Source organism: Archocentrus centrarchus, chromosome 13 (assembly GCF_007364275.1).
Source record: "Archocentrus centrarchus isolate MPI-CPG fArcCen1 chromosome 13, fArcCen1, whole genome shotgun sequence".
Classification (NCBI taxonomy): Eukaryota; Metazoa; Chordata; class Actinopteri; order Cichliformes; family Cichlidae; genus Archocentrus; species Archocentrus centrarchus.
This window is the reverse complement of record NC_044358.1, coordinates 21,634,520-21,749,038: the sequence shown is the minus strand read 5'-3', so window position 1 is coordinate 21,749,038 and position 114,519 is coordinate 21,634,520. Positions and strand designations below refer to the sequence as shown.

Here is a 114,519-nt window from a genome sequence, read left to right as displayed (position 1 = left end):
ACACACGCACGCACATTCGCATGCACCAGTCACACACTCATGCATACGCACATGTAACATACATGGACACCTAATGTGGGAGAGCGGGTACCAGCACCAAGCCAGCGGCAACCCAGGGAAGCAGCCAACCCAGCCCCGAACAATGAGCCAGTCCCCATCCCAGGCGGGGTGCATGGAACTGGGGTGTAAGAAGGCCCGCCCGCCCCCTCCTCCCACTCAGCGTGTTGGGGGGGTGATGTGAGTGTATGTACTGAGAAGAATGTGTATGGCTGTGTGAAAACTACAGTGCTTTTAAAATTGGAGGGACAGATGTAATATGAGCACTGAATAACAGCGCCCATCCACACCGTCCCCCCAAGGCCCTCAATGTCTAAAATGTAAATAAAATTGAGGTGCAGGCAGCAGTGAACAGACAAGTGGGGCCACCTCAGCAGTGCCACCCACTAACCACTGTGTGACACACCTGCCCCCCAAGGCCCTATATGTACTATGATGTGTTGTGAGCTGTATAATGCAATTAAAAAAAGGAGGAGTGGGACATCACGCAGCACAGCGAGCAGAGCCGAGGTGATGGCCCTACTCACTGCAGCACGAGCCCCCCTCCCCCGAGAACCTATGTGTGCATAATGTGATGTTAAACTGAGTGGGAGGAGGGGAGGGGCCCGGATAAATATGACCGGGAGGCAGAGGACTACCCCCCGGAGGAAGAGAGCCAGCTAGCTACTGGCTCACTAGGCACCCCAGTTCCCTACACCCCCCCGCAGCCCAGGGAAGGCAGGTCCAGGGCCTGAAGTGACCGCACCCCCAGGACGCCACCGTACTCCAGGCCGGCACCCACTGCCCCCACTGCGAACAGGACACAACACACACCCCACATGCATACAAAGGACAACAAATATCGCACACACACACACACACGCACGTACGCACACATACACACGCACGCACACACACGCACACACACACAGACACACACCCCCACATACATACTCACACATACACACACACGCACACAGTGGTCCTGAGTCAGAACCAACCGGCCCCGTGTGGGGCAACTGCTGCTCCCTCACCTGAGCGCCCCACCACCCCATGGGGGAGGGCACCCAGAATCCCGGAATGCCAGCCAGACACCCCGACACAGCCAACCCATCCCACACGGCGGCGCGCCCAAGGGGGCACAGACCCCTCCAGCGCAGGGAGGGGCCCAGCCAGGAAACGGGCAACACCGGGCACCAGGGCCCCGACCCCCGCACCCTGTCCCCCACAGAGGAAGCCGGCCACCCGGACGGGGCCAGCACCACCACCACGGGACCCTGAGCCCCACACCCCACGACCATAAGAGCACCATCCAAGTCCCCACCACCAACAACCAGGGCCCGGACACAGAAACCACAAAACGGTAGCCACCGCCTCCAGGCCAGAGCCATCAGACACCCAGGCCCCCCCGGCCCACCCCCAGCCACCTACCGGGTGCGCCGTGAAACCAGACCACAGCTCGTCACCCCCATCATGCGATGGAGCTGATCAGTGGGGACCAGAGAGATTCAAATTTTGCCAGTTGATTTTTAGAGGTGGCAGACATTCTTTCCAAACTAATGTGGTCTAAAAGTAGATTCTTATAGTGAGTAATGCATAAATCATTTTTTGATTTCCAATTCATGAGGATAGTTTTCTTAGCGATGCATAAGGTAGTAAGAACTATGTGTGATATATTTGTTTCCATGTTTAATTCACTTAAATCACCTAGAATGCACAGTTTTGGTGATGTTGGAATATCGCAATTAAAACATGTGGATAATTCCTCACATATCCTCTGCCAGAACCTCTGAACAGGTGTACAAGACCAAACTGCATGCATATAGTTTTCAGTATGGTTGCCTGAACAGTGGGTGCATATATTTGTGTCTCTGAGGCCCATTTGGAACATCCTGTGTCCTGTATAATGTATTCTATCGAGAGTTTTATATTGTATAAGTTGTAAATTCGGACTTTTAGTCATTTTGAAAGTGTTTAAACATATCTGTGTCCAGAAGTTTTCCTCTGGGTTAATGGAAAGATCTCGCTCCCATTTTGTAGTTGGGAGGGATATTGAATCATTAATTTTTAATAATAACTTATATATTTTTGATAATAATTTAGGGGTATAAAGATTTAGAAATTCTGTTACCAGTACAGGGGTTTCTAATTTTAAATTATTTAAATTAAACCTTGCCTGTATGATAGACCTCAACTGCTGGTATTCGAGAAATTTGCTATTGCTAATTTCATATTTGGAAATAAGTTCTTCAAATGAAATAAAGGTCCCATCGTGAATAACATGTTCTAAATTCTTTATTCCTTTCTCTTGCCATGTTGAGAAGTTCAGTACTGTCTTTTTCTGACATATATCTGGATTGTTCCAAATGGGTGTCAGTTCACATGGGATAAGTGAAGACTTTGTTATCTTTAAGAATTCCCACCAGGCTGTCAGAGAGGTATTTATGTTAAGACTTTTAAAACTGCTATGATGTTTAATACTGACACTAATGAAAGGTAAGTCAGAGATTTTCACTTTTCCACAGAGTGTTTGTTCTAAATCAAGCCATGGGCTGTCTAAAGGCCTTGATTTGATCCATCTTGAAATATACTGTAATCTATTGGCTAAGAAATAGTGATAAAAGTTTGGGAGTTCTAGACCACCACTGCATTTTAGCTTTTGTAAAGTTTTTAAACTTATTCTTGAGGTTTTATTTTTCCACAAATATTTTGAAATGTTTGAGTCCAGAGATTTAAACCAGGCAACAGAAGGTTTATTAGGGATCAGTGAAAACAAATAATTGATTTTAGGCAAAATTATCATTTTTACTGTGGCAACTCTCCCCATGATAGATATAGGTAGAGAGTTCCAACGTGTGAGATCATCCTCTACTGTTTTTAATAGACGAATATGATTCAACCGTACCAGGTCTGACAGCCTGGGGGAAAAATTAACACCTAAATATTTAATATTGCCAGATTGTAGTGAGGTGGTCGTGGTGTTCTGAAAATTACAATTTAGAGGTAAAACGTTTGATTTACTCCAATTGATGGAGTAGTCTGATATAGATGAGAACTTATCTATAAGTGTGATTGTTTTTAGAAGAGAGGTTTGTGAGTTCTCAAGGAAAAGTAATACATCATCAGCATAAAGGCTTATCTTATGGTCTGTGTTTTCTGTTTGAATTCCTTTAATATCTACATTTTGTCGGATTGTTGCTGCTAGTGGTTCAATGAAAATGACAAAGAGTGAAGGAGAAAGTGGGCAGCCCTGTCTGGTACCTCTCTGCAGACTGAAGCTTTGGGAAATAAGATCATTTGTTCTAACACGTGCATTTGGAGAGCTGTATAATGTTCTGATCCAGTTTTTGAAGGATGAGCCAAATCCAAATTTGTGTAGAACTGCTAACAGAAATTTCCAATTTACCCTATCAAATGCCTTCTCTGCATCTAAAGAGACAACTGTGGTTTCTAATTTATTAATAGAACAGTAATCTATTATATTTATCAGTCTGCGTGTATTATTGGCAGAGTGCCGACCCTTGATAAAACCTGTTTGGTCTGGATGTATAATAGATGGAGTGATTTTTTCTAACCTTCTGGCAAGGACTTTGCAAATTATTTTAAGGTCTACATTAATCAGAGAGATTGGCCTGTAGCTGGATGGGAGTGTGGGGTCTTTGCCTGGTTTAAGAAGTAGACTAATGTTAGCAGAGTTCATGTTTGGAGAGACCGCATGATTGCTTTGAATCTGAGCCACCATTCTGAGAAAAGAGGGTCTTAGCACAGACCAAAATTCTTTATAAAACTCTGCTGGAAAACCATCTGGGCCTGGGGCTTTATTATTTGGGAGATGCTGTATTGCTTCGTAAAATTCAGATGATGAAAGAGGCGAATCAAGAGTCGCGGCCTGTTCATCATTTAGTTTAGGTAGATTAATGTTATTAAGATATTCTTCAATTTCAGCATCAGATGGATTAATCTGCGATGAGTATAAGGCTTCATAGAAGTCTCTAAAAGAGTTATTTATTTGTTGTGGGTCGTGGGTATTATTACCAGTTGAGTCTTTAATAGAATAAATGGCTGTTTTTTCTTTATTTAGTTTTAACTGGTTAGCCAAAAATTTTCCAGATTTATTTCCATGTTCGAAGTTTTCTAAACGCAACCTCTGCAACATGAATTGTGTCCTTTTATCAATTATTTCATTTAACTCCAGTTTTAGTTTCCTCATGTTGTTAATTATATGTTCTTGTGGTGAAGCAGCATAGGCAGTTTCTAAAGATTTAATTTTCTGTTCTAATTCTAACACAAGTGTTTTTTCTTTATTTTTCTTATGCGAGCAGTAAGATATTATTTTGCCCCTCATTACTGCTTTTCCTGCTTCCCAAAGAACACATGGTGATATTCCAGGAAGATCATTATTTTCTAAATATGCTGACCACTCCTTTTTGAAATAATTAATGAAATCTTGTTCTTTAAGTAATGATGTATTAAATCTCCAGTTCCTGATTGGTGGTGTGACTCTTTTCTGTGTCAGAGACATAGACACCGGTGCATGGTCACTGATAGTGATAGGGTGAATCTGGGTGTCTGTGATATCTATCATCATGGAGCTGCTAACTAAAAAGTAATCTAAGCGGGAGTGAGACTTGTGTACTGGTGAGAAAAAACTATAATCTTTCAGAGTGGGGTGATGTGAACGCCAAGCATCACAAAGACCAAAATCCTTCATGTACTGTTTAAGAATGTCTGCAGACTGCCAGTTCCTTTGACTCACTGCTGTACTGAGCCTGTCAATATCTGCATTAAGTACCAGGTTGAAGTCTCCTCCTATTATAAGTGTGGTGTCAGAGTGATCGGACAGTAAAGTGAAGAAGGTATGACATATATATGGGCCAATCAACATTTGGCCCATATATACTAGCAATGCATAAATCTATATTTTGAATAGTTAAATTAAGTATTATAAATCTACCTTCTGGGTCTGATGTAGTATTTCTAATGATGTCTGTGTAGATTCTCAGTTATCCAGGTCATAGTAGTCTCTGGAGCTTGAAAAAGGCGACTGGACTTCTTTTTGTTTCTTGAAGACGTTTCACCTCTCATCCGAAAGGCTTCTTCAGTTCTCAACCAAAAGGTGGAGAGACCCAGGTATTTAAACCCCTGTGGGCGTAGTCCCCTGGAGGTGGTTATGACCCTCTATTGATCATGTGCTTGAACACATGTGCCCAGGTGTGAAGGGGGCGTGGGTCATATTTAATCAGTGGTTTCAGTTGAAACCAACTTAGGACTCCGCTCCATTGTTTCCTGTGGCCTATTGAGGTCACTGGAACAAAGGTGTGAATGGGGGTTGAGACGTCTGGGAAGGGAGCTCAGGACAGCACTGTAAGCGGGGGAAAGTTGGTGACGTAATCCACCTCCTCTGTTCAATGATGGTTGTTCACAGTGGACATAGATGGCTTCTTTCACTCCTCTTTCAAACCATCTGTTTTCCCTGTCCAAAATGTGGACATTGGCATCCTCAAAAGAGTGCCCTTTTTCCTTCAGATGCAGATGTACTGCTGAATCTTGTCCTGTCGAAGTGGCTCTTCAATGTTGTGCCATTCGTTTGTGAAGAGGCTGTTTGGTTTCACCAATGTAGAGGTCCGAGCACTCTTCACTGCACTGAACAGCATACACTACATCGCTGATCTTGTGTTTGGCGGGTTTGTCCTTGGGATGAACCAGTTTTTGTCTTAGGGTGTGACTTGGTTTGAAGTATATTGAGATGTCATGCTTGGAGAAAATTCTTCTGAGTTTCTCTGACAAGCCTGACACATATGGGATGACAATGTTGTTCCTCTTGTCCTTCCCATTCTCTGTAGTTTGTGTTTGGCCTTCAAAGAGTGGAGAAGCCACTCCATGCATTTATGGACTCCCAAAGATCCACAAAGAAGGAGTCCCACTTCGACCCATTATCAGCAGTATAAACTCGGTCACCTACAACATTTCCAAACACCTCGCCACCATCTTATCACCGCTTGTTGGCATCACACCCCACCACATTGAAAACTCTACAGATTTTACTAACAAGGTCCAGAATCTTGTACTGGATCCAGATGAAACCATGGTGTCCTTTGATGTGGTTTCACTTTTCACTTGCATACCTACAACTGAGGCAGTGGAGACCGTCAGAAGACGACTACAGGAAGACGATTCCTTACTGAACAGAACCAGCTTCACCCCAGATCAGATTTGTGCACTTTTAGATCTCTGCCTTACCACAACATATTTTAAATACAATGATGGATTCTACAGACAGAAGCATGGATGTGCCATGGGCTCCCCAGTGTCTCCCATTGTAGCCAACCTTTACATGGAGGAAGTGGAAAGTAAAGCTCTTGGTTCTTTCAAAGGGATGGCACCTAGCCACTGGTACAGATATGTAGATGACACCTGGGTCAAAATCAAAACCCAAGAAGTAGAAGCCTTCACTCGTCACATTAACTCAGTGGATAAATACATACGTTTTACCAGGGAGGACACCAGAGATAACAAGTTACCATTCCTGGACTGTGCGGTGCTTATCGAGGAAGATGGAAGCCTCAACATTGAAGTTTACCGGAAGCCCACACACACAGACCAGTATCTCCTCTTTGACTCCCACCACCCTCTGGAACACAAACTTGGGGTGATCAGGACCCTACAACACCGTGCGGAAAGTGTTCCCTCTAAGGCAGAAGGGAAGCATAAGGAACACACACACATTAAGAAAGCCCTCAAAACATGCGGTTACCCCAACTGGGCCTTCATCAAATCAGCTAAGATGCACAGGAATGAAGGCCAAACACAAACTACAGAGAATGGGAAGGACAAGAGGAACAACATTGTCATCCCATATGTGTCAGGCTTGTCAGAGAAACTCAGAAGAATTTTCTCCAAGCATGACATCTCAGTATACTTCAAACCAAGTCACACCCTAAGACAAAAACTGGTTCATCCCAAGGACAAACCCGCCAAACACAAGATCAGCGATGTAGTGTATGCTGTTCAGTGCAGTGAAGAGTGCTCGGACCTCTACATTGGTGAAACCAAACAGCCTCTTCACAAACGAATGGCACAACATAGAAGAGCCACTTCGACAGGACAAGATTCAGCAGTACATCTGCATCTGAAGGAAAAAGGGCACTCTTTTGAGGATGCCAATGTCCACATTTTGGACAGGGAAAACAGATGGTTTGAAAGAGGAGTGAAAGAAGCCATCTATGTCCACTGTGAACAACCATCATTGAACAGAGGAGGTGGATTACGTCACCAACTTTCCCCCGCTTACAGTGCTGTCCTGAGCTCCCTTCCCAGACGTCTCAACCCCCATTCACACCTTTGTTCCAGTGACCTCAATAGGCCACAGGAAACAATGGAGCGGAGTCCTAAGTTGGTTTCAACTGAAACCACTGATTAAATATGACCCACGCCCCCTTCACACCTGGGCACATGTGTTCAAGCACATGATCAATAGAGGGTCATAACCACCTCCAGGGGACTACGCCCACAGGGGTTTAAATACCTGGGTCTCTCCACCTTTTGGTTGAGAACTGAAGAAGCCTTTCGGATGAGAGGTGAAACGTCTTCAAGAAACAAAAAGAAGTCCAGTCGCCTTTTTCAAGCTCCAGAGACTATTTCTAATGATGCAGTTTATCTTTTTGTTAATCAATATGGCTACACCTCTTTGTTTGGAGTTGTAGCAGGCTGAGTACATGTGAGGGAACTGTGGAGAGGAGAGTGTGTGCGCAGATGTTCTGGACACATGTGTCTCCTGTAGAAACACAACGTCAGCCTGTAAATCATTTAACCGATTAATAATTTTCACTCTCTTTTCCCTTGAACCAACTCCGCGTACATTCCATGAGACAAACTTGAGTGTGCTCATGTTTAGATTAACCGGTGAAGTGTTGTGTGTTTACTAAAGATGTGTGCGCGCGTCCTCACATGTGTCCTCCATGACCTTGTGTGCGCATGTGTACATGTCCTGCATGACTGTGTATCCTGTATGGCAGTGTGTGTGCTGTATGTCCATGTGGCAAACATGTTGGGTGCAAAAAAAGAAGAAGAAAAAGGAGTGTAAAGTGAGAGAGAAATGAAACAGTGCAAACACCAAAGAGCCAAGCATAAAAAAAGAAAAAAAAACAACATGATAACAAAACAAAGAGCTGTGCATTAATTGTTATATAGAGACCTGTAGACCGGCCGCGGTTTAAGTTTATCTCTTATCTAATCAATTACATGCTTTAAATTAACATGAAGTTGCTCCTAATAAAGCCATGGGGTAACCTCCCGGTCCCTGTACAGCTGACTGTTAACATAAAGCTTATCTACAGCTACCGTAGCTCTGACGCCCTCAGTGATGTATTTCTTCCTTATTGGAAATAATACTCGCCTCCGATCGAGAATCTCTTTTGGAAATTGTTCATTAACACTGTAGTGTGTTCCACGCAGCTCTCTGCCCCGACTCCTGACCTGCTCTTTTTGCTTGTAATGTTCAAATTTAGCTACAATTGGCCGAGGCCGTTTGTTATCGGGCTTCTTACCTCTGAGCCGGTGAACACGATGGAAAGTTATATTTTTTACCGCTTCACTCGGGAGTTTCAGCTGATGCTGGAGGAATTCGCGAACCGAGGCTTCGGCATCCTCCTCTGCTTGCTCTGGGATCCCGGAGAAGACGAGGTTGTCCCGCATGCTCCGAGCCTGGATGTCCAGAATGGTCTCCCTCATTTTCTTGTTTTCCCCGGTCAGCTGTGTCATCCCATCGGTGAGTTGTTTCACGGTATCCCTCAGCGTTTGGTTCTCGACAGCAAGCGACGCCACCTGCTCTTGGCTAAACTCCAACGACACCCTCAGTTGTTGGAATTCCTTGTGTAGAACCTCCACCAAGGCAAGTCGGGCATCTAGGCTAGTTAGCTTCTTGTCGATGGAGTCCAGGACATCAGTGAAGTTTTCTCTGGGGATAATGTGGATGTGCTTGTTGAGCACTCGGAACGAGTGCGTTTAGAAGTTGGTGTGGCCGTAGTAGCAGGATTTTTTTGTGGTTTGCCCATCACGAAGTTGACAAAGCACTCGTCGACGTAGCTCTCCAGGCTGTACAATGTTTCCTCGTCCAGTTTGTTATATTGAAAGAATTAATAGGCAGAGGTTAGTATTAGGAATAATTCTATTTTGGTATAAATATATTGGTTTGATTTACCTGAGTTGCACCGGTTTGTTTACTATACCGCCATATTACTTACGCACAGCTCTCGCGTGATCTCAGCAGTGACGCATCTCACACTCAATTATTGCCATTTTTAAGTGTTAACAGCTACCCCAGACATTAAAATTAACAGGAGGGTAGAGGGAGGCTACGCTGTAGTGAGCGATATTTTGATTTCGGGAATCTCTGCAGTATTGAACATAGCGGCACATCATTGATTACAAACATTTAATTCACTGTTTTTTCACCAATTCGTTAAACAAAAAAACTTAAAAGCAATAAAATATTTCTAGCTAGATTTCCAATACTTTCAACACTATGGAGCACGGTGAAAATCTGGACAGTTTACAGCTCTATATTGATGAGCGAGTTGTCATGGGACAACCAGACAAAACACCAACTCCCTCCAGCAAAGGGGCTCCGTCCACCCAAGAGAAGCTGGACTGAAGACTCCCCGGATGCAGCCTCTCCACGTACCAGCAATATGGTGGAAATTTTGGAGTCTATGAATAAAAAAACTGTCCAGCTTTGAATAATGCCTGGCCCTCGTGGAAATCCTCCACAAAGAGTTTCAGGCTCTGCAGGAGTCAGTGGAGTTCAGCCAACAGTAGGTGACGCCACTACGGAACACTACAGAAACGCCAAATTCAGGGAGTCAGTGAAATCCCTCACTGAAGGAATGACCCGGCTCTCAGAAGAAAATAAAAAATTTTAAAAAATCAAATAAACTGTTATTAAGCATTAGGCCTGCAGCATGAGGGAGCACCTTGTGTTTTCAGGAGTACTGGAGAAAACAGATGAAGACCCGAAAACAACGGTGAAAGAGTTTTTATACAAACTCACCTGATGCTCCCAGAGGACACAGTACAAAGCAACATCTTCCATCGTGTTTACCGCCTGGGATGGAAGTGACCCAATGGACGCAGATGCAGACCCAGACCCAGACCGATTGTGGTTAAAAAATTTAAGCAAAATAGCTGGCAAAGAGCCACGGCTAGGAGCTGAGAGGGATGGACTTCAGCGTAAATGACCAGTTTCCAAAGGAGATCCTGGAGCGACGCAAGGTTAAGGGATGTTCCTGGCCGACTAAACAAGGGAAGAAAAAATAGACTAATCAACTAGTCTAAAAGTAAGAAACATTCATGTCAAGTTACATTACAGGACTGCTTAGTGGACAATGTCAAAAACTGTCTAAACAAAGGCATCTGAAACCATTAATGCGTTCTTCAATAATGAATCACACTTCAAAATCACACTTGTGCGGCACCGTGCATTATGAACACTTTACGTTGTACTCCAAATAATGAAGAAAAACATTTAAATAAACTGATGATAAATATATGAAAACACAATACTGCAAACGATTTTTATGCAGTTTGAAGTTATGAAGTTTGATTTTTACGCAGCGTAAATGACCAGTTACCACATGAGTGTGTGGATCCATCACCACCATTTACATATTGTGGTATGGACTGTTTTGGACCATTTTTCACAAAGGAAGGGCGTAAGGTGAACAAACATTACAGTCTGCTTTTTACATACCTTTGTTGTAGAGCGATTCACATTGAGATGTTGAATGACATGTCAGCAGATGCATTTATTAATGGCCTGCGTTGATTTGTTGCCATAAGAGGAACAGTACGGCAGATAAAAAGTGATCAATGAAGTAACTTTGTTGGAGCCACGAATTAACTGTATAATGCACTGAAACAAATGGATGTTAATTGGCTGACTACATTCCTGGCTAAAAAACAGTGCGACTTTATTATGAATGCTCCTCATTCAAGCCATGTAGGAGGTGCATGGGAGAGACAGATCAGATCAGTAAGGAATGTACTTCGGTCCACTCTATCACTCTCACCTGGAAGGTTGGATGATGCTTCCTTACGGACATTTCTTTATGAGGCACAGGCTATAGTGAACAGTCGCCCACTCAGTGTGGATAATCTTAATGATCCAGATGGTTCTTAACCATTGACTCCCAATCACCTACTCACCATGAAATCTATTGGAGCCTTACCACCTCTTGGGAGGTTCATCAAGGAGGACATGTCTGCTCGTAAGAGGTGGCGTCACATTCAGTATTTAGCAGAGCAATTCTGGAGCCATTGGAGGTGAGAGTATCTCTCTAATATTGCCACCAGACAATGTTGGCATGCTCCTCAAAGGAATCTGAAATTTGGTGAAAGTCATTGAAAGAGCGGATGATGTGTCACGGAATGAGACGAGATTAGCCAAAGTTCTAGAGACAGTGACTGAAAAAGATGGACTTGTGAGAAAAGTTAAGATTAAGAAAATGGGTAAAGAGGGACAGCGTTCTGGCAAGCTGTCTATTCAGAAACTGATCTTGCTCCTAGAGGCGACTATATATCCTTTACTGTATGAAGACCTCTACAAGTCTTCAATAAAGTTTCTGTGAACCATCAGTATGAGAGACCATCATTCAGTCGGGGATGCTAGAACTAGTGGCGCAATTGTGGGATTTGGGTGGGGGGTCATAGGTGACACAGAGGGCTCTGCTGGTGTAGGTTGCTGATTCCACATTTAACTGGCCAACTATCATGGCTACAGCAAGTAAAAAAAGGAAAGTTGATATCTGCCTGATTTGCCATTGGACTGCTGCCTTGTTTGAGGAACATAATATGAAGAGACACTACGTGACAAACCATGCTAATACATATGACAAGCTATCAAACAGTGACCGTGCTGAAAAGCGAAGCAACTCCAGGACTGCTGAGCCGAAACGGTATGCAGTGGTCATTGTATCCCTTGCTGGTGAGTTCAACAACCACTTTCAGAATTTTGCCACTATATTTTAATGTCTGCAGGTTGCTCAGAGGTTCTAACTAAGACTTCCATTTATATGTCACAACCTTTCTGACACAGCTACACAGGCTTTGTTTAGATTCAGAGTCCAATTTAAGATTATGGTTTTGGCTTTTAGAGATATGCATGGACAAGCACCAGTTTACATCTGTGAACTTTTACATTTTACATCCATATGTCCTCAGCAGGTCCCTGAGGTCATGTGATCAGGACCTGCTGCTTGTGCTTCATATGAGGCTGCTGGGGTTTATTTTTACCCAATGAATAAAATGACAAATGTTTAAAAGTAAACTCCAGGAGAGTAATTAATAAGTACCGTATTTTTCGGACCATAAGGCACACTATCAATGAACGGGTCTATTTTCACACATAAGGCCCACCGGGTTATAAGCCGCATGATAAAACATATGTACAGTGAAGCAAAAGCGTCAGGTAAGTCGAACTTTATTCAACTCATTCACAATAACTCAGAATATTGTTCAGTTGTAACAAATACAGAGAAATACACTCACATTTTAAATCAGAGGCCGTTCTGGCTAGATTTACGCCCTGGGCAAACCACCCCTTGGAAATTCTTCAGATCCTGCACAAGCTCTCCATGTCTGAGTGTCCCTTAAAGTGCAGTGTAGTTTGCAGGGTCTCACATTCTTTTTGCAGCTCGTTGTCGGGGAGGTTTCTGAAGTTAGATAGCACTCCAAACTTTTCTCTCACATTCTGCAGTGTGGAAAATCTTTCCTGAACAGCTGAAGCTGCAGCATCAACAACAACATTGAAAAATGTGACCTCCAGCTTCTTCAGAGCATCACTTAAAGGCTCATCAAATGCCTCATAGGAGAAGTGATGCTTTGTGGACCTCAGTCTCTTCTGTTTCAGAACAGCCTCAACATTCATTTCTTCACAGATGTCCTTGGCTGACATCTGTGCTTTCACAAAGCCTGTTGCCCTGTAGCTTTGAAGATCTTTCTCAATCCTATTGAGAAGACTGATGGCAACATCAACTTGCATGCTGGGAGACTGCATCAGCTTGCTCACATGGTGTGTCTGGCCCAAGATGTCGTACCACACCACTGTACAGATGCTGAAGCGGTAGGATCCCACCTCCTCTGACAGGGATTGGGCCTCAACCTTAATGGTGGGGTCTTTAGTGTGATCTCTCACCTCAATCAGTGCTTCTCTCACAGCAGCTGCCTGATATCTCAGGGGCTCAACACTCTTCACTTTACTTTCCCACCTTCTGTCAGTCCACATCTTCAAAGTGATGCCCACATGTTTTTTCAGTATGGCCCATCTCTGAGTGGAGGCTGAAAACAAGGTGAAAAGTTTGTGTAAGATGCCAAAATAATTCATGACATCAGTGGAAGCCTTAGAAGCATTGGCCACAAACAAATTGAGGGTATGAGCTCCACAAGGCACAAAAAGAGCTCTTGGGTTACTTTGTTGAAGCCTGGCTTGAACACCCTTGTTTTTCCCCTTCATGTTTGCTCCGTTGTCGTAAGCCTGTCCTCTGCAGTCCTCAAAAGGAACTTTGAGCTCCTTTAGTCGCTTGAGAATCAGAGATGCCAAATGCAGACCTGTGGATTCTTCTGCCTCCAAAAACCCCATGAAATGCTCCTTTATGCAGGGCTTCTCCTCTGTCAGTGACACCACACGGATTACAACTGACAGTTGTTTGGTGTGGCTGATGTCTGGTGTGCAATCAAGAATTATTGAGAAATATTTTGCCCTCTTGATGTCTCTCACCATTTCAAAAATGATCTTGCTGCTCATCAAATTACCCAGTTCATTCCACTGTGACTGAGGTAGGTGGTGTGACCAGAGATACTTTTTTGGACCCGGTTAAGGTGCTCTTTCATCACTGGGTCAAACTGTGCCATCAGTTCAACCTCTTTGAGGAAATTGCCATTAGATGGCATGTACAATGTTTCTGTACTCCCCCTCAGTGCCAGATTTCTCACCGCCAGAGACTGCACAATTGCAATCAAACGGGTCAATACTGCTCTCCATCTCATCTTCTCAGCCTCTAGAAGTGCCATCTCCTGGTTGTCAATTGTTTCCCCCTTTTTAATCGTGACTGCCAGTTCTTTCCATATTTTCATGGAGTTGAGGTGTTCTGGACTGTTGTCGTGAGAGGTGAGCAAAGAACTTTCCTATCTGTCAGGCCTGAGCTTGTTAAGTTAATTGTCCTCTTAGAAAAGACTTTGCAGCAGAAGCAGAAAAGGCTGTTGTTTTTCTCTGAATAGACTAACCAGCTTCTGGGAATCTTTTCATCATTAACCAATGTCTTCTTGATATACTGGTGATGGCAACTTCTTCCATTCAACTCATTCCTGGGGAAAACAAAGTCAACAGGTACCTCACTTGGTCACTTGGCAAACCAGCTGTGTCCAAATTCTGTCAGAACTGAAGGCCAATTAGCAGGGTCAGTAGACAGAAGCTCATCCTCAGGGACAGGATTTGGTGGGATTTCAGGTTGAGGCATTTCTAATAAAGAGAAAATGGTATTGTCATTAGTATATGTTATTTACAGCATTTATAGTATTTACAAAAGTAAAAATTTATGCAAAAATACACACACACACACACCTGAGGAGTCCTGCAAGGAACATGAGGCTGAGATGGTAGATGGCTCCAGGACCATCCCTGAAGAGGCCTGTGTGGCTGCAGGGGTAGATGGCCCTTCATCAAACTCCAGGACCATGTCTGTGGCTGCTGTGGAAGTATCTGACTCCTCATTTTGGACAGTGGGTGCTCCAGCTCCAAAATATTTCAGAAGTACCCCTGAATTTACAATTAACATAATATTATATGTTAGATGACACTTACAACACACATGCACCCTATTAAAATGACCATGATGCACTTTATTAACATTTGTTAACATCCTATTAACTAAGCACAACACACAACAATTTATTTTAAAAGATATATGACATGTAGCTTACAAAATGCTATGTCAATGTATATTATATGTTATTCAATTTAGCATAGCCTATAGCAATAAAAACAAATCCTCAGTCAGGACATATGTGTGAATTTGCACTTGTGTTGCAAACACAAACCAGACTAAGTTGTCTGGGTGAAATTAGTTGCATGACATGATGCCTCAATTCTAATTCTAATTCAGCAAAACTAAAAACCAAATACAGTCGCCCTCTGTGACTAATTAGCAACATATTAGGAAGAGGCTAATAAATAGCCTATAGCCTAATGTCAATCACGTCACTCACAGAAATCTGCATACCTTTATGCTTTGCCCGTTTCTCCTCTTCTTCTTTTCTTCTTTTTCTAAACTGTGCACCTGATGGCTTCTTTGGTCTTTTACGTTGATCCATATTACCTTTTCGACAACAGTCCCTTCACCCGTCAATCAACCAGAGTCACGTGACGTAAACAAAATCACGTAGCCAATTTTTTTTTTTTTTTACATTTTTCACATAGCTAACCCAATTAATTATGAAGGTATGTGGGTCTATGTTAATTTTAGGAATGAAATACAATTTATTTTAAAGCAGTTTTTGTTGTGTGGCCTGGGATCAGTCTCTACCTAACCCCCAAAACTGGCGAGTTTTGTTTTGAGTTTTTTTTTTTTTTGACGGCACTCTTGCGCCCTCAAATAGATTGCGCCCTGGGCAGTCGCCCACATTGCCCATAGCAAAAACCGGCCCTGTTTTAAATCATTCATCTTCCACAAATCCATCAAATTCTTCATCTTCAGTGTCTGAGTTGAACAGTTGGGCAATTTCAGCGTCAAGCATGTCGGGTTCCCTCTTGTCATTATCCGAGTCAGTCTTGTTGTTACTGTTTTGTTTTGGTTGCGGCACACAGCAACCATTTAATTGTTAATAAAAGGGCAACTTTTGCTGGCAAGCTCTCGCCATCTTCTTCAACATCTTAACAGACGCTGCAATATATTCTTTATTAATGAGGTAAGAACAAGTCATTTTATATATAAGCCCTTCATAAATCCTGTGCACCAGTGTATTTACAGATATAAGCAAAGAAAAATATTAAAAAAAAAAAAAAGGAAATCCCTTTTTGACTCAACACCGGAAACCTGAAAACTCCGCTGTCACCATGTTTTGGGTACATACAGCGCTCGTACTGTGTCCGGTCATACGCTCTGGTATCGCCCGGACCTCTCTTTGGCACTGAGGAGAACAGCACACACACACCCGGGCCTCGATTCGTCCTTTAGCAACTTTTGAGACAGTCGACAGCGAGTTTTGTTACACAAAAGTTGGCAACAGCGCCGGCCGCTGATCACCAGATTGCGCACAAATATACTGGCCAGCATAGATGGAAATAGGCCGGAACATGTAGAATAAAATCCATCATAGTTTTCTGCAGTTTACTGCATACGGTTTCTATTTTTGAAACAATGCTTCCACTTCTTGTTGAATTATCTCTGGCGGCTTTGGCTGGTTCTACACCTGCTGCGCCGTACTCGCAGCTTGTTCCTGTCTAATATCGTCAGTAGAGTCATTTTGTGAATCTATGAATCTCTATTTTAGAGAATTCAATGAGGCCTTTGAACTGATCTGCCAGACTGGAGGAAATATCGCTACAGACCACGTAATGGTGCAATGGTGTGGATTCTTCGGCCATCGGCGGTCAGACGGCAGCGCTCAACTATTTGAAAACCTGTTGTACGCTTACGCTCTGGAAAATGTCGATATTTGTTAACCGTCCCTTACCAAAGTCACACTAAAACATTTCGACAGATTTTTGAGCGCAGTGTACCACATAAAATTGTTTCAAGGTCAGTAAGCACAACAAGAATTCATACATAAGGTGCACCGGATTATAAGGCGCACTGCCGATTTTTGAGGAAATTTAAGGATTTTAAGTGCGCCTTATAGCCCGAAAAATACGGTAGCGGCTGAATAAAATAATAGACAATTAAATAAATACATTAGACATTAGACAGATAGAAAGTGTCAGACTAACTACCCACTCTCAATTTATCTTATGGAACTCGCTCCCATTGAAAATTAGACAGGCCTCTTCACTGACAACTTTTAAAACCTCTCTTAAGACCCACTTATTTCACCTGGCTTTTGACCAGGTTTGAGATGCTGATTTTAGTTGTTGTGTATTTATTTTGTATTTTAGTTCACCTAGTTATTTTATACTGTTTTATTATTTGATTCTTGATAAACTATGTATGTTATTGTTGCTTTTATCCTATGTTATTTTTATTTATTTATTTATTTTTATCTGCACTTCCCTTGTGTATTGTTGTCTTGTTTTCCTTTTTCAGCACTTTGGTCAGTGCTTGCTGTTTTTAAAGTGCTTTATAAATAAAATTGGCTTGGCTTGGCTGGCTTATCCTTGAAGGTTCGGCCACAGTATGTACAATTAAATGACACCACGTCCTGTTACTAATCTGGATAAAACTGCCTTGTAATGATTAGGGAAACATCAGGGGAGAAGGTGTGCTTCTTGTACAGGGCTTCTATCGCTGATGAGAGAAATCTGAGTCATGAGAACCAGACACTGGACGAGCCAATGACGAAGGCCAAACCACAGCACAGAATATCTGTTTGGCTTGTAGATAGTGGCTGTATAAAAATGTTATGGTTAGCTAGAGATTTTGCTCTGTGGGGAGCAGGGTTATAATAGTTTTGGATTTTACATTATAGTTTAGTTTTAGTTAGTTTTTACTTTTTTTCTCTAATTCAGTTAGTTTTAATTAGTTTTCAGAGTGGTTTTGCTCGTTTTTATTAGTTTTTATTTTTGGTTTTATGCTTAGTTTTAGTTAGTTTCAGTATTAGTTTTAGTATTTTCATACTTAATCAGGTACGCTTTAAAGATACCCTTTAAAGAAATAAATTCAGCAACCAACTGTTCACAGACAGCAGAACTACATGCTAAATGTGTGTAATATTAAGGACACACATAAACATCAACAGGGAGAAACTGCTAACAATATGAACTCCAAAACTCGATAAATTCTACAATAAACTCCCAATAAAGTTCAGCCTCAGTGCAGCAGATTAACAACAGCTACATGTGGTGTTTGACAAAAACAAACTCCTTGAAAGAGTCAAAGCTCAAATCCAGCTGCATCCTGATGTTCTCTCCACCTGATGCTGCTTCTTTTTTGGAGCTAGCTTGGTTAGATGCTCGCTGATTAGACTTGCAGGGTCTTTGCAGCCTCTGTAGCCTACGGAAGTGTCCGACCTCATGTCCGCATTTATGCATGTATAGCTGGATTGCGTGTGTTAATTACCTTGTGGTTGTGTGCTGGGGGTTTTTTGGTCCTCGCTTTTTGTGCTCAGTTTTTAGGGTGCAAACATATTTGTCCCTGTTTTTTCACTTTCTTCATTCCTTCACGTCCATTCCCATAGTTTCAGCAGCTCCCTCCAGGAATTTGCTGACATTTGTGAGTCCTTATATTGATGCTTTGATTATTAGTCCTGATTGTTATTATCTGACTGATAAAGTAGCCGGAAACGCACAAGGACTAAACACAACGTTGTGGGCTGCGTTGACCCGACGAGTAGTCACGTTTCTCTGGAGGTGCAGGCCGGGTTGCCTTGTAGGATGAGAGCGGTTTCCGTAGCTGCCTTGTGTGCGCTTCTCAGGTCTACTTTGATGTTGGTGTTTTTTTTCCTGACTAAGAAGTGTTCCGTACATCATCCACAACATCATCCACAACAAGACACTCGCTGCTATCCACCACATGGGACTCTGAGGAGCAGCGCGGTGTGCGCACGCACGCACATGCGCACCCATTTGCCCGACGGCGTTCCGAGCTTAAACTCGGAGAGAGGAAAAAAATGATTTCCTATCAATCCACAAGACTTTTGAAAAAATAACAATATCTATAATTTCAGTTAGTTTTAGTTAGTTTTGTAAACTCACAATTCAGTTTTAGTTAGTTGTCGTTTCTTCCTTTTAATTTTAGTTTTTATTTATTTCAGTTAACGACAATGTTTTTTCAATTTCAGTTTTCGTTATTTCGTTCGTTTTCGTTAACTATAATAACCCTGGTGGGGAGGGGAGCAACAGCCAGCTGCAGAGAAGGCCTGTGTCTCCCTGAACCAAGAGCCCACGTGTACATGACTGATATCTTCTGATTCTTTAATATATTAAATGTCTTAATTTTTTTAATTAAAGTGTTTCAGGTGTATTCCTTCACAAATAAAAAACACAGGTAACAAGGCTGAAAGCTAAATTAAACAGAGCTGTTGCAATAGTCCCCCCCCCCCCCCCCCCCCCCCCCTCTCTCTCTGAGCTTGAAATCTGTGGACTCAGTGGTCTCTTCCATAAACAGCTAAAGATGTCATCGTTTTAGACTTCTGTTTGGCTAACTTTTGCTTTTATGTTCTGGCATTTTGTTGTGAAGCACTTTGTGATGTTTACCTTGAAAGGTGATATACAAATAAAATTTAATTGACTTACTTACTTAGTTACCCTGTACGTTGGTTGAACAACAATATTCATTCTTTCTTTATATTGACTGAAAAGTATAAAATATGAAATTAACAAAACACAAAATGTGGGTTCTTGTTGACAACTTATTCACTGGCAGTGTTACTCAAGTAAAACATATTTTCCTGTTGGCCACTCGTTCACTCGCAGTATTACATAAATCTTTCCTGGATACAATAGCAGTCTCACATGAAATGAATTTTAGGCCCTGCCCCTGCTCCTTCTTTTTCCCAATGGGTGGTGTGTAAGTTTAATCAACACAGTTAAATAAAAGATGGCAGAGTCATAAAACCAAATGACTGTGCTCAGAAAATCAGAACGCCGTCATGTGGTTATTGTTACAAACCAGTTTCCTCTTTTTGTTTTTGTTGTATTCCTACTTTTCTTCTAATGTCTCCTCTTCTCTGTTTCCCTCCGCTTGTCAGTTACAGGGACAATTTCATCTTAATGGGATGCACAAGAGTGGAGATGTCATTCTGGGTGGACTGTTTCAAGTTCACTTTTTTTCAAGTGTTCCTGACCTGTCTTTTACCTCACAACCACACCAGCCTACGTGCCACAGGTAAGTATGTCGGGAATAAAAAGAAGAAAAAAAAGGAAACAGGCGGTCAACGCCAATATGAATATGTTTTTTTTTTTTTTAAGTAATTGCACTTTCTGCATTAATATAATTCAAAAATAAATGCATTATCTTGAATGAAGCATCTTTGAAAATTTCTCTTGCATTGTTGTTGGTAATATTAGTAGTTTTGCAACATGTTATTCTGTTGTATCTTTCAATAATATTTTTTTTTTGCTAGTTTTTATGACCTAGGATTTAGGCTCGCACAAACCATGGTCTTTGCTATTGATGAGATCAACAGAAACTCCAACCTACTACCTAATGTGACACTGGGATATACTCTGTATGATAACTGCATCAAACTTGGAATTGGTTTCCGTGCAGCATTGTCATTAGCCACTGGTCAAGAGGAGCAAATTATATTAGATGATACATGTGTTGGAAATCCTCCAGTCCTGGGGATTGTGGGTGATCCTTCCTCTACACATTCTATTGCTATCTCCACCATTTTAGGTTTGTACAGAGTACCCATGGTAAGTTTGAAGCCACTTTTAAAAAAACAAACAAACAAACAAACAAAATAAAATCACTTAACATGAAAAAGTTAATATAAGACTTTGGATACTTGTCAAATAAACAGTCTGTTTGTTTGTGTTATTTTTTTCACAGGTGAGTTATTTTGCCACATGTTCCTGCCTGAGTGACCGTCAAAAGTATCCATCCTTCTTTAGGACGATTCCAAGTGATGCTTTCCAGGTGAAAATCACAAAAATTTAAAAAGAATAATGAAGGTTTTGCAACAGAACTCACACAAACACACACACACACACCCCCACACACACATACACACACACACACATACACACATAGTTTGACACTATTTTCTTTATGGTCTCAAAGAAAAAGGCTAAAGTGCAATGATTCTGACGTGGTGTGCTGTGGAAGATAATTATCAGATATTCCAGTGAAAGATTTTGAGTCTATGCACTTACCCTTCAAACTGTGTTCACTTAGGTACGTGCTATGGTTCAGATTCTAAAACATTTCGGCTGGACTTGGGTAGGTCTGCTCGTCAGTGATGATGATTATGGACTTCATGCAGCCAGATCATTACAATCTGAGCTCAGTCTGTCGGGTGAAGGTTGCCTGGCTTACGTCGAGGTTTTGCCCTGGGATAAAGACACAAATGAAATCAGGAGGATTGTGAACGTAATGAAAAAATCCACAGCTCGAGTTGTCATTGTCTTTGCACATCATAGTCGCATACTAATCCTTATGGAAGAGGTTTGGGTTTTAAACAATTTGATTATTACTAATTCTCAATCAGTCTACTGTGTTAAATATGTTTCATGTCTTTGTTTGAATGAGTGCAGAAAACTAATCATGTAGAATTAATTTGTAGGATGAGCATGTACTTTAATGGTATTATAATGTAACAAAACTAGTTGCTAGCTACAATATCACTTGGCATAATACAATGTGCAGGTACTGAAGCAAAATGTAACAGGTCTGCAGTGGATTGCCAGTGAAGCCTGGACAGTAGGTGCTGATGTGCTCCAGACACCTCAGCTTATGACATACCTGGGTGGTACACTGGGCATTGCCATCCGTCGAGGAGAAATACCAGGGCTCGGGGAATTCCTGTTACAAATACGTCCTGACCTGTATCACAACAGTAACTATGGGAATAGCATGGTGAGAGTTTAACCTTTTATTATGGTAGCTGCAAGAATATATTCTTGTTTTCGTATAAAAACATGAAAAACATTTTCAATATATTTCAGGTGAATCAGTTTTGGGAATTCACATTTCAGTGCAGATTTGCACCAGCTCCATCAGGCTGGGTGGAAGGTGGAGGTGCACTATGCACTGGACAGGAAGATCTAGAAAATGTGAACAGTGAGTTCTTGGACATTTCCGATCTTCGGGATGAGTACAATGTGTACAAAGCTGTGTATGCTCTGGCATATTCCCTTGATGACATGCTGCGGTGCAAGCCAGGAAGAGGGCCTTTCAGTGAGAACAGCTGTGCCACTTTGCAAACACTGGAACCCTGGCAGGTGTGATATCAGTTTACACTCCACCTATGACTACATTGTTTGCTATGCTATTGCACTCAGAAAAGAATTTAGGCTCTAGGATTCACTACAATACCAAGACATTAACTGTGAAAAAGCTAAATGTATTTTCTGTACTCCTTAGATCCAATTACATCGATCCCAGTGGTTAATGTAATTAGATCAGGAAGATCATAACCTATGTATGTATTAGGGATGCGCCGATCCAATATTCAGTATCGGTCCAATCCTGACCTAAATTATTGGATCGGATATCGGAAAGGAATAAAAAATGCAATCCGATCCAATCCGACCCACATTAACTGCATTACAGTTCTCCGTCATCATCTTCTTCTTGTGGGTTTGCGGTTGACCAAACCAACTTACAGCTGCATTACAGCCACCTACTGGAATGGAGTGGGTCAGGAGTTAAACCTCCCCCCTCAGATTCTAAAAATTTCTCTGTCGCTGCGACAGATTCCCTTTGACACTGAGTGGATCATTGCTGACATGTTTTTCCATGGCTCCACCGCTCCCTACCGTGTTTGTGTGTTGTTGTCACGGGGTTCTTTCCGGAAAAAAACTCCTCACAATCTTTTAGGCGTATGACGTGTTCAACGAGGGTGGTTCGGCCAGGGTTGGCAGAGAACAATGAGGGAACCTCCTGGAACACCCGGAATAGCTGGGCCGCCCGTTGTGGTGCCAGATGTGCCAGCACAGGGAGTAGCTGGGGTGTTTCCCTCCCTGGCTCCACTTCGGGCTTGAGGGTCACCTCCTTTACTAGTAAAGCTTTCCCTACAGTCGGGCTTGGACTCTCCTTCCACTCTCTAAGCAGGTTCACGTGATAGGTCTGCTTCGGCTTCTTTTTTCCGGGGTGATGGATCTCGTAGGTCACTGGCCCCATCCTGCAGATAACTGTGTATGGCCCTTGCCATTTCGCCAGCAGTTTGTTGTTTGCCGAAGGGAGTAGCAACAGGACCTTTTGGCCTGGTTGCAACTCACGATGTCGAGCCTGCTGGTCATACCAGGTCTTCTGGTTTTTCTGAGCTTCACGCAGGTTAACCTCAGCCTCCCCAAGGTATTTCGCCAGTCGATCCCTCATCTCAAGAACAAACTGCACAACTCCTTGACTGGCGGGGGAGGGGGACGGAGTCTCCCAGCGTCTCCGGAGTAGATCCAAAGGACCCTGTACATCCCAGCCATAGAGTAACTCAAAAGGAGAGAAGCCAGTGGAGGCTTGAGGAACTTCTCTATAGGCAAACAGCAGAAAGGGCAGCCACCGATCCCAGTCTTTCCCTGTGTCTGCTACAAATTTCTGCAACATCCTCTTCAGAGTCTGGTTGAACCTTTCCACCAAGCCATTTGTCTGGGGGTGGTAAGGTGTCGTCTTGATTGCCGAGATACCTAGTTGGTTATGGAAGAGCTGCATCAACTTGGAGGTAAATTTGTTCCTTGGTCTGTGAGAATGTCATCCGGTATTCCCACCCTGGAGAACAACTGTATCAGCGCACGCAGAACATTAGGTGCAGTGATGGTCCGCAGTGGGAAAGCTTCGGTGAAGCGCGTTGCATAGTCACACACCACCAAGATGTACTGATGACCCCTGCTGCTCTTCACCAGAGGTCCCACAATGTCCATAGCTATCCGACGGAATGGAGTGGAGATGACGGGGAGTGGTTGCAGAAGGCCACGGTCTGACTTACGGGCAGGGCATGTTTTCTGACATGTTGGACAGGTACTACAATATTTCTGTACGTCTGTGTACATAGATGGCCAAAAAAAACGTGAACTAACCTGCATGTAGGTTTTTTGCCGTCCGAGGTGCCCGGCCCAGGGGAGTGTGTGAGCTACGTGCATGATGAGGTTTCTACAGCTAGTTGGGATCACGAGGCGTTGGTGGTCACCGTCAACTGCATACAACACATCTTTATCAACAATGAACCTTTCATTTCCCAGGACACCTCCCACTCCCCATCATTAACCTTAGCAAACAGGTTTTTCAACGTATGATCCTCCCTTTGTAACACTGCAATATTATTAGGTACCTCCCACATGGAACTTGTCCTGTCTGGTCCCGTCATCCATAGCTGCTTTTCAAAGCGGCGTTGGCGACGGGACTTTCTTGGCCACTTGGTGCCACCCTCACACAGACTACTGTCAAGATCTGGAAGGGGCTGACCACAGGCTTTTGTCTGGGCTCGAGTCATCACTGGACCAGAGACAGTCACTCCATCATTCTCCCCTTTCCCCAAATCAGTTTCTTTTTGCCGTTCCTGTTCTCGCAGCAAGTCTGGGAGTACAGGCCAGTCCATTCCCAGGATGACATCTACTGGCAAGTTCTGAACTACGCCAACTGAGAAAATGTAGGGTTGTTCATCAATAGTCACTGTTAACTCAGCTTTGGGGTACACATGCTTATCACCATGAACACACAAGATGTCCTCCGGTCTACCATAGTCCACACTGCTCACTGGTACCAGACTTTGCTTGACTAAGGACATAAAGCTACCATAGTCCAACAAAACAGCTACTTGCTGACCATTGACAGTTACAGTTTTATAGCGCTGCCGTCCCAATCTCTGTTCCCCGGTGGGCTCCATCTCTAGTCGAGGTGCATAGCAAGCCCCGGTGACTTTAGCTTTGCGTATGGGGCACACAGAAGCTTTATGGCCTGTCTGCTGGCAGTAATAACAAACAATATCCTTACCAGAAGCTCGCAGGTTTGGGGCTGGTCTGGTGTTTTCGGACGAGTTCGGATTACTTTCTCTCCTGGTTGGGCCTGGCTGAGCCATCTGGTGCAATGCTCGAGGTGCTGCCCCCATGGAACATGCCGCTGGAACTCCTCTATGCGCGTTGAGGTACTGCAGTGCAACTTAGCAGCCGTTAGTCCATCCGCTGGCTCATGCTCCTTCACCCAGGTCCTCAACTCTCCTGGAAGCACTCGAAGTAGCTGCTCCAAGATGATCGCCTCTCCAATCTCCTCCTTGGTGTGCTGCTCCGGCCGCATCCAGCACCTGTAGAGTCCCTTAAGGCGGTAGTACGTCTCCGTGGGGTTCTCACCAGGTGGGATCTGGTGGGCCCGGAATCTCTGTCGGTAGGTCTCAGGTGAAATGTCAAACTTTGTTAGCAGTGCCCCTTTTAAGTCATTATAGCAATTAGCTCTTTCTTCATCCATGGCAGTGTAGGCCTCCAGCGCCTTCCCAGAAAGCAATGGAACCAGTCGACAAGCCCACTCACTCTCTGGCCATCTCCAGGTTTTGGCCATACGTTCAAAACGTAGCAAATAGTTCTCAATGTCCTCCCCTGTCTGGTAGGGGGGAATCTTTGGACCTGCATAGTGCCTACCCTCTGATACTGGTTGGTCCAGTTGGTTGCTTAGTTCTTGGGATTGATGAGAGGGGGCCTCCTCTGCAGGATCTCGGGGTGGCCACTGGCGTGCAGGTGTAGGCCGGACCAGTCAGGGACTGCTTGCCGTCACTGTAGTCGGGGTTGCCATTTCAGCGGCCCGGTCCTCCCCGGGTTGTGGGTGAGCAGGACTTCCTTGCCCCTGCCCAGTTGGTCGGACAGAGGTTCTCAGTCCTCGGAGTTCAGCCAAAAGAACCTCCTCCCTCCTCTGCTGACCTGCCAGGAAATCCCTCATCATGGCCAGCAGTTCTCCATCAGTTTCACCTGGCATGGACGACGGCCTAGGTGCTGCCAGCCCTGACACGCCTGGTTCTACGTCATTATCCTCTGCTGATGAAGCCGATGTGGGGGCTGACTCCCACGCTGACTCGTCCTTCACGGAGCGCTTCTCCTCATGGAGTCCTCCCCGCTGAGAGCGCAGTCCTGTGCGCTTCACTGGACGGCGGGTTTTTGTTTTCCGACTAGCCGTCCCACTTCTGACACCATCTGTCACGGGGTTCTTTCCAGAAAAAAACTCCTCACAAAAAATTGATGGCGTAGTCGGAAAGTTCTGACTGGAATTTTATTCAGCCGGCCTCCCAAAGTGCACAAAACTATTTACAGTGATGCCAAGGCAGGAAAAATACAAAGAAAACAATAGAAAAAATAAATAAAGTATTTTACAAGCTACTGGGAACTCAACTTTTCCCCAACTCTATGGTGCTACAATCAACAGGCTACCTTCACTGCAACCATCAGCAGACTGACTCTTTGCATTACTGAGCCCGCTTTTAAACCTGTTGCCCCTCTCACTAGGCATTAATTCGGATATTTTTCCCCTCTAGACCGTATGTCTTCACATTTATGCTGTAAAATAATTAAACAAGGGAAACACATTGACATAACTATTTACTGGTAACTAAAACAGGTAGGTTCATTGGGAAAAAAAGGAAAAATAACCAAAAAAACAAAATAATGCAGTTCACGTGACCCCAAATGTGCGCACAAACCTCCCATTTAACCACCGGAAGCGCTGAGCCTCGTCTTGCGCTTCCGACTTCCCTAACAGCGGGCACCCGGCAGACTACGCACCCCATCCTGAGGACCCGTAAGTAAACAAAACCAAAAAACTACTCACTGTCGGCTTTCGGCAGCGCTGTGATGTGTTTGCGGTTTTACCTGTCTACCATGAAGATAACGCTGTCTCCCACTGCCGATGTAAATAACCCCTGAAATGTGTGCATGCCGGTGGAGACGCTTTCATGTCCGCTGCCCGTAATCAGTGACCACGGTGGCGCTCCGTCACAGTTGTGCTCGCTGTGCTGAAAATTTCAGCTGTTATTATTTTTCTCTACTTCAGCTCCCAGTTTGCGAGCGCCGCCATTAGCACTAGCGATCATTCGGCACCGTAAGGACCCCTTCCCAGTCAAAATATTTTTTATACTTTAATCCCTGATTAGTGACTAAATCTTGACATGCAGTAGAAACGTACTTAGGAGAATGCTTGTGAATACAAAGCATTACAACATTACGCTCACACAGCCTTGAGTTTTTCAACATAAACACTGATAACACAACAAGAGCAATCAGCTGTTTTACGTGCAGTCTGTCTGCACAAGCGCAAAGAGCTGGAGCCGGTGAGCTCAGATGGAGCGAAAGGAAATTTTTTTCTAGTGTCTGAAAGAAGCTTTTTTTCCCCTGTAACCACCATTAAACCTTTACTGGGAAACACCTGGTGGGCCTTCATCAACCACCTGATCAGTAAGTGAAGAAAAGAGAACTTTGTAGCTGCTCCATCCACCCTGTTTGTTTCACACAGGGAAAAACTGCAGTACAGAAGTTAAAATATGCAGATGAACTGTTAATACGAAAAAAGTATTTCTTATCAGTTACTTGGGTAATCGATGGAATAATCGATAGAATACTCGATTACTAAAATAATCGATAGTTGCAGCCCTAATGAAATTTGCAACATGCCATAAGCCAATGCATCACCTTCTCACATAGGAGCAACAGGATTCAGGTGATAGAGCTATTGTTGTAAGTAAAGTTTATTTATATAGCGCTTTACACAGACAAGTCATAAAGCGCTGTACAATAATTAAAACACAATATCAAAAAAACAAAACAAAACATATAAAACACCATGTTAAAAACATATTAACATTACCATATTTAAAGAATGTGGCTCCTCTACAACGAAAGGAGCCAGTTGAGGTGGGTCGGGCATCTGATTAGGATGCCTCCTGGCCGCCTCTTGGGTGAGGTGTTCCGGGCATGTCCCACCGGGAGGAGGCCCCGTGGAAGACCCAGGACATGCTGGAGAGATTATATCTCTCGGCTGGCCTGGGAACTCCTTGGGGTCCCTCCGGATGAGCTGGAGGAGAGGGAAGCCTGGGCTTCTCTGCTTAGGCTCCTGCCCCCGCAACCCGGCCCCGGATAAGCAGAAGAGAATGGATGGATGGATGGATGGAAAATAAAGTCAACAGAAAGCCTGGTTAAACAGAAAAGTTTTCAAACTGTTTTTTAAAAGACCCCTCAGAGCTAAACGGAGCTGTAGTGGTAAACAGTTCCAGAGCTTTGGCACCACTGCATGAAAAGCTCTGTCCCCCCTAGTCCTTAGTCTTGTACGTGGGACAGCTAAAAGATTTTTATTTTGTTGTGTGAGAGACTTTTGACTTGCATCCAGGCATTTAAAAACAATTGGGTTTTTTTGTTTGTTTGTTTGTCTTTTTAAAAAGATCGGATTTGTATCGGTATCGGCAGATATGTAGATGTAAAATATTGGTATCGGTATCAGACATAAAAAAGTGGTATCGTGCCATCCCTAGTATCTATACAGCATCATTAATGAAGTGACTTTAATTTTTAGTTAAAATCTAGTGAATTTATGAATATAGGTAGGTATAATATTTTATATTAGATTATAGAATATGGAGTGTCACTGTTTATGCTGTGAAAATTAATTTATTTCTCATACATCCCTTTTTAACAGCTTGTTTATTACTTGGAAAGGGTGAACTTCACCACTCCATTCGGCGATCAAGTGTCATTTGATGAGAATGGTGATGTGGTATCAATTTACGATGTGATGAACTGGTTGTGGCTCCCTGATGGAAGCACTAAAGTTCAGAATGTGGGTGAGGTTAAGAGGTCAGCTTTCAAAGGTGAAGAACTCATACTTGATGAAGACAAAATCTTTTGGAACTTTGAATCCAAAAAGGTTATATATGGTTTTACAGACCTTTAGTTTTTTTGGTCACATGTACAGTACATGTCATTCTAGCAGGTAATATTTAATTTCATCCTATAGCCGCCTCAATCAGTATGCAGTGAGAGCTGTCCTCCTGGTACCCACATGGTGAGAAAGAAGGGGGAACCTGAATGCTGTTTTGATTGCATTCTTTGTTCTGAGGGAAAAGTCACTAATAGGAGCAGTAGGTGTTTCAGCATGGTATATTTCATTTCATATATATTAAATATAGTATGGATTTCATCATCTTCCCCTTTCTGTCAGACTCCTTGCAGTGCACCAGTTGTCCAGAGGATTTTTGGTCAAACCCCCAGCGTGACCACTGTGTACCTAAGAAGACAGAGTTCCTCTCCTACAATGAGCCTCTGGGTATTTGTTTGACAGCAACCTCATTGCTGGGCACATTTATATGTGCTGTTGTTCTTGGGATTTTTATCTACCATCGCAGAACACCTATAATACGTGCCAACAATTCCGAACTTAGTTTCCAGCTATTGCTCTCACTTAAGTTGTGTTTCCTGTGTTCACTGCTGTTCATCGGACGACCCAGGCTGTGGACATGCCAACTCAGGCATGCAGCATTTGGGATCAGCTTTGTGCTTTGTGTCTCATGCATCCTGGTAAAAACCATGGTTGTTCTGGCTGTGTTCAAAGCCTCCAAGCCAGGAGGGGGAGCCAGTCTGAAGTGGTTTGGTGCTATGCAGCAGAGAGGAACAGTTCTGGTTCTTACATCTGTTCAGGCAGCCATCTGCACTACCTGGCTTGTCTCATCCTCTCCAGCTCCACATAAAAACACCCAATATCACAATGATAAGATAGTTTATGAGTGTGCAGTTGGGTCCACTGTTGGTTTTGCAGTTTTATTGGGTTATATTGGTTTGCTGGCTTTCCTCAGTTTTCTAATTGCATTCCTGTAAAGGAATCTTCCTGACAGTTTTAATGAGGCCAAGCTCATCACATTCAGCATGCTGATCTTCTGTGCTGTGTGGGTGGCCTTTGTCCCTGCTTATATCAGCTCACCAGGAAATCTTGCAGATGCAGTGGAGGTATTTGCCATCTTGGCCTCAAGTTTTGGACTCTTGATCACACTGTTTGGACCCAAATGCTACATAATCCTGCTGAGACCAGAGATGAACACAAAGAAAGCTATAATGGGTCGTGGCATTGAGTCATAAACAATTCATAAAATTTCAAAAAAACAGGCAAAATATACAGTACAGGCAGAAAAAAATATATACATTTGAATTAATCAAATATTAATTTTAAATTGAATTAAATCATAAAGTTTTCCGTATAGAGTAGAAAACTACACAGTAAATAAATGAATAATACATTTAAACAACTGCATTGGGAAAAAACAGTCTTTCTGAAAGCACCATGAGAGTGAGAACATATGGTAGCTATTCTGCTTTCATATGTACGCTTCATTTTGTTAATCAAAATGCCACTAAAGTTTAAATCAGTTTTTAAATGCTAGTATTGACTCTGGGACACTTCATGGTGAAATTTAACCTTATGCATAATAGAACTGTAAAAGACATTGTCTGGTTCCTCAACATGACTGCACACCAGTGCACAAAGCAGGTCCATGAAAACATGGATGAGCAAGTTTGGTGTGGACCTGCACAGAGTCCTGACCTCAACCTGATAAAACACCTTTGTGAGTGGAGACTATGAGTCAAGCCTTCTCGTCCAACATTAATATCTGACCTCACAAATGTGCTTCTGGAAGAATGGTCAAAAATTGCAGTAAACCTTTGGGAAAGCCTTCCCAGATGAGTTGAATCTGTTATAGCTGCAAAGGGAATGGGAATGTTACTGAAGTTAATGTGTGGGAAGGCAGATGAGTGAATACTTGTGGCAATATAGTGTATCACAGCAACCATTTTTCTTTTCATCTTTCTTTCATTCTTTGAATAGTGGTGGAAAACAAGCACCACATTCATGCTAAGATGATGAAAGCATATTTCAAAATGAAACACTGAACAAACTGATCAACAATAACCACATAAACCACAGTGGTGCATACAATATAAAATTAATATACACAATGTATCAAAAATAATAAAATGAAGAAATAACTTTGAAAAGAGTGTACAGTTGTGTCAACAATGTTGAAGTAAAAAGTAGTGCATGATGTCAAACAACATTATGATAACAGTCTGAACAAACTGATTTAATGGTACTTGACCAGTTTGAGTGGCAGCTTAAAACATCCACTCACCTCTGGATATGTCACATGCATATCATTCTCACCTTTTGAATGATAATTCAAACCTCATACTGTATTCAAATACAGTATGGCTCAAGAGCTCAGCAATCATGAATTATTAAGAAAATTAAAAATAATTAGGAAAAAATAAGACGCGGTTTCACCATAAACCTGGTGTGGATTTCTGCTGTTTTCCACATCCTGAAACAGATTATAAGACCAGCAAAACACTTAGAACCAGACCCCAAAGCCCAGGACCACCTGAACTCTCAACCTGCTGTGACATCAGCCATTAGCCAGAGTGCCTGCTGACCTGTTTAACCACTGTCTGTTATCACAGTTCACCAGAGATATTCTCTGTGCAATGTGGAGTGTTCCTCTGTATGTTTAGCTGTAGTGAACATCCTCCAAGACAGAATTATTCCATCTAAGCTAGCTCAGTTGCTCATCACATATTTTGCTCATTTATAGTTATCACTAATAATGTGATATGCTGATTACCGCCATATGTTGTTATTGTTATTGAATTGTTATATGCTGTAGTAAAACTAAGTCAGTTAAACAAATCGTTGATATAATAATTTTATTTAGATCATGTGCATGCCCTGAATATATAATTTATAGATGTTTGTCCTTGTGTTAAGTTTTTTTAATGCAAATCTCACTGAAGGCCTCCTAGAAAATGTGGTCATTGTCTGTGTTAATATTAATTTCCAAAGCTACGACCAGTAAAACTGCAAGAAACAATACTGAAAACTTTAGGAATGTGGACATGTGATACCAATCAGAAAGAACACAAACTGTTTGGGGCGGTTTTGATGTTCCTACAATAATGACTAACCTCATAAGTAAACAAGTCAATGACAATCATTAATTTTCTCTGAGTTATAATGGACATTTGAGGCATCCAATTCGGCCAACAGTAGGTGACGCCACTACGGAACACTACAGAAACGCCAAATTCAGGGAGTCAGTGAAGTCCCTCACTGAAGGAATGACCCAGCTCTCAGAAGAAAATAAAAAATTTAAAAAAATCAAAGAAACTGTTATTAAGCTTTAGGCCTGCAGCATGAGGGAGCACCTTGTGTTTTCAGGAGTACTGGAGAAAACAGATGAAGACCCGGAAACAACGGTGAAAGAGTTTTTATACAAACTCACCTGATGCTCCCAGAGGACACAGTACAAAGCAACATCTTCCATCGTGTTTACCGCCTGGGATGGAAGTGACCAAACGGACGTGGATGCAGACCCAGACCCAGACCGATTGTGGTTAAAAAATTTAAGCAAAAAGAGCTGGCGAAGAGCCACGGCTAGGAGCTGAGAGGGATGGACTTCAGCGTAAATGACCAGTTTCCAAAGGAGATCCTGGAGCGACGCAAGGTTAAGGGATGTTCCTGGCCGACTAAACAAGGGAAGAAAAAATAGACTAATCAACTAGTCTAAAAGTAAGAAACATTCATATCAAGTTACATTACAGGACTGCTTAGTGGACAATGTCAAAAACTGTCTAAACAAAGGCATCTGAAACCATTAATGCGTTCTTCAATAATGAATCACACTTCAAAATCACACTTGTGTTGCACCGTGCAGCACCGTGCATTATGAACACTTTATGTTATACTCCAAATAATGAAGAAAAAAATTAAAATAAACTGATGATAAATATATGAAAACGCGATACTGCAAACGATTTTTATGCATCACTGAAATATGAGAAATGAATGTCCGAAAAACTAAGAAATTGCAACTTATAAGTGTGGCCCATTGTGCCACACATTATGAACGATGCTCATTGTTCTACAATTCATGACATACATCTCAATAAATGTTAAAAATCTAAAATGATAATACAATACAAACATCCTGCCATCTATCCATTTTCTTCTGCTAATCTGAGGCCGGATTGTGAGGCCGCAGCCTGAGCAGTGGAGGGCAGACCTCCTTCTCCCCCAGCCTCCTCTTCCAGCTTACACGTGATTCAGACTTCAGCGCTGGGTCTTTGTAGAGCTACGACATAACCCATGTAAGTGACTGATGTTGTTGATGGCGTCTATGCTTGTGCAACTGCATGTTAATTACCGTGTCCCTGTGTTTTACATGCAGTGCCGACCAACAGAAACATAAAATGTTGGGACTTTTTTCCCTCCTGGGTCCTACTCTTTGCTGTGGTCAGCTTTTTAAAGTGCAAACACATTTGTCCCTCTAGTTTTTTTGCATCTTTGTACAAACTTGGGGGAAGTAGACGGAAATGCACGGAAGGCAATGACGGAGTCTCTCTGGAGGTGTGCTTCAGGTTACATAATAAAACTTCAAACAACTAAGAATATTGGACCTAATAAAAATATCAGGCCAAGATTAACAGGGTTATGACATTTTTCTATAACAATGTCAGGGCTGCAGCTCCATCTGGTGGCAGATAGCTGCACATCAATTAAACATAGAATACAATGCCTTTATTGTCATTATACAGGATGTACAATGAGATTTGAGGGCCACTCCTGTTCAGTGCCATGCAATAGAAAGTCAAACTCTCTAAAATAAAAATATAATGATCTAATATAATCTAAAAATATAAAATAAAACACAATGTATAAAATATACAGAGAATAAAATGTATAAAAATATATACAGAAAATAAAATGTATTAAAAACACAGAAAATGTATAAAAATATATACGTTGTAAAAAAAAAATAAATAAAATAAGTGTATACATATAATAATGAAGATAGTGAATTTGCACTAGTGAATGAATATTGGATATTACACAGTATAAGTGTGATAGTTATTGTTCAGTATGAATAATATAATATTGCACAGAGATGTGGGTGTTGCACAGTTAGAATGGGTGAGTGTGTGAGTTCAGGGTGGTGATTGCTTTGGTGAAGAAATTGTTCTTAAGTCTGTTTGTTCTGGCTTTGATGCTCCTGTAGCTCTTGCCAGAGGGCAGCAGGTCAAACAGGTCAAAGCCAGGGTGTGAGCTGTCCTTGATGATGTTCCTGGCACTGCTGATGCAGCGGGAGGTGTAGATGTCCATCAGGGAGGGGAGAGGGCAGCCAACGATTCTTTGTGCTGTCTTGACTACCCTCTGAAGCCTCACCCTGTCTGCCTCAGTGCAGCTGGTGTACCATACTGTGATACAGTACGTCAGCAGGCTCTGACGTATGTGGATATGTGGAACGTGGATATTACAATAATTTCATTCGCACTGTTGCAGGAAGTCTGTGAAACACATTGTGTCAGTGACAATATGGTCAGTGTTAATCTAATAAAGTAATTTTGAGGTTAATTTCGGTTCCTCCACTGTCATAAAACAAAATGCAAACACTGAGACCTGAGTTTGTCACTAGCAGAGGAACTTAACTGTTTCTTTGCTTGCTTTGACACACCTTCATATATGTATACACTTATTTTATTTTTTTTACGACATATATATTTTTATACATTCTCTTATTTTCTGTATTCTTAATACATTATATTTTATACATTGTGTTTTATTTTCTGTATATTTTTAGATTATATTAGATTATTTTATTTTTATTTTAGAGTTTGACTTTCTACTGCATGGCACTGAACAGGAGTGGCCCTCCAACCTCATTCTATTCTATTCTCGTTCTATTCTATTCTATTCTATAAAAGATAGATCCATTTCCCTAAAAAATAGGAAAAAAATACAGTACAGTTTTTATGCTCTATTCAAAGCAAAGAAGAACCAGCTACTTTCAGCTGCTCCCTTGCCACACAGTGTCGTCACAGTGGCTAGCAAATGTATGTTTGATTTGGCAGAATTTTTACAGCAGATGCCCTACCTGACACAACCCCAAAGGGGATTTGTGTCTGACTGGAATCTAACCAGTGACCTCTCACTTGCCAAGTGAATGTGTTAACCACTGCACCACACGATGCACTTATGCTGTATTCAAAACAAACATCTTAGCCTTTTGGAGAAGATCTGGCTAGTTATGGAAGAAGGATCAGCAAAAATCAAGGGAACAAGCCAATCCACCTGATAAAAACAGTTGGGGATTGAGGGGAAAGAGATGAGAAAAAAAGCACGTAAGGATGAAAAGAGAGCATAAAGAGACAAGGGCAAGAAGAAAATTATTATTATTTTGTTATGTTCCCTTTTCCAGTTTCATGTGTACATAGTCCAGTACTTCCCTTTAGTCTTTGTCACAATGTCTGTTCTACTTTGTGTTTCCCTCATGTTCTCCTGCAGATTACAACTTTGGACTTTATTTGGAACTTTGCTATTTTGGACTTAGTATGAGCAATTTAAAAAAACAACTCACATTTTGTTTAATGAGGCTTCCTCCCACATTTGGGTCATTACATCTCAACACATGACAATTTTTTCTGATTCCATAGACAAATAGAACACTTTGAGTGTTCTTTGTACTACTTGTGTATCTGACAGTGAATTACCTATTCTGAGGGTAGATTTATGTATGTGGCTTATTTCAACACATATTTTTGTTTGTTTTTTCCAGAAAAAATACAAATACATTTGAATTAAATTTAGTGATGAGTGCCACTTTCAGTAAATATATATACTCAAGTTTAAAACTGAAACTACAAAGTTTGAAGAAAATATATCTTTCAGAACAAGACACAAAAAAAAAGATACTTTATGGCACGCACAGTGAAACCCACTTAGAGTAGCAATAAAAAAAATTAAACTAAAACATTCACTATGAACCTTGCTGTCCATGAAGTATAGATTTGATATGCATTGCTCAGTGGACACCGGATGCATTGGTTGGACCAAAAGAATATTTATTCTTCCTTTGTATCACTTGATAAATATAAAACAAAATAAAAGACACAACAAAACTTAATTCCCGTCAGTAAATGATTCACTCGCAGTGTTACCTAAGTCTGCCTGGATAAAAAAGCAACCTCAGTTGAGGCCCCACTCCTGCTCCTTCTTTTTCCCTGATGGGTGGTCTGAACGATTAAACAACACAGCATGTCAATAAAAGGGAATGGCAAAACAATGAAACCTTATGACTAGGCTCAGAAAAATGGAAATATGGTCATCTTTACAAACCAATTTGCTCTTGCTTAGTTTGCTGTATTCCTACTTTTCCTACTTTTCGTCTTCTGTATCCTCTTCTCTGTTTCCCTCCTCCTGTCAGTTACTGGGGCAGTTTCATCTAAATGGGATGTACAAGACTGGAGATGTGATTCTGGGGGGGCTGTTTCAAGTCCACTTTTTTACAAGTGTTTTTGATCTGTCTTTTACCTCAGAGCAACAACAACCTACTTGCCATAGGTAAATATAACAGGGAAACAGCACAAAACATAACTGACAACATATGCATTTTATATAATGTAATTACATTTTTTTGTCTTAATACCATTGAGAAAAAAATGCATATATCTTAAGTAGTGCATCTTCTTTTGTGTTCTTTAAATAAAATTTTTAAATTGAAATTTTGCTATAATGTGTGCTGTTTGCAGAATCTTTTTTTCAGGAATAACTTCTTTTTATACAGGAATCCTTCTGTATTTTTCAACAGTAACTGTGCTTTTTCTTAGTTTTGATGTCCTAGGATTTAGGCAGGCGCAAACCATGGCCTTTGCCATTGATGAGATCAACAGAAATTCCAACCTGCTACCTAATATAACACTGGGATACACTCTCTATGACAATTGCCTTGAACTTGGAATTGGATTCCGTGCAGCATTGTCATTAGCCAGTGGTCAAGAGGAGAAAATTATATTAGATGATACATGTGCTGGCAATCCTCCAGTCTTAGGGATTGTGGGTGATTCTTCCTCTACACGTTGTATTGCTATCTCCACTGTCTTAGGTTTGTACAGAGTACCTATGGTAAGTTTTCTACTTAATCGTGTTATATTTTTCTTGCATTATTTTGATTATTATTAAAAAATGTAATGTCACTTATAAAAACCCACTGCAGTCAACTCGATTAGAAGGGACTATAAAGGCTTTGAATATGTGTAGAATTTACAATCTTTATTTTTCACAGGTGAGTTATTTTGCCACATGTTCCTGCCTGAGTGACCGTCAAAAGTATCCATCCTTCTTTAGGACAATTCCAAGTGATGCTTTCCAGGTGAATATGTATCAGCGAAATTAAAAAGGAAAAACAAAATTTTCAGGAAGACAATCCCACTTTTATAACCAAATACACAATAATATAAATAAATTGAGTGTTTCTACAGTTAAATCCTATTTTATAATTGTATGGTTGTAAAGAAAGCTAAATTGCAATATTCCAGTTTGTTGTGGATGTTGATGAGCAAGTATTTTATTTTTTAAAATAAATTAATTAATGAAAAAATAAAAAATAAAACTAATAAAATAAATCTGTTTTCACTTAGGTACGTGCTATGGTTCAGATTCTAAAGCGTTTTGGCTGGACTTGGGCAGGTCTGCTTGTCAGTGATGATGATTATGGAATTAATGCAGCCAGATCCTTCCACTCTGAGCTCAGTCTGTCTGGTGAAGGTTGCCTGGCTTATGTTGAGGTTTTGCCCTGGGAAAAAAACACAGATGAACTCCGGAGAATTGTGAATGTGATGAAAAAATCCACAGCTCGAGTTGTCATTGTCTTTGCACATGAGAGTCACATGATGAACCTTATGGAAGAGGTTTGGCTTTAAAACAATTTGATTATTAATAGTTACAAAGATGTGCATCACTATAAAGCATAAATTATGTAATTGTTTGAATGAGTGCAGAAAAGGGAAAAGTCATGTAGAATTAATTTGAAAGATGAACAACTACTTGAATGACAGTAATGTCATTAAAGTACTTCCTACATAAAAAAAAATTAAAAAAAATCACTGTACACATTTGTTATAATGCAAATCACAGGTAGTGAGGCAGAATGTAACAGGTCTGCAGTGGATGGCCAGTGAAGCCTGGACAGCAGCTGCTGTGCTCCAAACACCTCACCTTATGCCATACCTGGGTGGTACACTGGGCATCGCCATTCGTCGAGGTGAAATACCAGGGCTCAGGGAATTCCTGTTACAAATACATCCCGACCTACAGCATGACAATAGTTATGGAAACAGCATGGTGAGAGTTTAACCCTTTTCTATGGTAGTTGCAATAATTATATTTTTATGTGAAACAAACAGTTTTCAATTTATTTCAGGTGAATCAGTTTTGGGAATTCACATTTCAGTGCAGATTTGCACCCGCTCCAGCAGGCTGGGTGGAAGGTGGAGGTGCACTATGCACTGGACAGGAAGATCTAGAAAATGTGGACAGTGAGTACTTGGACATTTCCAACCTCCGGCCTGAGTACAATGTGTACAAAGCTGTGTATGCTCTGGCATATTCCCTTGATGACATGCTGCGGTGCAAGCCAGGAAGAGGGCCTTTCAGTGGGAACAGCTGTGCCACTTTGCAAACACTGGAACCCTGGCAGGTGTGATATCAGTTTACACTCCACCTATGACTAAGTATTTTTCTCTGTAATTACAGAAAGGATTTAGGCTGTGACATTTACTACCATGCCATGTAATACACTGAAAAATGGTTGTCCATACTCCTCAGCAAAAGATGTGGTTAATATAATTAAATCTGTGAGATTAACCTGTGTATATATAAAGCATTATTAGTGATGGGCCTTGTGGGATTTTAATTTGGAGTTTAGTTAATTGATATATTTATATATTCAGTTATTATATTTGATTACATCCCTTTTTAACAGCTTTTTTATTACTTGGAAAGAGTAAACTTCATCACTTCATTTGGTGATCAAGTGTCATTTGATGAGAATGGTGATGCAGTGCCAGTTTATGATGTGATGAACTGGTTGTGGCTCCCTGATGGAAGCACTAAAGTTCAGAATGTGGGTGAGGTTAAGAAGTCAGTTTTCAATGGTGAAGAACTCATACTACATGAAGACAAAATCTTCTGGAACTTTGAATCCAAAAAGGTTATATGTGGTCTATTTATAGTCATACCTTTACTCAAATGTACAGTATGTCTCATTCTAGCTGGTAATATTTGATTTTGTCCCATAGGCACCTCAATCAGTATGCAGTGAGAGCTGTCCTCCTGGTACCCACATGGTTAGAAAGAAGGGGGAACCTGAATGCTGTTTTGACTGCATTCCTTGTTCTGAGGGAAAAATTAATAATAAGAGCAGTAGGTGTAGGCATGGCATATTTAATAATTTTATAATAAATATATTACTGATTTGACTATCTTCACCTTTTTGTCAGACTCCTTGGAGTGCACCAGTTGTCCAGAGGATTTCTGGTCAAACCCCCAGCGTGACCACTGTGTACCTAAGAAGACAGAGTTCCTCTCCTACAATGAGCCTCTGGGTATTTGTTTGACAGCAACCTCATTGCTGGGCACATTTATATGTGCTGTTGTTCTTGGGATCTTTATCTACCATCGCAGAACACCTATAGTACGTGCCAACAATTCAGAACTCAGTTTCCAGCTATTGCTCTCACTTAAGTTGTGTTTCCTGTGTTCACTGCTGTTCATCGGACGACCCAGGCTGTGGACATGCCAACTCAGGCATGCAGCATTTGGGATCAGCTTTGTGCTTTGTGTCTCATGCATCCTGGTAAAAACCATGGTTGTTCTGGCTGTGTTCAAAGCCTCCAAGCCAGGAGGGGGAGCCAGTCTGAAGTGGTTTGGTGCTATGCAGCAGAGAGGAACAGTTCTGGTTCTTACATCTGTTCAGGCAGCCATCTGCACTACCTGGCTTGTCTCATCCTCTCCAGTTCCACATAAAAACACCCAATATCACAATGATAAGATAGTTTATGAGTGTGCAGTTGGGTCCACTGTTGGTTTTGCAGTCTTATTGGGTTATATTGGTTTCCTGGCTTTCCTCAGTTTTCTAATTGCATTCCTGTCAAGGAATCTGCCTGATAGTTTTAATGAGGCCAAGCTCATCACATTCAGCATGCTGATCTTCTGTGCTGTGTGGGTGGCCTTTGTTCCTGCTTATATCAGCTCACCAGGAAATCTTGCAGATGCAGTGGAGGTATTTGCCATCCTGGCCTCAAGTTTTGGACTCTTGATCACACTGTTTGGACCAAAATGTTACATAATCTTGTTGAGACCAGAGATGAACACAAAGAAAGCTATAATGGGTCGTGGCATTGAGTCATAAACAATTCATATAATGTCAAAAGACAGGCAGAATGTACAGTACAGGCAGAGAAAAATATAGACATTTGAATAAATCAAATATTAATTTTAAATCTTTGGCCTGTATATTTGGCCTGTCTGGATCTGATTTCAAAAATGTCAATACTAACAAAATTAGGGTGGTATACTTTTTAAAAAGAAACTCATCTATAACTTTCTTTGAATATAAAGAAGTCAGTTCCATTCATATATTAGGTTAAATCCAATACCTATGGACAAAATGAAAATTAAATACAAGTATCCTTTTTTATCCATTTTTATCATTAGCAATTGAATTTTTTCTTTTTTTGGTCATTCTACAACTGGTCAAGGGCACACATGGTAAAATAACTTTCCTTTACATTTCACATTTGTCATGGTGTGAAACCTTAATTTGCATAACGATAGTTCATTTGAATTATGTCATTGTGTATGAGCTACGTGGCATGTACTAGGCTGTTGACACATTAACACATACTCCACATTGAATGCTACTCGTCTACTACTTGAGAATTCCTGTTTTAGCATTGTTCACGACAAGAGCTTGAATTTCACATAGTTGGGTTTGTAAGTTATCAGTGTTTATGTTTGCAAATTGAATTCTTATATAGGACAATTGTATTGATTGGTATATTTGAATAGAGTAACAGTTGGTTAACAGAACTTACATTTGAATCTATTTAAGTTGTTTAGCTAGAGGAAGTAATGTTAGAGGTAACCAGAATGTTGTAATGTAGTCTAACTGAGTTACTGTACATGTATTTCACTGATTGGAAATCAGCTGTTTGTTATGACAAATATTCATTTAAACTCTTAATCTCCCCAATTTCAGTTTTCACTGTGTTCTATAAAGATTATATTAACTAATTCAGAAGAATAAATGCACTTCATTAACATCAGTATGAAGTGTGGGCTCAATGATTGACCAGGAAGTAGTTAGAATAGATGAAATAAGGATTACACAAGAAAACTGTGTATAATGCTAGAGCTTTTAGGTTCACTGACAAACTTCCATGCATGAAAAACTGTGAATTTTTATCCTAACAAGAATATCACTGGGTTTCACTGATGACTTTAGCTTGAATTATTTATAAATGTTCTTTACAAAAAAAAAAAAAAATCATTATGAATAAAGAAATTCCCCAAAACACTGGGCTCTGTAAAAACCATATTGGAAATTATAACTCAACCATGAAATCACCTAACTTTGTAAAATTAAAGAAATAGATATAAGGGGTAGAAAAGAAAATTAGGCTTGCAGGATATTAATTGTCTGCACATCTTACTACAAGGTTTTTCAGTTCATTTCTTTCCTATTTTACATTCCCAATGTAAGTGTATGCAGTCCTACACCTTTAAACTATAACATTTACGTTTTCTTGTATTTAAATTGTATATTTTCCTTTTTTTTCCACTCTTTTACAAGTATTTTAATTTGATTGTGTTTTAGTTTAAACATTTAAAACAGTCATTTCAAGTTTCAAATAGAGCTATTTCATTTTTTATATCATCAAACTATTGCCTAAAAATGACAAAAATGTACTGATTAATTTATATCAAGCAACATTTTTTTTAAACACAGCAAACCTTTTTCACAAAGACAGTAATTTAATATGGATGGTGTTTTATTTGTAATGAAGATTTCACATCACTTCACTCCTTCCCTCTTCACCACGACGGACCGGTGCAGCGTCCGCATCACTGCAGAAGCAGCCCCGATCCGCCTGTCGATCTCCCGTTCCCTTCTCCCATCACTCGTGAACAAGACCCCGAGATACTTAAACTCCTCCACTTGAGGCAAGAACTCATTCCTGAGCCGGAGATGGCACTCCACCCTTTTCCGGCTGAGGACCATGGCCTCAGACTTAGAGGTGAAGAGGGAGCTTAGCGTAAAAGCGAAGCTCTCGATTTACCGGTCGATCTACGTTCCTACCCTCACCTATGGTCACGAGCTTTGGGTAGTGACCGAAAGAATAAGATCGCGAATACAAGCGGCAGAAATGAGTTTCCTTCGAAGGGTGGCTGGCCTCTCCCTTAGAGATAGGGTGAGGAGTGCGGCCATCCAGGAGGGGCTCAGAGTAGAGCCGCTGCTCCTCCACATAGAAAGGAGCCAGTTGAGGTGGCTCGGGCATCTGATTAGGATGCCTCCTGGCCGCCTCCTGGGTGAGGTGTTCCGGGCATGTCCCGTCGGGAAGAGGCCCCGTGGTAGACCCAGGACACGCTGGAGAGATTATGTATCTCGGCTGGCCTGGGAACGCCTTGGGGTCCCTCCGGATGAGCTGGAGGAGGTGGCTGGGGAGAGGGAAGCCTGGGCTTCTCTGCTTAGGCTTCTGCCCCCGCGACCCGGCCCCGGATAAGCGGAAGAAAATGGATGGATGGATGGATGGATGAAGATTTCACATTAGTCAGTAAAACAAAGATCTCATGGTACCTTAGAGTGGTACATTAGAAAAGGTGTCAATTATTGTCATTATATGATCATTCATATTTTTGTAAGGATTCCAAAATACAGTAAATCTTGTATTTTAATATCAAATGATCCTAAATTACATTATGTGATGTTCACGTTGTAACTCAGTTGGTGTTTGTGGGTTCAGTGAACCCACCAGATTATTGGGTTTTTAAATCTAAACAGTGAAAAACAAATTATATTAAAAAAATACTTTGTCGCAGAACACCTGTTTAATTTATCCCAGTTACAAACAATAAAGACACCCTGAGGAGGGGGCTTGAGGGAGAGCACCTGGTCGCCAGAACTTAACCAGTCAGGCGCAACCCGAAGAGATAACTTGGGTCTGCCTCTTGTGGACTAATCACTTCCACAAGGTTACCCTGCCCTGAGCCTGGTTCTGCTAGAGGATTCTTCCTGTTAAAAGGGAGTTTTTCCATTCTGCTATCGCCAAGTGCTTGCTCACAGGGGTCTTTTTGACTGTTGGGTTTTCTCTGTAATTGTTGTATGGTCTTTACCTTCCAATATAAAATGCTTTTGTGGCATTTGTTGTGATTTAGCACTATATAAAAAAAACACTGAATTGGCTCAGGCTTGGGAAACAATCTCCTGGAGAGGGGTTTATCCCAGTAAGAGAGGGCTGTCTTCCTGCACCCTCAGGTCATAAATGCTCATATTGGAAATGCCCAGCTCGTACTGCAACTTTGCACGCAAGTATGATGTGGCCACAGTGAGAATCTGCAGCTCGAAGTCCAAGGCCATGGTTCTCAGCTGAAAAAGGGTGAAGGGCCCACTCCAGGTAAGGGATGAGTTGCCAATGCAAGTAGAGAAGTATTTTGGGGTCTTGTTCATGAGTGTGTGGAGAGTGGAGCTGGAAATTGACAGATGGATTGTTGCCAAGTCTGCAGTGATGCAGATGCTGTATCGGTCGTTGTAATTAAGGGAGTGCTGTGCATGAAAGCAAACTGTCAATTTTTGCCAGTCAATCTACACTCCTACCCTCACCTATGGTCATGGAGATCTGAACAGTGAATAAACGAATGAGGTCACAGGGTGAGGGGGTTCAAGGCATTCCCTACCAGCAGGAGGCCCCAGGATAGACCCGAACACACTGATGATATATTTCTTGGCTGGCCTGGGAAAGCCCCAGTGCCCCCACCCCCCCAAGCTGGAGAAAAAGGCCTGGGGAGAGGGAGGTCTGGGTTTCTTTGCATAGACTCTCCCCTGCATCCTTGCCCCTACTCTGTATGAATGTACAAATTGCTTGTGAGTTTGATTACTCGAGCCTGAATCTGCAACCTCATACCCACAGACTAACTGTCCCTCATCTGCTGCTTCTTCTCTGCTAGGTGGCCTGTGGTCGAAAGCTGAAGAGCTAGCTTCCCAGTTTCTAGATTATGTGTTTCTAGCTCCAGTCCAGCCCTGTGCATAATTAGTATATTTTCCCTGTGTGTATACCAGCAATAAAGCAGCTTTTGCGTTCAGTCCCTGTCTCCCAAATCCTGCACTGGGATTCTATTTTGCCTGCCTCACACAACAGCTCAGTGACAGCCAATCAGGGGGTGTGATTCATCCTCCCTACTGCAAGCCAATGCCCCATCACCCCTCCTTCAGCCTGTCAATTCTCCATCACCATCCCGTCAACTGACTTCCTCCTTGCCATCACAGCGCCTTCCCCAAATTCAAGCCCTGATGCAACTCAGCTGTTCCAACACCACCACTCTGCTCATCTCAGGTCCCACTGCCCAGCTTGTCTGTAGAGTCAGCCTCATTCTCGCCTGCCTCCTCCTCTTCCAGGAGGAAGTGAGGCTCTTGCCATTGGCGCTCAACACAGCTGTCCAAGACTGCTCCCTAGCTCGTATCTGCCAATGCTGTGAGATCTGCACACCATCCTGATGCTGCATGCCCTAGCTCAAACCTACCAGTAAAACAGTTTTGCTCTCCAATGTTCCTCGTCCACCCAAACTGCAATTCTCTGAGACTGTATCATGTGTTTTTGTGCTGGCAGATGATCAGTCCAGGCCCTTTGTTTTCTATGTAAACATTTGCACTGACTGTGAGGTACCAGTTTCCAACACTAGAGATGATGTTTTCTGTTCATGGACCAGCTTGGGGGAGTTTTGTTTTCAAGCCAGACAATAAAGGTGAACTTTGTGTTCCCAAGCCAGCTAGTCCTAAAACTATGTTTCACATTTCCAAGCCAGTTAATAATGACATTTCATGCTTTATTTCTGAGCTGGCAAATACTGTCTGTGTTGTGTTTCTGCACCAGTTACAAAAGACATTTCACATTGTGTTTTTGAGCCAGTTAATCCATAAGAAACCACAGTGACACCCCGGTGTCACAGTTTCGCATGTCAAGGAAATTTCCCTAAATAAGTTTGTAGTTAAAAAGATTTTTGAAATTCTTTATAAATTTTTTCTCAAAAGAGAAATGTGTGTGGGCTCTTAACATTGTCACTAACACTGGCCACATGCTGCAGTGTGTCTCCGTCTCCACTGATGGCCACCTGGGTGGCCTCCTGAACTGCGCCCTTGCACAACCCCACCTCCCCCATCCTCACTTGGACTGTTTTCCCAGCTTTGTACTGTCACTTTTCATTTTAGTTTTTGCTCCCTGTTGTTGTTTAGTCCCACTGAGCTGTTCTTCTGTCTTGTTGCCCTTTGCAGCCTGGTTTCCTTCCCGATCCTCTAAATTTTTCACTCCATTAGCTGTTTTGTTTTCTTTTTCTACTCAAATTTGGAGTGGAAGATTTTATTATGGTCTTGTTGAGACAATCAAAATACACTGCTCAAAAAAATAAAGGGAACACTTAAACAACACAATATAACTCCAAGTAAATCAAACTTCTGTGAAATCAAACTGTCCACTTAGGAAGCAACACTGATTGACAATCAATTTCACATGCTGTTGTGCAAATGGAATAGACAACAGGTGGAAATTATTGGCAATTAGCAAGACAGGTGGGGACCACAGACCACTTCTCAGTACCTATGCTTTCTGGCTGATGTTTTGGTCACTTTTGAATGTTGGTGGTGCTTTCACACTCGTGGTAGCATGAGACGGACTCTACAACCCACACAAGTGGCTCAGGTAGTGCAGCTCATCCAGGATGGCACATCAATGCGAGCTGTGGCAAGAAGGTTTGATGTGTCTGCCAGCATAGTGTCCAGAGGCTGGAGTCGCTACCAGGAGACAGGCCAGTACACCAGGAGACGTGGAGGAGGCCGTAGGAGGGCAACAACCCAGCAGCAGGACCGCTACCTCCACCTTTGTGCAAGGAGGAACAGGAGGAGCACTGCCACAGCCCTGCAAAATATCCACCAGCAGGCCACAAATGTGCATGTGTCTGCACAAACGGTTAGAAACCGACTCTGTGAGGATGGTATGAGGGCCCGACGTCCACAGATGGGGGTTGTGCTCAAAGCCCAACACCATGCAGGACACTTGGCATTTTCCAGAGAACACCAGGATTGGCAAATTCACCATTGGCCCCCTGTGCTCTTCACAGATGAAAGCAGGTTCACAATGAGCACATGTGACAGACGTGACAGAGTCTGGAGATGCCATGGAGAGCAATCTGCTGCCTGCAACATCCTTCAGCATGACCGGTTTGGCAGTGGGTCAGGAATGGTGTAGGGTGGCATTTCTTTGGAGGGCCGCACAGCCCTCCATGTGCTCGCCAGAGGTAGCATGACTGCCATTAGGTACCGAGATGAGATCCTCAGACCCCTTGTGAGACCATATGCTGGTGTGGTTGGTCCTGGGTTCCTCGTAATGCAGGACAATGCTAGACCTCATGTGGCTGGAGTGTGTCAGCAGTTCCTGCAAGATGAAGGCATTGAAGCTATGGACTTGCCCGCCCGTTCCCCAGACCTGAATCCGATTGAGCACATCTGGGACATCATGTCTCGCTCCATCCACCATCATCACGCTGCACCACAGACTGTCCAGGAGTTGGCGGATGCTTTAGTGCAGGTTTGGGAGGAGATCCCTCAGGAGACCATCTGCCACCTCATCAGGAGCATGCCCAGGCATTGTAAGGAGGTCATACAGGCACGTGGAGACCACACACAATACTGAGCCTCATTTTGACTTGTTTTAAGGACATTACATCAAAGTTCTGTAGTGTGTTTTTCCACTTTAATTTTGTGTGTGACTTCAAATCCAGGCCTCCATTGGTTAATTTGATTTCCATTGATGATTTTTGTGATTTTTTTTTTTTAATTTATTATTTTTTTTAATTGTCAGCACATTCAACTTTGTACAGAACAAAGTATTCAATGAGAATATTTCATTCATTCAGATCTAGCATGTGTTATGAGTGTTCCCTTTATTTTTTTGAGCAGTGTATATGAACTGCACTATACCTAAAGTATGATTTTATTTGCTTTGCTATTCATTCTTTTATGATACTTGATAAATATAAGATATAACAAAACATGCAAAAACTGCTACATGGCCAATTCTTAAGCGAGTTCTTGCTGATAACTAATTTACTGTTACTGTGTTAATTGAGTCTGCCTGGATACAAAGACAATCATAGATGAGAAGTCTTTTACGCCCTGCCCATACTCATCCCTCTTTCGTGAAGGGTGGTGTGCAAGATGAAACACATCAATAAAAGTGAATGGCAAAGTAACCTAATGACTAGACTCTGAAATTCAGAAAGCTGTCATGAAGTCATCTTTAAAAACAAATTTGTTTTTGATTATTTTCTTGTATTCCTCTGCTGTATCCTCTTCTCAGTTTTCCTTCTCATGTCAGTTACAGGGACAGTTTGATCTAAATGGGATGCACAAGACTGGAGATGTGATTCTGGGTGGACTCTTTCAAATCCACTTCTTTTCAAGTGTTCCTGATGTATCTTTTACCTCAAAGCCACAACAGCCTACTTGCCATGGGTAAGTATGACAGGGAAACAGAAAAAAAATGAAACAAAAGCTCTTTAGTTGTTATTTAGTTTCCTTCGTCTTTAACATTAGTAATTTTCCAACATGTTTTTCAAGTATCCTATAGTAAACATTTTTTTTCTTAGTGTGTATGCCCTAGGATTTAGGCTCGCACAAACCATGGCCTTTGCTGTTGATGAGATCAACAGAAACTCCAACCTGCTCCCTAATGTGACTCTGGGATACACTCTTTATGATAACTGCCTTGAACTCGGAATTGGTTTCCGTGCAGCATTGTCGTTAGCCAGTGGTCAAGAGGAGAAAATTACAGTAGATGATACGTGTGCTGGAAATCCTCCAGTCATTGGGATTGTGGGTGATTCTTCCTCTACACATTCTATTGCTATCTCTAACATCTTAGGTCTGTACAAAGTACCTATGGTAAGTTTTCTGCTTAGACATGCAATAGTTTTCTAGTCTTCTAGTTTTCTTGTATTATTTTGATTTAATTACAAATTTCACTTTGCTATAAAAACGCACTGCAGTCAACCCAAAAAGATTAGAAGAGACAGTAAAGGCTTTGAATATTTGTAAAATATAAAGTCTGTATTTTTCACAGGTCAGTTATTTTGCCACATGTTCCTGCCTGAGTGACCGTCAAAAGTATCCATCTTTCTTTGGGACGATACCAAGTGATGCTTTCCAGGTGAAAAATAAAAATGGAAAAGCTACAGTGATTTTTCAGGAAGATAATTCCAATTTCACAACCAAATATATAATAACATAAATATATTTCAGTAATATGTTGCATTTCTACAGTTTATGTTTTGTTAGATTTTATTAAGCTAAATTGCAATGATTGTTTTCTGTGGATGGTGATGAGCACATACTCAAATGAAAGATTTTGTTGTTTAAGCACTTACATTTAAATCTGTGTTCACTTAGGTACGTGCTATGATTCAGATTCTAAAATATTTCGGCTGGACTTGGGCAGGTCTGCTTGTCAGTGCTGATGATTATGGACTTCATGCAGCCAGATCCTTCCAATCTGAGCTGAGTCTGTCTGGTGAAGGATGCCTGGCTTACGTCGAGGTTTTACCCTGGGACAAAGACACAGATGAAATCAGGAGGATTGTGGATGTCATGGAAAAATCCACAGCTCGAGTTGTCATTGTTTTTGAACATTATAGTCGCATGATAAATCTTATGGAAGAGGTTTGGCTTTAAAACAGTTTGATCATTACAAGTTACAGAGATCTGCATCAGTACACTTTGCAAACCATGTATTATATCCTTGTTTGAATGAGTACGGAAAACTAATTATGTAGAATTAATTTGCACAATGAGCACTAATTTCAATGTCAGCATAATGGCACTAAAGTAGTTGATAGTTACACTGTCAATTTTTTTATTTTGGTATAATGCAATGCACAGGTAGTAAGGCAGAATGTAACAGGCCTGCAGTGGCTGGCCAGTGAAGCTTGGACAGCAGCTGATGTGCTCCAAACACCTCGCTTCATGCCATACCTGGGTGGTACACTGGGCATCGCCATTCGTCGAGGAGAAATGCCAGGGCTCAGGGAATTCCTCTTACAAATACGTCCTGAACTACATCACAATAGCTATGGAAACAGCATGGTCAGAGTTTAACCTTTTAATATGGTAGTTGCAATAATTATATATTTTCATTCTGTGTGACAAACGTTTTTCAATATTTATCAGGTAAATCAATTTTGGGAAATCACATTTCAGTGCAGATTTGCACCTGCTCCATCAGGCTGGGTGGAAGGTGGAGGTGCACTATGCACTGGACAGGAAGATCTAGAAAATGTGAACAGTGAGTTATTGGACATTTCCAACCTCCGGCCAGAGTACAATGTGTACAAAGCTGTGTATGCTCTGGCATATTCCCTTGATGACATGCTGCGGTGCAAGCCAGGAAGAGGGCCTTTTAGTGGGGACAGCTGTGCCACTTTGCAAATGCTGGAACCCTGGCAGGTGTGATATCAGTTTACACTCCACCTATGATTAAATAATATCCTTTAAAATTACTTTCAGAAAATAATTTAGCCTGTTAAATACAGCATCAAAACTTACATGTCTATGAAGTGAGCTAAAATGATTTTCAATACTCCTGACTGAAAGTCGAGTTTTAGACCAGAGAGATTATTAACCTGTTTACGTATATAGTATTAAAAGTTAAGAGCCTTGTTTGATTTTGAGTTAGATTGTATTGAATTTCTTTATTCAAGTATAATAGATGTAATATTATATTTGAATATTGAATACTGGGTGTAACTGTTTGCAGTATGAAAAGTAATGTATTTCTTATGCATCCCTTTTTAAAAGCTTGTTTATTACTTGGAAAGGGTGAACTTCACCACTCCATTGGGTGATCAAGTATCATTTGATGAGAATGGTGATGCATTGCCAATTTATGATGTGATGAACTGGTTGTGGCTCCCTGATGGAAGCACTAAAGTTCAGAGTGTGGGTGAGGTTAAGAAGTCAGTTTTCAAAGGTGAAGAACTCATACTTGATGAAGACAAAATCTTCTGGAACTTTGAATCCAAAAAGGTTATATATCGTTATTCAGACTTTTATCTTTTATCACATGTACAGTATACATAATTCTAGGAGGTAATATTTAATTTTATCCAATAGGCACCTCGATCAGTATGCAGTGAGAGCTGTCCTCCTGGTACCCACATGGTTAGAAAGAAGGGATTACCCTTCTGCTGTTTTGACTGCATCCCTTGTTCAGAGGGAAAAATCACTAATAAGAGCAGTAGGTGTTTATCTTTCAGCATGCCATATTTAATGTTATTTTATTAAATATAGTGTGCATTTCATTATCTTCTCCTTTTTGTCAGACTCCTTGGAGTGCACCAGTTGTCCAGAGGATTTTTGGTCAAACCCCCAGCGTGACCACTGTGTTCCTAAGAAGACAGAGTTCCTCTCCTACCATGAGCCTCTGGGTATTTGTTTGACAGCAACCTCATTGCTGGGCACATTTATATGTGCTGTTGTTCTTGGGATCTTTATCTACCATCGCAAAACACCTATAATACGTGCCAACAATTCCGAACTTAGTTTCCAGCTATTGCTCTCACTTAAGTTGTGTTTCCTGTGTTCACTGCTGTTCATTGGACGACCCCGCCTGTGGACATGCCAACTCAGGCATGCAGCATTTGGGATCAGCTTTGTGCTTTGTGTCTCATGCATCCTGGTAAAAACCATGGTTGTTCTGGCTGTGTTCAAAGCCTCCAAGCCAGGAGGGGGAGCCAGTCTGAAGTGGTTTGGTGCTATGCAGCAGAGAGGAACAGTTCTGGTTCTTACATCTGTTCAGGCAGCCATCTGCACTACCTGGCTTGTCTCATCCTCTCCAGCTCCTCATAAAAACACCCAATATCACAATGATAAGATAGTTTATGAGTGTGCAGTTGGGTCCACTGTTGGTTTTGCAGTCTTATTGGGTTATATTGGCCTGTTGGCTTTCCTCAGTTTTCTAATTGCATTCCTGGCAAGGAATCTTCCTGATAGTTTTAATGAGGCCAAGCTCATCACATTCAGCATGCTGATCTTCTGTGCTGTGTGGGTGGCCTTTGTTCCTGCTTATATCAGCTCACCAGGAAATCTTGCAGATGCAGTGGAGGTATTTGCCATCCTGGCCTCAAGTTTTGGACTCTTGATCACACTGTTTGGACCCAAATGCTACATAATCTTGTTGAGACCAAAGATGAACACAAAGAAAGCTATAATGGGTCGTGGCATTGAGTCATAAACAATTCATATAATGTCAAAAGACAGGCAGAATGTACAGTACAGGCAGAGAAAAATATATACATTTGAATAAATCAAATATTAATTTTAAATCTTAGCACTGACACCATATGATTGCAAACATGATGCCTTATTCTACTTTTGTTTAAAAAGTAATATGTTTCAGATATTAATACTACTGATAAGTTTTCGCTCTGTGACAGTTCATGGTGAAATTTAACTTCATGTAATTAAGTATGAATTACATTTTCTAAATAAACTACACATTCAGCTTGGATTTATCTAGGCAAGTCTTACTTTATATTCATGTACTGTATATTTGGCCTGTCTGGATCTGATTTCAAAAATGTCAATACTAACAAAATTAGGGTGGTATACTTTTTAAAAAGAAACTCATCTATAACTTTCTTTGAATATAAAGAAGTCAGTTCCATTCATATATTAGGTTAAATCCAATACCTATGGACAAAATGAAAATTAAATACAAGTATCCTTTTTTATCCATTTTTATCATTAGCAATTGAATTATTTTTCTTTTTTTTGGTCATTCTACAACTGGTCAAGGGCACACATGGTAAAATAACTTTCCTTTGTACTGTACGTTTCACATTTGTCATGGTGTGAAACCTTAATTTGCATAACGATAGTTCATTTGAATTATGTCAGTGTATGAGCTACGTGGCACGTACTAGGCTGTTGACACATTAACACATACTCCACATTGAATGCTACTCGTCTACTACTTGAGAATTTCTGTTTTAGCATTGTTCACGACAAGAGCTTGAATTTCACATAGTTGGGTTTGTAAGTTATCAGTGTTTATGTTTGCAAATTGAATTCTTATATAGGACAATTGTATTGATTGGTATATTTGAATAAAGTAACATTTGGTTAACAGAACTTACATTTGAATCTATTTAAGTTGTTTAGCTGGAGGAAGTAATGTTAGAGGTAACCAGAATGTTGTAATGTAGTCTAACTGAGTTACTGTACATGTATTTCACTGATTGGAAATCAGCTGTTTGTTATGACAAATATTCATTTAAATTCTTAATCTCCCCAATTTCAGTTTTCACTGTGTTCTATAAAGATTATATTAACTAATTCAGAAGAATAAATGCACTTCATTAACATCAGTATGAAGAGTGGGCTCAATGATTGACCAGGAAGTAGTTAGAATAGATGAAATAAGGATTACACAAGAAAACTGTGTATAATGCTAGAGCTTTTAGGTTCACTGACAAACTTCCATGCATGAAAAACTGTGAATTTTTATCCTAACAAGAATATCACTGGGTTTCACTGATGACTTTAGCTTGAATTATTTATAAATGTTCTTTACAAAAAAAAAAAATCATTATGAATAAAGAAATTCCCCAAATCACTGGGCTCTGTAAAAACCATATTGGAAATTATAACTCAACCATGAAATCACCTAACTTTGTAAAATTAAAGAAATAGATATAAGGGGTAGAAAAGAAAATTAAGCTTGCAGGATATTTATTGTCTGCACATCTTACTACACCTGGTACCCAGAACTTAGCCAGATGGCGCTGGAGTATGGCGACATGTAGCAGCAGCAGTGTGTATGGGTATGTGAGCAGTAGTTTATGGGCGCAGCTGACTTTTTAACGTGATTTTTTAACGTAACTTAACATAATCTTAAGTAACTTAATTTATTTTATTTAATTTTTTAATTGTGATTTTTAAATTTTAACGTGTGGGAATTCTTGCATCAATATGGCTTATATTAGGCCGATAGTCCTTCTTCTCCTCATCTTGACAATGACCAGTCACTTTTTGAGAGGTCTCTGTGGACATTCTCAGTTTCTCCAATATAGTCGGGAGTCCCTTTTGTTTTTACGGAACCCCTTTGTCGGAGATGTTAAGCTCATGGCGGCCTTACCGGCCGAAATTCTTCGCCATGACTTCACCACAATGAACAAGAACTGGAGATCTAAACCAACGGCGGTGAGGAAAAGGGGCAGACGCGGAGGAGTGCGACAGAGACTGAGAAGGCAAGGCCATCGGAGGATTCCTCTTCCCACAATCATCCTCGCCAACGCGCAGTCTCTGCGGAATAAAGTTGACATTCTTCAGGCTAACGTCAACTTTTTACCAGAATACAAGAATGCTTGTCTCATCGCTCTTAGAGAGACGTGGCTCAAGCAGCGGGACTTACAATCGGAGCTGGAAATCAGTGGTTTTGGAGAACTGCTGAGGCTCAACAGAGACCCGACTGTGACTGGTAAGGCCCTGGGCGGGGGTCTCTGTTTTTATATTAATAAGAACTGGTGTCGTAACACTGTGGTGAAGGAATCACTGTGTTCTCCTGATGTTGAACTTTTATCTGCCTCTCTGCGTCCTTTTTATTTACCAAGAGAATTCCCACCGATATTTGTTACTCTTGTGTACGTTCACCCGAGGGCGAATGTGGAAGTCGCCACTAGGAGCATAGTGGAGAAGGTACATAGACTGCAATGCATCGCACCAGATGCCCCCAATTTTGTAATGGGTGACTTTAACCAATTTAAACTTGGGAGGTCGCTCACTAACCTGCATCAATATGTAAATTGCCCCACGAGGAATTTGAAGACTCTGGATCTTTGTTATGGCTCCATTAAGGGAGCATATAAATCTCTTAGCAAAGCTCCTCTTGGCATGTCTGACCACAATGTTGTTTATTTGGTTCCCACCTATAAATCTGTCCTGAAAGGAACAAAACCCTAGCGTCGCTTGGTTCCAGTGTGATTAGCGGAGTCTATTCAGACCCATCAAGACTGTTTCTCTTGTACCGATTGGGACTTATTTAAAAGAACCTGCTATGACCTAGATGAAATTACAGAGACTGTCACAGCATACATTAATTTCTGTGAAGACTTGATAATCCCAAAGAAGGAAATTTGCATATTTCCAAACAACAAACCATGGGTATCCAAGGCTCTGAAAAGTATTATTAATCAGAGAAATATTGCATTCAACCGTGGTGATGTTGTTCATAGCAGAGAGTTGCAAAAGCAAGTGAAAAGAGAATTGAAGCTTGCCAAAATTAAATATAAAGATAAAGTGCAGTCACTGCTGGGCACAGGACTCTCACGCTCTGCTTGGGAGGGGGTTAAGTCTATTATGGGTTTGCAACCCAGGAAGTGTCCTATTTCTTTTGGAGGTGTGTCTGATTTTGAGCTGGCAAATGATTTGAACCTTTTTTACAACCGTTTTAACATTCACAATTTTAATGAAGAACTGGCTGTCTACAGGGATGTTTCTCGAAAACAGTCGGTTATTAATACTAACAGATTATCGGTACTCAAATCAGTTAAAGGGGTGAAAGAGCGGAAAAGTCCAGGCCCAGATAAAATAAATGGACGTCTCCTTAAAAACTGCGCAGAGCAATTGGCTGGAATTTTTTCATTTCTTTTCTCAAAATCTCTTGAGTTTCATAAAGTGCCACGTATTTGGAAGGACTCTATTATTGTACCAGTGCCCAAAGTTAAAGCACCTAAATCATTAAATGATAACCGTCCTGTAGCGTTAACTTCACTTGTAATGAAAATATTTGAGAAACTTGTAAGAAATGAAATTTTTTGTGCCACTGAGACAAAATTAGACCCCCTCCAATTTGCCTATAGAACAGGGAGGGGTGTGGAGGATGCTGTGTGCACTTTGCTCCACAAGGTTCTGGAGCATCTGGATGCATCTAGCCCCATATTTTAGCGAAAAATCTTATTAGTACATACAATCTTGATTCTGGTCTGGTATCTTGGCTTATGGATTTTTTAACAGATAGACCACAGAGAGTGCGAGTCAACAGCATTTTATCAGATTTGCTTTTATCCTCCACTGGTTCCCCTCAGGGATGTGTCCTTTCTCCACTTTTATTTGTTCTCTACACAAAAGAGTGTCAGAGCCATTATAAGAACAGACATATAATTAAATATGCAGATGACTCAGTGATCATTTCTTTGCTCCGTGATGCAGATCCTGACCACGGCCCAGTTGTGGACGATTTTGTAACATGGTGTGGGAATTCCTTTCTGGACATAAATGCATAAAAAACAAAAACCTCATCGGTACCTGCTGTTCATATTCATGGCCAGGAAATAGAGGTAGTGGAGAAATACAAATATTTGGGCATTATACTAGACAGCAAACTGTCATTTGATGCAAATACAGATGCCATTTGTGCAAAAGCTCATCAGCGTATGTATTTGTATCAAAAACTTAGGGGTTTTAACGTGGATAACATTTTTATGAAAATGTTTTATTCTTGTTTTATTGAGTCTGTTTTAACCTCTTCTTTAATCTGTTGGTTCGGTTCTCTGAGCCTTAAGAACAAAAGAAGGTTAGAGAACGTTGTGAAACTGTGTAGCAAGGTCGCAAATCTAAGTTTTAATGATCTTGCCTTCCTGTACAGGGTTCGAGCCACCCAAAAGGCAAAAAGGATTCGGGGTGATAGCGCTCACCCCCTGTCCTCATTGTATCAGTTATTGCCTTCAGGAAGGAGGTACTCTCTGCCACAATGCAGAACAAACAGATTTAAATTCTCTTTTATTCCTAATACTGTTGACTTTTTGAACTTAGATGATTGTGTCCCTGGTTGTATGTGTGTATGTTTGACTGTTTTTACAGATTGCCCCTCGGGGATAATAAAGTATTTGAAGTTGAAGTTGAAGTCATGTGAAACCCGAAGAGATAACTTGGGTCTGCCTCTTGTGGACTAATCACTTCCACAAGGTTACCCTGCCCTGAGCCTGGTTCTGCTAGAGGTTTCTTCCTGTTAAAAGGGAGTTTTTCCATTCTGCTATCGCCAAGTGCTTGCTCACAGGGGTCTTTTTGACTGTTGAGTTTTCTCTGTAATTGTTGTATGGTCTTTACCTTCCAATATAAAATGCTTTTGTGGCATTTGTTGTGATTTAGCACTATATTAAAAAAAACACTGAATTGGCTCAGGCTTGGGAAACAATCTCTTGGAGAGGGGTTTATCCCAGTAAAGTCTTCCTGCACCCTCAGGTCATAAATGCTCATATTGGAAATGCCCAGCTCGTACTGCAACTTTGCACGCAAGTATGATGTGGCCACAGTGAGAATCTGCAACTCGGAGTCCAAGGCCATGGTTCTCAGCTGAAAAAGGGTGAAGGGCCCACTCCAGGTAAGGGATGAGTTGCCAATGCAAGTAGAGAAGTATTTTGGGGTCTTGTTCATGAGTGTGTGGAGAGTGGAGCTGGAAATTGACAGATGGATTGTTGCCATGTCTGCAGTGATGCAGATATTGTATCGGTCATTGTAATTAAGGGAGTGCGGTGCATGAAAGCAAACTGTCAATTTTTGCCAGTCAATCTACACTCCTACCCTCACCTATGGTCATGGAGATCTGAACAGTGAACAAACAAATGAGGTCACAGATACATATGGTGGAAATGAGCATTCTCCAAATGCTGGCCAAAAGGTGGCTGCCCTTTAGGGAGTTAAGTCTTTTGCAAGGGAATAAAGCTGCTTCTCCTCCACACTGGAAGGAGCCAGTGGAGGTGGTTCAGGCATATAACTAGGATGCCACCTGGGTGAGGGGGTTCAAGGCATGTCCTACCAGCAGGAGGCCCCAGGATAGACCCGGAACACACTGATGATATTATATTTCTTGGCTGGCCTGGGAAGACCCCAGTGCCCCCACCCCCCAAGCTGGAGAAGATGGCTGGGGAGAGGGAGGTCTGGGCTTCTTTGCATAGACTCTCCCCTGCATCCTTGCCCCTACTCTGTATGAATGTACAAATTGCTTGTGAGTTTGATTACTCTAGCCTGAATCTGCAACCTCATACCCACAGACTAACTGTCCCTCATCTGCTGCTTCTTCTCTGCTAGGTGGCCTGTGGTCGAAAGCTGAAGAGCTAGCTTCCCAGTTTCTAGATTATGTGTTTCTAGCTCCAGTCCAGCCCTGTGCATAATTAGTATATTTTCCCTGTGTGTATACCAGCAATAAAGCAGCTTTTGCGTTCAGTCCCTGTCTCCCAAATCCTGCACTGGGATTCTATTTTGCCTGCCTCACACAACAGCTCAGTGACAGCCAATCAGGGGGTGTGATTCATCCTCCCTACTGCAAGCCAATGCCCCATCACCCCTCCTTCAGCCTGTCAATTCTCCATCACCATCCCGTCAACTGACTTCCTCCTTGCCATCACAGCGCCTTCCCCAAATTCAAGCCCTGATGCAACTCAGCTGTTCCAACACCACCACTCTGCTCATCTCAGGTCCCACTGCCCAGCTTGTCTGTAGAGTCAGCCTCATTCTCACCTGCCTCCTCCTCTTCCAGGAGGAAGTGAGGCTCTTGCCATTGGCGCTCAACACAGCTGTCCAAGACTGCTCCCTAGCTCGTATCTGCCAATGCTGTGAGATCTGCACACCATCCTGATGCTGCATGCCCTAGCTCAAACCTACCAGTAAAACAGTTTTGCTCTCCAATGTTCCTCGTCCACCCAAACTGCAATTCTCTGAGACTGCATCATGTGTTTTTGTGCTGGCAGATGATTTGTTTTCTATGTAAACATTTGCACTGACTGTGAGCTACCAGTTTCCAACAGTAGAGATGATGTTTTCTGTAGCATGCCCCCCGAACAAGGATGAGACTTTACTGATGGTTTGTGGCGTTTTTATTGAGCTACGACCTTTCACCATAGCCGTATCAACCAATAACCAACCAACGTAAGAGCTGAAAACACAAAGTGCAGTCTTACATTTATGCATACAAATAGAAAACAAGCAAAAAAATGTTCCCATATTTTAACTTATAAATTAGTTCACCTTTTGCCTCTTTGGAGGGGCTGCAAGTGAGAAGATGACTGAAGATACAAGCAGGATAAACCGTGTCTCTCTGACTGTTGCATTGCAGAGTAAACAAGCTACATTCACATTCAGATCACTGCGCTAAACAGGAAGTGCACTTCAAAATAAAAGCTTATACACGGAAGCCTGCAAATTTACAAAGTTTTTAAAAGGAAAAACTACAATCACTTTGCTGCAATAAAACATGCTTATGGTTATTTACACTCCCACCAAAATTATGAGTGTTTGTTGGTTAACATCCGAACAACAACAAATAATTTTCAATGAGATAACCATTTTTACTTAGTAACTTATGAACACTTTAATATCAAGATTAGCTTTTGTACTGGACGCTCTACAATAAAAAGCTTATTGGAATGTTGCCCTTTGTTATTCAATCTCTTGTCTCCAAAGAAGATTTTTACTCTTCTCACGAGTTCATCCTTGCCACTAAAAGTCTCTAAGACTCTGGCAAGTCTCCATTCACCTCTGGGTAACAGTTCATCAATGTCCAACACAACATCACCTACTTTCAGATTTCTTTTTGGTGAGTGCCAGCGCTGCCTGGCGATAATGTTGTGTAGATACTCGCGCCTCCACCTGCACCAGAACTGCTCTGCCAGAAACTGCACACGATGCCATCTCTTTGCTCCGTAGAGGTCCTCCTTTGCGAAAGCACCAGGTGGGGGCAGTGCTGCGCTGGATTTCATGTGGAGCAGATGGTTAGGGGTAAGGGGTTCTAAGCTGTCAGGATTATTAAGGTTATCAACTGTCAGTGGGCGGCTATTGACTATGGCCATAGCTTCATAGAATAAAGTCCTTAATGAAGCATCATTAAGTCTACCATGGGCGAGTGACAGAGTTGTATTCAATACACCTCTGACAGTCTTTATCTGGTGTTCCCACACTCCACCTGCATGACTGGAGTGAGGTGCATTCATCACAAAGTCGCACTGTTTTTGGGACAAATAAGTGCTCAGTCTTTGAGTGTCTAGTCCATTTAGGGCTGCTTTAAGCTTATTTTGTGTGCCAACAAAGTTTGTTCCCTGATCACACTGGATTTGACGGACTGAACCCCTAATAGCAATGAAACACCTTAATGCCTTTATGAATGTGTCAGTGGATAGGTCGTCTAATAACTCAATGTGAATGGCACGGGAGCAAAAGCAAGTAAATATTAGTCCATACCGTTTATGTTGTTTTCTTCCTTTTATGGTAACAAACAGGCCAAAACAGTCCACACCGCAGTATGTGAAGGGAGGAGATGGCTCTAAGCGTTCAGCAGGTAAGTCACTCATTCTTTGGCCCTCTGGAGCCCTGCGGAGTCTGCGACAGATGACACACTGACGGATGAAAGATGCAACTGTTCTGCTCATACCTGGGATCCAGTAACCAGTAGATCTGATTTCGTTTATGGTGAAGCCTTTTCCTTGATGCTTTACTTTGTCATGGCAGTGAGATATTATGAGTTTGGTCACATGATGCTCTTTTGGGATAACAATAGGATGTTTGAAACAGTCTTTGGTGGATGAAAGTCTCCTTGAGTAGACCATCCTTGTCCACAAAAACATCTAGGTGGAACAGTTTGTTGTGATGTGGGAGCTGACTGCCTTTGCTTAACAGCTTTATCTCTTTTCCATATGTTTGTTTTTGTACATCCTGGATAATGACATGTGCCGCTCTTTCTTGTTCACTCACTGTTGTAGGTGCATTTGATTTGACCTTTCTGACCTTTCTTGAGAGACGTGCTACAGCTTTGACTGCTTTAGACCATGACAAGAACTTTGACAGACGTTCTGCAAGGCTGAATGTCTCTGTAACTTTAGTTAATATTGTCTGTGTTTTTCGGACCTCTGGATCTCCAATGGACAGATCTAGCTCTATACTTGGTATTGTGGGCAGGTCCCTCTCCCAGAGAAAGGAAGGGCCAGTGAACCAGTCAGATGAGAGAAGTTCAGTGACAGTTTTACCCCTAGATGCACTATCGGCTGGGTTCTCTGCTGATGACACATAAAACCATTGCTGAGGGCTTGTACATTGCCGAATCTTTTGGACTCTATATGCCACAAAGGTGTGGAAACGACATGCATCATTGTTTATATAGCCCAAAAGTACCTTTGAATCAGTCCAAAAATACTCTTTGACTTGAGCATAACAGAGTTCCTCTCTTAGCATGTTACTGACTGCCGTTGATACTACAGCTGCTGTGAGCTCAAGTCTGGGTGTTGTGGTCAGCTTGGTAGGAGAAACACGGGCTTTACCTATCACTAGTGAGCGGTGGATCTCCTCTTTCTCATTTATGGCTCTTAAATAGGTGCATTGTCCATAACCACTTGTACTCGCATCTGAAAAGTGGTGCAACTCTATTCCTTTAATGTCTCTAAAACTAGCTGGGAGGTAACAGCGAGTTATGTTTACTTTGTCTAGATTGGCAAAGTCACATTGCCAGCTCTCCCACCTTGGCCTCAGTGCTTCTGGCAGGGGGTCGTCCCAGTTGATACCTTGGTGGCACATTTCCTGCAGGATCTGTTTTCCGATTAGCACGTATGGCGTCAGGAAGCCAAGGGGATCGTAGATGGATGCGACAGTTGATAGGATGACTCAGCGTGTTGGTGGCTGATCCTTTAAAGTGTTGTCAAACTTGAAACAGTCCTTCCATTGAATGCCTAAGGCCCTTTCTTGTGGCATGTCTTTGAATGTTAAGTCTTTTGTTTTGGTCTCTATTGCACATTCTGATGATGGAATGCTTTGTAGGACAGCAGGGTTGTTTGAGATAAATTTGTGTAGACGGAGCCCTCCTTGTGCACATATTTCTGTAGCCTCTTGTGCAAGCTGTATTGCCCTTTCAGCTGTGTTTGTGCTTGTGACTCCATCGTCTACATAAAAGTCTTTCTCCATTAACTCAGATCCCACAGGGTGTGTGTGACAATGTTCTTTTGCTAAGTACTTTAGTCCATAATTTGCACAGCCTGGGGATGATGCTGCACCAAAAAGATGTACCTTCATTCTGTAAACCTGTGGCTGTGTCTCTGTGTTGCCATTTTTCCACCACAGAAAACGCAGGTAGTCTCTGTCACACTGCTGGACATGAAACCGGTGGAACATCTTTTCTATATCGCACATGAGAGCAATAGGATGTTGTCTAAACCGTAGGAGGATGCCTGTTAGATTATTGATTAGGTCTGGCCCTTGGAAAAGATGATCGTTTAGACTTGTACTATTGTGTTTGGCTGAACAATCGAATACAACACGCAGTTTAGTGGGCTTTTTGGGATGATAAATCCCGTGATGGGGTATGTACCATTGTTCACCTTGTTTTCCTTCGTTGTGTGCTTCTTCAACGTCACCCCTTTCAATAATGTCTTTCATGTAAGTTATGTAGTCTCTTTTGTATTTCTCGTCTTTATTGAACTTTCGCTTTAAGTGTTCAAGTCTGATTTCAGCAAGCCTTCTGTTGTCAGGTAAGTGTGGCCTTTGTTTGAATGGTAGAGGCATCTCACAGTGTCCTTGTTTGTTTTTCCTTATTTCTTCCTTGAGCTTGTCCAAAAAGATGAGATCCTCTTGCAAGACAGTTTTGTCGCTTGCTTTTGTGTCCTTAAAATCTGACTCTAGCACATTAATCACATCCATGGGAGTTACAGGGGGTAGTTCCTTCACTGTGACTCTATGACACAAACTTGACTTGGTTTCACTGAGCGCAAATGTGGAGCCTCCAACAATGCTCCACCCTAGGTCCATGCGGATTGCATAGGGCTCATTGCCTTCTCCTAGTAGAACTTGTCTTGGGGCTAGAGATCTGGGACAGTTAAATCCGATAAGGAGTCCAACATCACAACTTAGAAGAGGTGGTATCTTATCAGAGATTTCTGTCAGGTGGGGCCATTGTTTTGCTGTGTCACTGGTGGGTATATTGTCATAGTTAATTGGTATAAAGTCCTTGGTGTATGAGGGGGGAAGATCAATGCGAACGTCTGAATCGTGACCTCTCACACACAATCCAGATACTCTGTGACTCTTAACAATAGAATGGACACCCAGCATAGTAGATGGCTTTAACTTTACAGGGTGAGTGTCTGCTTGTAACTGGTTGCTTACTTCTTCACTGACAAATGTGCTGCCACTTTGTGTGTCTAAAAGTGCGTACACTAATTGCTCGTTAGTAGGGCTCTGAACCGTGGACACCCATACAGGAACGATCATGGATGTGCTATTTGACTGACCCACCTTTGTAACACTGAGAGCTGTGACTGCCGTAGTTTCTTGTGGAGTGCTAGGAGCTGCGTTGACAGGGCTTGGAAACCTTTCATTGGCATTGTGATTGTCATTGTGCAGACAAGTGGGATGCCTTCCCTTGCAAATGTCACATGTGTGTCTGTGGTGACAATCTTTGGCATTATGACCCACCTTTAAACATCCATAGCACAACTTATTGTCCTTAACATATGTGCGCTTCTCCTCTAAGGGCCTTTCTGAGAAGTTTGGACACTTGAACAGCTGGTGATTTTCATCTTTGCAAAACATGCAGGGCACCTTTAATTTAGTGTTGGTTGTCCTTCCCTTATTGTTTTGTACCATAGTTTGCGTTGTGAAGACGTGAGTGGATCTGTTTGGTTTAAAGTCCTTTGTAGTCCTTTTCTCGTAGGATGAACTGCATGAATGAAGAGCATATGAAGAAGTGACAGGGTTGCACGCGATTTCTGCCTCAACTGCCACAAATTGTGCAAATTCCTTGAACAAAGGAAAATCTTTGCCGCCCATAAGTGCAACTGTGACCTGACGATTCCAACGGGCTGCCAGCCAATCTGGAACTTTCTGCAACAACCTTTGGTTCTCCTCACAGTCACTTAGAATCTCTAGACCTTTCACATGGGGCATGGCTTGGAGACATGCATTTAGAAAGTCTGAAAATGTCCTTAGTCCTTCCACATCTTTTGAACTTATTTTCGGCCATTTTGACAATTTGTCTCTAAAAGCTCGTTGGACAACAAATGGCTGACCATAACATTGGTCAAGCTTTTGCCATGCATCCTTATATGCCTCTTCATCACTGTGATAAAATATGCCCTCTAGACATTTTTGTGCCGAGCCTGTGACGTACCTTTTTAGCAAGTGGAGTTTATCAGCAGGTGAGATTCCTTTGCAGTCCACAAGTGAAGTGAACGATGCCTTCCATTCTATGTAGGTAATTGGATCTCCACTGAAAACTGTGGGCATTGGCATTGGGATTCTGTTTATGGCTATACTGTTTTGAATTGCTTGGGCTAACTGGGAAATGTCTGTAGGGGGTGTTTGAATGACGACTTGATGGTTCGGATCGTTTGCAGCGGGGATTGACACATTGTTTCGCGGCACTGAGCCACTGAGCCACTAGAGGGTGCTGGTGCTAAGGATTGATGGTCAACAGAGAAAAGCATATAATCATTTTGCATTTGCTGATTGTCCATATCCATGTTCATTTCTCTGTCATAGGTCTCAAGTTTCGCACGAGCAGCTTGCATTTCCTTTTCTGCCTTCAAACGCTCAAGCTCTGATTTTTGTACCTCCAATTCCTTTCTGTGTTGCTCCTCTATGTCTCTTATTTTTTCCTTTTGTCTAATTTCCTCTTGCACGATTTTATATTCCGCTTCCTTTGCAGCTAACTCTGCAGCTGCATCAATCCTTTTAGCTGCGATGCTTGAAGTATCAGACTGCTTGCCAACACTTAACTGAGAGGCAGTACCGTAGATAGAACGGGCGTATTGGTGTGTCAGGAGCTGATGAAGACATTGCCTTTCTGTAGCCGAATCAAAGTCATCTATTGCTACTATACGTTCATTAAGTATTTTCATAATGTCCTTATTTACTGCTTCACAAGAGTCCATTCTGCGTCTAGTGTCAGGAGATGGTGTACTACGCTCCCTTATTTCACTGTACACTTTCATCATGTCCTGCAATTTCTTTTCAATATCATCTGCCATAGCACATAACGCTTGCTCGGATAAATCAGTTTTGAGGCTTTCCCTGGATGTTCTGATTAGTACTTTCCATTGATCATAGAGGCTTTGTAGTTTTTTCGTTCATTCGTCTTTATTATATGCTAGAATTTTCTCCGTTAGCACGCTAGACCGCTCTGAACGCCTGGGCAGTATTAACTGAGCTGCTGTTTCGTTAAGCTCACCTAATTGTCTCTCTTTGTGTTCAATGTTGTCCTTTAATTCTTGCCGTGACATACTCTCTGTATCTCCTTTGTGTAATAAACTTCTCGATTCATTTATTTCTGTTTGTAGCTTATGTCTTTGCTCTTCAATGCTGTCCATTCTCCTTGTTATTGTAGCTCACCGTCTCCTTTAGCCTTAGCTTGTTAGCCTTTAACCGTAGCTGCTCCAGCTTGCTGCCTGTGACGTTGCCGTTGTCCTTAGCCTTCATGGGCAGCTCGATGTAGCACGCTGAGGTGAAGCTCTTACTGTAGCATGCCCCACGAACAAGGATGAGACTTTACTGATGCTTTGTGGCGTTTTTATTGAGCTACGACCTTTCACCATAGCCGTATCAACCAATAACCAACCAACGTAAGAGCTGAAAACACAAAGTGCAGTCTTACATTTATGCATACAAAAAGAGAACAAGCAAAACATGTTCCCATATTTTAACTTATAAATTAGTTCACCTTTTGCCTCTTCGGAGGGGCTGCAAGTGAGACGATGACTGAAGATACAATCAGGATAAACCGTGTCTCTGTGTCCATTGCATTTCAGAGTAAACAAGCTACATTCACATTCAGATCACTGCGCTAAACAGGAAGTGCACTTCAAAATAAAAGCTTATACACGGAAGCCTGCAAATTTACAAAGTTTTCAAAAGGAAAAACTACAATCACTTTGCTGCAATAAAACATGCTTATGGTTATTTAGATTTTCTGTTCATGGACCAGCTTGGGGGAGTTTTGTTTTCAAGCCAGACAATAAAGGTGAACTTTGTGTTCCCAAGCCAGCTAGTCCTAAAACTATGTTTCACATTTCCAAGCCAGTTAATAATGACATTTCATGCTTTATTTCTGAGCTGGCAAATACTGCCTGTGTTGTGTTTCTGCACCAGTTACAAAAGACATTTCACATTGTGTTTTTGAGCCAGTTAATCCATAAGAAACCACAGTGACACCCCGGTGTCACAGTTTCGCATGTCAAGGAAATTTCCTTAAATAAGTTTGTAGTTAAAAAGATTTTTGAAATTCTTTATAAATTTTTTCTCAAAAGAGAAATGTGTGTGGGCTCTTAACATTGTCACTAACACTGGCCACATGCTGCAGAGTGTCTCTGTCTCCACTGATGGCCACCTGGGTGGCCTCCTGAACTGCGCCCTTGCACAACCTCACCTCCCCCATCTTCACTTGGACTGTTTTCCCAGCTTTGTGCTGTCACTTTTCATTTTAGTTTTTGCTCCCTGTTGTTGTTTAGTCCCACTGAGCTGTTCTTCTGTCTTGTTGCCCTTTGCAGCCTGGTTTCCTTCCCGTTCCTCTAAATATTTCGCTCCATCAGCTGTTTTGTTTTCTTTTTCTACTCAAATTTGGACTGGAAGATTTTATTATGGTTTTGTTGAGACGATAAAAATATATGAACCGCACTATGCTTAAATTATGATTTTTATTTGCTTTGCTATTCATTCTTCTTTTATGATACTTGACAAATATAAGATACGAAAGTAACAAAACATGCAAAAACAACTGTTACATGGCCAATTCTTAAGCGAGTTCTTGCTGATAACTAATTTACTGTTACTGTGTTAATTGAGTCTGCCTGGATACAAAGACAATCATAGACGAGAAGTCTTTTATGCCCTGCCCATACTCATCCCTCTTTCGTGAAGGGTGGTGTGCAAGATGAAACACATCAATAAAAGTGAATGGCAAAGTAACCTAATGACTAGACTCTGAAATTCAGAAAGCTGTCATGAAGTCATCTTTAAAAACAAATTTGTTCTTGATTATTTTCTTGTATTTCTCTGCTGTATCCTCTTCTCAGTTTTCCTTCTCATGTCAGTTACAGGGACAGTTTGATCTAAATGGGATGCACAAGACTGGAGATGTGATTCTGGGTGGACTCTTTCAAATCCACTTCTTTTCAAGTGTTCCTGATGTATCTTTTACCTCAAAGCCACAACAGCCTACTTGCCATGGGTAAGTATGACAGGGAAACAGAAAAAAAATGAAACAACAGCTCTTTAGTTGTTGTTATTTAGTTTCCTTCGTCTTTAACATTAGTAATTTTCCAACATGTTTTTCAAGTATCCTATAGTAAACATTTTTTTTCTTAGTGTTTATGCCCTAGGATTTAGGCTCGCACAAACCATGGCCTTTGCTGTTGATGAGATCAACAGAAACTCCAACCTGCTCCCTAATGTGACTCTGGGATACACTCTTTATGATAACTGCCTTGAACTCGGAATTGGTTTCCGTGCAGCATTGTCGTTAGCCAGTGGTCAAGAGGAGAAAATTACAGTAGATGATACATGTGCTGGAAATCCTCCAGTCATTGGGATTGTGGGTGATTCTTCCTCTACACATTCTATTGCTATCTCTAACATCTTAGGTCTGTACAAAGTACCTATGGTAAGTTTTCTGCTTAGACATGCAATAGTTTTCTAGTCTTCTAGTTTTCTTGTATTATTTTGATTTAATTACAAATTTCACTTTGGTATAAAAACGCACTGCAGTCAACCCAAAAAGATTAGAAGAGACAGTAAAAGCTTTGAATTTTTGTAAAATATAAAGTCTGTATTTTTCACAGGTCAGTTATTTTGCCACATGTTCCTGCCTGAGTGACCGTCAAAAGTATCCATCTTTCTTTAGGACGATACCAAGTGATGCTTTCCAGGTGAAAAATAAAAATGGAAAAGTTAGAGTGATTTTCAGGAAGATAATTCCAATTTCACAACCAAATATATAATAACATAAATATATTTCAGTAATATGTTGCATTTCTACAGTTTATGTTTTGTTAGATTTTATTAAGCTAAATTGCAATGATTCTGTTTTCTGTGGATGGTGATGAGCACATACTCAAATGAAAGATTTTGTTGTTTGAGCACTTACATTTAAATCTGTGTTCACTTAGGTACGTGCTATGATTCAGATTCTAAAATATTTCGGCTGGACTTGGGCAGGTCTGCTTGTCAGTGCTGATGATTATGGACTTCATGCAGCCAGATCCTTCCAATCTGAGCTGAGTCTGTCTGGTGAAGGATGCCTGGCTTACGTCGAGGTTTTACCCTGGGACAAAGACACAGATGAAATCAGGAGGATTGTGGATGTCATGGAAAAATCCACAGCTCGAGTTGTCATTGTTTTTGAACATTATAGTCGCATGATAAATCTTATGGAAGAGGTTTGGCTTTAAAACAGTTTGATCATTACAAGTTACAGAGATCTGCATCAGTACACTTTGCAAACCATGTATTATATCCTTGTTTGAATGAGTACAGAAAACTAATTATGTAGAATTAATTTGCACAATGAGCACTAATTTCAATGTCAGCATAATGGCACTAAAGTAGTTAATAGTTACACTGTCAATTTTTTTATTTTGGTATAATGCAATGCACAGGTAGTAAGGCAGAATGTAACAGGCCTGCAGTGGTTGGCCAGTGAAGCTTGGACAGCAGCTGATGTGCTCCAAACACCTCGCTTCATGCCATACCTGGGTGGTACACTGGGCATCGCCATTCGTCGAGGAGAAATACCAGGGCTCAGGGAATTCCTGTTACAAATACATCCTGAACTACATCACAATAGCTATGGAAACAGCATGGTCAGAGTTTAACCTTTTAATATGGTAGTTGCAATAATTATATATTTTCATTCTGTGTGACAAACGTTTTTCAATATTTATCAGGTAAATCAATTTTGGGAAATCATATTTCAGTGCAGATTTGCACCAGCTCCAGCAGGCTGGGTGGAAGGTGGAGGTGCACTATGCACTGGACAGGAAGATCTAGAAAATGTGAACACTGACTTCTTAGACATTTCCAACCTCCGGCCAGAGTACAATGTGTACAAAGCTGTGTATGCTCTGGCATATTCCCTTGATGACATGCTGCGGTGCAAGCCAGGAAGAGGGCCTTTCAGTGGGAACAGCTGTGCCACTTTGCAAATGCTGGAACCCTGGCAGGTGTGATATCAGTTTACACTCCACCTATGATTAAATAATATCCTTTAAAATTACTTTCAGAAAATAATTTAGCCTGTTAAATACAGCATCAAAACTTACATGTCTATGAAGTGAGCTAAAATGATTTTCAATACTCCTGACTGAAAGTCGAGTTTTAGACCAGAGAGATTATTAACCTGTTTACGTATATAGTATTAAAAGTTAAGAGCCCTGTTTGATTTTGAGTTAGATTGTATTGAATTTCTTTATTCAAGTATAATAGATGTAATATTATATTTGAATATTGAATACTGGGTGTAACTGTTTGCAGTATGAAAAGTAATGTATTTTTTATGCATCCCTTTTTAAAAGCTTGTTTATTACTTGGAAAGGGTGAACTTCACCACTCCATTGGGTGATGAAGTGTCATTTGATGAGAATGGTGATGCATTGCCAATTTATGATGTGATGAACTGGTTGTGGCTCCCTGATGGAAGCACTAAAATTCAGCATGTGGGTGAGGTTAAGAAGTCAGGTTTCAAAGGTGAAGAACTCATACTTGATGAAGACAAAATCTTCTGGAACTTTGAATCCAAAAAGGTTATATATGGTCTATTCATAGTCTTACCTTTTGTCAAATGTACAGTATGTGTCATTCTAGCTGGTAATATTTAATTTTATCCCATAGGCACCTCGATCAGTATGCAGTGAGAGCTGTCCTCCTGGTACCCACATAGTTAGAAAGAAGGGGGAACCTGAATGCTGTTTTGATTGCATCCCTTGTTCAGAGGGAAAAATCACTAATAAGAGCAGTAGGTGTTTATCTTTCAGCATGCCATATTTAATGTTATTTTATTAAATATAGTGTGCATTTCATCATCTTCTCCTTTTTGTCAGACTCCTTGGAGTGCACCAGTTGTCCAGAGGATTTTTGGTCAAACCTCCAGCGTGACCACTGTGTTCCTAAGAAGACAGAGTTCCTCTCCTACCATGAGCCTCTGGGTATCTGTTTGACAGCAACCTCATTGCTGGGCACATTTATATGTGCTGTTGTTCTTGGGATCTTCATCTACCACCGCAGAACACCTATAATACGTGCCAACAATTCCGAACTTAGTTTCCAGCTATTGCTCTCACTTAAGTTGTGTTTCCTGTGTTCACTGCTGTTCATTGGACGACCCAGGCTGTGGACATGCCAACTCAGGCATGCAGCATTTGGGATCAGCTTTGTGCTTTGTGTCTCATGCATCCTGGTAAAAACCATGGTTGTTCTGGCTGTGTTCAAAGCCTCCAAACCAGGAGGTGGAGCCAGTCTGAAGTGGTTTGGTGCTATGCAGCAGAGAGGAACAGTTCTGGTTCTTACATCTGTTCAGGCAGCCATCTGCACTACCTGGCTTGTCTCATCCTCTCCAGTTCCACATAAAAACACCCAATACCACAATGATAAGATAGTTTATGAGTGTGCAGTTGGGTCCACTGTTGGTTTTGCAATCTTATTGGGTTATATTGGTTTCCTGGCTTTCCTCAGTTTTCTAATTGCATTCCTGTCAAGAAATCTACCTGATAGTTTTAATGAGGCCAAGCTCATCACATTCAGCATGCTGATCTTCTGTGCTGTGTGGGTGGCCTTTGTTCCTGCTTATGTCAGCTCACCTGGAAAACATTCAGATGCAGTGGAGGTATTTGCCATCCTGGCCTCAAGTTTTGGACTCTTGATCACACTGTTCGGGCCCAAATGTTACATAATCTTGTTGAGACCTGAGATGAACACAAAGAAAGCCATTATGGGTCGTGGCATTGAGTCATAATCAATGTATCTAATGTCAAAATACAAAGTCAATTTTCTCCATTCTACAGACAAAAAAAGAAATAAAAATACTGCATTTAAGTACAGCATGGTGGCATGGAGGTCAGCACTGTTGGCTCACAGCAAGACGGTCCTTGGTTTGATTCCTCTTTGGCCAGGGCCTTTCTGTGTGGAGTTTTCTCTGGGTACTCCGGTCTTTTCCCACAGTCCAAAAACATGCAGTTAGTAGGGTTAGGTTAATTGGTGATTCTAAATTGCCTGTAGGTATGAATGTGAGCATGAATGGTTGTTTGTCTCTTTGTGTTAGCCCTGTGACAGACTGGTGATCTGTACAGGGTGTACGCTGCCTCTCACCCTACGACAGCTGGGATAGTCTTCAGCCCCCAATCCCCTACGACCCTGAAAATGATAAGCAGAAGAAAATGGATGGATGGATAATGCATTTAAATAAAACTAATAGTCATTTTAAATCTTAGTGCTGAGCAGTGGTGGCCAAAGTACTGACATTCTGTACTTAAGTAGAAGTACAAGTACTTGTGTTAAAAACTACTCTGGTAAAAGTTGAAGTACTGGTTCAACTTCTGTACTCAAGTAAAAGTAAAAAAATACAGGCTCTGAAATCTACTCAAAGTAAGAAAGTAAAAGTAGCTCTTTGGAGAACGTTTCTACCTCTCTCTTACATCTTTCTCCATCTGAGTGAAGTTATCGCTCATTCTTTGCTGTCCCTTAAAACACAGCAGCTGTTCTTTTAGCTAGCAGACACACTGTGTGACAAACTGCAAACACTTTTTTTGTCCTTTACGTTTTCTGTCATTTATTTTCCTCACCGTTCCGGCGTGCAGCCTCTATGTAAAGCGCAACTTCCTCTGGCTCTTTCCAGTCTCCTAGCGAGTGTTGCAGGAGCCTCTCCCTCTACCGTGTGGGGTGTCTGTTCCCTCCCGCCCTGTTGTTGCGACTTCCAAGAAAAAACCGCTCGCAATCAGAAGCCGGCTCCCACACTGACCGGAAATGCAAACGTTTCTCAGATGCATTAAAAATAAAGTAACGAGCTTGTTTTGAAATTGTAAGAAGTAGAAAGTACAGCTATTTGTGTAAAAATGTAGTGAGTAAAAGTAAAAAGTTGTCAGAAAAATAAATACTCAAGTAAGGTACAGATACCTGAAAAATCGACTTAAGTACAGTAACGAAGTATTTGTACTTCGTTACTGTCCACCACTGGTGCTGAGGTCATATGATTGTAAATATAGAAACACGGTGTATTCTTTCATTTGTTTGTGACGTATAATAACATGTAAATTAACTGTAAATTACATTATTTAAATAAATTACACATTAAACTATGATTCATCTTACACTCTTACTGTATATTCATATTACAAAACGGCTGTATGGCTGGCAGGATGTGGAACCAAATGCAGGAGTAGGGAGACAGAGCATAAACTCAAAAGGCATCCTTAATCCTGGACTCTTTCAGAAGTACAAACTGTAGGTGAGCAGGAGCAAACATTCCAAAAGCTAGGAATATCTGGGGAAACATAGAACAAGGAAACACATAATCATGTGGTATGATGTGACAATGAACAGAGGGAGACCCAGATATAACGAAGGAAATGGGGAACAGATAAAAACACAGCAGAAGACAATTAACCTAATGAGTTGGTGGGGGAAGTTACTCTAGACACAAGACAAAAGATATAACCACTGTCAAAATAACAAATACAGGCTGACAGCAACTTTATGCAAAGGGAGATACTTGGGGGTACTGGGAACTCCAAAATTAAAAGTATGCCAATAATTAACAGAAACCCTCTAAATAATCCCCAAAAGTCAAAAATTCTAATGATAAACAAAACCATTAAAGAACAGAACCCTGGGGCCATGACAGTCTGTCTGGAACTGTTGTGTACTCAAAAGCACACTGGCCAGTTTTTATAAAACTAACTTTTCTTGAATATAAAGGAAGTACTGAATACTGCACTGCGTATTTCTTTTCATTCACCTCCTTGTACTCTATTTATACACCACTCTGCATTTAATCATTAGTTCTCTTCCACAGTATGTCTTTTGTCCAGTCTCCCTCCCCTCAGCCCCAACCGGTCTGCTGCGACCGGTTGGGGCTCCCTGAGCCTGGTTCTGCATGAGGTTACTTCCTGTTAAAGGGGAGTTTTTTTCTTCCCACTGTCACCAACTGCTTTCTCATAGGTGGTTATTTTGACTGTTGCATTTTCTCTGTAATTATTGTAGGGTTTTTACCTTACAATATAATGTGCCTTGAGGCGACTATTTGTTGTGATTCAGCACTATATAAATGAAATTGAATTGAATTGATATCTGATGACCATTAGGGTGTAGGTAGGATCTTGTCCTTCTCATTCTGCTGATTCCTCAGGACTTGCCTTACTCTCTGCAGGTACTTGGTGGTTACAGCTTTCCTAGCGACCTCTTTATGGTTCCCCTTTGCCTTTGGGATGCCAAGGTACCTATAGCTATACTCAATGTCTGCAATATTGCCCTCTAGAGGTGGGTTTTGCGAAAGATCCGGCCCTACGAGCCAGCTCTTTGAAGTGAAGGACAGGAGCCTTCTCCTGATCATGAGCTGTTTTTCTTTTGTTTGTTTGTTTAGTTTGGTTTGGTTTGGTTTTGTGAAAGATACACGTGATAGGTTAAGATGTGTAGTGGCCCTGCACAGGCATATACAAATGGAGCCTGGGAAGGGAACCTGCTATTAATGAAGGTCCCAGTGTGGGCAAAAAAGAGTGAAAGTGTTAAATTTGCAGAGTTTATTCTTGGACTCTAACTCTTGTTTGGGTTGAGGTATATTAATTGTCAGAGTAATATTTTGGAGTGCATTCAGTAGGTGTTCAGGAGTGTGATTCAACCCCTCTCCTGGAGTTTATGTTAAACCTGTTAACTGGTATGTAGTGTGTTTTATATGGCAGGCTAGAGACCCTCCCATTTTGATTGACACCTCATTCGGCCAATCATGTCAACCCTATAACGGCATAGGTGTAAGCTGTGACACAACGTACTTCAAAAGTGCAGACTTCTGGCAACAAATACCGTAATACCTCTACAGGGCTGTGAAGTGCACTTTCTGAGCTTTCAGGAACCATTTGAATTTTTTGATAGGACAAACTGTCGCGGAGTTACAGTAAAAAGCATTTTAACCAGCTGTTCGTGGCTTCAAAATCAGTTGAATCTGGTCCAGTCAAAATATGTTTACTTGAAACACTAGAATTTGCAGAAGATGTAAAAACACATTGTTACTCCTCTCGAGTTCAATCATGGCTCAACTATGTTCTTCAGGTTTCAACAGAGGGAGGGTTTATAATGAATTTGCAGCCAAATTGCAGACTTTCCTTTCATTTCTTTTACTGCTTCCAGGAACTCTCTCCCTGCCCAACAAAGTCAGTACCCTGGTCCGACCACAACTGATGACATTTCCGCGTAGGGCAATGAAAGCACGGAGTGAATTAAGAAACGCATCAGTTGACAGATCATCGAGTAACTCAATATGTACTGCATGAGAGCACAGGCACATGAACAGCAGTCCATAGCGTTTGAGCTCTTTCCTTCCTTCTTTGACATAATATGGACCACAACAATCCATCCCACAATATGTCAAGGGGGGAGTTGTTTCCATCCTCTCGCTAGGCAGGTTCACCATCTTCTGCTCTTCTGTTCCATGTCTGAATTTCCTGCATTTGACACAGTTATAGATATAGGATGATACTGCTCGACTGCATCCAAGTATCCAAATGCCATTTGCTCTTAGCTCATTTATCGTCATGCCCCAACCTTGATGTTCCACTCGCTGATGATAGTGATCGATCAGTAGCCTTGTGATGTGGCTAGTCTTTGGTAAGATAGCTGGGTGCTTGACGTATGGATTTAGCATAGCTTACTTCAATCTACCTTATACTTGAAGGACACCTTTATGGTCCAGGAAGGGATTGGGTCAGTAGAGCCTACTTGTCTTGTCTTCAGTTAACTCTTTCCGGGACTAAAGCTCCTTGATCTCCTTGAAGAAGACTGATTTTTGTACAATAGTTATGATTCTAAGCTCAGCTTCTTGTCTTTCACAAAGCATTCAGCCAAAGACTCCAATCTTGCCGTCGTGTGGTGTACGACTACTTTGCATACTTCTGGGTCCTCTGATTGAAGGTCTCCCACCTTAACCTCTCCACTGGGAAGCTCCTCTTGCCAGAGAAAACTTGGTCCACTAAACCAGTTGGAAGTAACAAGGTTCTTAGCCCTTAATCCACGAGACACATAGTCAGCGGGATTTTCCTCTGATGCAACATACATCCACTGCGTTGCTTTACTATTCTCTTTTATTTGAAGAGTTTCAGTCAGGTTTCAGAATTCATCACAGTACAGAAACAGCATTAGTGAAGGTTACAAATGATCTTCTTAGAGCCTCTGACAGTGGACTCATCTCTGTTCTTGTCCTGTTGGACCTCAGTGCAGCTTTTGATACTGTTGACCATAACATTTTATTACAGAGATTAGAGCTTGCTATAGGTATTAAAGGTACTGCACTGCAGTGGTTTGAATCATATTTATCTCATAGACTCCAATTTGTTCATGTAAATGGGGAGTCTTCTTCACACACTAAGGTTAATTATGGAGTTCCACAGGGTTCTGTGCTAGGACCAATTTTATTTACATTATACATGCTTCCCTTAGGCAGTATTATTAGAAAGCACTGCACCAATTTTCATTGTTATGCAGATGATACTCAGCTTTACCTATCAATGAAGCCAGATGACACACATCAATTAGTTAAACTGCAGGAATGTCTTAAAGATATTAAGGCCTGGATGACCTCTAATATCCTGCTTCTAAATTCAGATAAAACTGAAATTCTTGTTCTCGGCCCCACAAATCTTAGAAACATGGTGTCTAACCAGATACTTACTCTGGATGGCATTACTTTGGCCTCCAGTAACACTGTGAGAAATCTTGGAGTCATTTTTGACCAGGATATGTCCTTCAATGCACATATTAAACAAATATGTAGGACCGCTTTTTTGCATTTGCGGAATATTTCTAAAATTAGAAACATCCTTTCTCAGAGTGATGCTGAAAAGCTAATTCATGCATTTATTACTTCTAGGCTGGATTATTGTAATTCATTATTATCAGGCTGTCCTGAAAGCTCCCTGAAAAGCCTTCAGCTGATCCAAAATGCTGCAGCTAGAGTACTGACAGGGACTAGAAAGAGAGAGCATATTTCTCCCATATTGGCTTCTCTTCATTGGCTCCCTGTTAAATCTAGAATAGAATTTAAAATTCTTCTCCTCACATACAAGGTCTTGAATAATCAGGCACCATCTTATCTCAAAGACCTCATAGTACCATATCAACCCCAATAGAGCACTTCGCTCTCAGACTGCTGGCTTACTTGTGGTTCCTCGGATACTTAAGAGTAGAATGGGAGGCAGAGCCTTCAGCTTTCAGGCGCCTCTTCTGTGGAACCAGCTTCCAGCTTGGATTCGGGAGATAGACACCCTCTCTATTTTTAAGATTAGGCTTAAAACTTTCCTTTATGATAAAGCTTATAGTTATGGCTGGATCAGGTGACCCTGAACCATCCCTTAGTTATGCTGCTATAGGCCTAGTCTGCTGGGGGGTTCACATAATGCACTGTTCCTTCTCATTCACCTTATTTACTTTGTTTATACTCCACTCTGCATTTAATCATTAATTGATATTAATCTCTGGCTCTCTTCCACAGCATGTCTTTCGCTCCCCTCAGCCCAACCGGTCGCGGCAGATGACTGCCCCTCCCTGAGCCTGGTTCTGCTGGAGGTTTCTTCCTGTTAAAAGGGAGTTTTTCCTTTCCGCTGTCGCCAAGTGCTTGCTCATAGGGGGTCGTTTTTGACTGTTGGGTTTTCTCTGTATTATTGTAGGGTCTTTACCCACAATACAAAGCGCCTTGAGGCGACAGTTTGTTGTGATTTGGCGCTATATAAATAAAATTGAATTGAATTGAATTGAATTGAATTTGATGCGCTGGCCTAGATTTGCTACAAAAAGTGAAAGCATCTTGCTTCATTTCTAATGTATCCCAAGACAACTTACGAATCTGTTCAAAAGCATTCTTCAACGTTTTCAAGCTCCAATTCTACCTTGAGCATGTCACTTACACGTACTGTGACAACTGCCGCAGACAGCTCCAGTCTTGGTACTGTAGGCACCCTTGTGGGTGCTACCCTGGACTTGGCAAATACAAGTGAGCAATGGATTTGTCCGGATACACTGATGGTACTTAAGTAGGTACAAACTCCATATCCTGTGACACTTGCATCTGAAAAATAGTGGAGTTTATATTTCTGAACTGCTCTGAAATCTTTAGGAAGGTAACAACAGTTGAACTTGGCATCTGCAAGGTTCTTGAGATCTGACAGCCAGGACTCCCACCGTGGCTTAAGTTCACTTGAGAGTGATGCATCCCAGTCCACCTTGTCACGACACATTTGCTGCAGTATTTACTTGCCAAGTAAAACAAAGGGCGCCACAAGACCAAGTGGGTTGTAGATGGAGGCCACAATCAACAACACTCCTCTTCTGGAAAGTGGACGCTCATTTACAACCACTCGAACCTGAAAATGGTCTGAGGCAACACACCACACACCATAACACTGGTAGTGAGTTAATATGGAAATTAACTCAGATTAGTGTTGCATATGCTCTATATCATATTAGAACTTTAACACCTGAGGAGTAGAATTTTAACTCAGAAAAAGGGGTTCAAGATCAACTCCAAAAAAATAGTCTTTTTTACTCAGCTCTGGAGTCTATGTGATGGTCACACATGTACACTAAAACTAAGTTGTTTTTGACTCATAGGGAGTTTATTCCAAAAGCGAAAATTTGCTGTGTAGAAAGAGTCAAAAAAGCCACAGCTGTTTGTGTAACAACTGGCTGGTGGGCATCCCAAACCATCACATCCTACATGCCACTTTGTTAAAAATTACAAAATGGTGTCCTGTCTGCTGGATTATTTTGAGTTCAGTGACAGACACACTTCTGATAAATTAGCAATGGAGCTGCTCAAAGTGGCCAAAGAGTGGGATGTGGAAAACAAAGAAGTGTGCTGAGTTAGTGACAATGCAACTAACATAACAAAAGCAATTAATACCCTAAAATGGATCCACCACTCATGTCTTGCACACACAAGATGCTATGAAGGTGATGATGCCTACTGTGGAGAAAGCAAAGGCAGCAGTGGAATTCTTCCACAGGAGCACAACAGCCACAACGAAGCTCAAATGCACCCAACGACTGATGGGCATGCCTGAGCTGAAGCTGAAACAGGATTCGCTACTAGGCCTGCACTGTTCTGGAACCTTTTTAGCAGGTCACTGTGGCGATCAGTGCAGACATGTACAGTGTACAAATGTTATCATGTTATTATTATTCTTATCATTTTTAGTTATCGTGTTTATTAATTGTTGTTATTATTAGTATGAAAAACAGATTAGGCATGACTGGATATATTATAATATATAGTTTAACACTTATTTTTTACTCTTTTTCAGCTATGTTACAGCCTCTAAAACATTAATCCTGTGCAAGGGTCTGCAGAAAGTGACAGCTGAGCACCAGACCAGAATAACCATGGGGAAAGTGAAGGAGTTAGTGGATGCTCTCTGTACATCCATGGAAAGAAAATTCCTTGGAATTGAATATGACACTGTTCTGTCAGAACCAACATTCTTGATCCAAGATTCAAAAGTTGGCCTTCCATGAAAATAGAGCAGTTGGTGAAGCTCTTCAGTGAATAACTGCAGCAGCAGCAGCAAGATCCAGCCAGTCAAGTCCACTGCCGGGGCCAAGAGGCAGCAGAGCACAAACAAGCAGAACCACAAGCATCTGCTTAGATTTTTCAGGTATCTGTACTTTACTTGAGTATTTATTTTTCTGACAACTTTTTAGTTTTACTTCCTACATTTTTACACAAATATATGTACTTTTTACTTACATTTTCAAAACAGGCTGGTTACTTTAGGTTTAACGGGTCCGAAGTTTTCATTTCCAGTAATTGTGCCTTCAAACATCAAACGGATCTGAGCCTAAATGGAGGAATAATAACAGATAAGGGACAATTGTACTGGTGTATCCATACCCACGGCTTATCACATAAAAAGACATGAAAGAGACAAAACAATATAATTAATGCATCATTAATAGCGCTGTGCTCAGGGGTAACAGTGGGCCGGACCAACTGCAGCTATCCGTAATTTGTGGTTACAGTACTTCAGCATCTTAGATAGCACTACTGAGGAGCGAAAATAAAGGGTGTAACGTACTGTGGCAGGTAATTTCAAATGCAATATTTGTATCAGCTCTACAAATATCAGCAAACACACAAACTGTTTGTGTGCAGTTTGTCATACAGTGAGTCTGCTAGCTGAAGGTCCAGCTGCTGTATTTCCAGGGTGGGAAAAGATCTGGATCTGTATATGATGTGAAGTTGATTTTTTTTTTTTTATATTGCAAAACATCCTGCAAAACAAACTGAGGTATTCTAACTAGCATGAAAATACTGCAGTTTAATGTAGGACAAACAGGTTAGTTTGCTGTACTGTGGTGAATTTACAGTAAAGCTCTGTGTTGGACTGGTGCAAAGCAGAGATGAGTTTGAATTTAAGCTGATGAAGCTTAGATTCATTCACTGTTACCCAAGCTTACCTTGGAATATGAGTGAGAGAGATATAACTGAAGCCATACCGGATGGGATGTCATGAGGTGTGATAAAGAGAGGGGTGTCTAAGAAGTAGACAACAAGCTGTCTATGCCTGAGGCCTTAGAAACTGCCAAGCAAAGACTCACAGCTCTGGCTAACCACTTGAAGAGGTATACTAGAGGTATACATTTACTCAGAAAGAACAAGAAGAAGAATTAAAACCGCAAGCGGTGATGATTGGGCCCTCGCACCCGTGGCGCACATCGACCCATGGCACACGTCGACCCGTGGCGCACGTCGACCCGTGGCGCACGTCGATCCGTGGCGCACTCGGAGGTTTTTTTGATTGTGATGGTGTACAGAAGGTCTGTAGCAAGTTTGATTCGTTCATGAGAAAATATATCTTTTGCTCTCCACATAGACCCAGTGGAATATTTGGGGGGTGGTCACGGCTCCAGCATGCAAAATAGGGCATGGGTCTGATTGACTTTTTTGATCACGATGATGTCAAGAATGTTGAAACAAATTTTTATACATTTCAGAGAAACTAATTTTGTGGATGCAATACAAATTTTCATTTGCTTCTGTAGGGGGCGCTCTTGCATCTATAGCCTTGAATCCATAGTTGTGGGTTCAGCCGGGGTCTGTACATGAGTGATTACATTCACTTAACCCTCTTAATTGGAGGGGAAGGCGAAATGTCAAAAAAGTAACTTAAAGGACCAAATTGTATGTTATTTTTGACATCAATTCGCTGACCGGAAGTGGGCGGGGCCCCCGGGCCGCAAGTTTGGACACCCCTGCTCTAGGCTGTACCTCTAAACTGTTGCTCTGTCTTGTTTCACATTTGGGCCACCCCTTGGATTGCCTTTCAATTCTGCTTTGGCCTCAGGACAACCTTCCCCATCCACTAAGTTTTCCAGTCTTCTCTTGTTCTTTGCAACCCAGTTTCCTGCCCATGCCCCTGAATTTTTTCCACTCCGTCAACTGTTTTATTTTCTGTTTCAACTCAAATATGGACTGGTTGGTTTTAATATGGTATTGCATGAACCTTGCTATATATGAATTATGATTGGATATGTTTTACCATTTATTCTTCCTTTATGCAATTTAATAAATATAAAATATTAAAGTAGCAAAACACGCAGAAACAACTGTTACTCTGGCAGTTCTTAAGTCAGTTCTTGCAGATAACTAATTTACTCTCAGTGTTATTTAAGTCTGATATATACAAAAACAATCTCAAATGAAGTCTTATAGGCCCTGCCCATAATCCTTCTTCTTTCCTGATGGGTGGTGTGCAAGATTAAACAACACAGCATGCCAATAAAAGGGAATGGCAAAGCAATAAACCTAATGACTGGGCTCATATATTCAGATAGCGGTCATGTGGTCATCTTTACAAACAAATTTGCTCTTGCTTATTTGCTTGTATTTCTGTGTTTCATCTGATGTATCTTCTTCTCAGTCTTCCTTCACCTGTCAGTTACAGGGACAGTTTGATCTAAATGGGATGCACAAGGCTGGAGATGTGGTTCTGGGTGGACTCTTTCAAATCCACTTCTTTTCAAGTGTTCCTGATGTGTCCTTTACCTCAAAGCCACAACAACCTACTTGCCATGGGTAAGTATGACAGGGAAACAACATGAAAAAAATAGAAACTGCACAAACCAAAAGCCAATATAAATGCATATTATATATCTAGAATAACCACACTTTTTGTCTGAATAACATTTCAAAAAACACGTATTTATCATGAATGATGTATCTTCTTTATTTTTTCATGAAAAAAATCCCTTCAATTGTTGTTATTCCGTTTAGTTTCCATAATTGTTTATAAAATTTTGCAACGTATTGTCATAATATCTTGCTATATTTTTTGATTAAAAAAAAACATTTTTTTTTCTTAGTATTTATGCCCTAGGATTTCGGCTTGCACAAACCATGGCATATGCTATTGATGAGATCAATAGAAACTCCAACCTGCTCCCTAATGTGACTCTGGGATACATTCTTTATGATAACTGCCTTGAACTTGGAATTGGATTCCGTGCAGCGTTGTCATTAGCCAGTGGTCAAGAAAAACAAATAATATTAGATGATACATGTGCTGGAAATCCTCCAGTCATAGGAATTGTGGGTGATTCTTCCTCTACACATTCTATTGCTATCTCCAACATCTTAGGTTTGTACAAAGTACCTATGGTAAGTTTTCTGCTTAACCATGTAATAGTCTTCTTTTATTATTTTGATTTAATTGCAAATGTGACTAGTAAAACCACACTGCAGTCAACCTGAAAAAGTTAAAACAGAGAGTAAAGGCTTTGAATATTTGTACAATATACAGTCTGTATTTTTCACAGGTCAGTTATTTTGCCACATGTTCCTGCCTGAGTGACCGTCAAAAGTATCCATCCTTCTTTAGGACAATCCCAAGTGATGCTTTCCAGGTGAAAATATATCAGCAAAATTAAAATGGAAACGCTAAAGCATTTTTAGTAAGAAATTCCCAGTTGTACAATCAAATACATAATGATAGAAAAATATAAAAATTATATTTTGTTTCTACATTTCAGTTTCATTATTGGATGGTCTCAGAGAACAAAACTAACTTGCAATGAAGTAGTTTGCTGTGGATGGTGATGAGCACATACTCAAGTGAAATATTTTTGTCTGTTCACTTATCTTTTAATCTGTATTCACTTAGGTACGTGCTATGATTCAGATTCTAAAATATTTTGGCTGGACTTGGGCCGGTCTGCTTGTCAGTGCTGATGATTATGGACTTAATGCAGCCAGATCCTTCCAATCTGAGCTGAGTCTGTGGGGTGAAGGTTGCCTGGCTTACGTCGAGGTTTTACCCTGGGACAAAGACACTAATGAACTCAGGAGGATTGTGGATGTGATGAAAAAATCCACAGCTCAAGTCATCATTGTCATTGAACATTATAGTCGCATGATAAACCTTATGGAAGAGGTTTGGCTTTTAAACAGTTTTAAACAGTTATTAATCTTTACATAGATCTGCATCAGTACACTTTGTAAAACATGGATTACATCATTGTTTGAATGAGTACAGAAAAGTAGTCTTGTAGAATTAATTTGCAAGATAAGGAATTAATTCACTAAATAGTTGGAATTTACAGTATTGATTTATAAATTTGTTATAATACAAATCACAGGTGGTGAGGAAAAATGTAACAGGCCTGCAGTGGATTGCCAGTGAAAGCTGGACAAATGAAGCTGTGCTGCAAACACCTCAGTTCATGCCATACCTGGGTGGTACACTGGGCATTGCCATTCGTCGAGGAGAAATACCAGGGCTCAGGGAATTCCTGTTACAAATACGTCCTGACCTACACCCTGATCACAACAGTAGCTATGGAAACAGCATGGTGAAATTTTAAACTTTTACTGTGGTAGTTGCAAGAATTGTGATTTTCATATATAACCAACAGTTTAAAATATATTTCAGGTGAATCAATTTTGGGAAATCACATTTCAGTGCAGATTTCCACCTGCTCCAGCAGGCTGGGTGGAAGGTGGAGGTGCACTATGCACTGGACAGGAAGATCTAGAAAATGTGAACAGTGAGTTATTGGACATTTCCAACCTCCGGCCTGAGTACAATGTGTACAAAGCTGTGTATGCTCTGGCATATTCCCTTGATGACATGTTGCGGTGCAAGCCAGGAAGAGGGCCTTTCAGTGGGAACAGCTGTGCCACTTTGCAAACACTGGAACCCTGGCAGGTGTGATATCATTTTGTACTCTATGTATGGCTAATTTTTTTTGTTCTATAATTACTTTCAGAACAGAATTTAGCCTCTGGGATTAAACAGAAGGCCATAAAATTAATTATGAAAAACTGGAATGAGCTACAAGTATTTTCTGTATTCTCGAGTCAAAGTAGTAGTTAATATATTTAGATCACAGACATCATTATCCTGTATATATGTACAGCATTATTAGTGATGTCCCTTGTTTGATTTTGAATTAGATTGTAATGAATTTATGTATTCAGGTATTAATAATGTAATATTTGATAAATGAATCCCAGCTACCACTTTTTGCACTGTGAAAGTCATTTATTTCTCATACATCCTTTTTTGAAAGCTTGTTTATTACTTGGAAAGGGTGAACTTCACCACTCCATTAGGCGATCAAGTGTCATTTGATGAGAATGGTGATGTCGTGCCAATTTATGATGTGATGAACTGGTTGTGGCTCCCTGATGGAAGCACTAAAGTTCAGAGTGTGGGTGAGGTTAAGAAGTCAGTTTTCAATGGTGAAGAACTCATACTTGATGAAAACAAAATCTTCTGGAACTTTGAATCCAAAAAGGTTATATATGTTTTTTTTTTTTTTTAGACTTTTACATGTTGTCAAATGTGCAGTATAAGTCATTGTTGCAAATAATAATTAATTTTGTCCTATAGCCACCTCTATCAGTATGCAGTGAGAGCTGTCCTCCTGGTACCCACATTGTTAGGAAAAAGGGGGAACCCAAATGCTGTTTTGACTGCATCCCTTGTTCAGAGGGGAAAATCACTAATAAGAGCAGTAGGTGTTTATCTTTCAGCATGCCATATTTCATTTCATTTATATTAAATATAGTATTTATTTCACTATCTTCACCTTTTTATCAGACTCCTTGGAGTGCACCAGTTGTCCAGAGGATTTTTGGTCAAACCGCCAGCGTGATCAGTGTATTCCTAAGAAGACAGAGTTCCTCTCCTACCATGATCCTCTGGGTATCTGTTTGACAGCAACCTCATTGCTGGGCACATTTATATGTGCTGTTGTTCTTGGGATCTTTATCTACCATCGCAGAACACCTATAATACGTGCCAACAATTCCGAACTTAGTTTCCAGCTATTGCTCTCACTTAAGTTGTGTTTCCTGTGTTCACTGCTGTTCATCGGACGACCCAGGCTGTGGACATGCCAACTCAGGCATGCAGCATTTGGGATCAGCTTTGTGCTTTGTGTCTCATATATCCTGGTAAAAACCATGGTTGTTCTGGCTGTGTTCAAAGCCTCCAAGCCAGGAGGTGGAGCCAGTCTGAAGTGGTTTGGTGCTATGCAGCAGAGAGGAACAGTTCTGGTTCTTACATCTATTCAGGCAGCCATCTGCACTACCTGGCTTGTCTCATCCTCTCCAGTTCCACATAAAAACACCCAATATCACAATGATAAGATAGTTTATGAGTGTGCAGTTGGGTCCACTGTTGGTTTTGCAGTCTTATTGGGTTATATTGGTTTGCTGGCTTTCCTCAGTTTTCTAATTGCATTCCTGGCAAGAAATCTTCCTGATAGCTTTAATGAGGCCAAGCTCATCACATTCAGCATGCTGATCTTCTGTGCTGTGTGGGTGGCCTTTGTTCCTGCTTATATCAGCTCACCAGGAAATCTTGCAGATGCAGTGGAGGTATTTGCCATCCTGGCCTCAAGTTTTGGACTTTTGATCACACTGTTTGGACCCAAATGTTACATAATCCTGTTGAGACCAGAGATGAACACCAAGAAAGCTATAATGGGTCGTGGCATTAAGTCATAAACAATTTTAATAATGTCAAAAGACAAAAACAATTTTCTCTGTACAGTAAAGGCAGAATTAAAAAAAAATACATTTAAACAAAACTAATAATCATTTCAAATCTTAGCTCTGATATCATATGATTGCCTATATAGAAGGACGATAATTTATTATACTTTCAATTGTTTGTTTCATTTTTTAAAATGCAGTTAAGACACAAAGTAATTACACTTTTAAAATGCAAGTAGTATGGACAAAGCAATTACTCTCTGACATGTCATGTTGAACTATAGCCGCATGTAATTTAACTATGAATTACATTCTCTAAATAAATTAAACATTCAACTTGGATTCATTTAGTAGTCTTATTGTATATTCATGTGTATTTGGCCTGTCTTGAACAGTACTCAAGAACACAGTGACTTGTTTTTATAAAACTTCCACATTCAACAACCTCCTCTAAGCATATGAATTTCAAAGCATCAAAAAAGTCACAAAATCAGGGTAGTGCACTGACTTTCCTGGAATATAAAGAAGCTTGTTAGATTTATATAATAGTTTAAACTCAATATCTATGAATAAAGTGAGTAAAGGATACCTGTTAAATACACGTATCTTTTGCTTCTCATGGTCAGTAAACTGAAACGGAGCTTGTTTATTTTAGCTGTTGAAAATGTCCCAAAGGAGACTATACACCAAAGAGTCCAAGAGGAGGAAATTGAAAACTATCAACTACCAGAACCTAAATCTAGAACAATACACTGGTGCTAGGAAACACTTGGGCGAAGGAAACAGACGCTCTGACAAAGGACAAGGGGAAATAGCGAATATACACAGATCAAGCATAACATAATGACCACCTGCCTAATATTGTGTTGGTCCTCCGTTTGCTGTCAAAACAGGCCAGACCTGTCAAGGCATGGACTCAACTAAATCCCTGAAGGTGTGCTGTGGTATCTGGGACCGAGATGTTAGCAACAAATTCTTTAAGTCCTGTAAGTTGAGAGTTGGGGCTTCCATGGATTGGACTTGTCCAGTACATCCTAAAGATTCTCGATTGGATTGAGATCTGAGGAATTTGGAGGCCAAGTCAACACTTCAAATTCATTGCTGTTCTCCTCAAACCATTCCTGAACTATTTCTGCTTTGTGGCAGGGCACATTATCCTGCTGAAAGAGGCCACAGCAATCAGGAAATAGTGTTTCCATGAAAAGGTGTGTGTGGTCTGCAACATACTTTAGGTATATCCCAAGGTTTATCAGCAGAACATTGCCCAAAGCATCACACTGCCTCTGCTGGCTTGCCTTCTTCCCATATTGCATCTTGCTGCCATGTGTTCCTCAAGGTAAGCAATGCACACACACCCGGCCATCCATGTAAGAAAACAATCCATCAGACCAGGCCACCTTCTTCCATTTCTCCGTTGTTCAGTTCTAATGCTTACATGCTCATTGTTGGCGCTTTCAGTGGTGTACAATGGTCAGCATGGGCACCCTGACTGGGCGGGTCATATTCAACAAATTGCAATGCGCTATGTGTTCTGACAGAACCAGCATTAACTTTTTTTTGGCAGTTGGAGCTACAGTAGCTTGCTTATTGGATCCACAGAGCTGCAGCTGCAAGGTGGTTAGTGCCTGTTATAGTGGTAATATCCAAACCAGATAGTGGATAGTGAACAACCAATAGAGATGAAGGGTGCTGTCAGGCTCAAGGAATCAAAACTTGGGTGTGGGAGGAATTTGGTGAGGCCACGGAACAAAGCTTCTGGTCGGCCTCAAAGCGATTCTGGCAAACCGTCCAGCTACTCACACTCAAAGTCATGATGGGTATGCTGCTGACTTCAACTGAGCAGTGTAAGGAATGTTCCAAAGATCGCTTCAATCAGTCTACATATGAACTTTGTGGACTTGAAGAAGACATTCAACCATGTCCCTCAGGATATCCTGTGGTGGTTCTTCTGGAATATTGGGTCTCTGGCCCATTGTTATGGGCCAATGTGTTCCTGTGAGCCTGCAGTGAGAGCTTGGTTGGCATTGTCAGCAGCAAGTCTGACTCAGTGAGTGTAGGGCTTTGCCAGGATTGCTCTTTGTCACCAATTCTGTTTATATTTTTTATGAGCAGAATTTCTAGGCATGGCCAAGTGGCCAAAAGTTTTCTACTCTGGTGGTCTCAGGCCACCAAAGGTCTCTACTTTTTGTACGTAATGTGGTTCTCTTGGTTTTATCAGGAGGTAGCCTCCAGCTCATATTGGGGTAGTTTGCAGTCAAGCGTGAAGCAGCAGGTACAAGAATTAGCAATTTTATGACTGAGGCCATGGTTATGAACTTTTTTTTATACTGCATATATATATATATATATATATCACTGCCATAAAGTGCATTAGAACAGAAAGTCATTAAAAAAAAAAAAAAAGTAAACCACAACAGCTTTGCAGACAATTCCATTTTATCATTGCCTGCACTCTCCTCACCCTCACCCACAGCGGAGCCAGCCCCATCACCCACCCCAACACAGCCTCACATCCACCTCACAGCTGATCAGGTGAGAAGTCAGCTCAGGAAGACGAAGATCAGGAAGGCAGTGGGTCCAGAGGGAATTAGCTCCAGACTGCTCAGGGACTGTGCAGACCAGCTCTGTCAGGTGGTCCTGGACATCTTCAACCTGAGCCTGAATCTGGAGAGGGTTCCTGAACTGTGGAAGACTTCCTGCATAGTTCCAGTGCCAAAGATCGCACATCCCAGGGAGTCCAACCACTACAGACCAGTGGCCCTGACTTCTCACCTGATGAAGACCATTGAGAGGCTCATCCTGCACCACCTCTGCCCACTGGTGAGCTCAGCGCTGGATCCCCTGCAGTTTGCCTACCAGCCCAGCATCGGGGTGGACGATGCCGTCATCTACCTGCTGCACAGATCCCTCTCTCACCTAGAGCAGGCAGGGAACACTGTGAGGGTCATGTTCTTTGACTTCTCCAGCGCTTTCAACACCATCCAGCCTGCACTGCTGAGAGGGAAGCTGGAGGGAGCTGGAGTGGACAGGCAGCTGACGGCATGGACCATCAACTACCTCACCAACAGACCACAGTATGTGAGGTGCCATGACTGTGTGTCTGATGTGGTAGTTTGCAGCACGGGGGCGCCACAGGGCACGGTCCTCTCACCCTTTCTGTTCAGTCTGTACAACTCAGACTTCAGGTACAACTCAGACCATTGCCACCTACAGAAGTTCTCAGATGATACGGCCATCATCGGATGCGTATCAGATGGGAACGACGAGGAATACAGGGGGGGTCATCAGTGACTTTGGCAGCTGGTGTGAGAACAACGCACTCCAAATCAACGCCAGCAAGACAAAGGAGATGATCATAGAATTCAGGAGGAAGCCACCCCTACAGCACAGGTGAACATCCAGGGAAAGCATATTGAGACAGTGGTCTCCTACAAATACCTGGGTGTTCACCTCAACAACAAGCTGGACTGGACTACTAACACAGACGTCCTATATAAGAAGGGCCAGAGTCGACTCCACCTGCTGAGGAGACTGAGGTCCTTCGGTGTCTGCAGGACTCTGTTAAAGACTTTTTATGACTCAGTGGTAGCATCTGCCCTTTTCTATGCAGTGGCCTGCTGGGGGGGTGGATGCACCGAAAGGGACAGGAGCAGGATCGACAAACTGGTGCGGAAGTCTAGCTCTGTGTTGGGATGTCCTCTGGAGTCTGTGATGGTGGTGGGTGAGAGGAGGATGTTAGCAAAGCTGACATCCATTATGGACAACCCCCATCACCCTCTGCATGAGACCGTGGGTGAGCTGAGGAGCTCCTTCAGTCAGAGACTGAAACATCCTCGCTGCAGGAAGGAGCGCTTTCGCAGGTCATTCATCCCAACAGCAGTTAGACTTATAACGCATCATAATGTCTTGATTCATTTGGACACTTTACCTCCTCTGCCATCACTTTATCCTTACAGTCCATATACATTTTATTTATTACACTCACCCATATAATGCATACCATGTATGCTGTGTACCTTACCGGCTACAAATGTATATAATGTTTTGATATCTGTATATAGTGTTTTGATGTGTGTGTACATGTGTGTATATGTATATGTGTGTATTGACATTGATATATATTTTATGTATATAGTGCTTATATATATGTGTATAGTTTTTCTATTCCATTCTATTCTATTTTAGTTCATTTGTTTTTACTCATCCTTTTCATTTTTCTCTGTACTGAGCTGCTGTATTGCGCAAATTTCCCCGTTGTGGGATCATTAAAGTTTTTATCTTATCTTATCTTACCATATAGGACATGTCAAAACAAAGATGCTCACTAAAGTAAAAGTCAAATGTTCTCATGGGAGCATTGAGGACAGAAACATTTATACATTTATGCAACATGGATGATGAGAACACAAATTAACAAGGTGCCACTTAGGCCATAGGCAACCTTCATGGCAGCAACCTAACTCAACCACTTACTCATCTTATCAGCACAGCTCCACATCACTTCACAAGTTCAGCATTTTGGATTTGCTTTGCTCCTGTTCAAGTCAGGTCAAGTCACATTTATTTATATAGCACATTTAAAACAACAAAAGTTGACCAAAGTGCTGTACATAAATTTAGAATTTAAAATGAATTTAGGACCAAATTATTGTTGTTACATGTCAAACATATAACGAGCCTTTCTGCCTTCCAACTGGATGAGCTGAAGGCATCACTGTCCTGCACAGCAGAAGCTTTGCTAAATTGCTTAATGTCTTCTACATTGCAGCTGCCCAGGTCCTCTATGTCACCACTCAGACTCCAAATTTCAGCCTTTTACTGAGTTAGTACGTTTAAGACAGAGGGGTAGAAAAAGGGATCGAAAGAGAGATTTAAAACATGTAAAACAAGATGTAACAAGACGGCAGCACATACAGATGCAGTGGCTATTGGCTCCCTTTTTTGGTGCATTTTAGTTAGTATTGCGTGCATACCGCTGTATGAAGGTGCTTGCGTGAATGGTTTTAAACTCCCCTACACCCACGCTGAACTGAGGACTGTAGGAATTATGTTCCGTACAGTAGTTACAAGTGAGTTTCAGCAGTCCCACAACATTCCGGAGGATCTCAGCAGAACACCGGGCTCTCCCGAGCCAGTTTTCAGCAGTGGGTGTAGAATCATCTACACCCACTGCTGTCCAGATCTAGAGACCATCTCAGTCATGTGAAGACCCTTCTATCTGCCCAGAAAACTCACTGTAGTGGTTATAACAGCAGTTTACATCGCACCCGATGCTAACATTAGCGGAGCCCTGTCACTCCTGCATGATACCATGAACAAGCTGATGCAGGTCCACGCAGAAGGAGCCTTTGTTGTTGCAGGGGACTTTAACAAAGCCTGCCTAAAGACCATAGATTTGTACAGTATGTACATTGTCCAACTAGAGACGAGAACACCTTAGTCTACTCCAACCTGAAGCAGGACATGTCCTCCTCCCCCACCTGGACATGTCTGACCACCTCTCTCTGCTCCTGGTCCCTGCATACACCACCTTCAGGAGGAAAACCAAACTTGTGACAAAGACTGTCAAAACCTGGACTGAGGATGCCCTCAATCAGTTGCAGGACTGCTTTCAGAGCACAGCATGGTCTGTATTCGATCACATGGAGCTAGAGGATGCTGTGTTATCCTACATCAGATACTGTACAGACACTGTCACTGTGAATAAGCAGATCTGGGTCTATCCTAACCTAACTGAAAACCCTGGATGACCTCAGAGGTGAAGACACTTTTGAGGCTCTGGAACTCTGCCTTCATCTCAGGTGACAGAGCTTTATATAGCACGGCTAGATCTGACCTCAGGTGTGGCATTAAGGCTGCAAAGGAGGAGTACAAGAGAAAAGCGGAGTCGCGCCTAGAGAATAACGACTTTCAGCATGTGTGGTAAGGAATCCAGCATCTGACAAGCTACAAAGACCACCCAACAGCTGTCAATGCAGATACCTCGCTAGTGGATGTACTCACCCCTGGTGCTTTGCCAATCCCCCAGCCCCCAACCTTTCACTCTCCAGGAACACCAGGCAGACACTGAACACTGGCTGAAGTCCTGTTCTGTCTAAAGGCAGCCCCCATTTTCCTGGGACCAAACAGCCGTAAAAGACCTTAACGACTGCAGACCAGTTCTACTGATGTCTGTAGTCATGAGTGTTTTGAAAGGCTTGTCATCCAGCACCTCCAAGCCCGCCTTCCCCAGAACTTTGACCCACATAGGGCCTACAGGGCAAACCAGTCCACAGAGAATGCTATCGCCAATGCCTTCCACTCAGCCTTGGAACACCTGGACTGCTCAGGAACCTATGTCAGGATGCTGCTTGTCAATTACAGTTTGGCATCCAACAGTATCAGCCTGATGGAGACGTTAGCTGACTTGAATTTGCTTCCCCTCATCTGCTCCTGGATCAAAAACTTCCTGACCGAGAAACCACGGGTTGTCAAGGCAGATTAGCTCTGCTGATACAAAAGCAATCTAAAATGACAAGTCTTTTAGGCCCTGCCCATAATCCTCCTTCTTCTCTGATGGGGGCTGTGCAAGATTAAACAACAAAGCATTTCAATAAAAGGGAATAGCAAAGCAATGAAACCTAATGACTAGGCTCAGAAAACTGGAAAGCTATCATGCGGTCATCTTTACAAATAAATTTGCTCTTGCTCATTTTGCTATATTTTTTCTTTTCCTCTGTTATATCCTCTTCTCAGATTTCCTTTTCATGTCAGTTACAAGGACAGTTTGATCTAAATGGGATGCACAAGACTGGAGATGTGGTTCTGGGTGGAATGTTTCAAATCCATTTCTTTTCAAGCGTTCCTAATGTGTCTTTTACCTCAGAGCCACAGCAGCCTACTTGCCATGGGTAAGTGTGAAAGGGGAAACAGCATGAAAAAATAGAAACTTGACAAACACAATGCAAATCTAAATTACGCTTTGTGCAACATTCAGGAAAAACATTCAGGAAAAACATATGTATCTTGAGTAATGCATCTTCTTTTCATTGAATTATCCCTTCAATTGTTGTTATTCAGTTTCTTAAATTGTTTATAACATTAGTAACACTGCAAATGTTTTTTAAGTACCCTGTTGTATTTTAAAATTTAAAAAAATCCTTCTTGTTCTTAGTGTTTATGCCCTAGGATTTAAGCTTGCACAAACCATGGGCTTTGCTGTTGATGAGATCAATAGAAATTCCAACCTGCTACCTAATGTGACATTGGGCTATACTCTTTATGACAGCTGTCTTGAGCTCGGAATTGGTTTCCGTGCAGCATTGTCATTAGCCAGTGGTCAAGAAAAACAAATTATATTAGACGATGCATGTGCTGGAAATCCTCCAGTCATAGGGATTGTGGGTGATTCTTCCTCTACAAATTCTATTGCCATCTCTGACGTCTTAGGTTTGTACAGACTACCTATGGTAAGTTTTCTGCTTTATCATATAATAGTTTTCTTGGATTATTTTAATTTCATTGCAAATTCTAAAAAACTTGTAAAAACAGAATGCAGTCAAGTTCAACACGACAAAGTCAAAAAGGCAGTAAAGATGTTGGCTATTTCTACAGATAGACAGTCTGTATCTTTCACAGGTGAGTTATTATGCTACATGTTCCTGCCTGAGTGACCGTCAAAAGTATCCATCCTTCTTTAGGACAATACCAAGTGATGCTTTCCAGGTGAAATTTTGTCACAAAAATTAAAATGAAAACACTAAAATGTTTTTGAAGAAAAAAAATGTCTATTTTGTAACAGAATAAATAAGGATAGACAAATATAAAAGAATTAATATTTTGAACTTTGATAGTTGCACTATTTTATATCTATATGAACTCAGAGAGCAAAACTAAATTGCAATGATAATGATGTGGTGTGCTGTGGAAGCTGATCAACAGATATTCCAGTTAAAGATCTTTTCTTGACTATGCATTTACCCTTTATTCTGTATTCACTTAGGTACGTGCTATGATTCAGATTCTAAAACATTTCGGCTGGACTTGGGCAGGTCTGCTTGTCAGTGATGATGATTATGGACTTCATGCAGCCAGATCCTTCCAATCTGAGCTGAGTCTGTCAGGTGAAGGTTGCCTGGCTTATGTTGAGGTTTTGCCCTGGGAAAAAAACAGCAATGCACTCAGAAGGATTGTGAATGTGATGAGAAAATCCACAGCTCGGGTCGTCATTGTCTTTGAACATTACAGTCGCATGATAAACATTATGGAAGAGGTTTGGCATTAAAACAATTCATTATTAGTAGTTAAAAAAAAATCTGAATCACTGTTTGTTTGAATGAGCACAGAAATGTAGTAGTTTGAAAGATAAACAACTATTTCAGTGGCATGATAATCTCACTAAATATAATAATGTGATAACAATGTAACTAATATCACTAAAGTAGTTGCTAGTTACAATGTCACTTAATATATTTGGCATAATACAACGGACAGGTAGTGAGACAGCATTTAACAGGCCTGCAGTGGATTGCCAGTGAAGCCTGGACAGCAGCTACTGTGCTCCAAACACCTGAGTATATGCCATACCTGGGTGGTACACTGGGCATCGCCATTCGTCGAGGAGAAATACCAGGGCTCAGGGAATTCCTGTTACAAATACGTCCTGACCTACAACACGACAATAACTATGGAAGTAGCATGGTGAGAATTTAAACATTTACAGTACTGTGTTATTTGAAAGAACTGTATATTTAGATCATGTATAACAAACAGTTTTCAATATATTTCAGGTGAATCAGTTTTGGGAATTCACATTTCAGTGCAGATTTCCACCAGCTCCAGCAGGCTGGGTGGAAGGTGGAGGTGCACTATGCACTGGACAGGAAGATCTAGAAAATGTGGACAGTGAGTACTTGGACATTTCCAACCTCAGGCCTGAATACAATGTGTACAAAGCTGTGTATGCTCTGGCATATTCCCTTGATGACATGCTGCGGTGCAAGCCAGGAAGAGGGCCTTTCAGTGGGAACAGCTGTGCAACTTTGCAAACACTGGAGCCATGGCAGGTGTGATATCAGTTTTCACTCCACCTGTGACTAAACTGTTTGGTCTGTAATTATTTTCAGAACAGAATGTGGCCTGTAGGATTCAATAATGTGGCTTAAGATTAACTGTGAAAAGCTGAGCTAAAAGCATTTTCCATACTCCCAAAAAAAAATAGTAGGAGTTTTTATATTTAGACCAGAGAGATCATTAACCTGTATATGTATACAACAATATTAGTGATGTCCCTTGTTTGATTTTGAGTTAGACTGTAATGAATTTATGTATTCAGGTATGAATAGATGTATATTATATTTAATTGTTGAATACAGTTGCCTATCGAACCCCGCAAGGGACATGGAGAAAAAAACATGGGAGAAAAAAAAAAGGCACTTTTGCGAAATCTCGCAAAAGAGTAGTTATTGTTTTTCAGCTTATTTCATATTTTACATTCCCTGTGCAACTATATGCACTCCCACATCTCTAAATTGATAATATTTAACTATTTAAAATCTTTAAAAGTAAAGAAAATTTACAATAAACTTCTATTTAAAAGTTAGAAATTCCTTTTTTTTTCTCCCATTTTTTTTTTTTCCCATGTCCCTTGTGGAGTTCAGTATTTGCCAGATCTTGCACTGTGAAAAGTTATTTATTTCTCATACTTCTCCTTTTAAAAGCTCGTTTATTACTTGGAAAGGGTGAACTTCACCACTCCATTTGGCGACCAAGTGTCATTTGATGAGAATGGTGATGCATTGCCAATTTATGATGTGATGAACTGGTTGTGGCTCCCTGATGGAAGCACTAAAATTCAGCATGTGGGTGAGGTTAAGACAACAGCTTTCAAAGGTGAAGAACTCATACTTGATGAAGACAAAATCTTCTGGAACTTTGAATCCAAAAAGGTTATATATGGTTTTTTGTTTGTTTGTTTTTTTTAGACCTTTTATCAAATGTACAGTATATGTCATTACAGCCTGTAATACTTAATTTCATCCTATAGCCACCTCGATCAGTATGCAGTGAGAGCTGCCCCTTTGGGACCCATGTGGTGAGAAAGAAGGGGGAACCTGAATGCTGTTTTGACTGCATTCCTTGTTCAGAGGGAAAAATCACTAATAAGAGCAGTAGGTGCTTATCTTTCCGCATGGAATATTCTATTTGATTTATATTAAACATAATTTGCATTTCAACATCTTTCGCTTTTGTCAGACTCCTTGGAGTGCACCAGTTGTCCAGAGGATTTTTGGTCAAACCCCCAGCGTGACCACTGTGTACCTAAGAAGACAGAGTTCCTCTCCTACCATGAGCCTCTGGGTATTTGTTTGACAGCAACCTCATTGCTGGGCACATTTATATGTGCTGTTATTCTTGGGATCTTTATCTACCATCGCAGAACACCTATAATACGTGCCAACAATTCCGAACTTAGTTTCCAGCTATTGCTCTCACTTAAGTTGTGTTTCCTGTGTTCACTGCTGTTCATCGGACGACCCAGGCTGTGGACATGCCAACTCAGGCATGCAGCATTTGGGATCAGCTTTGTACTTTGTGTCTCATGCATCCTGGTAAAAACCATGGTTGTTCTGGCTGTGTTCAAAGCCTCCAAGCCAGGAGGTGGAGCCAGTCTGAAGTGGTTTGGTGCTATGCAGCAGAGAGGAACAGTTCTGGTTCTTACATCTATTCAGGCAGCCATCTGCACTACCTGGCTTGTCTCATCCTCTCCAGTTCCACATAAAAACACCCAATATCACAATGATAAGATAGTTTATGAGTGTGCAGTTGGGTCCACTGTTGGTTTTGCAGTGTTATTGGGTTATATTGGTTTCCTGGCTTTCCTCAGTTTTCTAATTGCATTCCTGGCAAGAAATCTACCTGATAGTTTTAATGAGGCCAAGCTCATCACATTCAGCATGCTGATTTTCTGTGCTGTGTGGGTGGCCTTTGTTCCTGCGTATGTCAGCTCACCAGGAAATCTTGCAGATGCAGTGGAGGTATTTGCCATCCTGGCCTCAAGTTTTGGACTTTTGATCACACTGTTTGGACCCAAATGTTACATAATCCTGTTGAGACCAGAGATGAACACAAAGAAAGCTATAATGGGTCGTGGTATTTAGTGTTAAACAATCCAAGTAATGTTAAAAGACAGAAACAGGCAATTTTCCCTGTGTACAGTACAGGCAGAAAAATAAATAAATACAAATGATACATTTAAAAATAGCTAATAATTACTTTAAATCTTATTGCTCACATCATATAATTGCAAATAATCTGCGTTCATTTCTAAGCGTTATTCAGGTTTCATTTGTTTGTTCTGTTTTGCAAGTTGCAGTTAAAATACATTGTATTTATACGTTTTTTTTAAATGTAAGTTGTATTGACAAAGTAATTGCTCTGTGACACTTTTTGATCGAATATAACCATATCTAACTATAAATTACATTCTCAAAATAAATTATGCATTCAACTTGGATTCATCTAGTTCTCATACTATATATTCATGTATATTTGGCCTTTAAATGAGTGAAAAGAGCAACAAAATCATGGTGGTACATTATTTAAAAAAACAAAGTAATCTATAACTCTCCTTGAATATAAAGAAGTTTGTTAAATTTATATAACAGTTTAAACTCACTACCTTCTGCCAAAGAATGTAAAGAATACTTGTTAAATACAAGTATTTTTCTTTTTGCTAAAAAAAAAAAAAAAAGAATTATTATTGTCATTACCAATTGAGACATTACACACTTAGTCATAGTACTATGGTCATTTTCTGTGGTAGGTGGTGGAAGTACTACACAGTACTACATGAAATAAGGATTACACAAGAATGCGGTATACAAAGCTAGAGCTTTCAGGTTCACTGACAAACTCCATGCATAAAATTATTTATTTATTTGGCCTTCTATGCCTTTATTAGATAGTGTACAGTGAAGAGAGATGGGAAAGCAAGAGGGAGATTTTTCCTAACAATAAGCCCTGGGTTACAAAGGAGTTAAAGGAAATCCTAAATAAAAAGAAGATGATCTTTTTTATTGGCTCTGAATATGAAAAAAAAGAAGTCAACAAGGAAGTTAAACAAGCCATAAAAATAGCAAAACCGAACTATAAAGATAAGGTTGAAGAACAATTTTAACAAAAGAATCTCTGTTCAGCTTGGAAAGGGCTTAGAAACAATGGCGGCTGTGAATATTGTTACTACCCATAATACTATTCAGGTAGATGGCAGTAGTCAGGCATTTCTTCCAAATGATCTCAATCACTTTTATAGTAGGTTTGAGAGAGAGAATTCGATCCTGCTGGAAGAGATCAGGACTATATTACAACCCAGGAATCGTGCACTCACCTTCAGCTATGCTGAGGTGGTACGAGCTTTATGACAAACTAAAGAGTTCAGTTCACCTGGACCGGATAACATCAGCGGTCAGGTGTTAAAGCACTGCGCAGAACAACTTGGTGGTGTTTTTCAGACCTTGTTCCAAAGCTCTTTGGAAAGTTGCACAGTTCCATAATTATGGAAACATTCGACAGTCATTCCTATTCCTAAGAAAAGCGCAACCAAGCTGCTCAGTGATTTCAGACCTGTGGCTCTGACCTCTCTGGTGATGAAGGTTATGGAAAGGATTCTTAAGCGTTACATCATGAATGCTACCAACTCACTTCAGCTAGCCAGCCTTGAGGCTGGTAATCATATCTCTCCAGGTCAATGTGTACCAGACCCCCCCCCCCCCAGTCCTATTTGTGATTTGTGTTAACTGGATCTGGCGTTCCAGGCCTGCTGATGTCCATCATTATCAGAAAACTGTTTTGGCTGGGAGCCGGGATCTGGCTCTGGCATTTCCTACCAGCAGGATGATCCAGAGCAGACCCAGGATACACTGGAGAGATTATATTTCTTGGCTAGCCTGGGAGGGTCTCAGTGTCCGCCTGGATGAGCTGGAGAAGGTGGGTATGGAGAGGGAGGTCTGGGTTTCTTTGCTTAGACTAAATCTGGCGTCTTGGCCCCGGGTGAGCAGTAGAAATTGGATTGTTGGATGGATGGCAACAAGTGTATTTGTAAAGCATATTTAAGACACAATTACACAAATAATTATTACAAAGATTATTTAAAATATATTTAAAACATACACTGTATATATATTTTACAAGAGGCTCACACATTTGATCACATCCAGCATAGAATGACAACACATTTTGTTTCAGTTTCTTGCACACTTTATTTCAGCACACACATGCAGTATATTTTGCAGAGCTGCCCTGTGCAACCTTTCTTACCCTTCTTTCCTACCCTTCTTTCTCTCCCCGTTTCTATACTGGCTTCTCCCTCCGCTGTGTTCTGCATTCCTTTTACTGCCTTCCCTACTGAAAAAGGGAGAGGGAGTGATTAGTCTATTTGCAAATAAAATTATGGGAGGACTCTGTCCTTTATGGACAACTGTTTTACTCTATCCCTGAGGCTGAGTTCCCTGAGACTTTCACTTCCAGACCACTGTCTTTTAAGCCACTCTTTGTATCTTGCCAGCTTTTAAAGTTTTTTCTGAATTTACTAAATCTTGGGTAGTGACGATACTGTAAAATCTACTTTGATATGTTCTTCAACTGTTGGCATCACAGCCTGGTCTCCTGACTGGTCTTACCTATGGAGCTAAATTGGGGCCATAAAGTTTGCTCGAAAAAAAAAAAAAATTTTAAACTGAAAAAATTTAAACAGAAAAAAAAAGTTTTGCAACTGGAAAAAAAAAGATGTAAAACTGAGAAAAAAAATTTCAAAACTACTTTTCAGGTTCAAGGTTTTTTTTTTTTGCACTTTCAGATTTATTTTTTTTTTCGCAGTTTCAGGTTTTTTTTTTTTTTTGAGTTCAAACTTTTGGCCCTGTTTTGGCGTGGGGTGGAGCCTCAGATGACGGGGGTGTGGAATCATGAATGACAGCTCAACACAGTGGCTGAACAACACAGCTGTTGCATTCAGGGACCATGGGAACTGGAAATGTCTTTAACACATCATCGATTTTCTATATGTATGTGATTGGTTTTGAAAGATAACATGCTTCACCGATACAAGCAGCTTATGTGAATACACGACTCAAATCTCAGAGGAAAAAATGTGATCTTGACAGATTTGCACAGAATTTTAAGTCCATGTTGGAGGTTTCCCATGCTCTCAAAGTAAAGCAGAAGCCTCGTCTTCATCTGCAGACGCTATCAGTGATCAGGTAATAAAAAGTGATGGAGAGAAAACAGACACATTCACTGTTGATACCTGAGCAGTTTACAGAAACAGCATGACCTGGACCGTGTCACTGCGATACGTTGGCTAGTTCGCCATATTGGAAGTGGCAAGTCAGCCTTAAATCAATGAAACCACATGCAAAAGGAGTGGATTTTCTGAATAAAAATGACTGACGTTTAAATTTAACTTCATATTTCAGATGGTCCAACACCATTTGAAATATTTACCGTTCTTCAGGGAGGGTCCCTGGGGCCTTCTGAAACTGTGAAAAAAGAATCTGAAAGTGTAAAATAGAAAAAAAAACTTGAATCTGAAAGGTAGTTTTGAATTTTATTTTTCCCCAGTTTCACATCTTTTTTTTAGTTGCAAAACTTTTTTTCATTTTCAAACTTTTTTTCCTGTTTAAATTTTTTTTTTTTGGTTCAAAATAATTTTTCAGTTTCAATTTTTTTTTTTTTGCCAACAAACTTTATGGCCCCAATTTAGCTCCATACTTATCACAGAATATAAACCAAACAGAATCCGTTACAGCCCCGGGATGTCACCAATTGTAACAAATGACCGGAAGCTGGTTGCCATATTTGAATGCTCCCACAGCAGCATGAATTAAAACCTGCACTTATTTATGAAGCTTTTTTTCCCTGCTTAATAGCAATTTCTTCAACCTGAAAGCCACCCATTCATTCACACAGCTTAGCAAGGTTAGCCTGGCTAGCTTTGTTTTAAGCCTGTCTGCTTGCTGCCCTCAAGCTAAAACTTTGTGTGGACAAGGCCTGCTTGCATATTTACTGTTACAAAATGATATCCGACAGCTGAGCTGGACCTTAGGAAGACGGATGAACTTATCATGGAGTTTGTGGCCACCACACAAGCTAAGTGTAACCCACATTTAAATAGGGCTTTAATAAAAAATGCCCTTGACCCTCATAAACACAAAAAATGCTTTTGGTTCAACAGTTATGTTTTATTTATGGTTGATTATTGTTATAATCAGTAGCTGAAAGAAAAAAACGCAGGCATCACTTTAGCCAATGGGCTGCGGCCTAGTGGCGCATTGCCCCGCCCACCGCTTCCGTCGTGGGGGGCGGGCTTTCCTCTCTCTTTCCGGCTGCGACTCTGATGCCGAGCGAGCTGTTAAGGAAAAGGGAGATGGAGATTCATTGGAAAAAGAGCACAAAAAGCGATATATAAGAGTCAGCGGTCGCTGGCGGCGCCATTTTTGTGTTGCGCTGTCCTCTCGTGAGATCGGTCAGGTTTTATTTTTTTTCCTTGCTTTGTTTTATTTGTGATGTGATGGCGAGCCAATCCCACAGACGAGCCAGACAACTTCTTCCCGTGCTGCCCTGCACAGTGCGGTAGGCCAGCTGCGACAAGGATCTCTGCCACACCATTCTGCACCTGCTGTCCTCTTTCACACACACACACACACACACAAACACACACACACACACACACACTGATGTTCCCCAGGACTTTTGGACGCTTTAAGGACTTCTACGGACTCGGCACACTCCCACAGGCAGGAAGTGGATCTGGTATGGACAGATTGGAACCTCCCCTCCAAAATAAGGTTCTGTTGCATACAGCTGGTGAGATCGATGCAGTGTGAAAATTGTTTTGTTATTGGAATGGTTTTATTTTGAACTAAAGCCTAAACTGTGAATTTAGAAGGGTGCACCCGGGAAAATCTTGAAAGTGACTGTAATTGTAAAATAAGATTACTGGTACCAAAGAGAAACTTTTATTTAAAATTTATTTTATTTGTTACAATATATTTTTTTAAAATACACAAGCCAGCAACTTTTCAAAACCATAACCTGCGTCCGAGTCCCATTCTTTTCACACCTCCTTCCTGTAGCCGAACCTTCTGGCCCAAATCAATTAAGCTTCCTTACCGTAAGTTTTGGAAGGAAAATCCTGAGGTAAGATTTCTCTATAAGTAACTTAGGTGGTTACATAAGCACCTGGCTGCTCACAGTGACACCAAACTCCACCAGTCCAGTCCGGCCACCTCTGGAGGACAGCCAATCATCTCATCCGGTCTACTGGCACTGGGTGAGGAGGTGTGGCCCATCTTCAGGGCTAAGCCAAAGTCCCAGGTGTGTTCTACACCCTGCAACCTAGAGCCATGGGTCCTGGTAAAAACAGAAAGCTAGATGTCCCCCTCGTCTACACCCAGAGGCCAGTCAGCTGGCCAACAAATTTTACCCACTGAAAAATGTGAATACTCCATGCTTTCCGGTATAGGAACACCTGAGTGACCAGTCAAGTTCTACTTGCTACTTTGGTAGCTACTGCAAAGATGACAATTACACAGCCTGGCAACACTGAGGACTGTGCTGGATGACCTGGATGACGCCCTTCATCAGAAGCTGCCTCTGTTCCTGCTGCCACTGCTGCTCCTGCTACCCAAACAGCTACATCTCACATACTGTCATACTGCCCCTTAGCTGACCACCATCCACTACCACCTCGAGGCTGCCTTTACCCATGGTTATTGTGGTTGGCACCTCTATGGTTCGACATATGGCAGTGCGCAGTGGCCGTTGTTACATCCATCTGCAATCCCTACTGTGTAGTGGCATTTTTTTTTTAAATAAAAAAAAAAAAAAAAAAAAGCAGAGGCAACACATGAACCTCTCACTGCCACTACGCAGTAGGGATTGCAGATGGATGTAACACCTTACCTTCTGCTATCCTTGTGCCCGTGTGAAGAAAATTACCTGAGTGGTGTTTGTCTATAAAGAACACCATATTTGAGTATAAAGGTGTTCACAAGTGCCTGTGGAACCAGAATGCCCTAGGTTGCAGGATGTTAGTCAGTTTTTGTAATAATGTCATCATCTTTCCAGCCGCATATATTGGAAACTAGAGTGAAGCTGAGTTGAGCTGAGCTGTCAACTGATCAGCACCTGGTCAAGACTTGTATCAGGCAGCAAGGGATGCTGGAGAGGCCTGGCATGCCCAAACATATACTGAAGGTGCACTGGGAATGTATAGAAGAGGCCCTGGTCTACGAGATCTTTAATTCCTGTCTCTGACAGAACTTCAACCGCGTTCTGGGTGTGGTTGGGGACACTTAGTCTGAGTAGACCATGTTACACACTTCCATTTTTGAAGCAGCTCCACGGAGCTGCTGCTGCAAGATGGTTGGTGTCTGTCCAGTGGTATCAACCAACCAAATGGTGGGTAGTAAACACCAGCAGTGAAGGGAGTCATTGTGCTGAAGAAACAGTCGAAAACTGAGTGTGGAAGGAATTTAGTGTGGTCATGGAACAAGACTTTGAGTCAGCCTCAAAGTAATTCTGGCAAACCATGAGATGACTCAGGAGGGAAGAGTGTTGCTGTACTCACAGTGTGTACAGTAGGGTCTCAATGTCCACAGTGCTCAGTGGGCTGGTGAAGGTGGTGAAGTGGAGAGGGAGGTCTGGATTTCTTTGCGTAGACTGCTTTGCATCTTGGCCCCTATTTTATATGAAGTGACAATTACATATTTTGCCTTTCATCACCACCTCGTACAAACAGATTCACTTTCCCTCATCTGGTGCTGCTTCTCTGGTGGGTGGCTTGTGGTTGAAAGCTTAAAATCCAGCTTCCCCTCACCCTCCAACTTCATCAGGCATCACTCAGGCCATGGTCAATGGTCATGGCAGCAACCAAGCTCCAGTTACTCACCTTGTGAGCACAGCTCCACATCACCTGTGCAGCTCAGCCTTTCTGCCTCACCACTGTTGAGCTCCCAGGACCGAGAATGTGCTTTCAGTATTTGAGCTAGCTACACTTGAGACTCCTGATCCTGCATCTTTTTCTGGTACTTGGGCTGACCTCCCATGTGACTGGGTCTCCTGTTAAAAGTTCTACAAACCATGTAGTTGCATCATGACAGTGACAAAATAAACTGTTCAACAAGGTGTTGGTGCAAAATCCAGTCCAATTTGGTTTTGCCAAGAGCTCAATCCAACCTATAATAGACTCTGCTTAGTTCCCTCTTATTGGGTCTGAGAGTTCTGGTTCAGGTTCAGTGGATGGCCTTGTAGCACCAGCAGGGGCCTCTTCACCCTCATTTGGTCCACGCGAAGTCTAAAGCTCACTTCCATCACCAGCAGGTACATCCAAGAGAATGTTTTTTGTGTTGACTCACTACACCAGAGGTAGCAAAAGTACAGACATTCTAAGCTTAAGAAGAAGTACAAGTACTTGTGTTAAAAGTACTCTGGTAAAAGTTGAAGTACTGTTTCAACTTGTTTACTCAAGTAAAAGTAAAAAAGTACAGGTTCTTTAATGTACTCAAAGTAAGAAAGTAAAAGTAGCTCTTTGGAGGATGGTTCTACCAGCTATTTTTGTGTAAAGCTAACTGAACCTGATTATATATTATTGTAATGATATAAAATAATACATGAGAATACGAACATTATTCCAATGAAATTTTTAATTCTAATGAATGTACTCAGCTTGAATCTGTTATGTAAGACACAAGCTGTGAAAGGGGATTTAAAAACAGCTCTATTCTCTGTGTCCTAGAGGGTGACTGTGCCTCCATACCTAAACACAAAAATGAGTATATTCAGGGGTTAATGTGGGATTCAGGAGGTGGAGGAACTCTAAGATCAGTTGTAGTGGCTCCCCATGGGGAAAAAAATGACAGCTTTCTATTGTGAGCTCCAGCACCTCTTCCTCATTGGGATAGTTTGGCTTCATGTGGGGTTCCACCTCCACTGCTGAAAACCCGCTTAACCGCTAGACAGGATCTTCTGCCCTGCTTCTCCTTCAGACTGTCCCACTCAACTGTTCTTCTGTCTTCTGACCTTCCCCTTGGAATGCCCCTCGGCTTTGTTTTGCGCTCAAGACAATTTTCTCCATTCACTAAGTTATTCAGACTCCTCTTGCCATTTGCAAACTGGTCTCCTTCCTATACACCTGGATTTTTTTTTCACTCCATCAACTGTTGTGTTTTCTGTTTCGAGTCAAATTTGGACTGGAAGGTTTTTAATATGGCCTTGTTGAGACAATCCTAATTCATGAATTAGGATTTCATTTGTTTTGCTATTCATTCTTCTTTTATGTCACTTGAGTAGTGACAAAAAGTACATTAAGTAAAAATATGAAAGTAACAAAACACACAAAAACACCTGTTACTCGCCCAGTTCTTAAGTGGATTCTTGTTGATAATGAATTTAATCTCGATGTTAACTGAGTCTTCCTGGATACAAAAGCAGTCTTGGATAAAAAGTCTTTTACGCCCTCCCATATTCCTCCTTCTTTTGTGATGGGTGGCGTGAAAGATTAAACAATGAAGCATGCCAATAAAAGGGAATGGCAACACAACAAGACGTAATTATTAGGCTCAGAAATTCAGAAAGCTGTCATGAGGTCATCTTTACAAACCAATTTGCTTTTACTTATTTTGCTATATTCCTACTTTTCCTCTGCTGTATCTGCTTCTCAGTTTTCTTTCTCATGTCAGCTTCAGGGACAGTTTGAGCTAAATGGGATGCACAAGACTGGAGATGTGATTTTGGGTGGACTCTTTCAAATCCACTTCTTTTCAAGTGTTCCTGATGTGTCCTATACCTCAAAGCCACAACAGCCTACTTGCCATGGGTAAGTATGACAGGGAAACAGTACTTAAAAAAAAAAACAAACAAAAAAAAACTGGCCAATATGATAATATATTTTGCATCTCAAATAACTACACATTTTCTCCTAATGCATTCACAAAAAAAATGCATGTATCCCTTCAGTTGTTGTTATTTAATTCCTGTCATTATAACATTAGTAAATCCACACAATGTTTTCCAAGTGTCCTGTTGTAAGCTTTTTTTGTTTTTTCTTTTCTTAGTGTTTATCCCCTAGGATTTAGGCTCGCACAAACCATGGCCTTTGCTGTTGATGAGATCAACAGGAACTCCAACCTGCTATCTAATGTGACTCTGGGATACACTCTTTATGATAACTGCCTTGAACTTGGAATTGGTTTCCGTGCAGCGTTGTCATTAGCCAGTGGTCAAGAGGAGCAAATTATATTTAATGATACGTGTGCTGGAAGTTCTCCCGTCATAGGAATCGTGGGTGATTCTATCTCTACACATTGTATTGCTATTTCCAACGTCTTAGGCTTGTACAGACTACCTATGGTAAGTTTTCTGCTTTTCCATGTGATAGTTTTCTTAAATAATTTTAATTTAATTGTAAATTTAAAAAAAAATCAGAAGTACAGAAAAGACTTTGAATATTTGTACAATATACAGTATGCATTTTTCACAGGTGAGTTATTATGCCACATGTTCCTGCCTGAGTGACCGTCAAAAATATCCATCCTTCTTTAGGACAATCCCAAGTGATGCTTTCCAGGTGAAAAATTAAAATGGAAAAGCTAAGTGATTTTAATGAAGAAGAATTTCATTGTATTTTGTTATTGTATGACAGAAGAGAACAGAAGAGAACAAAACAAAATACAATGATACGCTTTTCTGTGGATGGTGATGAGCACATACTCGAGTGAATGATTTTGTTATTTAAGCACTTACATTTAAATTTGTATTCACTTAGGTACGTGCTATGATTCAGATTCTAAAATATTTCGGCTGGACTTGGGCAGGTCTGCTTGTCAGTGATGATGATTATGGACTTCACGTAGCCAGATCTTTCCAATCTGAGCTGAGTCTGTCAGGTGAAGGTTGCCTGGCTTATGTCGAGGTTTTGCCCTGGGACAAAGACACAGATGAACTCAGGAGGATTGTGAATGTGATGAAAAAATCCACAGCTCGAGTCGTCATTGTTTTTGAACATTATAGTCGCATGATAAATCTTATGGAAGAGGTTTGGCTTTAAAACAATTTGATTATTACTAGTTATAAAGATCTGAATCATTGCAGTTTGTATATTAAGTCTGTTTTGGAATGAATACAGAAAAATAATCATGTAGAATTAATTTGCAAAATGAGCAGCTACTTCAATGGAATCATAATGGCACTAAAGTAGTTGCTAGTTACAATACCACTTTACATGTTTGGTATAATACTACGGATAGGTAGTGAGGCAAAATGTAACAGGCCTGCAGTGGATTGCCAGTGAAGCCTGGACAGCAGCTGATGTGCTCCAAACACCCCAGCTTATGCCATACCTGGGTGGTACACTGGGCATCGCTATTCGTCGAGGAGAAATACCAGGGCTCAGGGAATTCCTGTTACAAATACGTCCTGAGCTGGATCACAGAAATAGCTATGGAAACAGCATGGTGAGAGTTTAACCTTTTAATATGGTAGCTGCAATAATTATATATTTTCACTATGTGTAACAAACATTTTTCAGGTAAATCAATTTTGGGAAATCACATTTCAGTGCAGATTTGCACCTGCTCCAGCAGGCTGGGTGGAAGGTGGAGGTGCACTATGCACTGGACAGGAAGATCTAGAAAATGTGAACAGTGAGTTCTTGGACACTTCCAGCCTCAGGCCTGAGTACAATGTGTACAAAGCTGTGTATGCTCTGGCATATTCCCTTGATAACATGCTGCGGTGCAAGCCAGGAAGAGGGCCTTTCAGTGGGAACAGCTGTGCCACTTTGCGTACACTGAAGCCATGGCAGGTGTGATATCAGTTTACACTCCACTTTCAGAAAATAATTTAGCCTGTTAAATACAGGATCAAAACTTACATGTCTATGAAGTGAGCTAAAATGATTTTCAATACTCCTGACTGAAAGTCGAGTTTTAGACCAGAGAGATTATTAACCTGTTTATGTATATAGTATTAAAAGTTAAGAGCCGTGTTTGTTTTTGAGTTAGATTGTATTGAATTTTTTTATTCAAGTATAATAGATGTAATATTATATTTGAATATTGAATACTGGATGTCACTGTTTGCACTGTGAAAAGTAATGTATTTCTCATACATCCCTTTTTAAAAGCTTGTTTATTACTTGGAAAGGGTGAACTTCACCACTCCATTTGGTGATCAAGTGTCATTTGATGAGAATGGTGATGTATTGCCAATTTACGATGTGATGAACTGGTTGTGGCTCCCAGATGGAAGCACTAAAGTTCAGAATGTGGGTGAGGTTAAGAGGTCAGCTTTCAAAGGTGAAGAACTCATACTTGATGAAGACAAAATCTTCTGGAACTTTGAATCCAAAAAGGTTATATATGGTCTATTTAGACTTTTACCTTTTGTCACATGTATGTATATGTCATTCTAGTAGATAATAATTTACTTCTTCCTATAGCCACCTCGATCAGTATGCAGTGAGAGCTGTACATCTGGTACCCACATAGTGAGGAGAAAGGGGGAACCCGAATGCTGTTTTGACTGCATCCTTTGTTCTGAGGGAAAAATCACTAATAAGAGCAGTAGGTGTTTATCTTTCAGCTTGGCATATGTAATTTCATTTTTATTAAATATAGTATGTGTTTCAGCATCTCCACTTTTCTGTCAGACTCCTTGGAGTGCACCAGTTGTCCAGAGGATTTTTGGTCAAACCCCCAGCGTGACCAATGTGTACCTAAGAAGACAGAGTTCCTCTCCTACCATGAGCCTCTGGGTATCTGTTTGACAGCAACCTCATTGCTGGGCACATTTATATGTGCTGTTGTTCTTGGGATCTTTATCTACCATCGCAGAACACCTATAATACGGGCCAACAATTCAGAGCTTAGTTTCCAGCTATTGCTCTCACTTAAGTTGTGTTTCCTGTGTTCACTGCTGTTCATTGGACGACCCCGCCTGTGGACATGCCAACTCAGGCATGCAGCATTTGGGATCAGCTTTGTACTTTGTGTCTCATGCATCCTGGTAAAAACCATGGTTGTTCTGGCTGTGTTCAAGGCCTCCAAGCCAGGTGGAGGAGCCAGTCTGAAGTGGTTTGGTGCTATGCAGCAGAGAGGAACAGTTCTGGTTCTTACATCTATTCAGGCAGCCATCTGCACTGCCTGGCTTGTCTCGTCCTCTCCAGCTGCACATAAAAACACCCAATATCACAATGATAAGATAGTTTATGAGTGTGCAGTTGGGTCCACTGTTGGTTTTTCAGTGTTACTGGGCTATATTGGCATGTTGGCTTTCCTCAGTCTTCTAATTGCATTCCTGGCAAGGAATCTTCCTGACAGTTTTAATGAGGCCAAGCTCATCACATTCAGCATGCTGATCTTCTGTGCTGTGTGGGTGGCCTTTGTTCCTGCTTATATCAGCTCACCAGGAAATCTTGCAGATGCAGTAGAAGTATTTGCCATCTTGGCCTCAGGTTTTGGACTCTTGATCACACTGTTTGGACCCAAATGTTACATAATCTTGTTGAGACCAGAGATGAACACCAAGAAAGCTATTATGGGCCGTGGCATTGAGTCATAAATAATTCATCTGTCAACAGACAGAAAAAGTCAATTTTCTCTATACAGTACATGTAGAAAAAAAATAAAAATAATACATTTAAATTATTAAATGATAATTAGATAATTAAAATAATTAATATGCATTTGAACTATTAGTGCTGAGGTCATACGCTTGCAAATATAGAAACATGATGATTTATTCTCCTTTTATTTATTTGATTGGTTTGTGTTTGTGAAACATAACAGCAAGTAAATTAACTGTAAATTACATTGTCTAAATAAACTACATAAACAACATAGATTGTTCTTCCACTCTTACTGTATATTCATGTATATTTCGCCTGTGTCACGTAGGGGCTATGTGGCAGGCAGGATGTAAACACAAATGCAGGACTTAGGAAACAGAACATAATCTCAAAAGTAGGGCTGTACAATTAACCCTATAAAGATGAACGAGTCGGTAGACGGTAGTTTGATCAGTCATCTCAGCTGTGATATGCTCGGTGTTAACCAGCTGTTCACGGCAGGTAAGGGCAGGTCACATGTGCATCAGTGGCGATTGCCCAGTGTTCTAGGGTTAATTGAATTTTGATTTTGAATTGAGCTCCAAACGATCACAAAAACAGTATAATCAACAAAAACCAATTATTATTAAAATGACTGTAATACATTATGTTATGCAAGTATACTCTTAGATTTATAATGCAGTGCTGAGTCTTTGCAGGACCTGCAGTGTAACCTATGTATTTGGCCAGTGACATTGCCAGCATTTAGGCTTGTGCAGAAGCTCTACAATCTACGTTGTAACCTGTACTCAACTGCCGACGCAGCCCACAACGATCTTGATTGGCCTGTTCAACACCATCAGTTCCTCCCTTCCGGCTATGAGGAATAACACATATGCTGGGGAAACAGCAGGGGTTAAAGTAAGCCGGTATGATCCGGTACTGCGTACCACTAAAAGATTCTGCACCGGTACACAGTACCGGCAAGACTTGGAGCGGCTGTCTGTTGTAAAGCCGTCATTCAGAACCGGTCACGGCTGCACTTTGGGTCAGAATAGATCCGCTAGCAATAAGCAGGCTAAAACACGACTTAATCAGTTAATAAATTGCTTTTTTTCTCATTTCAAATTGTTTCTAAACTGTTCGTGGTATGCTGGAGCCTCAAGTCTCTAGCTTCTCTCCCCTCAGAGATCGAGGCTTTCGTCAACGGACAGCCACATTCCATAAGCGGGACTTATGTAGTGCATTGTACATGACAGGCTAAACGTATTGTGAGGGTGCGCTGGGAACGCCTGGCAGAAGCCCCAGTCCGGGAGATCTTCAACTCTCACCTCCGGCAGAACTTCGACAGCATTCCGAGGGAGGCTGAGGACATTGAGTCCGAATGGACCATGTTCCGTACCTCCATTGTTGAGGCTGCTGCTCAGAGCTGTGGCTGCAAGGTGGTTGGTGCCTGCCATGGTGGTAACCCCCAAACCAGATGGTGGTCACTGGAGGTGAAGGGAGCCATCAAGCTGAAGGAAGAGTCCTATCGGGCTTGGTTAGCCTGTGGGACTCTGGAGGAAGCTGACAGGTATCGGCAGGCCAAGCCGAAGAAACACTAGGGTGCGGGAGGAGTTCGGTGAGGCTATGAAAAAAAGACTTTTGGACGGCATCAAAGCGATTCTGGCAAACCGTCAGGCGACTCAGGAGGGGAAAGCAGTGCTCCACTCACACGGTTTATAGTGCAGGTGGGGTGCTGCTGACTTCAACTGAGGGTATAGTCGGACGGTGGAAGGAATACTTCGAGGACCTCCTGAATCCCACTGACACACCTTCTGTAGTGGAAGCAGAGTCTGGGGACGAGGGCGATGACTTGAACATCACTGGGGGTGAGGTCACTGAGGCAGTTAAACAACTCCTTGGTGGCAGGGCCCCTGGGGTGGATGAGATTCACCCTGAGTTCCCGAAGGCTCTGGATGTTGTAGGGCTGTCTTGGTTGATACGCCTCTGCAACATCGCGTGGAGATCTGGGGCAGTGTCATTGGATTGGCAGACCGAGGTGGTGGTCCCCATCTTTAAGAAGGGAGACCGGAGGGTGTGCTCCAACTTTTGGGGGATCACACTCCTCAGCCTCCCCAGAAAGGTCTATGCCAGGGTGCTGGAAAGGAGGGTCCGTCCATTATTCGAACCTCGGATTCAGGAGCAACAATGCGGTTTTCGTCCTGGTTGCGGAACGCTGGACCAGCTCTTTATCCTCTCAAGGATATTCGAGTGTGCATGGGAGTTTGCCCAACCAGTCTACATGTGCTTTGTGGACTTGGAGAAGGCATTCGACCGTGTCCCTCAGGGTATCCTTTGGGAGGTCCTGCGGGAGTATGGGGTGTCTGGCCCGTTGTTGCGGGCCATTCAATCTCTGTACAACTGCAGTGAGAGCTTGGTCCGTATAGCCGGTAATAAGTCGGATTCGTTTCCTGTGGGTGTTGGACTCCAATTCTGTTCATAATTTTTATGGACAGAATTTCTAGGCATAGCCAGGTGGCGGAAGGCTTCTTCCTTGGTGGCCTCAGAGTCTCATCTCTGCCCTTTGCAGATGATGCGGTCCTGTTGGCTTCATCAGGGGGTGGCCTCCAGCTCGCAGTGAAATGGTTCACAGCCGAGTGTGAAGCGGCTGGCATGAGAATCAGCACCTCTAAGTCTGAGGCCATGGTCCTCAACCGGAAAAGGGTGGAGTGCCCTCTCCGGCTCAGGATCGAGTTCTTGCCCCAAGTGGAAGAGTTCAAGTATCTCGGGGTCTTGTTCACGAGTGATGGGAGAAGGGAGCGGGAGATCGACAGACGGATCGGGGCCGCTTCTGCAGTGATGCGGATGCTGCACCGGTCTGTCGTGGTGAAGAGAGAGCTTAGTGTATAAAACGAAGCTCTTGATTTACCGGTCGATCTACATTCCTACCCTCACCTATGGTCACGAGCTTTGGGTAGTGACCAAAAGATTAAGATCGCGAATACAAGCGGCAGAAATGAGTTTCCTTCGAAGGGTGGCGAAGAGATAAGGTGAGGAGTGCGGCCATCCGGGAGGGGCTCAGAGTAGAGCCGCTGCTCCTCCACATCGAAAGGAGCCAGTTGAGGTGGCTCGGGCATCTGATTAGGATTCCTCCTGGCCGCCTCTCGGGTGAGGTGTTCTGGGCATGTCCCACTGGGAGGAGGCCCCGTGGTAGACCCAGGACACGCTGGAGAGATTATTTCTCTCGGCTAGCCTGGGAATGCCTTGGGGTCCCTCCAGATGAGCTGGAGAAGGTGGCTGGGGAGAGGGAAGCATGGGCTTCTGCTTAGGCTCCTGCCCCCGCGACCCGGCCCCGGATAAGCGGAAGAGGAAGGATGGATGGAAGATTACGCTCCCGCAGCCCCCAGTTTTTCAACATAAACATTGATAGCACAACACTTGTCAGCTGTTTTAACGTGCAGTCTGTCTGCACAAGCGCAGAGGCGGAGGCGGTGAGCTCAGATGGAGCAAAAGGAAATGTTTTTCTAGTGTCCAAAAGAAGCTTTTTCACCCCTGTAACCACCATTAAACCTTTACTGGGAAACAGCTGGAGGTCCTTCATCAACCACCTGATCAGTGAGTGAAGAAAAGAGAACTCTGTAGCTGCTCCATCCACCCTGTTTGTTTCACACACGGAAAAACTGCAGTACAGAAGTTAGAATATGCAGATGAACCGATAATATTAAAAAAGTATTTCTTATCCAGTTACTTGGGTAATCAGTGTAATAGTAAATAGAATACTCAATTGCTAAAATAATCCGTAGTTGCAGCCCTAATGAAATTTACAACATGCCATAAGCCAATGCATCACCTTCTCACATAGAACAGGGTTTCCGCGGGGTGGTAAAAGGTAGTAAAAGGTAGTAAATTAAATGAGCTCAAATTAAGGCTATTAAAAGGTAGTAAACGGTAACAAACAGAATTTGACTTGGTAGTAAATTCATCACCCCTTCAATATATTTCGACTTTTCCATTGATGCAGACTTTTTTTTTAAGTTCGTTTAACTATAAAATCTATATAAAAATATAACGATTGATTCGATTGGTTCCGCTGTCCGATCTGCTGTGCGCATGCGCAGTGTTGCAACCGCCTAATGTGTCGAGACTATAGCGAGTCATTTTGTGCCTCGTCATGGGAAAATGTACGTTTTCACAGCTTTGCCTCGATGACCCGGCATTCAAAGACTGGCTTAAGCCGGTCATGTGAAATGATCAAAAGGTGTTTTGTAAAGTGTGCAGAAAAAATATAAATTTGACCCAGAACGGTGTGACGGCAATCAAATCACACCAAGCATCCACCGTTCACCAGCAGCGGATTCGCGCGGGGAGCAGATCCCGTTCTTGTTTTTTGGTGCTACACAAAGCACTGCGACTGCAACCTCAAGGTTAGCTATGAGCACAAGTATTGCCGTCACACCTCAGCAGCAAACCGGTATTCCAATATTCTAGTGGAAAATATTCTATTGGAAAAGAAATCATCGGCTTGTGAAACTTAAATTTCATTGCATTTTGTTTATATTCTTACAAAAACAAATTTCCGTAGTCTTCTTGAAATGCGTTTGGAACATTAATGTGTATGAGGTCTTAGTCAAGACAAAGTCACAGTTGCACCTTCAGGTAAGTGGGATAAAGTTTTGTCTTTGGTGAGAGATGGGCCATCATCTTACATGGCTTAGTGCTGTGAATCCACCGCTACCCCAAAAAAGGCTGCTGCTCGATTTCGTGCTGACAGATGAGTGACAGGACAGGGGCACTTCAGGGGGCCAATCAGATTTCAGATGGGGCCAAGGCCCCTGTGGCCCCGCCCCTAGAACCGCCCCTGAGCTATACAGATTTAACAGCTAACAGACAGAAAAACACGACTGTGCTCCGAAACAGGAAGTGATACAATACCGCAGTGAGAGCCAACACCAAGTGACAAATGTTTTTCTAGTGTCCAAAAGAAGCTTTTTCACCCCTGTAACCACCATTAAACCTTTACTGGGAAACAGCTGGAGGTCCTTCATCAACCACCTGATCAGTGAGTGAAGAAAAGAGAACTTTGTAGCTGCTCCATCCACCCTGTTTTTTTCACACAGGGAAAAACTGCAGTACAGAAGTTAGACTATGCAGATGAACTGATAATACAAAAAAAGTATTTCTTATCCAATTACTTGGGTAATCAGTGTAATAATAAATAGAATACTCAATTGCTAAAATAATCGGTAGTTGCATCCCTAATGAAATTTGCAACATGCCATAAGCCAATGCATCGCCTTCTCACATAGAAGCAACACGATTCAGATGATACAGTGATTGCTGCAAGTAAGTAGGTAAAGTTTTTTTATATAGCACTTTTTACAGACAGAAAGGCACTGTATAATAATTAAAACACAATATATATAAAACACCATGTTAAAAACATAATAACATTACCACATTAAAAGAAAAAGAATAAAAATAAAGTCAACAGAAAGCCTGCTTAAACAGAAAAGTTTTCAACTGTTTTTTAAAAGACACCACAGCACCACAGTGCTGAAAAACTCCAGCACAGCTAAATGGAGTTGGAGTGTTAAACATTTCCAGAGCTTTGGCGCCACTGCCTGAAATGTTCATTCTGTCCCCCCGGTCCTTAGTCTTGTATGTGGGACAACTAAAAGATTTTGAGTTTGTTGTGTGAGAGACTATTCACTTATGTAAAATTTATCCAGGCATTTAAAAACATTAAAAAGAAAAAAAAAGATCAGATTTATATCGGTATCGGCAGATATCCAAATGTAAAATATCTGTATCAGTATCAGACATAAAAAAGTGGTATCTTGCCATCCCAAGTATCTACCTGGGGTTCCACCTCCCTGCTGATAATCTGCTAAACTTCCAAAGTGGTCCCACTACCCTGCTTCATCTCCAGGCTTTCCCACTGAACTGTTCTTCTGTCTTGTTTGTCATTTGGGACTGTCCCTCAATTGTATTTTGACTTTAGGATAGACTTCCCTTGCCCTTTGCAGCCTAATTTCTTGCCCATTCCCCTGGATTTTTTCACTCCCTCATCTTTAATTTTCTCTTTCAACTCAAATTTGGACTGGAAGCTTTTAATATGACCTCGTTGAGACAATCATAATTCATGAACGTTGCTGTACATGAATTATGATTCAATTAGCTTCTTCTTTTATGTCACTTGATAAACATATGTAAGTAACAAAACATACAAAAAACATCTGTTATCTCTGCCAATTCTTAAGTGGGTCCTTGTTGATAACTAATTTCCTCTCAGTGTTAATTGAGTCTGCCTGGATACAAAAGCAGTCTCAGATGAAATGCATTTTAGGCCCTCCCATATTCATCCTTCTTTCGTAATGGGCGGTGTACAAGATTACACAATGAAGCATGCCAATAAAAGGAAATAATAAAGCAATAAAGCCTAGTGACTAGTCGCAAAAATTCGGAAAGCTGTCATGAGGTCATCTTTACAAGCAAATTTGTTTTTGCTTATTTTACTGTATTCCTACTTTTCCTCTGCTGTATCCTCCTCTCAGTTTTCCTTCACCTGTCAGTTACTGGGACAGTTTGATCTAAATGGGATGCACAAGGCTGGAGATGTGGTTCTGGGTGGACTCTTTCAAATCCACTTCTTTTCAAGTGTTCCTGATGTGTCCTTCACCTCAAAGCCACAACTGCCTACTTGTCATGGGTAAGTATGACAGGGAAACAGCACTAAAAG

General features: G+C 41.5%; 7 protein-coding genes and 1 pseudogene across 7 annotated transcripts in view; all 8 read left to right on the top strand.

Annotated features, from left to right (window-relative positions):
* Nucleotides 1-14,682: 14,682 nt before the first annotated feature.
* Nucleotides 14,683-29,935, top strand: LOC115790430 (extracellular calcium-sensing receptor-like; annotated as a pseudogene).
* A 6,146-nt stretch (nt 29,936-36,081) lies between these two features.
* LOC115790429 (extracellular calcium-sensing receptor-like) lies at nt 36,082-40,092 on the top strand. Its single transcript, XM_030744249.1, has 9 exons — nt 36,082-36,245; nt 36,512-36,806; nt 36,967-37,053; nt 37,322-37,591; nt 37,818-38,024; nt 38,104-38,379; nt 38,665-38,892; nt 38,981-39,104; nt 39,182-40,092. Exons 1-9 carry the CDS (start codon nt 36,136-36,138, stop codon nt 40,090-40,092), a joined length of 2,508 nt encoding a protein of 835 aa, XP_030600109.1. The 5' UTR covers nt 36,082-36,135.
* Nucleotides 40,093-47,263: 7,171 nt separating this feature from the next.
* LOC115790428 (extracellular calcium-sensing receptor-like) lies at nt 47,264-51,235 on the top strand. The gene is made up of 9 exons (XM_030744248.1): nt 47,264-47,463; nt 47,598-47,892; nt 48,071-48,157; nt 48,397-48,666; nt 48,886-49,089; nt 49,174-49,449; nt 49,801-50,028; nt 50,116-50,239; nt 50,325-51,235. Exons 1-9 carry the CDS (start codon nt 47,354-47,356, stop codon nt 51,233-51,235), a joined length of 2,505 nt encoding a protein of 834 aa, XP_030600108.1. The 5' UTR covers nt 47,264-47,353.
* A 13,041-nt stretch (nt 51,236-64,276) lies between these two features.
* Nucleotides 64,277-69,976, top strand: LOC115790427 (extracellular calcium-sensing receptor-like). Its single transcript, XM_030744247.1, has 10 exons — nt 64,277-64,318; nt 66,045-66,199; nt 66,337-66,631; nt 66,810-66,896; nt 67,137-67,406; nt 67,626-67,829; nt 67,914-68,189; nt 68,541-68,768; nt 68,857-68,980; nt 69,066-69,976. Exons 2-10 carry the CDS (start codon nt 66,090-66,092, stop codon nt 69,974-69,976), a joined length of 2,505 nt encoding a protein of 834 aa, XP_030600107.1. The 5' UTR covers nt 64,277-64,318; nt 66,045-66,089.
* A 10,147-nt stretch (nt 69,977-80,123) lies between these two features.
* Nucleotides 80,124-84,229, top strand: LOC115790425 (extracellular calcium-sensing receptor-like). Its single transcript, XM_030744246.1, has 9 exons — nt 80,124-80,293; nt 80,581-80,875; nt 81,034-81,120; nt 81,378-81,647; nt 81,853-82,065; nt 82,146-82,421; nt 82,786-83,013; nt 83,109-83,232; nt 83,319-84,229. The coding sequence occupies exons 1-9, from the start codon at nt 80,184-80,186 to the stop codon at nt 84,227-84,229; spliced, it is 2,514 nt and encodes an 837-aa protein (XP_030600106.1). The 5' UTR covers nt 80,124-80,183.
* Nucleotides 84,230-90,895: 6,666 nt separating this feature from the next.
* LOC115790424 (extracellular calcium-sensing receptor-like) lies at nt 90,896-95,355 on the top strand. Its single transcript, XM_030744245.1, has 9 exons — nt 90,896-91,107; nt 91,371-91,665; nt 91,835-91,921; nt 92,199-92,468; nt 92,690-92,896; nt 92,986-93,261; nt 93,916-94,143; nt 94,242-94,365; nt 94,451-95,355. Exons 1-9 carry the CDS (start codon nt 90,998-91,000, stop codon nt 95,353-95,355), a joined length of 2,502 nt encoding a protein of 833 aa, XP_030600105.1. The 5' UTR covers nt 90,896-90,997.
* Nucleotides 95,356-103,944: 8,589 nt separating this feature from the next.
* LOC115790423 (extracellular calcium-sensing receptor-like) lies at nt 103,945-107,812 on the top strand. The gene is made up of 9 exons (XM_030744244.1): nt 103,945-104,069; nt 104,308-104,602; nt 104,733-104,819; nt 105,018-105,287; nt 105,499-105,705; nt 105,780-106,055; nt 106,377-106,604; nt 106,692-106,815; nt 106,902-107,812. The coding sequence occupies exons 1-9, from the start codon at nt 103,960-103,962 to the stop codon at nt 107,810-107,812; spliced, it is 2,508 nt and encodes an 835-aa protein (XP_030600104.1). The 5' UTR covers nt 103,945-103,959.
* Nucleotides 107,813-114,325: 6,513 nt separating this feature from the next.
* LOC115790422 (extracellular calcium-sensing receptor-like) overlaps nt 114,326-114,519 on the top strand; it is a 4,126-nt gene continuing 3,932 nt past the window's right edge. Inside the window, exon 1 of the mRNA XM_030744243.1 lies at nt 114,326-114,489. Within this exon, the coding sequence (XP_030600103.1) occupies nt 114,380-114,489 (110 nt within the window). The 5' untranslated portion in view covers nt 114,326-114,379. The remainder of the gene's footprint in view (nt 114,490-114,519) is intronic.

Bases quoted from the DNA above. Each gene is read 5' to 3' on its own strand.
- LOC115790428 (XM_030744248.1), top strand. From the start codon at position 47,354: ATGCACAAGACTGGAGATGTGATTCTGGGTGGACTCTTTCAAATCCAC. The intron at 47,464-47,597 runs GTAAGTATGACA...TTTTTTTCTTAG, and splicing joins CAACAGCCTACTTGCCATGG to TGTGTATGCCCTAGGATTTA. The intron at 50,240-50,324 runs GTAGGTGTTTAT...CCTTTTTGTCAG, and splicing joins AAAAATCACTAATAAGAGCA to ACTCCTTGGAGTGCACCAGT.
- LOC115790427 (XM_030744247.1), top strand. From the start codon at position 66,090: ATGCACAAGACTGGAGATGTGATTCTGGGTGGACTCTTTCAAATCCAC. The intron at 66,200-66,336 runs GTAAGTATGACA...TTTTTTTCTTAG, and splicing joins CAACAGCCTACTTGCCATGG to TGTTTATGCCCTAGGATTTA. The intron at 68,981-69,065 runs GTAGGTGTTTAT...CCTTTTTGTCAG, and splicing joins AAAAATCACTAATAAGAGCA to ACTCCTTGGAGTGCACCAGT.
- LOC115790424 (XM_030744245.1), top strand. From the start codon at position 90,998: ATGCACAAGACTGGAGATGTGGTTCTGGGTGGAATGTTTCAAATCCAT. The intron at 91,922-92,198 runs GTGAAATTTTGT...GTATTCACTTAG, and splicing joins TACCAAGTGATGCTTTCCAG to GTACGTGCTATGATTCAGAT. The intron at 92,897-92,985 runs GTGAGAATTTAA...AATATATTTCAG, and splicing joins ATAACTATGGAAGTAGCATG to GTGAATCAGTTTTGGGAATT.
- LOC115790423 (XM_030744244.1), top strand. From the start codon at position 103,960: ATGCACAAGACTGGAGATGTGATTTTGGGTGGACTCTTTCAAATCCAC. The intron at 104,820-105,017 runs GTGAAAAATTAA...GTATTCACTTAG, and splicing joins TCCCAAGTGATGCTTTCCAG to GTACGTGCTATGATTCAGAT. The intron at 106,056-106,376 runs GTGTGATATCAG...CCTTTTTAAAAG, and splicing joins GTACACTGAAGCCATGGCAG to CTTGTTTATTACTTGGAAAG.
- LOC115790425 (XM_030744246.1), top strand. From the start codon at position 80,184: ATGCACAAGGCTGGAGATGTGGTTCTGGGTGGACTCTTTCAAATCCAC. The intron at 80,294-80,580 runs GTAAGTATGACA...TTTTTTTCTTAG, and splicing joins CAACAACCTACTTGCCATGG to TATTTATGCCCTAGGATTTC. The intron at 80,876-81,033 runs GTAAGTTTTCTG...TATTTTTCACAG, and splicing joins GTTTGTACAAAGTACCTATG to GTCAGTTATTTTGCCACATG.
- LOC115790429 (XM_030744249.1), top strand. From the start codon at position 36,136: ATGTACAAGACTGGAGATGTGATTCTGGGGGGGCTGTTTCAAGTCCAC. The intron at 36,807-36,966 runs GTAAGTTTTCTA...TATTTTTCACAG, and splicing joins GTTTGTACAGAGTACCTATG to GTGAGTTATTTTGCCACATG. The intron at 39,105-39,181 runs GTAGGTGTAGGC...CCTTTTTGTCAG, and splicing joins AAAAATTAATAATAAGAGCA to ACTCCTTGGAGTGCACCAGT.